At 40.3% G+C, this 144,179-nt stretch overlaps 6 protein-coding genes across 56 annotated transcripts; 5 read left to right on the top strand and 1 right to left on the bottom strand.

The window, feature by feature from the left end:
* Nucleotides 1-1,261: 1,261 nt before the first annotated feature.
* mmp15b (matrix metallopeptidase 15b) lies at nucleotides 1,262-43,408 on the bottom strand. The gene is made up of 10 exons (XM_034116587.1): nucleotides 42,417-43,408; nucleotides 29,388-29,536; nucleotides 28,356-28,478; nucleotides 27,956-28,263; nucleotides 24,398-24,559; nucleotides 23,265-23,461; nucleotides 19,446-19,584; nucleotides 14,583-14,733; nucleotides 7,095-7,213; nucleotides 1,262-5,653 (listed from the first exon to the last, which is right to left on the bottom strand). Exons 1-10 carry the CDS (start codon nucleotides 42,537-42,539, stop codon nucleotides 5,145-5,147), a joined length of 1,980 nt encoding a protein of 659 aa, XP_033972478.1. The 5' UTR covers nucleotides 42,540-43,408; the 3' UTR covers nucleotides 1,262-5,144.
* A 2,306-nt stretch (nucleotides 43,409-45,714) lies between these two features.
* Nucleotides 45,715-57,784, top strand: LOC117471286 (adhesion G-protein coupled receptor G5-like). Of its 50 annotated transcripts, none has more exons than XM_034116476.1 (17): nucleotides 45,717-45,755; nucleotides 46,188-46,256; nucleotides 46,792-47,240; nucleotides 47,385-47,444; nucleotides 47,529-48,161; nucleotides 48,247-48,304; nucleotides 48,485-48,624; nucleotides 49,152-49,274; nucleotides 51,381-51,500; nucleotides 51,608-51,653; nucleotides 51,805-51,899; nucleotides 52,043-52,161; nucleotides 53,157-53,425; nucleotides 54,139-54,235; nucleotides 55,597-55,726; nucleotides 56,983-57,139; nucleotides 57,445-57,784. In XM_034116476.1, exons 3-17 carry the CDS (start codon nucleotides 46,866-46,868, stop codon nucleotides 57,534-57,536), a joined length of 2,514 nt encoding a protein of 837 aa, XP_033972367.1. In that variant the 5' UTR covers nucleotides 45,717-45,755; nucleotides 46,188-46,256; nucleotides 46,792-46,865; the 3' UTR covers nucleotides 57,537-57,784. The 50 variants fall into 50 exon arrangements, 49 of the variants coding, with proteins under 49 accessions (XP_033972181.1, XP_033972231.1, XP_033972154.1 ...); XM_034116501.1 differs by having other exon boundaries at nucleotides 45,718-45,755; nucleotides 46,792-46,928; nucleotides 47,049-47,072; nucleotides 47,229-48,161; XM_034116540.1 differs by having other exon boundaries at nucleotides 45,719-45,755; nucleotides 46,792-46,892; nucleotides 47,085-47,108; nucleotides 47,253-48,161.
* A 9,680-nt stretch (nucleotides 57,785-67,464) lies between these two features.
* LOC117471572 (adhesion G-protein coupled receptor G5-like) lies at nucleotides 67,465-94,767 on the top strand. Its single transcript, XM_034116680.1, has 13 exons — nucleotides 67,465-67,529; nucleotides 67,661-67,906; nucleotides 68,033-68,177; nucleotides 69,592-69,711; nucleotides 70,313-70,432; nucleotides 70,541-70,586; nucleotides 70,746-70,840; nucleotides 79,600-79,718; nucleotides 79,938-80,206; nucleotides 82,123-82,219; nucleotides 82,867-82,996; nucleotides 88,094-88,250; nucleotides 93,439-94,767. Exons 1-13 carry the CDS (start codon nucleotides 67,522-67,524, stop codon nucleotides 93,525-93,527), a joined length of 1,641 nt encoding a protein of 546 aa, XP_033972571.1. The 5' UTR covers nucleotides 67,465-67,521; the 3' UTR covers nucleotides 93,528-94,767.
* A 65-nt stretch (nucleotides 94,768-94,832) lies between these two features.
* On the top strand, nucleotides 94,833-110,526 carry LOC117471560 (adhesion G-protein coupled receptor G2-like). Of its 2 annotated transcripts, XM_034116660.1 has the most exons (14): nucleotides 94,833-95,193; nucleotides 95,801-95,868; nucleotides 97,587-97,805; nucleotides 99,074-99,242; nucleotides 100,352-100,511; nucleotides 101,966-102,088; nucleotides 102,227-102,349; nucleotides 104,815-104,854; nucleotides 104,961-105,055; nucleotides 105,239-105,354; nucleotides 105,996-106,264; nucleotides 106,783-106,888; nucleotides 107,325-107,653; nucleotides 110,108-110,526. In XM_034116660.1, exons 2-14 carry the CDS (start codon nucleotides 95,811-95,813, stop codon nucleotides 110,218-110,220), a joined length of 1,920 nt encoding a protein of 639 aa, XP_033972551.1. In that variant the 5' UTR covers nucleotides 94,833-95,193; nucleotides 95,801-95,810; the 3' UTR covers nucleotides 110,221-110,526. The 2 variants fall into 2 exon arrangements, with proteins under 2 accessions (XP_033972551.1, XP_033972558.1); XM_034116667.1 differs by lacking the exon at nucleotides 97,587-97,805 and having other exon boundaries at nucleotides 94,834-95,193.
* A 399-nt stretch (nucleotides 110,527-110,925) lies between these two features.
* On the top strand, nucleotides 110,926-132,223 carry LOC117471540 (adhesion G-protein coupled receptor G1-like). The gene is made up of 12 exons (XM_034116635.1): nucleotides 110,926-111,016; nucleotides 117,240-117,297; nucleotides 117,508-117,595; nucleotides 118,182-118,310; nucleotides 119,042-119,203; nucleotides 119,291-119,345; nucleotides 119,911-120,002; nucleotides 120,442-120,563; nucleotides 129,555-129,835; nucleotides 131,221-131,323; nucleotides 131,445-131,758; nucleotides 131,838-132,223. Exons 1-12 carry the CDS (start codon nucleotides 110,959-110,961, stop codon nucleotides 131,951-131,953), a joined length of 1,578 nt encoding a protein of 525 aa, XP_033972526.1. The 5' UTR covers nucleotides 110,926-110,958; the 3' UTR covers nucleotides 131,954-132,223.
* Nucleotides 132,224-134,294: 2,071 nt separating this feature from the next.
* slc7a6os (solute carrier family 7 member 6 opposite strand) lies at nucleotides 134,295-140,836 on the top strand. Its single transcript, XM_034116624.1, is given in 6 exon segments — nucleotides 134,295-134,541; nucleotides 135,278-135,607; nucleotides 137,776-137,859; nucleotides 137,861-137,983; nucleotides 139,368-139,500; nucleotides 139,957-140,836. Coding segments are annotated over 6 exon segments (987 nt in total). The 5' UTR covers nucleotides 134,295-134,352; the 3' UTR covers nucleotides 140,085-140,836.
* The last annotated feature ends 3,343 nt before the right edge of the window (nucleotides 140,837-144,179 follow it).

Genomic DNA, 144,179 nt, shown 5'->3' with positions numbered 1-144,179 from the left:
ACAGTCGTACTGTATGTGAAGTTTTACTCTTTTCTTTGATCTTCTCAGTCCGTTTTTTATTGATCTGGTTTTTTCCCTTTGAGTTCAGACTTTGCACAGGGCTGATGCAATGACTGTTTGAAGCTTGTGGTTATTAGGAAGTGCAGGGACACACATTGACCACAGGAAGCTGAAGTGGAGTAGAGAGACACAGCATGAAGAAAACGAAAAGAGAAAAGAGGAGGTTTTAACAGAGATGTTCATCAAAATAAGAGAGAAAAGCAGAAACATCCTGAGGGAGATGAAAGCTCAGACAAGGGATCGCCTCACCACACCTAAACCTTGCATCAAGGCCCTGTACTTCAAAACTAACAGGGAATTAACATAAAAAGAACTTCAGCCTTTGCAACTTGAAATCTGAATGTGACATCCTGTTGCTGAGTCTGCGCAAAGCAGACTCAAAACCTGACAGGTACAGTGTTTTAAGTAAATCCTACCACAGTATTCAAAGTTGCTGAACAAGGATCTAAAAATGCTTGGCCTTAGCCTTGTCTAGTTTCCTATCGGGGGGGTGGGAGAGGCGAAAGGAAGGTGAGGTTAGGGAAGACAATAATGTGTTTGTGTGTGTGTATTATAGAGAGTATATAGGGGGAGGAGAGAGTGTGTGAGAGAGAAGGCCATTGTTGTTATTACGATCCCCCGGGGCGTGGAGGGCCGGGCTGAGCATGTGGGGGGGAGGGGGGGGGGGGGGGGGGGGGGGGCAGATAGAGAGAGTGTGGGAGATTTACAGTCAGAGAGAACAGGCCTCGCTTATGGAGAGAGCTGATTAACTAAACACCTCGACACACACAAACAGGCATCAATCAGCCTGGACAGCTTCCTTTCTGAACCTTTACCATATTTCTCTTCTGCTAGCTGTCCTAAGAACATTACTGTGTCTCAATTCGGAAACTTTCCTTAGTCCGCTGCATGTTGTGCACTGTGAACACTGTGTGAATTTCTACCCTGTAGTGTTGTCTTAAATCACAAACAGCTGCTGTACCCTCACAGGAAGTTGCAAACATCACTGTTAGCTAGCTAGCTAGTTAGCTTCTCAATGTAATCGTTTGCTGTAGCAAATCATTACAGACTAAGGCCTAGGCTCCACGGGAAGGAAAACGGGTTGAATCCGCATATTTCTCTTGCGTATAGCCCTTTAAGCTAGACGACGCCGTAACGGAAACGGTAGAAACGACAACGGGTCCAAAGGTGGATAGATCTGGGAACGGAGCGCTCTGGGGGGTCCAACGGGGCCGTGTGGTAGCCTATACGGTCATCCGTTTCTGATAATGACGACGCATAATTCACCCAATAAAATTAACGGGGGCACATTTTTGACACTAGTATAGTATTACCTTTATTAAATACTGAAAAAAACAAAGGTATAACTTTTACTTAGCAAAACCTTTATCTGCTTTTTTGATTCCAGCAACCACTGCTGGTAGCCGACTTCTGCTACATATCCAACCTTTGCTAAAATGACGATTGTTGAGTGTGAGAAGTGTCCAGCGTTCTACACACAAGTTTTTGACGGTTAAAATTGCCAAACCATGCAAAAGGACGCACTTCTGCCAAAAAAGAGCTCTCAAACTGGCAAAAAAAAATATGATTTCAGCGACCTTGGGTCCCGTGAAAGGCGCTTTATAAATTCCATTTATTATTATTATTATTATTATTATGATTTAAAGTAAAGAAACGCCAGTACAATTAATGTTTTAAACTTTAACGTGGTTAACTGCATGTGGGCTTGCTGTGTGGAGGTCACAAAGGAGAACTGATAATAACAACTCCACACAAAGCGTTGCCTCTAATACAATGAGTCGACATTTTCTGAGCCTGTCCAGACACGGGGCGGTCTATTGATGTGCCTGTAGGAAGAGCAGGACAGGGGAGGAGAAAGCAGAGGGGGTTTGGGGGGGGGCTTTTAACACTGATTAGCTACGTCCGCCAATCCCCCTCCCCCTCCAACCCTGATGGAGAGGAGGTGAGTGATGGACACAGGACACCGTTTCCTGGCAACCGCTATTGACCGGCCACAGATCAATCTGCAGACTTCTGGTGACGGAAGATTATGCTCTTCCTTTTCTTCCACTCAGCAAGTGTCCTGTTAACTTTACCTCCTTCTGAGCGGTGTCCCACCTCAACCTGTCTGCACCTGCAGCTGGAGGTGAAGTAAGAGAACAGCGGTGTTGTGTTTCCGCACCGTCTGTCAGCATACAGTCTGACTGGCACTGAAGGAAAGCAGACGAAGCAAAATTGTGAGGGGCAGCTGGAATTGGTAAGCAGGTTTTTAAACTATCACTGCATCTACTTATTGTCTTTGTTGATTAATCTGTCATTTATTTTCTGGGTATTTCAATTTTTTCCCCACAACTCAAAGTAGAGGAGAACAGAAACTACTTAAGCATCCGATTTAGAAAGCTGGAGTCAAATCATTTAACTTTTTCCTTAATCAGTCAATCAAATATTTTGATATCAAAATAATAATAGTTCCCGATTCACTTAATATTTCCCAAATGTATTAATCTTTTTAGCACTTTTTTAAACATGTGATGGGGTCTCTTCACAGCTACTAAGCACATACAGCAAAAGACTGTCACCTCCTGTAGGCTAAAGTTTCCTCTTTGGCTAGCACTGCGGTTGAGCTAGCAGGAGAATTTGGGTCACATGAGCTGTTGCCAGTGGGATAGAGCCATCAAAGTCCCCTATCTCCCTCTCTCTCTCACCCCTCCTTATTCCTGTGATCCAAGCTGTGAGAGCTCAGGGAGACGAGGTCAGCGTCCCTCCCCCCTTTCTCTTGTGTCTCCTCAACCCCCCGTCCACATCTGTAACCTGATCCAGCTGAGACCCGTCTGCTCAGATTGGCAGTTTGGTCCTTAATGCGCCGTCAGATAAGGCTTCCTCCTATTCATATTGAAGCTGCACTCCTACACTCTCTCTCATCTGAGGCCGGTTTCTAGACTCTTATTGATCAGATTTTTCTAGAACATCGAGTAATGATTAGATTATTCACATTGTTCTTACGCCTTTTTCTTCTATTAATGTTTCCATGGCAGCCATAGGTTTCCATTCATTTCTTTACAGTACAAAATTCTGTATTTGAATTAAAAAAAAACGACTGAGTGTGGATCTATCATGATATCAGATGTTCAAGTTGGCCTGTTGCAATATCTATACAAAATGTTTTTTAGATACATTTTTAGGACAGATGCAAAGGGTCAACAGGTCTGAGCCCCAGTGTGAGTAAGCTATGCGGCTGCATCAATTAAGAAAATGTATATTTTTAATTCATATTCATTTTTCACTTTGTTTTTTGTGCGTTATGTCTCTTCGTTGGCATCTTAATTACACTCAAAACACCACTAGTGATAGGCAAGAATAACTGTACAAAAGTGTTTCACTTAGATAGTGAAAAGGCAACTTGATTAACCAATAAACCCCAAAAACAGAAAATAAGCTGCAATTATTTAAGTGGTTCTATTATTGACATGTCATGTGTATGTTGACATCATATCATTATTTACATTTGTATTATTAATACCACATGTATTGCGAAAACCCTTCTTGAGTTATATCATCCATCTGAGTGACTTATTTTTGCATTTGTGTGTCTGTGATTTTTATACACTCCAAAATAAATGGAAACCAATGGCTGCCAGGAATCTTTTTTTTAACTTTTATAATGAGTAGTTGAATTGGACATTTTTATTCTGCCCACACTACACTTCCCGCAAGATGAAAAGGGAGAGGAGAGTGTTTTGTTTCTGGGAGTTCAAGGTTTAGTTTAGGGGTCGCAGGGGTTAACAGCATTTGCACACACCTGCTGTTTCTTAATGAACAGGATTAGTCTGTGTTCACATGAAGCCCACCCTGGTGCTCACAGCTCCAGTATTTACAATAGATAGACCCCAGGTCATGTGCGAACCTACTTCAATTGAAAAAAACACGAGCAGTAAAAAAGTCCATTACAGAGTGCACGGTACATTAGCTGCACCCTCAGACCGCTGGGTTACATGTGTGCTGCTACTTCCTGTTCTTGAGTTAAAGGCCAGGGCTTCTTTTGTTTCGCCATGGTTTTATGTCAAAGATGCAATGAATGCTACTTCTCCCGTGTTATTTCACACTGAGCTGACTTTTTAAATGGACCATTAGTCTCTCTCCTCTCCTGTGCAAAGAAAATATATTTCTGCTGACAGAAAGGAAGCTCTCTGAGAATTAGCCTCATAAATGATGGTTAAAGGAAGAGATAAAGTCTGAGGCCTTTCAGCCAAAGAGGACTTTAAATGCTCTCCAAATAAGGACACAAAAGAAGGCAGACCTATTGTGCTATAGATGAAGACTGAAAACAAGGCAGTGGTACTCTGAATGTAAAGGATAAGGATACTGTTGATTCCACTTAGGCCATATTTTCGAAGCCACAATTTCTATTTGCTAACAAAAAATGCCTTTACAAATAAGTGTATTTCCCACAATATTTCACTTTTTCTTTAAATAGACCCCATGTTAGAGGGATTGTTTTAACCACTGTATTGGACTGACATGACAAACTGTACCGCAGAAACAGGCGAAGACATAGAGAAGAAGACGGTGAGAAGGGGAAGACAATCTACTGAACCCTTCCTGAAGCATAGTGGTCCGTTTTTCTTTACTAACCCTTCGCATTTTCTTTGTGCCGACTGTGATAGCATGAGCAGATGTGAAGGTATCGGCGAGGACAAAGAGCCTGCTAAGATTAGACGAGGGGGGGAAGGCGGTATATAAAGAGGCGGAGAATTGAACAGCCTTCCTGGTTTAGAAATAATAATAATTATAACAAAATGTCACACAAAATGAACAGAAATAATAAAAAAAAACAATGTGCAAACTTCTCTCATATAAATAGACTACAGTCGACGCATTGTAGAGCACCATGGGAGACGGGAGGAGGTTAGGATGGTGTGTTTGTGTATAAGTAAGACATCATTAATGCTTGCTTCTAGTGTTTGTGTACAGTATTGGATCTACTACCACAGGTTCTAAGAGTTGCCAGAGACGGATGGGTCGGTGGAAAGAGGCTTGGATTAGAGGAGCGCAGTGTCTAAGGTTCCAATTTAAGTTCAAAGTTCAGTTTCTGCCCTTGTTCAGGGTCAGACCCAGTCCTGCAGCGAGCGCTTGCAGTGCACCAGCAGCCGTGGAGCCCCTTTGCTCTGCAGCGTGTTGATGATGGCGTAGACGAGTCCCAGGATGCACAGCACCAGGACCAGAGGGATGGTCACCATCAGGATGTTCATGGTCCGCTCCTCGCTGTCGTCCACCTTCAGCACCACGTCCACCTCGTTGGTGTCTTCCTCGCGGCCCTCCCGGTAGTCCTCGTCTTTGTCGCCGTCCGACCCTTTGCCCGTGTCGTTGTCCGTCCCGTCACGATCCCCGTCTTTGCCCTTGTCTCCGTCGCGTCCAGTTGCGTCGGGGTTGAACGGGGGCCGGTTGACGTCGGGGTATTTGCGCCCCGCGTCTGCGTCCGTGTCTCGGTCTGGGTCCTGGTCCGCACTGCAGCCCATGAAGTCTCTCAAGATGGACTTGGGGTAGCCCGGCTCGCTCTTCATGCGGTGGTTGTCAAACTTCCAGTACTTGGAACCCTTGTAGAAGAAGGTGTACGCTGGAGAAAGCAAGGAGAGCACAAGATGTCAAATAACATGAAGATTTGAAGACGGACAAATGAAAGGAATAGTTTCAAAATGTTCCAACTCTTGCAAAGAGTTAGATGGTACGACTGATTCCACTCTTATCAGTCGGTTCAATAGAGTGGTGCAGTGATTTAGATTTTCACTAGGGCTCCCGCAACAAAAAGCTATGGGATTTTTCCATTGGATTTTGCAATATATAAGATCTGTGGCAGACACACGTCTATGATGCTCACATGTTTTGTTCAGCAGAATAACCTCCACATAATAACACCACTTTTATGATTATTGAAGCGTAAATGCAATCACCAGAAGTAATAAACCAAAGTTAGGCTGTAAACAAACTACATCACGGTCGCATGGCTTCACATTAGCATGGCTAGGCTAAAGGCTGACTCGTGTCTGGGTTATGACGTTAAGTTGTCTTATTCAGTTACTAGTTAGCATCCTCCGTTATAAAGACACATAGAAGCTTCTGAAATGTTTGAATAGGGTATTAACTAACGTATTTAGGGATAGTGGTGGTCTAATGGATAGCCTAATTCAGGCATCTAACCAAAGGCATTTTCAAAACAATTTTGACTCCGAGACGAGGGAACCCGAAATGGTAAAATGCTAACTCGTTTCCAGGTTTTAGGACTCATTCTATACAAAGCTAGAGCCATCAGCAGGGAATATTAGCTTAGCATAAAGGCCAGACAGCTGGGAGGCTAGGGCGACACAGCAATCATTTTCCCTGCACACAACTTCTGTAAATAAATCGTTTTTACACCTTTTTTTGTGTGTACATATTTAGCATATAGATGTTGCCTTGAGAATGAGCAAGGCACCAAGTCACCGCTGGCCATAGCTTCATATTTGCTGTCGATATGAAAGTGGCATCAACCACCTCATCTATATCTCGGCAAGAAAGCCAATAAATGTAATTCCAAAAACTTGTCCTTTTATAACCTAAGAAAATCTCGAACTTGTTTACTTTAAAATAATTGGCTGTATATTTAAACATGTCTACTGAGTGTATCTCCACGTGCATATACGATTTTGCACTGCAATCCATTACTTTTGCTGTTATTATAAAACCCTATAAAGTGCATTGAAATACCCAATAAAAAAAAAAGGTGCTATACAAATAAAGTTGTCTTGCTTTGTCGACTGTCTACCGTAGATCGAACCACTCCTCTCTATTTTCACTGTAACCAAGCACAGCAAAGCACAAAGCACTTCACATGTATGTGCTCAAATTCACACACACACTCCATCCCCTTTCTCTCCTGATGATTGTGTGACCACACCCTGATTCTTTGTTCCATGCATCAGTGTGCCCCAGCCCTTTTTGGCTTTTTCACACATACACATACACACACACGCACACACACATTCACATTCGATACAACCACTCTTCTTGAGTGAGCTCACCTCCATCATCGCTGAGGAAGGCCCCCTTGGGGGAGGAGGGTACTGAGGATCCCCAGACGCTGATTGGTTTCGGGTATCCTTGGTCCGTGTGGCGGGACTGCTCGTTGAAACGCCAGTACCTGCAGACAGCAGTCAGAACCAGTTGTTACTGTAACTGTCTAAACAAGTAAAGAGCAGAATTCTTACAAAGTGCAGTGCATGGTGTGTGTATAATAACTGTCCTTACTGGTAATGCACTAGTGAAACTGCAAAAAGACTGTGAGTAAGGTCTCTTTCAAAATACAGACCTTAAGTGTAACTATGTTTCTACTTAAATAAAGGTTCAAGGTTAAAGGTTAAAGGTTCAAGGTTCAAGGTTCTTTATTTTGTCCTACGAACATAGCTACAGTGTAGTTATGCCGATGAAAATCTTAGGTCACAGGCTTCTCCAACAGTGCAACACAATAACACAGATAAACAGAAAAATATAGTGCAAGTATAGAGTAAATACAAAAAGAAAAATTGTTTAAAAAAGTGAAATAGTGCAATAAGAGTCTATATGCAAGCTATTGGAATGATATATTAGAGAAATAGATAAATAATTACTAAGTAGCAGATGAATGTTATGGATGTTGTTTCAACAGTTCAGGTGTTTAACAGATGTTGTTTCAGCAGTTCTGTTGTTTAGCAGTCTTATTGCCTGTGGGATGAAACGCCGGGTTACGTATTGTAACCCTTGTTATATTAGCACAGGCTCCGCCCTCTACTGGACTTTATGGGTACTACCTTATCATGCAAGCATTCACCTACTGAGATTTCTATGGACGTAGCCGGCCCCGGGGCGGGCCTACCTGAATGCATGCGCATCTCACTTCCGTATAAAAGGAGGCCTCGCCTCCTGACCACCATCCTACACCACTCTTCAGCGAGCGGTATAGGACAGACAGTGCCCCAAGGTAGAGGGCTCCGCCTGTGCTAATATAACAAGGGTTACAATACGTAACCCGGCGTTATATCTCTCACAGGCCGATGTATGCACGCACTGTCGTCCAGCACACCATTCCACCTCACTGTCCCTGACCGGCTTTAGCAGCCACCGCGCCTCACTCACCTCTCCCTCGGTTGTAACCGTGGAGAAGTCTGGGCTGCGGCTGATAGAGCACACCCTGACGCGCTTGCCTCGCGAAAAAAGTGTGCTTGTAAAACAGTGCTGAGGGCTCCCCTGCGTCTGCCCATAGGCAGACAGAGAAAGTCCGCAGCCCTGTATGGGTTCACTATGCATTCTCTCTCCCGAGTCCCTAAAGAGCACGTGGGAGAACGCAAGTGCCCCCTATGTCCCCACACTCAAACGCTGACCCTGTGCAGAGTGTGTAGGGACTATAGTATGGAGGGCTCTCCCCCTCCTGCGCCCAGGCAGGCGAAGGGAGCCCTCCAGCCCTGAAAAGGGCCCAGAGCACCCCACGTCACCCTGCGACCCTCCAGGGGTCCGGAGAAATTTAAGGGCATTTACGCCCGGGGAGAGGGTCAGATGCCCACTGACCAACAGCCCCCCCCCTCCTCACCAGTCCTGTGTTGCCCCAGCAAGCAGAGACGTTGAGAAAGAGCCAGACATATCCAAGAGATAAAACTTTATGAAGGGGCCTGGCGTTGACCAAGACGCCGCCGTGCATATATCCTCCACACTCACACCGTTGAATAAGGCTGTTGATGCAGCCATAGCTCGTGTGGAGTGCGCACGGACCCCCATGGGACAGGCTCTCCCTGCCTGCTCGTAGGCATGTGCAATGCCTTCGCAAAGCCAGCCCAGTTTCTTGGACAGAGCTTTTCCAGTCACCCCGCCCCTGAAGCACACAAACAGCTGTTCAGTGCGTCTCAGGGTAGCGGTGCGCTCTACATAACATGTTAACGCGCGCACCAGGCAGAGGAGGTGTAATTTAGCTTCCCTGGCCCCACCATGGGGTGGAAGACTAAAACCCCCCAACTGAATAGCCCTCGACCTGAACGCACTCCTTAGGCTCTTGGGCACAAAGGAGGGGTTCGGTCTGAGTGTCGCCCCACTCTGGTCACCCCGAATCAGTAAACAGCTCGGGTGCACCGACAAAGCGGTTAACTCGGACACTCTTTTGGCTGACGTTAAGGCAAGTAACAACGCTGTCTTCCACGACAGTGCTTCCAGGGAGGAGAACTCTAGAGGCTCTAGAGGCTCAAAAGGCTCCGTGACCAGAGCCTCGAGCACCAGTGGCAGGTCTCACTGCGGGACTGAGGCACGCACCACTGGGCGCAGCCTCCTGACCCCCTGTAAAAAACCGCAACATCAGTGGATGAGAAAAGGCTGACCTGCCTTTGAATCCCTCATGACAGGACGAGATGGCTGCTGCATACACTTTTATAGTAGAATGAGCTAGTCCTCTGTCCACCAATAACTGTAAGAAGGACAAAATAGAGCCTAACTCACAGGATAGGGGCTCTATTCCCCGCTCCTCACACCAATGCTGGAATCCCAGCCACTTTGGCCTGTAACAGGCTGTGGTGGATTCTGCTCTAGCTGCCTGGATAGACTGAATAACGCTGTCAGACAATCCACCCTGTCTCAGCCTGTCCCTCTCAGGAGCCAAGCCTGAAGAGGACGGCCCAGAGTGGGTAACGCCCAGATTGCACCTGCCTCTTGAGACATCGCCCCCCAGAACTGGGGGATCGCCCAGCGCTGGCCCACCTTCATCTGCGTCATTTCTGAGTACCACGGAGCCCCGACGCGATCCGGTGCTACCAGGATGACTGCCAGACGTTCTCGCCTCACTCTCCCCAGGAGAGGGAGAATGAGACGCAACGGTGGAAAGGCGTAGAGCAGCTTTCTTGGCCATGGCTTGTGTGCAAACGCGTACACCCCCAAAGGCAGGTCGTCACTCAGGGCCATGGAAAACCACAGGGCACAGTGGCTGTTGTGCCGGCTGGCAAACAGATCCACTTCCGCTCTCCCGAACTGGGCCCAGATCTGCTTCACCACCTCCGGGTGAAGCGTCCACTCGCCTGGCAGGGGGCCGCCCCTCGACATGAGGTCGGCCCCCCTGTTCTCCAGTCCCGGGATATGGAGGGCTCTCAGAGATAATACCACCTCTGATGCCCATAACCACAGCCTCTCCGCTGTGGCCAACAAGGCGGCAGAGCGGACTCCGCCCTGCCTGTTGATATAAGCCACTGTGGTGCTGTTGTCGCTCCTGACCAATACATGTCTCCCTTGAATTAGGGGCATGAAATGCTGGAGGACTAACACTACCGCCCGTAGCTCTAGGAGGTTGCTGTGTCGTGTTTCCGTTAGGGACCAGCGCCCACCTATAGCCCTCTTCAGCCAGGTCCCTCCCCATCCTGTTCTGGATGCGTCCGTAAACACTGTGATGTAGGAGGTTACCCGCCCCAGTGGAGACCCCCTCCGGAGGCGCCCGGGAGACCCCCAGAACCGGAGGTTGCCCTCCACTGTCGCCGTCTCGTCGCCGTCTGTGATCTGGCCGATGACGGTCGTGTCGTCAGCAAACTTCACGATGGTGTTGGAGCTGTGTGTGGCCATGCAGTCGTGTGTGAACAGGGAGTAGAGGAGAGGGCTGAGCACGCAGCCTTGAGGGGCTCCGGTTTTGAGGATCAGGGTGGAGGATGTGATGTTTCCCACCCGCACTGCCTGGGGTCTGCCAGTTAGGAAGTTCAGGATCCAGTCACAGAGGGCGCTATTGAGCCCGAGGTCTCTGAGCTTGATGACCAGCTTGGAGGGCACAATGGTATTGAAGGCTAAACTGTAGTCAATGAACAGCATTCTCACATAATGTGTTCCTCTGGTCCAGGTGTGAGAGGGCAGTGTGGATGGTGAGGGCTATGGCGTCGTCTGTGGACCTTTTTGCTCTGTAGGCAAACTGCAGGGGGTCCAGAGAATCAGGGAGGGAGGAGGTGATGAAGGTTTTGACTAACCGCTCAAAGCACTTCATTATGATGGAGGTGAGTGCTACTGGGCGGTAGTCGTTGAGTCTGGTGATTTTTGTCTTTTTGGGGACAGGAACGATGGTGGAGTGTTTCAAACATGTGGGGACTACAGACTGCAGCAGGGACCTGTTGAAGATGTCTGTGAACACCTCTGCCAGCTGAACTGCACACACCCTGAGAACACGGCCAGGGATGCCATCAGGTCCAGGTGCCTTGTGTGGGTTAACCCTTTGAAAGGATTTACAAACATCTGCCCTGTTTAAAACAAAAATGCAGGGCTCCTGATCCTTCTCTGCACCCCCAGCCTGGCTGCTCTCGAAGCGAGCAAAAAAACAGTTCAGCTCATCTGGGAGAGATGCACACACAGACACTCCCGCATTACCCCCCGCTGCTCCTTTGTAGTCTGTCATTGTTCTTAGTCCCGCCCACATGTTCCGGGTGTTACAGCCTTTGAAGTCAGATTCCACCTTGTCTTTGTACTGTCTCTTTGCGCTGCTGATAGCTCTCCGGAGTTCATACCTAGAATTCCTGAACTCCTCCAAATCTCCCGCTCTATGCGCGATAGTGCGCGCTTTCAGCTTGGTACGAACCTCGCCGTTTATCCAGGGCTTTTGATTTGGGAATGTTCGTACAGAAACCTTCGGGACCACGTCATATACCCCTTTCACACCAACGCAACTCCGGTTCAAGCTCCGTGCTAGAGCTTTTCAGGTTCGGAACCGGTACTTCGGTTTAGCTCCGGCTCTTTTCACACCGCTCAGAGACCGACTGGTGCTGCCGCTGCTGCGTCATGACGTCACAGTTTACGTCGCTGATTTTCTCCCCAACGGAGCTCACCTCACAACAACAACGGGCCGGGGACTGCGTTGCTTTTAATCATACGAAGCCAGATTAAATTAAATAACGACTTCTCCAACCTTATACTTTTCTCCAGAGTGCCGTGGTTCATTGTTTATTAATGTGTTTCAGCTGCATTTACCGACCGCTGCAGTGCTGGCCGGCTGCTCTTCCACGAGTGTATTCTCCCGTTAGCTCCGGGTTAGCTCACACGGCTCTAAAGTATTCACTGTCTGACTGTCACACAAGCAGCTGATACATATCCCCAGTTCCCCTTAAGTGAATGTGTGTCAGTCTGAATTGACGCTGTTTGGTGTCAGTCTGAATTGACGCTGTTTGGCATCACAACGCTGTTATGAAAGTTTCTCTGGTATAACATGGGTGATGTTAGCATAGCAACCGAAGCTAAACTGACTACTTGCTAAGCCGTTTTCTACAGGCACTTTTTACCGACGTATTTTTCATTATGATTCTACTTGTGATAGTCGGACATGACAACCTGTGCAGCCCATGTATTGATTCCATCCGATAGCTGCTATAATAACAAACAAAACGTCTGCCTGCTCTCCACAATGACCAATAACAGCGAACGGATGGTCAAAGTAAGGTACAAATAAACAGAATCACACGAAGCCTGGTTAGTGTTGCCTGACTTTATAAAGTGTGTTTTTTTTTAACAAGTGTGTGGTTGCGTTCTAGTCACTTTGCTCAGCACTACTGCTTGTTACAACTTTTATTTGCCGTACTCGCCTTAACTCAGCTTAGCTCAGGTTAATCTCGCCCCCCTCCGACGTAAGCGTGACGTATGCGGTTCTTGCTTCTAGACGGACAACTTTTTGGTGCTCGAAACGAACCGGATTCCGGAGCTTAGAGGCTGCTCCGCTGCGGTGTGAACAGGAAAACCCGGTGCTTTTCAAGCACCAGCACCGAACCGGCCCCGAAACACCGTTGGTGTGAATGGGGTAATAGATGCATTTCCCAATGTAGCAGATGACCGTATCCGTGTGTGTGTTAATGTTATTGTCCTCAAACACACTCCAATCCGTAGATGCAAAGCAATCCTGCAGAGCTGAATCTGACTCCACGCTCCATCGCTGTACTGTCCTTGTTACCGGTCTGTCCCGTTTGAGTTTCTGCTTGTAAGCAGGCAGCAGCAGCAGTGAGATGTGGTCTGATTTGCCGAAGGGAAAGAGCCTTATATCCATGTCGAAAAGGGGAATAAACATGGTCCAGTATGTTTCCCCCGCGCGTCGGGCAGCTGATGTGTTGGTAGTACTTCGGCAGGACCTTCTTCATGTTAGCGGTGTTAAAATCCCCGGCCACAACGAACATGTTACCCTTGCATTTATTGTTAGCAGAAGTGGGTTCAGTATGTTTGTTTTGTCCACAGAGGTGTTTAACTTGTTAACAAAGAGCTGTACAAACACAGCTGCTGCTCTGGTAAAGTGTATTACTCATAGGGCATGCTGTAACAGAAATTGGTCCCGTGATCTCAGTCATTTGAGTCTTTATATGGAAACAAACACAAAAACTCCATCTAGATAGATTCAAAACATTGACACTGTACTTCATCAAGTGAACTTATTTTCTAAATTGGAAAAGTTTGAGAAGCATTTATCTTTGAGTTAAAGAGCAACAGTGGTTATGGTTTAATAAGTCATACCTGTGAAGTTGTACTAAGGCTTGATAATGCTTTAAACTAAATGTTAACCTTAACATGCTTGGATTAGTAATGCTTTCATACTGATGTTTCCATGTATGATGTTTACCATGTCTTATTTGAACATGTTAGCATGCCAACATACTGCAGCTGACACGGAGTAGGCTATAGCTGAGGTTAATGTTGCGTTACTTGTCAGCTTTTCTTTTATTTAGTATCAGTCCTGTGTCAAATGTTGTTTTAAATCATACTTGGTCAATCTCATCTGTTTTTTAAATCAGGTCTTGATTGACTACATTTCTGGGCATCAACATTTTAGCAACTGTTTTAGCATAATTGGAGTGATTGGAAAACTATTTTAGTTTTCAGAATACAATACAGTTTACTTTCATTTCAATCTACTCTAGCCAAAATATCACAATTTTCTTTCTCCAAAAATATGTCAGTGTTGTCGCAATGCAAATCCAGCTAGCGCAAACCCCACCGCTGAACGGCAGCAACAGACTTTTTTTTCTTTTTTTGTATCTAGAGTGGAGTCTGGACGGTCCAGAATCAGCTGGTCCTCAGCGAGCTGTGATACCTGGTGCTGGTGTTTAGGCTGACTGAAATGTGAATAGGTTGGAAAAATGATAGAGCTAACGGCATGCAACACAGGATAACGAAAGGAGCATAGAGAGAGATGTGGTAAAGTGTTTAACTACATTTTGTCCTTCATGTCCTTTTTCATCAACAATGTTTAATTTTGATAAAGTCACAGTGAGTGTTGAACTCTGTGCCTTCTTCTCATCGTCTTATCGTAGGACATGGACCAAATATTTAATCATAGAGTAACAAAAACAGCACTAGACTGAAGTAAATTCAGGTCATAAACCAAAACATTGGACACATTGAAACCTGATAATGTAACCAGATAAAAAGTCTCTAAAATGATGAACCCAGAGTGAGGTATGAATGTCTGTCTATCATATAGCTGCTCTATTCATATAGTTGGAGGCAGGTGATTTAGAGCAATGTGTGTGAGTCTGGCTGGTTGCAGGCTACATTACCTGTCTCCTTGGAAGAAATAGGTGTAGCCGGATGGCTCCCACCAGATGGCTGTGTCTATTCGGTCATAGGGAATACCTAGGCCATAATCGACCAGCTCCATTGGATAGCCCTGTTCCAGGTTAGCCTCCCTGAAGAGCCAGAATCTGGTTCCTGAGGAGATGAGAGGAGAGGAGACATCCTCTGAGTGTTTAATGATCCTATATGGCCCATACATCTGCACATTCCCTATCCACCCGCACTCACAACCCTTATGGACTCTGGAAAATGTGAGCACACACACAATCATACTGTATATGTCATGTTCACTCGGTTACACACACATCCAAGAACAGATGTAGCCCTACAAATGCTGCTTATGCACGCACATTTTATCTTCTGGCACGGAATGTGTTAAATAATTGAAAATAAATGAGGAATAAAAAGAGAACAATCAGAGAAACCAAACCAGAGCTTGTAAATTCTATGAATGTTATAATGATTTGCTGGCAAGATATCAGAAAACACGAGTGTATCATTGACTGCTGGTTTAGCTCGTAACGACCCATTAGCAGCGGCGTGTCTCATGTCAGGCTGAAGCAGGTTTCTCGCCTAAGGGAGGGTTTTATTGTTTTTACTGTGTCAGACAGGGGGACTCCGTTCCTCCTGGCACTGTTACATCTCTCCTCTTGGCTTCAATCCACCTTTCCCTCCATCTCCCCTCCTCATACATACCCATCTATCCACCCACCTCCGGCCCCTTGCTCCCTTTTTAAAACGAAAGCCCTACACTCAGCATCTGGAGAGAACGAGAGGTTGACGCAATGCTTCCAGTGTTCCTGCGGTGCACACGACTTAGAGTAAAATCCCATGACTTATTCCAAGACTTTCCAGGGATTCAGTGACCTATAGATTTGACTCCTGCTGTGTAACTGTTCTAAAGGGACTCACTTAAATGGATGGATATTCTCTGTCTGGATTACAACTTTTAGAACATGAGTCCATGAAGTGGTCGTTGTTTAATATATTCCCTGTAGGTCTTCCTAAAGTCCAAAGTCCAAAATTGCTTTCTTGGTATTGAGAAATTGATATCCAATTTCCAAACATTAACAGAAGGATACTTCATTTACAATTAGAACAACAAGTTATTGTTGTATATATCAGTAAGACTATTTGTACACGAACTGTGTTTTTGCAACAAATAACAAATAGGTTGTCATTAATGAACTGCCTTTATTTACAAAGAGTATTCATTTTTAATATGGATTACTGAAGAAACTATTATTATCTACTTAGACCTGCTAGAGCTAGCTTGCCTTGTGAGCTGACACTCAGAATGTTAGAAAAAACAAGTAAGCATTTTTTTAAAGAGGCCATATTATGCTTTTTCGGGTTTTCTCTTTTCTATTCGGTATTATATTGATTGTTGTGCCTGTTAACGGTCTGTAAAAGGCTAAAATCACAACGTTTGCTCAACAGAGGGTGAAAAGAGGCACTGCAGCACAGGCAGTATGAGAAGGTTTTGAGCATAAAAGAATGTAAACATGTCACAGTAGAGGCACAACATATGAATATGAACCTGAAAATGAGCATACTAGGGCCCCTTTAACTATAGACTAAGGAATATCTATGTATGTTTGTTCACATAATGAGAACCATCCATCTGAATGCACTTGGCGAGTGCATTGCTGGGGACTGTAAAGCTCTCCCCTTGTTGTTCTCTCTCTCTCCTCTGCTCAGGTCTTCCTGATCTGCACTCATCACTGATATAAAGGGAATGCTTGAGAGAAGGGTCTCTCTTTGTCTCTCTGCTGTCAGACTCTGCAGCACTCATTCAGCCTTAGTAAAGGATTTTGCTCTTTAATATGTCTTAGTGTATTTTTGTTGTTTCCTTAAGTATGGAGAATCAGGCAGTCCAGTTTTCGCAGCATTGTTTCTTAGATTAGTTTTTGCATTTGCCTTTAAGATAAACCCTTTTTGATCCCGGGAGGGGATGTCAGGTATCTTAGCAGCATCAGCCACAAGGTTTAGTCTTTTTCCACCACTTCCCAAGATTAAGAATAATATATTTAACCATTCTCCAAGATTAAGAGTACTTAGCATTTGGACCACTTTTAGCTAAGCAAAGGTCACAAGTCCAAAAAAAGAACAAGTATTGATAAAGGAGTCTTCAGCCTCTCTTCAGGCTCGATGGTCCTTCTAGTTCTGGACTGCTATGATCCATTGAAAGGTCTTAGCTTCAGCTGTGTTTGCCTCTCCTTCTCCTGTGCTCTCAGTTCTTGCTTCCTTCCTTTTTCTTTCCTTCCTCTGCACTTCTCTTGTTCTTCCTTCGCTAATGGCTCGCAGCCAAGTGTCACACTGAGAGCCTTGCCGATGACATCATCCTCCTCCTCATCCTCAGCAGCTGCCCCAAAGCCAGCAGCTGAGCAGAGTCAAGCTGTATCAAACACTGCTTCTTTTCTTTTTCCTTCAACAAACTTTACCCACCGCTGTAAAACACACGCTACTCAGTGACTCACAGTGCAATAATGATCTGTTCTAAAAGAGATTTATGCTCTGCATGTAGAATGCATTATGTACTTTATTCCAGGAGGTGGGGGCATGTTTATTATTTTCATAATCTGAAGATGATGAAAAAAGTTCTGCGATTTGCTTTATAGTTGAACTATGACAGACCTGATGGTTTAAAATGACTATGGAGGATGAATAATGTTTAGAGTTTGTAAAGAAGAAACCATATGGGCATGATTTCAATGCAGGAGTTAATACTTAAGTCAAAGGAAACACTTATATTTCATATGCTCTTGATACATATTTGACCTTTAGGAGCTGACATGCTGCTGCAAGTCAGACCAACGTATGATAAAAGCTGGAATGTGTGTTTTACCAAAGCTTCCAGTGAATCCAACTATGATTTTGTACACAGTGCTGCTTCATTGGAAACTGAATCCAAACACTGGATTTGTTTGTCATTGTTGCTACTTAAGCATAGCAGACTGAATGTTACTCTCAAGCTTGGAGCCTCATTTCAGAATTGGGTATATTCTCAAAGTCTGTTGTTGCTTCTGGACGTCTTGTCATGCTCCAAAAGTGACGGTTAATAATACCAAAAGAAGATTATTTAGAACTGGCCCAGGCCTGTTTTTACAGCAGCAATAGCCAGAGACATGTATGTTCATTCCCTGAAGGACAGTTAGTAAAGGAGGATAAGAGAAGTATAGTCCAGCTTTCAATTCTGACCACTTTTGTAAAAACGTAAAAGCTTCGATGCAAATCAAAAATGTATTAAAAAAAAACGTTTGTTCTATATTAAACGTGACTAAATATGCTAAAGATCAAAGGGTGTGTACCATGATGTGTCTGCTCTTGGCTCTAGGAAGTCAGAGTTGATTAAATCATATCAATTAGAAACGTACCGGATAAGTTATACAAAATTCTGTATATAGCTACTAAAAATGTTTTATGTCCTTTCTCAAAAATAGTAGGCTACACCTCAGTCACCAGTGCTCTCATTCCCTTTGTCTCACGTCAACTAGATGACAGATATTCCTCATTTTACCTGCAGTCAGAGCATCACTATTTTAAGAATAGAACAGAAAGTCTGAGAAACAAAGTGTTGATGACTCATCGGTATTACTAAAGCTATAGCTGGAGCAGGGTTTCCGCTAGGACTTTTTCTTGCCAGTCAAATGTCCGGACAGAATTTATTTTACCGGACAAATTTGAAACTTACCGGTCATGTTTCAATAATAATAATAAGAATTGTGTAGCAGAGTTTCCGTTAGCAGGTAATTACCGGACTATGACTGGATATGCTGATGTTTAAAACTCAGTTAATGGGGCTCTTTTTTATATTGCTTCAGTTTATAATCGTAACAGATCGAAGAATTCAGATTTATTTTTCAATAAATGATGCGCTTCCACAAACAACAAACAACATAGTTATTACATTCAAACAAACTACTTGTAGTAGATGAAGTACATTATTCAAAAGTTTACATTAACTTTGGATAATAACACGGGAGAAACAGATCCTCTCTTTTCCTCTCTCCCTCCCTCTCTCCTGACAGTCCGTCTGTTTCTCATGCAGCTCGCTAAACAGTGGGCGGGGCTTCAGGTGATTATGCAGAGCTGATCTGATCTCTCTCTCTCGCGTCCGGATACACTTTACCGGTTTTTAATACATTTTACCAGCTAAAAACCGGTAATTACTGGCTAACGGAAACCCTGAGCTGGAGTTACCTTAACTTTGGTTTCATTTAAGTATTTTGGCTAGAATGTAACATCTGTTGCGAGAAGCTACCTTACAACAGCATAAGAAGCCAGGCAAAACTATACAAGACCAGTCATTAAAACACAAAGCGACCATAGCTAAAGGTCAATAGTTATTTGAGAAGAATCCACATCAAATATTTAGTAGAGACTTAAGTACAAAGCACAAAAATCAGCCCATAATTGAAAGTGATTGGATTCTTTTTTTCATATATTATCTTTATTTGACCTCTTTGATTGCATTTTTGGGGTACTTGGGATTTGTCCGGGCGTTGCGAAAATAAATATCTGAAATGGGTATGGTTATGGAGCCTTTAAAATTGCGTAAGCCGGGCCCAAGAAAACAGCCTCTTGGATGTATGTTGAATAACATACTGGGCCAGCTAGCGAGAGATGTTCTTCAGTGAACGACTCCTTCCCCCTAGAAGCACCACAGAGCACCACACAACTTCATTCCTTCCTGTGGGCATCACACTGTTTAACTGAGCGTCAGGCACTCAATATGCTGGCACTTAACTTACCTATGTTTGTATTATATTTTATAATATTTCCCCAGGGGATAATTAAATCCCTGATTCTGAAAATGTGAGTGTGTATTTGTGTTTGCTGCTTACCTTTAAAGAAGACGAACCTGCCGTCGTGTCTCTCGTAGGCAGAGTCTATGTCTCCAGGCAGCCCCCTCCAGAAGTGACCGATGGGCATGGGGTAGTTATCCAGGACCCTGTTCCTGCGCACGCGCCAGAACCACCGACCCTGAGGGGAGACACACGTATGTTTGAGAGTTCATCACTTCTTATTGTATGCTTCAAATACTCTGTTGTTGCTTATTTTCTTTTATTCCTGTTACTCAAAGCGCAAACCAATGCCCAAATAAGTTCAAAACATATGGCTTCATATCTTAAACTAAATATTTCCTTTAGCCTTTTCAAAACATGCATATGCACAGGAATATGAAGTGTTTTGCTGCTGTAAGAAGGGTATTCTCTTTTCACAAGTCATCTGGTTTGAACTGTTTCACCAAGCAGTCTGCAGCAGAACTGAACCAGAGCGTGCACTAAGCTAACAATAGTGGAACCCTGGCAGGCTAATAATAGTCAGTTTCCGCTCCGGTGGCTCTTCAGGTCTTTATGTTGCACTCTCTGTTGATCACAGCCTGATACAGTCACTTTTATAGAGTGATTTCAATATCAAGGCAGCAGCACAAACAAGTAGCACATTTGATCCTAAGGACATTCATATACTCTGTATGCTGTGCACACAGGCCGGCAGGCAGATTTACACCAGCAGCCCTCAGACTCATTCATGAGTGGTGAGTCAGTATCCTTGCTTGTCCTGGATAATGTAACAGCAAAATGCTCAGTGCTGCTTCTTTCTGGCAAGCACACCTAGTTATGTCCTTCACGCAGGACACGCTGGCAGACAAGGCGGCGCGGCACGGCACGGGATGGAACAGAAAGGAGATTGGATGGGGAGAGCGAAGCAAAGGCCGAACACACTGCATGCTTTTTCGATTTGTGTGGTCTGACAGCCGCTTTGTGTTGACCAGATTAAGACGGAGTTGACCATATTAGTCCTCAGCAGAACAGATCTCAGAGTGGGAGTTTGAATATTGAGCTCTGCAGATCCAGCCCTCTGCTGTGAGCAAAGTGAATAAAATAAATGACAGCTCCTTTCTTATTTGAATGAACTGTGGAGAAAGTGGCACTGATGTGCTACAGATTACTCCCACTCACAGTGCATTAAGTAAGTCGTTTTTCCTGTGCATAGTTATATCAGAGAAGAACAATTTCTACTTTGCATAATAACAGTGGAGGCACTACTTCCAAATTCACAGGAGGAGAACCAAATTAAATTAGTCACAACTAAGTGCTCAGTATCAGTCAACAACATTTTGGGAAAATATACATCTGACGTGCATACTTCACTTGTCTGTCTTTGTCTTTTTCACACTTTTGGAATATAGGATCATCTAGACTTCAAAGAAGACAAAAAAGGAGACACAAGGTAGCAGCATTTCCAGTCTTTTCAACGGGGGGATGCAAATTATTTCGCTATGGTATTGGTAATAAGGGATTGCCGCCCACCTAAATTTGCACATTTCGCTTTGCCGCCATAAACCAGAGAATTGGAAGAAAGTTGTTCTAATGCATGTCAGATGAATCCAGTCCAGCCGCTACTTGTTGGGACATTTCCCTGAAAGAAAAAGGAAAGCTGCTGGTGGCACTACAGGAGAAATCAGGGGGTCGCCAACGTCATTAGGATTCTTCTTCTGGGGACCACGAATGTCTGTACAAGAATCTAGATTTTTGGCTGTTGAGATATTTTAGTCTCATAAAAAGGAGGGGGTTCACTATCTATAGAGCCACAATAATAAAAAACGAAATATATCCAATAAAATTACATAACAAAATAATTAGCAATGATGGATTCCCCTATTAAATTTCATTTAATAAAATATAATAGTTTGACCAGGACATGGTAATTATAGTGATTGCATCTTGTCTGCATCTACTCGGATCAAGACAAAGTTTAAGAACCACTGGTGGGCATGGACAAAGTTAATTTGGGACACTGATTAAGGCTATCCAGACTAGCTTCATGAAACCCAAGCACAGAGACATGACTGTCTGAGATGAAACCCAAGAGCACAGACACAACTGTTTGACCGTGTGCAGCACTTGTCCAGGCAGCTGGACGTCCAGACTCACTGGTCAGTGTCAGAAACACTTAAGAGTCAAAGATAGCAGATTCACAGACACGGCTCTGCTATATTATACTTTGCCAAAATAACGTGTGCATTCGTTTATCCAATCAAATGAGAGCATTGTTCAAAGCGAAGCGTTCTGTTCTACATGTATTAGCGAAGAGCTTAGTTAAAATGCATGAAAGAAAAACATTTCTATTGATTTATAATAAAACATATATAGTGCCAGTGAGGATGACAATGTAAGAGATGATTATGATGAGACATGATTCAATTGTGTGTATAATAGGCTAAAGCTGAAGCTAGCAAACTCAAGCTGCATTTACATGATGCGTGGTAAAACAGCTCTGCAGTGACGTTGCCGTTGTGTTTCTATGGAAACAGTGTTGCAGACCGACTAGCCTTAGCCTCGCGCTGCACTCAAAGGTCAAATTATTTCATCTTTGACCTCGTTTTCCCGCTAACCTTTCAAACTGCAACCAATCAGATGACAGCTGTATGAAACAGCGGAAGCTAGCAAGGGAGGTAAGCATAAAGACAAATCTTAGCTGGCTGTTTTCACTGCAAGGCTATGCCAAAATCACATTGAGCAAAGAGCAAATTGCATATCATGTGAATACAGGATGAGAGTAAGTTCTCTGAGTTCATGAACAATCACCTTTGTGCAAATGCGCTCCTACGCTAAGAGTGACTTTTTACGAACGCATGCAATAATGCTCAGAGCTCATCTGCATCTGTTTTTTTCATTTTCAGATCTTAGTAGTTTTATATTTCGCCAATGACATGTCAATCTGTTAACGTGGAACATAATTCAAGATGTGGTTGATAGTTTGATACTGTTGGATATGTTCAGCAATCCCTACTGTGGCCCCAACATTTCAGATATCATGACAACATTTCTGAAAGTAAAGCAGAAGCTCCATTACAGTGGGTGTTCTCCGTCCCGCTCTGTCTAATATCTGCCAACCTCTTCAACGCTGCCAGCACGGGACACCCCCCTCTGACCTCCCCCACTGAAACTCATTATTACTTATCTTTGCAGAGCTGCACTATGTATAAAGCATCACTGAACACATTATGAAGAGGAGAAAACACACACGAGGTTGCTGAAATGTAACTTTGAAAATGACCAAATAAATGTGTTGCATCATCAACTCTGACCAAGAACCACTACCCCCAGGATAAAGGAAAAATGATTTGCAGATGTATAATAACACATTAACCCAGGGCTGAGTTGCATAATATAGAAATATCTTAAATATTTAATAGATCATACAACCCAGCTGACAGCAACAGCAGTGCACTGACCGGTACTTGTAGAACATCTCTTGAAGGTAAAATCCCAGCTAATGGCCAACTGCTGCTTCAGCGTTTATTGAATGTTTAGTGTGGGTCCAGAGGCTCTTTAAGACAAACACCTGACCGCACCCCACCCTTTAACAGTGTTCTGCCTCATAAAAAACACTGGCCTGTTGGTTTACAATCCACAAGGACCTGATTGAAAACAGACGCCTTGTTGGCAGTGCACACGCCATTTGTCTCAAAGTGATTCCACAGAAAAGAATAACTAATTTATTGAGACAGTTAAGTTGTCAGTGCAGCTCCTCTGCTGGAAGCCGATTGAATTTCCAAGCAAGGACATTTCGCATATCTCTCCTTATGTTTTATGCTCAAACTTAGATCAAGTTAGCAGGCTATAGCAGAGCCTGAAGATAACATTCCAATTTACCTTGAAAACAAACATCTCCCCTCGGAGCATGGCCACAGAGTCAAAGTTCCCTTCACAGATATTGGGCCCGTAGTGATCCGGTCTCTCAGTGGTCCTGGGGTGGTCAGGATGACGGGGGGGAGTTTGTGGGGGGCGGGGCTCCGGGCGACGAGGCGTCACGGTGGGCAGGGCCACGGTGGGGCTGCTGTTCTGCTGACCTGCAGGGACAAACAGATGGGGGTAAATATATTGGATCAAATACAACAATTATAAATCAACACTTAAAATTAAATGAGGAAGGGTGTAAACTTAATTTGTTGTTCATTTGTGGTGACTAAGCTAACCATCGCCGAGTGTTAACAAGGTTGTCATCTAACCCTCAGTAAAAATAATGTTTCCCAGAATAATGAAGTTGACCTATTACAGAAGGTTGCTGCTTGCTTGAATGTGACTGTGGATATTGAGCGCTCTGTCATCACCATGCCTGTAGAAAAAGGTGGTGGCCTTAATGTGACCGTGGATTTTGACGACTCTACTGATGATGAGTCTGCGCCAAGGAAAGCTATCCCACTTCAGACACCATATGTTACAAAACGTGTTGGTAATTACTAAGACAATGTATAAGATGGCTTGAGTCGCAATAACATATATTTACATGCTTTTATTTACAGAAAAATTGTGAAAAATTAAAATGACACAGACGTCCAGTCCAAAATTAGAAAGGTATCTTAAAATAATGAAACACAATAAATCAAAGAAGTCATCATATGCTACTATTTTTAACAATTAAAGCCCTAACAATTACTTTTTAATGTATAAGAAATTATTGTCACCCATGCTCATGCATGGTATGGTCCAATTCACAGCACCTGTTTTGAATAATTGAGCCTCTATTTAACACTAGAACCGCCTTCAACTGTCAGGTAATTGCAGTGCGTGACCGTGTTTTTGAATGTGTTGTCCTGAGTTTTACCATATGCCTTATGCAAATAGTTTGTATCGAAATAAAAATGTGTCTGAGAGAGCAGTGGTTTTGTTGTTGAAAAACATTTATATAAAAATATGTATTACATTTTATAGATGGCGCAAATGATCATATCATGATTGAAAAACCGCAAGGATTCTATGCTCTGGTCTTCCAAAAACCCTCCTACCATAGATCTGCTGGATGCCTCGCAGGTCGTCATCTGGCAGTTGGAAATTCTCCGTCTCCATCCACTGGTAAAAGGGAGCCATGATGGCCAGTGGGTTGTTGGAGTGCTCTAAACCAAGGGCGTGGCCCAGCTCATGGACTGCAACCAGGAAGAGGTCGTTACCTGTGTGTATATGATGAAGCAAAGACATGAGGTAAGGGGAAATAAAAAAGATGCAAATTTCATTTTGACACTTAAAATCTAGTAAGATATTAAAAATAATACTTGAGTAAATGTTCTTAGTTACATTCCACCCCAGCTGAAGGCCACAGTCAGCAGATATTCCCAATAAATCCATGTAGTCAATGGATAACAATGGCTGTCCATTGTTCTCTCCCAGTTATGATGTCAAAGAACATCTCAGTGGATCTGGCATATCATTCACACACACAGGAATGCAAATGATTGCTGATATGAAGCAACATACATTTCCAACATATCTAACCAATCAAGGGATGTCATTGTCCACCGCCACACAGCTGTGACACACTGACCCCTGCATCAACTTCCTCTCGACATGAAAGTCTTCTTACAGACTTTCTTTTTTGAGAAAAGTAAAACCACAGTTAAAAATTCACCAAAAATAAGTTGATCTCTAAAGTGAATCCAAACATATTTAGGTGCTTCCCCTGTGTGAATACCATTTTGTTTCCTGTGCATGCTCTTTGTGAACTTTACATTTGCTGGCCATTTTGTCTGGCGTGATGCTGATTGGTCGGATTTGTGCTAGTTACGTCATGTTGTTAGGGGGGGGATTGGGACTCGTGGAAGTCACTGCTGTGTGTCATGCAAGGGAATGGGAGATGCTCTGAATGCCTGTCCTTGAGCTTCCCCTCACACACACACACACACACACACAAAGGAACACACACAGGAGGATACACACAGTTCATCTCCCCTACGATCTATAATTTCAGAGTCACATGAATGTTCTCATGGTGGTCTAAGGCTGCAGATCACACTCAAGGAGAGAAAGCAGCAGAGGGCAACACAGAGTGCTAGAGATAGCTGAGTGGATAAAGAGGCCTTTGTGTGGTAACTGTGACAACTGTTCAAAACTTCAAAGTCTTGGCAAAGTTAGAAGTTCAGCCAATGAGACTACTGCTATTTCTGACTACCTTGTACACTAAAACAGACATTTTGTCATCCTTATTTCAACTCTGAAGCGTTGTTCACTTGTTCCTATGAAGGACATTAAAGCAGACCCCTGACAACCAAAGTGCACTCCTTTGTGCCAGTGACTTACTCACATTAGTCTCATCTGACCGCACAGAAAAACACAAGCTCCTGGGCTTTTATCGCTACGGGCCTGCGGTGTTGTTTCCGTGCAAGGTGGCTTTGAGTGTGTGTGTCAGCAAGTCACAGCGAGCAGCTGATTAATCACACCGTGCATTATAAGGTTCACTCCGAAAATGTTCGTCCTAAAAGCATTGTTCTTCACTAACCCGTGAAACTGAGGTCAAGGATAGGGAAACCCCGTAACTGCAAAGAGTGGACTGAATGGGTTTCAGGCTTTTACAGTCAATCTGTCGTATACATTTTTTATGTGGAACTATTGATCCCTAAGCTAAAGTGTGTGTCTGTTTGACCCCACCCAAAAGGAGGTCAGAGGTCAAAGCTGATTCTGTTTCAAGGACACTTGAGCAGAGCTGATGTATAAGGCTTTAACATGGCTCTGCAACTCTCACTATATATTAAAGAAGACAGTATATGAGCACTCGTTTTCACCCTCTGTCTGAAACCAGAGCCCAGTCTGCTGTCATTGGTTAGCTGGCCGGCTCAGTTGTGATTGGTTAACCGTTTAAGGATGTCACGTACAATGTGTTGGAGAGCTAGCCAATAGAAGAGTGAGTGTTACATAGTGATGTCACTATGTTACAGAAGTAAACAAAGGAGTCCAATGGAGGCGTTTGAGGCGGGGGGTGGGGGAGGTGGGAGAGAAACTCCCTCTGGAGGGAAAACAGGGAGACGGAAAACCCCGAAAAGCATAACAGGGCCTCTTTAAGAAAATCAATACCAAACAAGGATTTTTGATGAAGTCTGCAGAATATCGTTTGTAGACTGGTGCTTTTCTGCAGTAACACAGTACTTTATTCAGATATTTTCACATATGTTGCCTTAATTTGCCAAATATTGCACGATTTGGATATTGCACATTTCCATTTTGTGATTTCGATAAGATGTCTATTAATTGTGCAGCTCTAGCTAGAAACGTATATACTGCCTTAAATAATGAACTGAATGAATTGTCGCTGTGTCAGCTCTCAATGTTGACTCTCTTGACTGTATTGTGCAATATCTCTCCAACAGCCAATTGCTGGATCAATCTGCATGAGTTATGCTGGAAGGGAAATCTGAAAATTCAAATTGAACAAAGAGTAAGGGCTGTTTCAGCAACAGTGCGATTTGTAGGAAGTAAACATGCTGAAGCTGAAAGAAGATTGCATCTGCAAAAAGTTTGACTAATTAGACATGTGTCCAACTGAAGTCAGACAAGATTGTAATTTGGTTGTACTCTGCTGTTGAGCTGCGTAAGTAGCGTGGTGCAACAAAGGGACCAGTCCTTCCAAGTGGAACACACTCCCACTTACTGTGGCATTCCACTGTCCCTGTGATCTGTCCAGCTACACATCCCACACACAGCTGATCACACAGATACACACACACACAACGTTTAGCAGTCTGCTGTGTCTATGGATAACAGGGGAGGAAAGCCTATTGTCACTCAAATCCCTCTCTGGTGAGCAGGGTTAATGAGTGCACAGCAAGGAAACAGACTCTTCTAAAAGGTTCTTCAAAATGAATACATTTTCTTAATCCTCACTTTTGCAAAGAGTTGTAATTGTGTATAGGGTTCATTTTAAGTTAAATGTATAGGTTAAGCATGAAGCATCCATAGGTCAAGGCAATGATTTCAGCAGCAATATTCCCCGTAAGCACAAAAGTACAATTTATAATGTCTTAGTTGAGCCAACTCTAGTTATGTGTTTAGGACAGCTGTTTATTTTACAATCAGGGGAAGCTCGCTACTGTAATGAAAAAGGGTTAGGGTTAGTTATTGGATTTCTAACACAACACGAAATGAGAGCATTATAATCGTTTTATCTCTATTTTCTTATTATTATAAGCCAAAATTGTAATTGAAAATAAAATGTGATAAATCCACCAGCACTAAAACCCTTCAACATAACTATTGGGCTCCAAACAGCTCATCAGCTGAAATGATTAAGGGCCTAATAACCTGTATCCTCATTTCTACCAAAGAAAGAAGGTAATGACTCCCTCCTCACTCAATAAAAGGCTTCATAACACAGCGAGCGGTATGTGAGCAGCTGCACACATAAAAAAACACGTCCAACACACCAACTAACATTTTGCGGCAAAACATCCACCCAACTGAAGCATCAGACGGTGCTTCCTAAAAGCCTCTCCGAGACGTTTGTTGTAGAATACGATTTTGTTCCTTGTTTATCTACATTTGGCCAAACAATAGAAATGATACTGACAGTAAGCGTTTACCTTGTACGTTATGGTTTCCTATGGTCCATGGTTCATCGGAGTCAAAGTGTGTGTCCCCGCCCATTCCAGGTCCAGGGAAGTAGGCGTGAGCTAGGAAGCCTCCCTCCCCATCAAAAGGAGAGCTGTCTCCATGGAAACCCGAAGCGAAAAAGATCATAATGTCGGGCTCCTTGCGGCGTCCATATTTGATCTCCTGGTAGGGGATTTCGTCAAAGGTCAATGGGGTCACCTGCTGCCAGACTTTAAACGCCCGACGGATGGCTTCGTATGAGTTATACTCTCCAATCTTGGGAGTGTAGTTCTGGATACTGTGGTAAAAAGAGAGGAAGAGGGAAACATTTTTTAAAGTTTAACAGTTACCGGTTTGATTTTCTTTACAAACAGAAGGTGTTTATGTTACCTGTAAGTGAGGTGGCTCTTGTTCCATCTATGCCCCGTGAGGGCGTAGCGTTTCCGCCGCACGTTGGTTTTGATCGGGCCTCCAAACTTGTCAGGCACACCACAGCGGGGTCTCCTCATGGCACTAAAGGAGCAAGCAAGAAATGCGTGTCAAATCAAATCAAATCAAATCAAGATTTATTTATATAGCACATTTTTAAACGATTTTTGGTCGAATCAATGTTTTATCGTGCATTTATCGTCACAGCACAAACAGTGACATTTAGACTAGATGAAATCAAGCAAGGCACCAATCACAACTCTTATCACCCGCTAAGCTACTTCTAAAGTTTGTCTCCTATTTCAATAAACACACACCCTTTCCTTTCCTAACATCTATCCATTCCCTGTCCTACCTCATTTGAACCCACAGCCCTACATCCCTCCATTCCTTCTCCCATTCATCCCTTCCTCCCCACAATCCTTTGACTCTTCATCCCTTCCTCCCCACATCTCTGCAACACTTCATTCTTCCTTACAGCCCTTCATCTTCATTCCTTCCATCCTTCTGCTATTAATAATGTCTTGCCTACATCCCTTCATCCCTATCACTTCGTCCCACATCCCTTCCTCTCTTCCTCCATTCACCCTTCCATCCATTCACCCCTTCACCTCCTACATGACTTCATCCCTCATTCTTTAGTCCACTCTTTCACACCATCCCTTCATTCCCTACTCCTGTCTTTTTCCTTATGTTATGTTTTTCTATTTAATCTGGTATAATCATACTTTTTGTCTCAATCCAGGGATCGTCTGGGGGCTTGTACCCCCCACCCTGAGTCTCCCTCTGCCTGGACTTCAGTTTGTCCTCCAGAGCAGCCCTATAGACGAAATCACTTGTCCTTCTTCACCTCTTTCTACTTACATGACATTTCTCTAAATCTTTAACATGCTGTTGAGACGTGGTCGTTGCTTTAAGGGACTGGTCCATATTATCTTGAGAGTTGGTGTAAGTTTTAACATACAAAAAACATTCCAGTTAATCCAGGCTAACCTGACTGTTTGTTGGTCCATCTGTCCAGTGACCTGCAGGCTGTAGAAGCGCTGCATGTCGCTGATCGCATTGGACAGGATCTGAGCCGATCGCATGGTGGACATCTGTCTGCTGGCCTGGGGCAGGTAACCGTACATCTTCAGCCATGACTGGAGACAGGAAGAAAAACATATAAGGAGACTTTTAGAAATATCCTTTTGGTTGGCTGCAATGCACAGGAAGTGGCCATCATCAACAATTAAATTGCCAAAAGCTTACGCTACACAGACATGACACTATCTCAGAAAATAAACTTTCATCATTATGAACACGGATAGTTTTATGAGCATTAGGGCGATCTATGTCAGGATTTTGAATTGTTTTTTTATGGAAGCCCATTTCTGCCAAAGGGATGGAGAAAGACACATTTAACTTAAAATAATGACTTTTGTTCTTTAAAATTAGAAGCTTTCATAAATGATGAGTAGATATTATTGAGAAATTGTGTTAAAATAATTACCTTGAATCTCAAAATAATGACTTTCATATCTCGAAAAAATTAGAAGCTTTCATAAGTCATCATTTAAAAAAAAGTGTTTCTGTAATTTGACATACTACGTTATTATTTGTACAACGTTTCTAACCATAATGTCTTACATTAACTTTTTGTTTCATCACAGGGCTAAGAGTATTTTCATTGTTTTCTTATCTGTATTTTTTTACTGGCAGAAATATCCTTCCACAGTCAGGCACAGCAGATACCAGCTTTTGTAACATGATGATATGACAGAGATTTGACTTGGTACTCAGAAGGCAGGCAGGACATTAGTTTCAGAGCTGAATGTGAGCCCTGTGAGCCCTACCTCATCTGGTTCTCTGGGAGCATGTAAGTGGGGGGTGGGTGTTAATGACAGACTTGATGGAGAAAAAGTGATATTTGAGCTAATCACAGATGACGCAAAGTCTATCCCACCTGTTAAGAAGAAACCTAATATCACACGCACTCACACACGGGCAACCACTTGCATACTGGGTAGTCTGGGATACTAGATACGCCCACACATGGACACCCTATCCATGGTGGTGCAGGGAATGTAAAAGGGAGTGTCACATAAAGCAGTGTGGGTATCTGTGTGTGCATTTGTCAAATATACGCCCATCTTACACAATGAAAAATACTGCTTGTTATCTGTGTTTACTTATCCACTCCTTAAAAACACCAACAATCTTTCAGTCTTTCTCCCTCTTACACATATACTCAGCGCACATCTTATAAAAACTGTAAATAATAAGAGCTCTAGTCATGTAGAAGTGCCACCCACCACATTTCTTATTGTAGGAGGTACCCCCCCAGACGATAAGTTGTATTTGCTGTAAGTGTGTCCTGAAGAAACAAAATGTCCCTACAGTCCAACCAATCCCTGGAAGTGTCATCTAATGTCAACACAACTACAATATGAATATGTTATAAAGGCAAAGCTGTGGAACTGTGCTCTGTTTTAAAAACACACATTGATAAGAGGAGTTGAAATGATCATCACAGAGCTACTGACGTTAAAAACACCAGCTTGAATCACTAACTGAGCCGGTTGTTTCTGTAAAAGATGCACTCAGTTTGTAGTAAACACAAGTAACTCACAGATACACTGGCCAACAGGAGGTCAAGGGAGGTAAACACATAGTGTTTGAGCCCTCAGGCTTTGGAGCTACTGGCCAAAGGAGCTCAAAGCTTCCAAACCCTTTTCATTGTTCTGTTATATCTCCAAACAATAAAGGCAGGCTTCTATGTGCTGAGCTTTTATATATCTCCTCTTCAGGTTGATCATCATCATTATTATTATTTATATATATGGTATTACCTTCTAGTATGCCATTATTAAACAATGCACAATCATAAACTAAACACTTGTTTTATTGAATACATATTACATTACATGTCACTTGTTAGACTCTTTTATCCAAAGCGACTTACATACTCAATACTGTGGACAATCCCCACAGGAGCAATTTGGGGTGAAGTGTCTCAGGGACACAACGACATCGTGGGTGTTTCTCAATCGCGAGTAAAGCTGCTTCAGAGCCACTATTTCAAGCATACTACGTCATCGAGTGCCGCCGAAGTACTGTTCCAATCTCCAGCAGACTTGGAAATCTACCGAGCCCGGCGTACTCCGTTTGGAGAAATATCGAGGCTGCACATGAATAGACGCCGCGGTCTTAAAATCCCCACAATGCTTTGCGCACGGACCAATTTCCCCAAATCTGTGGCGGAAGATGTAAGGCGGGGCCTACCATATGACGCACACCTGCACACTTGCTCGCCTGTTCCACTCTTTGTTTTCCGAATGGCAGGAAGTATTCTTGCCTCGCTTCTGAAGCAAGATGCTCGACAGACATGTGCTACCAAGCAAGCGTACTCGCGATTGAGAAACACCCGCTGACTGCAGTGGGGTTTGAACCTGTGACCCCCTGATCCCAACACCAAGGCTCTATCCACTGCGCCACACGCCTCCCACATATGTTATGTCAACCTATACCCCTATTTATTATCACTGGGCATTCTTAAATGTTGTTATACTACTCGATATTTACGTAAATACTTCATTTAAGTCACTTTAGCTCCTGTTAGTTAATTTAGTAACTGTATATAAATGTTTTTCTGTCCCTTTTCTATATTCTTTTGTCCTATAGTTATTATTGTAAATCTATTATGTTTAACACCTCACTACACTTCGTCAATCTTTTACATATCTCTTATTATTGAACATTGAGACGCACTTATGTACAATATTGTCAAGCATTTAAGTGTTACATCATTTGAATTGTTTCTTATTTCCTTTGCAGAAAGAAATGAGAAAAACTCTTAATGTTATGCAGTGTTTCCCACAGAATTTGATTCTATTTGTGGGCCCCCCCCCCCGGCAAGAAAATGTATGGGAAACACTGTTATGTATGCTATGTATGCATTATTCCCTCTCTGTTTCTCATCTTCAATGTTTCTCTTTCTTGCAGATGCAGCTCTGTGAATGAGTGTGTAGGAGAGGGTAAACTGGACGTGACCCTGACCCACCTCTGCCTTTAGATAAGGAAGCTCACACACACACACACACACACACACACACACACACACACACACACACACACACACACACACACACACACACACACACACACACACACACACACACACACACACACACACACACACACACACACACACACACACACACACACACACACACACACACACACACACACACACACACACACACACACACACACACACACACACACACACACACACACACACACCCTAACACAAACTTCCTGAAACACTATCTTAATACTCTCTCACGAACAGGCACAGAAGCTAGAAAACAGGTGGCAGGGTTCACAAAAAACCTCTGTTCATCGCACGAAACGTAATCATACATGTAGTCAAGACAACACAAACATCACAACAGTATACCAGGCTAACATTAACTCAACACAAAACACTGGTTGATAAGCGCCCCGCCCCTCCAGTTTCTGTTGTTATGCCTAAAGAAGTTTTCCATTCTTGCCCGGCATAAAATGCACGTAACAATGATAGCTGTGGCAGATTAACCATTCTGAACTTTAATTAATGTTTGACCACAGGTCATTCATTTCAGGCAGAGGCGAACAGAGTTATTTCTATGTTAGTTAAGATAGTTTTGGTCTGACAGACATGGCCAAAAACAGGCTTCTTCTCTAATTTCTACCGTCACCTCACCAGCACTTGAATTGAAAAATGAAAATAAAAATGTTTTAGCTTGAAGCTCTTGGAGCGACAGCAAAAAAAGGCAGAAAAAAGTTGCTGGTTGCGGTGGACCCATGTGCTCAGTCCTCAGTGAAAACAACTAAAGTACGCTGTCACTCAGAAATAGGCAGTATTTGGACACAGGCAACGTGGTGGACTCTGTACCTGGTTATATTTGCAATGCTAGGAGTGGACAATCACTGTAAAAGGGAGGGTTTCAGTCAATGGTCAAATAATGAAATCTTACCAAATAATGTAATCACAGCAGCTGTATGAAAATGTAATCGAATAACAAAAATGTTACAATTCCACTAGGATAGATTTAACAAACATGTCCCCAAAAGACAGAAAATCTTTAAAGAGCTGATTAGTAATAAGCAGTATTGATTGTAGATTCATGTCAGCTAATGTACTTCATATTTCATACTGCGTAAAGATAAAAACAAAGCACTCGCTGAAATGCACCCGCTAACGGTCATCCAACCAAAGCAGTTTAAAATTGTTATAGAGAGCTGCAGTCAGGACGTATTTTTGAAGGCCAACCCAGAAGTTAGCATTGCAACGGCTCCCTTGACAAAAAGCAATGTGTCTTTCCATTGGAATGTGAAAAATGACAGAATGTAAGTGTTACGACTCCCTCCACTCCACTAGGGGTCTCTGTGTGTGTTCTCTGCTTGCTGGCTCTTAATTTGTGTTTCAGGTGATCCAAGTCATCAGCCTGTGAATAAGTGAAATCTGGTTGTTTGGGAGGAATAGACGAGTGTGGTGAGTAGGCTGTTTGCTTTTTTTGTTTGGATAATGTTAGCAGCCGTTATAACGCCTAAAACAAAGAGTTGTGTGTTGTGTCGCAAAGCTGGTTGTGATGGTTATTTTGTGGTAGAGTTTTGGTTGTCCTGTGTAAAATCTCCAGCAAACACACGTTTATGATACATACACATTTGGTTGTTTAAGTATCACAGGAAAATCTCCACATATTAATCCGACTATGATTTTTTTTTTTTTTTTTTTTTTTTTTTTTTTTTTTTTTTTTTTTTTTTTTTTTTTTTTTTTATTGAACATTTTTTTAAACATACAAAAGCTCGGTGAGGATATCATCAACTTATCAACATAAGTTCAAGACACTCATTCACAATAAGACAAAAAAACATAACTAATACATCCAGTAAGAGCCAGGGGGAAAGAAAAAAGCATAAAGGCACAAAAACATTTAAGAGGCATTAAGCTTACTTAAAATAATAACCATTTGGAAATGTCATTGCAAATCTTTATAGTCAGGTTACAAGATTGTATTTTTCTAAGGGACAGAAAAAAGGACTTGAACTCATTTATGAAACAGGGAAAGGAGGGCTTGCCTCCTCTCCATTTACTACAATGTAAATGGTATTTACCCAAAATAATAATTATATTTACCAAATCAGAAATGGGAGAGTCCAAATTATCAATATAATATAAAATGTGATATATTTTGAAGGCCGGAATATTTGTTAATTTAAGTAACAACCAATCTCTCACATTCGACCAAAACAATTCAGAAAAGGGGCAAGAGAAAAATAAATGTTCCAACGATTCATCAGATAAATTACAAAAGGAACATGGTTCCACTTCAAATTTAAATCTTGAATTTAAAAAAGTAGAAACCGGGTAGATTTTATGAACAATTTTAAAATGAGTTTCTTTTGCTTTAGGGGAAATAGGCCATTTTATAAAATCAGATAGAGCTTTTTCCATTACAGATAAAGTGTCTAAATCGGTCACTTGAGGAAATAAGCCTCTGTTAAAATTGTGAAAAATGTGGGATTTCAGGGAAGCATTAATAGATTTGTTATTCTTAAGAGTATCGCCAATAATTTCCAAATTAGGTAAAACTGATACAACATTTGAGTACAGTAAAGTATTATGAATCATTCCAATAAGTGGTACAGGAATTGCTTTACAGATTTTGTTATAATCTTTAGCAGTACACGTTATATTGTATTTCGTTGAAAAGGCCAAAAAATCTAGCAGTTTACCATTGCAATCTAGTAAATCTCTAACAAACAAAATACCCCTCTCATACCAATCACTCCTAAACAAGGATTTTCTGTTTATGATAATCACTCTATTGTTCCATAACGTAGATCCATGAGGAGAAAAATTGTGGGTAAATATCATCTTCCAATAATGAAGTATCTGCTTATGAAAATTTGACAATTTGGTCGGAATCTTATTAACCTCAAAATCACATTTTAAAAGAAAATCAAACCCTCCTAGACGTTTAAATATGGCCTTTGGAATATGGAACCACATGGATTCTGGCTGGGACAAAAAGGCTTTCAACCATTTTATTTTAATTGTTCCAGTCATCGATTCAAAGTCTAAAGCTTTAATTCCGCCTTTATCATATTCTTTAACAAGCTGTGACTTTTTAATGTAGTGAGTTTTATTTCTCCACAAGAATTGGAAAATAATTGAGTTGGCTTTTTTTATATTAGCCGAAGAGACAAAACATGAGTGGCATGGATAAATAAGTTTAGATATACCTTCTGCTTTAGTAAGAAGAACTCTGCCAAAAATAGTAAGATCTCTAGTTAACCAACGACTGAGAGATTTCTTCATATCTGTGATACGGTTACAAATATTAAGATCTTCTCTCCTGATATAATTTTTAGATAATGTTATTCCCAAATATTTCACCTCAGGTACCACTCTAATAGAGTCAATAGTGGAATCATCACATGAATGGATAGGGAGTAATTCACATTTTGAAAGATTAAGAGATAACCCTGATGCTTTTGAAAAAATTGAAATTGTGTTAAGAGTTTCCTTTACCATAGATTTATTCTTTAGGAAAATGGATGTGTCATCCGCAAATTGACTAATTTTGAACTCTTTGTCAAAGAGGGTAATGCCTAATATTTTGTGATTCTTTATAATAAGCGTTGTTAATACTTGGGTGGTCAGAATAAATAATTTGGGGGAAATAGGACAACCCTGTCGAATACCACGTAAAACCTTAAACCTAGGGCTCATTCCAGGGTTCAAAGATACAGAACTATAAATGTCCGAGTAGAGCATCCTAATTATGTTGCAGAAATGTTCACCAAAACCCAGAAATGTCAGAGTTTCCATTAAAAAGGAATGTTCAACAGTATCAAAAGCCTTGTAAAAATCCAGAAATAGTACGAGACCTTCAGTATCAATAAACTCCTGGTAATCAAGCATATCCAATATCAGTCTGGTATGGTTATGAATACTTCTGCCCTTTATAAAGGCTGATTGACATTCATCTATTAGTTGATTCAGACCCGAGTTTAACCTGTTAGCATAAACATGTGCTAAAAGTTTGTAATCATTACATAACAGGGTAATAGGTCTCCAATTATCCAACAAAAGATTATTTTTATTTGGTTTTGGAATTAAGGTAATAAGGCCATGTTTCATGGTTGGCGAAAGGTTTCCTGCTGAAATGCAATCTGTGAACGCCTTATAAAGCATTTCTCGCACATCTGACCAAAAACATTTATAAAACTCTATGGTTAAACCATCCAGCCCTGGTGATTTGCCACCAGACATTTGCAGTAATGCACTATCTAATTCTTCAATTTTTAGTCCATCGTCCATATACTGTTTAAAAGAATAATCTATTGTCTTTTTGAATTCTGTAATTTTACTAAAAAAGTTATCACAATTTTCTTTAGAAAACTTTGAGTTATATAAATTGCTATAAAAAAGTCTAATTTCTTCATTTATCTGGTCTTGATTTTCAATAGTGACATCATTAATAATCAGTTTTTGGATTTTCTTTTTCACTTGTCTTTGCTTTTCAAGATTGAAGAAATAAGAAGTGTTTTTCTCTCCTTGCTCAATCCATCGGGCTCTCGAACGAATAAAAGCTCCCTTTGCTTTTTCCAAATACATGTTGTCTAATTGAGTTTGTAAATTGTTCAGTTGAATTTGCTCATCCAATGATAACTCAGCTTTAAGGCATATCCGACTATGATTATTGAGGGTAAATGCATACAGCAGACGTGTTAAGCTAACAGCTATAAACAAACTGTCACATGACTTCACGTCACCATCGCTAAGCTAAAGGCGGCTAAGCTAAAGGCGGCTAAGCTAAAGGCAGCTAAGCTAAAGGCGGCTAAACTTCGGCGGGATGACGTTTAGTCGTCTCATTTAACTTGTTAGCAACTGCCGCTTCAGACATTCGCTAGTGGTGTATTTACTGAGATATTTTGTGTTGTACAGTACGTGTTTTACAACTCAAAGGGAAAATCTCTAGCTTGTGTTAGGGTTTTAGGACTCAATACTGCGCCACTCTATTCCCGAATTCCCATAAAGGTAATCAAAAGAAGAAGCCAAGCTAGTGTCCTGTGTAATCTCCTACATGTGTCTTTTTCCAGCTGCTTCCTTCCCTGCTCCTCTGTGATCTCCATATGGTACTCATTGCTTCAGTGATAGCACTTGATACAAAAGGGAAATGCCTTTATGTTAGCTGAATCTGATCTTGTATCTACACACCCTTTCTCTGTTCCCTGTGTTTACAGCAGGTTGTAGTCTGGACAAGGGGAGCTATAGTGCTGTTTGGAAGATGTATGGAGGCATTTGAACCCCCCCCTCCTCAAACCCATTCGTCTTAAACAGTCAAGTCTCAGTATGGCCAGTCACCTTCCCTCATAAGCTGGGTGGAATACAAAGCAAGTTTTAGACAACAGGAGGAATAGGAGAGTGTGTGTGTGTGTGTGCATGCACGCTTGGCCTCGTATATTAAATGGTCTTTCAAAGAGTCCTTGAGCTTACCTGCCAAAACCAGACCCAGCAATATACAAGGAGTTATAAAACCTGCCAGCAGTGTGTGTGTTGGAGTGTGTGTATGTGTGTGTCCACCCCAATGTCAGCCAAGATACTAACAGAGCTTTTATTTTAAGGCTTGGTACGCTGCCATCTCCTACCCCTCAAAGTCTTACCAACAGGACGGATAAGTAAATGGAGTTTTGAGAGCGAGACAAAGATAGCAGGAGGAAGAGAATTTCATTAGTTCAATTTGAGGATTTCACGCAGCACACATGGAGTTAGAGAGGAAAACGGATACAAGGCTCAAGACTGCAAGCTAATTACTCTAGCATTCGTGCACCAGGAGTACAAATACTCTCTTGATGTTTATAGTTTGTATTATTAAGTTGTCATTTAAATGTAGTTGAGTAAAAAGTACAATATTTGCTACAGAATTGTACTAAGTATAAAAGTATTATGTAGCAGGAAATGGAAATACTTTAAGGGGCTCTGTTATGCTTTTTGGGGTTTTCCCTTTGCTGTTTTGTGTTATATTGTTTTTTGTGAACGCAAATGGTCTGCAAAGTCTAAATCCCAAAGTTCCCAGAGAGAGTTCTTCTCATAGACACTACACTCCCATGTTAGTAGCACCAGTGCTAGAAAAGTTAGTCTGAATCCCTGATGACACAGCCCTTTTAAAAAACATGATTTGGCAAAAAGCAGAAATGCCCAATGCATAACCCTATTACATGCTCAGAGATTCCCGTTCCCATCTCATATCCTCCCCCTGCCCCATCCCATCCCTTAAGCAATGTCAGAGTTGTGGAAGTGGTGATAGCCAATCACAGGGGGGGGAAAGGGGCTGGAATGTGGAGGGACAGCACGTTGCAGATTACATGAATACAAAGAGGATACGGATTGAGGAAGTTGTCGTGTTATGTGCAGCAATAAGTCACTGATTACCATTTCCCTACTGTTACTCTGCTTTAACATATTGTTGTTGTACACCTTTTGCATACTCTTTCTACAGCTTTCTCTTATCATGTTTCTTTATGTGCTTATCCGCTCTATTTCTCCTATTGGCAAGTTTTCTCTCACAGTTCTTTCTCTTCAGACAAGAGGGTCCATTGTATTTCCTAAGATGCCTTGGAGTTCCAGGCCCAGCATGCCTGTGCACTGTCTGTGTGTGTGTGTATGTGTATGTGTATGTGTATGTGTATGTGTATGTGTATGTGTGTGTGTGTGTGTGTGTGTGTGTGTGTGTGTGTGTGTGTGTGTGTGTGTGTGGTGTGTGTGTGTGTGTGTGTGTGTGTGTGTGTGTCCTAGTTAGAGAACAGCTGTCACATTCAGCCATCACATGCTGCACAGCTGAGACTGATCATCAACTTTCTATATCCATCTTGGTCTCTCTTTCCGGCTTTTATAAATAAATTTGCCGGGGCATTTCCCCTTTTTGAATCAAGATTTCTAAAATGCTCGCCACACACAAAATCTCTCCCTTTTCCGTCATTCTTCTTCCTTCCCACTTCATCCTTTTTGTCCAGACAGAGTAGGAGTAAAGGTCTCGGGCCAACTCCTCAACACATGGATTAAACCACAACTGACAAGTGAGGATCAGATTTAATTTTAGATTTCAGTATGTGAATAAACTGTAGAGTAGGTGTAATGTAGACTCAACACAATCCAACATAGTGTGGGTTTGTGTCACAGATACAGGCTGCTTTGAACCAAACAAAACAACACTTTTACGTGTAGTGTCATTTTATATGTTGATCTAAGTCCTTCCTTACCCGTTCTTTATTTTAGAAAGTACACTATACAGCATGTATAGCTGTTTTGAGAGAAAACAAATGTTCCCCTCGGACTCCAGAGAAACATTCACCTTCCCTGCTCCAGACCACCAGTTAGTTCCTAAATTCAGAGTCTCTCCTATCAAATGATTAGTGGTAAGGCTGAAGATTAGCAGTCCCATCAACCGACAACAGCAAGACATCTTTAAAGGTAGGGTAGGTAAGTTTGAGAAACCGGCTCGAGATCGCTAGAATTTGAAAATACACAACCGGAGAAAATCTGCCACTTCCTTACAGAGCCCCTCCTCCAACACACACAAACGCGCACATGACCAATGAGGGCACAAGATAAGTTTGTGCACAGATGGAAGGCTGACAGGCAGGTAGGCCATCCAGTTATTTTAGCCGGGCCGGCTAAAATGATTGGTCGTGCTTTTACAGTACTACGGCTTCCACAGATGACATTTTTTTATGGATTTTTTGTCAAAGCACTTAAGATATTCATTGCTATCGGGATGTTAAGAGCATTCCATGGAATATAACAAAAAGTGTATCTCGAGCCGGTTTCTCAAACTTACCTACCCTACCTTTAAGTCATCAAGTGCAAATTGCAGCTAATACAAGCTTATGTTATTTGCCATACTTGTCAGAATAAAAGTGATTTCAATCTCAGATATTAATGCAAACACTTTATGTTGCTTTTAAATCACATTTAAATCATCGTAAATTGTCAGAATAAAAGCAACAGGTGCTTATTACATTTCTCCACTGAGGCAACACAACAACATTGTGCTGTTTCTAACAGCACAATCCAAAGATAAGCCTTTGCGGACCATTTACATGCAAAAGAAACAACAATATAACACACTACAGTAAAGGGAAAACCCCAAAAAGCATAATAGGGCCCCTTGAAGACAATCAACAATAGGGCTGCTCAATTAATCGTATTTTAATCGCAATTACGATTTTGGCTTGCAACGATTATGAAAACAACATAATCGAAATAAAACGATTATTGATTTTTTTTTTTTTTTTTTTTTAATTGGTTTTTCAGTTGAATTATACTTAAAGTTCTGAGTAATCAACTGTTAAAAACATACTGTTTTTTTTTCAATAAATGGATGTTTTCAAAGTAAATGGATAATCGTTTTTAATAATTGTGATATCAATTATTGACCCAAATAATCGAGATTATGATTTTTCCCAAAATCAAGCAGCCCTAATCAACAGTGTTCTGTACCTGATGTATTGCTGTTCTCTCTATTTTACCCATGTTGTGTAATAAGTTTGTTATTATAAACATAGCCATCCAGTAAAGAACTGACAGGTGGAAACAATATCGGTTGTTGGCGTTCAGTTCAAGAATATCCTATTTGGTAGGTTGGCAAGTCTTTCTAATCCATCAGCCTTAATTTACTTTTGTTGGAACAGCAGCCATTAATAAAGTTGACGCACTTTACCTTCAGAGATCTATGGAGCATTCCAGATGTGTCAACATGTGTTGTTACTATTTCAGTTGGCACACACAAACACACACATTTAGCAACAAGCGATTAGGAATTTCTCATCAGTCCACACATTGTGTAAACCCTCCATCTCTTGTCAGCGACACACACACACACACACACACACACACACACACACACACACACACACACACACACACACACACACACACACACACACACACACACACACACACACACACACACACACACACACACACACACACACACACACACAATGTTGTAACCTGGCTAACAAGCAGACCCCCCTGGTCAATGAGTTTGGAAATGCATGGTCACCTCTAATGACCGGGTGGTTTCTCCGTCTGTCGGTGTGTGTCTGTCTGTCTCTCTTTGGCAAACAACAAACAAAAGTTCCACCATTAATCACCTTTCAATACTCTTAAACAGTCAAGTTTTCTAGATAACAGCTGGACTGGTGAAAGAAAAATGGCAAAAAGACTGGTGAAAGAAAAATGGCAAAAAGTGCTGGTTCAAGTTCAAACTTGTTACTATGGCACACTTTGGCGTCTAATTACGCGCCTAAATAATGCTAAAACATGTGTTCCTTATGGTTAAGAGGTGCAAGGTAATATTCTAAGTACTTAACTTTAGAATGGCTACTAAGGTGGTGATCAGTTTTTCTATAGCATAGGTTTTTTCTAGCACAGCAAATATGAAAGGGGGGTCCAAAGAACTGTTTTTGAGAATGGTGTGATGGGGGTGCCCAGAATTTAAAAAATAATCTTACCTAAAACATGTTCCATTAAAGAGGTGGATATTATAGATGTGAATGTCCCTTACAGACAGATTTGTGAAAGCCTTGTGATGTAAATGAATGCAAAAAAAAAAAAAAGACTGCACACCTGCCAATCAATATGTTTTCCTCACCAAGTGAACTTTACGGGAAAATATGCATTTAGTTAGAGCATTATTACAATAATATAATTAATACTAGTATCATCAACCAGCTGTTGTGCACTGGGTGGTCCTGCATCATTGTTGATGACTTGCTCATGTCTGAAGCTGTTACACTGGTTTATATTAGTGGATTTAAATAAGAAACTAAATTACATTAATAGGCCTAACACTAGACTGTATACAACACTTTAGTGACTGCTTATAGCAAAAGTAAGAACCAGCATCATGGTTTCCTCGCAGTTAGTAAGCATAGAGCATTAGTCAGTCAGTATAGTCACTAATAACGCTGCTGTGTATTTACCTCTGAGTTGAAGGCGCTGTCACCCTCCGCTGCTCCACGCGCCACGAGCGCGCACAGCCCCATCGCGAGGAAGGTGCGTCTCCAGAGCAACCAGAAGCAGCTGTTCGGCGAGGAGGAGGCCATGGTCCGGGCGCGAGGGGAATCAGTAGTGGTTCAATCCCAGAGGATAAACTAGGGTGTCTTTGAAAGGTTGTTACAGTAGCCTACTGATACAATGGTTGTAAACTATTCCCAAGTGACAATTATACGACGGTCTTCAACTGTGCACTTGTATCCTGGAAAAGAGCCCCATTTCAGTCTTACAGCCAGAGCCGCACTACAAACTGACCCTCAATAAATGTCGGCGACTTGTCATATGTGAACCTCCATGCAGGTTTCTCCTTTAAGTTGTTTTAACAGCGTTAACAGTCCGTCTCACCTTTCTTTGACTACTGTGCTCTGTTATCTCTAGCGGGAGTTACCCACTAGAGCGCCCGACTCATTTAATTAACATCAAAGTCGCTGCCCTGTTAGTAACCTTGAAAGTGCACTTCAAAAGAGCAACAATGTCTCCAGCAGTGCCCACTATCAGCAAAGTGGGCATAACCCATAAATGCTTTTGAGTAAATAATGTACTGCTGACATGTTCAAATACAGTGGGTAAATGAACTCATGTCGTGTTAATGCCTATTCGGGTGCATTCAAATGTACCCTGAGAAAGTTTAGAAATCTGAAACAGCGACAAAATGAAAGTTCACCGCACTTGACTCCTTCAGCAGCAGCTCGAGCAGTGTCGTAGCTGTAAGCGGCAACGGCAGTTATAGCTCGCGACCTCTTGTAAAAAAAAGAGCCCTCTACGTCCAGTTGTTCCCTTTTGCCAGAGGAAACCGTCTCGGAAGCCGATACTTAGTTGCTATCAGTCTTATCCTGATTCCGTGGCTGTGTTGTGTTCCTACCGGAGCAGCACGGACAGTGGTCCTCTGTTGGTGGGGTTTCAGTACCTAACGTGGAGATGAGAGCGTCAAGCGTGGCAGCACATCAGCGAGGTGTCCCTGTCATGGCTGCCAAAATAAAAGGTACGCAGTCTGAATCATTCTGTCGTCTCTGACGGTTTTGAAAGTAGAAGAAACAGGGAATACTGTATAATAAAGAAAGTTATTTTCTCCATGCAGAATGTGACGTTTTTCCTTCTCAATTATATTGGCCTTTTAACAGTTAAACAAATGTAAATGTTTGAGGGAGCTCACGTAACAAGAAGCATAATGAGTCAGGAATAATGTTTGTTTTTATTAACTATTAAAGTTTCCTGCCAGGTTTATTTTAGTTGTCTCTTATTTTGAAGGCACATCATTTCCGGTTTTGTCCTATTTTCCAGTGGCTGACTTGATGGAGCTGACCACTACAATGCTTCACAACCGGACGGATGCAGGTGGAAGTGGGGAGGGAGCGGAGGAAGAGCCCGAGACGGACGCCAGCAACCATGAGCCTCCCCCCAATGTGTGTAGAGCTCACACACGTACAAATACTGAATGTAACAGGTACATGTACTGATAAGCTATGAGATTTGAAGTCACCATTAAGAGATAAACATAATAAAAGGGTTATTAACCTTATTCATTAACTGATATGACTTTGACTATTTTGACTACTTTGACTTTGTCTTACTGTTTGTTTCACTCAATTTTGAAACGATTTTGCCATACAATAAGTTTTGACAGGATCATTTGTCAAAGTGACTTTTTTTCATCTGTGAAAACAGATGATTTAAAGTTATTCATAATTACTTTACATGCTTTACATATATGTTTAAGAACACATGGATACATTGCTTAGTAGTGCAGTGCAGCCTCTTGTGGCCAAAATGAGTATGAAAAGTAAATAAAGACATAAGCTTAATAGTAAGATGCATAAAGACGTAGATGCTAAACAAAGTTGTTTTGTTAAGTCTCACATATAATTAAAAAAGAACAACTTGAATCGGTAACTGTTTGCATTTGTCAATGCTGTCTTGCCTTTTGCAATTCACTATGCACTTACCCCTGCTTGGTATTGCAGGGAAATATGTCTAAAAGGCTAATTGAATTTTGGCCTGAGGTCAATACGGGAGGTGTCACAGTTTACTGAATACACACAAAGGTTGTTGGTAAGCCTCTTTTTTTGAGCTTCAGATCATTTAATACATTGAAATGTTACTCAGCAATTGTTATCCGTTTTACTTTTGACAAATGGAAACAACACGTGACATTTTCAAGCAATCCAACTTGTTTGGAGAAAAAATAGTGGTAATAATTCGACTTCTTGGAAATCCCCATTGTATAATTTGTGTGACTTTTGCTGACAACTAAAAAGGCAAATGTACTTACAAATAAAGGGGATGTTTTATCACTTAGGGTTTTCCAGTTACTCATAAGGATCAGCACCTGCTTTATGTGAGTCACTCTGCTTCAATGGTCTCTTTGTATGATGTTTGTCTCAGGTAGGTTTGAACCCCAGAGGCTAACATCAGTCAACACCTGCCCACACACCAGTGATCTCAACAGTCTTGGCATCAACCTACCCAAAATAGAAAAACAATCCCTCGCTAACAGAGCCCACCCGGATAGATTTTTGAAAACGTTATTGTTTTCCTTTGTTGGTAAACACTGACTACATTAATCTAACAAATATGAACCGGAATATCCTTTAATAGGCGTTCCTCAGCTACTGTAAACTAATTCAGTAATGCAGAAACAACTAAATGACTATACCTATATCCAACAATACTAGTCAAACCTATCTTCTGCATTTTGCCACAAATTCTCATCCAGATGTCTACTTGCCTTGTTTCCTTTCCCTTTTCCACCTGTCATTATGAGGATAACCACTTCATCCAATCATGTCCTTGCCTCTTCAGCTAGCAAGCTCATTAATGGCATGACTATATAGCAAGTTAGCACCTGCTAGCTAGAGCAACAATAAAGCCAAATTGTTTTATAAATAAATTAACTAGCTTGCCAAAAATAAAAACGTATTTTTGAATTAGGAATGACACCCATATCTCTTTTACAGCCTTTAGTATGTTGATGTAATGTTATGCGTCAACTATATTTAATTAACGCAGAAAAAGGTCACTTTTCCCTCTAGTGTTTCATAGTGGTATTATGTTGACACACTGTTAGATCGCTTTATGTTTTCCTCAGCTACCAACAACAAAGGCTACAATTTGTTTCTTTTTTAACTGTGCAACTTCTACTTCTTGTAAACATTTCCACAGGCTTCTTCTAGCAGCCTTACTAACGGTGGCTGTCCAAAGCAAGAACATTAGGGCTGGAAACGTAGTGGTCTGACAAAGGCAGAGTTAATACCCTGTACAAAAATAATGTAAGGATGCATCGCTTGCTTTCCACTTTAAACAGCTTGTCTCACTAGATTTTTCTTTAAACGCTCTACTCCCCTCTGTTGGTGGTAGTTGTGACGTGCAGCCATAAACCAAGTGACGTGTTGCATATTGACCAATGTTGTACTGTTTAGGATCAACCAGCTTCTAATCAAAACTGTGAGTTAGGGCCTAATGTGTGTACAGAATGTAAGACAAGTGTTCAATGCTAAGTACTATCTTCCCTCAATTATCTAATGTAAGCCCATATTTGGAGGTAACAGAAGTAAGTGACACAATAGGTGTTTTTTGCATTGGTTTGTGGCTGCTTCCTCTTTAATATAGAATACCATTTACATGTTGTTATGTTTTTTTTGTTGCTTTACTTCCCATAAAGCCCCAACATTTAGCTTTCCTCACTTGCTTTTGTCCTGTAGTCACATCAGCTGTACTCTGAATATCCTTACGGCAAAATCATTTCTACACTGATCCAGCAACATGAAAAGGTAGGCTTTGTTTTGATACTCTTACTTCAGAACCACAACATTTAGCTTTTTGTGCTGATAAAAGTCTTAATGATTTTTGGAACTTCCCTCTTTGCCTTTGTAAGGCTCAAGTAAAGGAAATCACAGAGGTCAATATTTAGTCAGAATCAGAATACCTTTATCCGTCCTACAGAGGGGACATTTTAATTGTTACAGCAAAAGTGAAGATAGAGACAAAAAAATATCAACATCAATCAAGATCAAATAAAAAGGCAATTTTAAAAGTTACTAAAATGGTCAAGTTACATTCAAAGTACATTCTACTAACTTACAAATTGCACATACGTGTTATTGCACAACAGTATTTGTCGTAGTCTTATTTGTAATATTATTGCACTTTGGTATAATTACTATACAGTGGTGTCTTAGTCTTAAGTTGTGTGAGTGTGGGGGACTATTCTACTGAATGACTATTCATTTGTCGTTCATTTATGACGTGTGTTTTTGAAAAGCCCAGACAGGTTGTTGTTCTAAATGAATCCTCTTCCTTTCACAGAATGAAGAGTTGGTTCCTCTGTTGGCTGGTCTTGTCTTTGCTATCTCAAAACATCCAAATGCGTTTTACAGATAATGGTTCAGATGAGGGTTCCAATACAGGTTCAGATGAGGGTTCCAATAAAAGTTCCAATAAAGGTTCAGTTAAGGGTTCCAATACAGGTTCAGATGAGGGTTCCAATAAGGGTTCAGATGAGGGTTCCAATACAGGTTCAGATGAGGGTTCCAATAAAGGTTCAGTTGAGAGTTCCAATAAAGGTTCAGTTGAGGGTTCCAATAAAAGTTCCAATACAGGTTCAGATGAGGGTTCCAATAAAGGTTCAGATGAGGGTTCCAATAAAGGTTCAGTTGAGGGTTCCAATACAGGTTCAGATGAGGGTTCAGATGAGGGTTCCAATACAGGTTCAGATGAGGGTTCCAATAATGGTTCCAATAAAGGTTCAGTTGAGGGTTCCAATAAAGGTTCAGTTGAGGGTTCCAATAAAGGTTCAGTTGAGGGTTCCAATAAAAGTTCCAATACAGGTTCAGATAAGGGTTCCAATAAAGGTTCAGATGAGGGTTCCAATACAGGCTCAGATGAGGGTTCCAATAAAGGTTCCAATACAGGTTCAGATGAGAGTTCCAATACAGGTTCAGATGAGGGTTCCAATAAAGGTTCCAATACAGGTTCAGATGAGGGTTCCAATAAAGGTTCAGTTGAGGGTTCCAATACAAGTTCAGATGAGGGTTCCAATAAAGGTTCAGTTGAGGGTTCCAATAAAGGTTCAGTTGAGGGTTCCAATAAAAGTTCCAATACAGGTTCAGATGAGGGTTCCAATAAAGGTTCAGATGAGGGTTCCAATAAAGGTTCCAATACAGGTTCAGATGAGGGTTCCAATAAAGGTTCCAATACAGGTTCAGATGAGGGTTCCAATAAAGGTTCCAATACAGGTTCAGATGAGGGTTCCAATAATGGTTCCAATAAAGGTTCAGTTGAGGGTTCCAATACAAGTTCAGATGAGGGTTCCAATAAAGGTTCAGTTGAGGGTTCCAATAAAAGTTCCAATAAAAGTTCAGTTGATGGTTCCAATAAAAGTTCCAATAAAGGTTCAGTTGAGGGTTCCAATAAAAGTTCCAATAAAGGTTCAGTTGAGGGTTCCAATAAAGGTTCAGTTGAGGGTTCCAATAAAAGTTCCAATAAAGGTTCAGTTGAGGGTTCCAATAAAAGTTCAGTTGAGGGTTCCAATAAAGGTTCAGTTGAGGGTTCCAATAAAGGTTCAGTTGAGGGTTCCAATAAAAGTTCCAATAAAGTTTCAGTTGAGGGTTCCAATAAAGGTTCCAATCAAGGTTCACTTCGGCGTCATGAATGCAACACTTCCAAAACAATACAAAGTAAGATACTCAAATATTTATTTTATTTTAAATACACTTCTTGAGAATATTATTATATTTCAATAAATCATTTTTTACTCGACAGGATATCCAGAAACCGTGGAAGGCATTATGGAACACAGACACCACAGCAACCCTATCGAGTAAACATCTCAATCTATTTATATTTAAACGTTTTATATTTGTTGAGGGGTTATGTTTGTGTTTGCATCTGAGTAGAGTGATATGTACACAACTAATAGTTCACCAGATTTGATTTAAGGAAAGAAGTTGTAAATTCAGAATGCTATTTAAAATAGTTTGTCCTTTAATTTCAACAAGAGCCATTGAGACCCTTGAACGGCTTCTGGAGGAAACAGAGGTGAATGAGTCTATATCACTGTCTTTCAACAATTCCGTGGCCTTCCTGTACAAACCAAAGGTCCCCTTCAATGGCCTTGAAATTCATGCTAGTGATAAAAAGGTAAGTAATAGTATTAGGGTATGGCATAGCAATGTCTGAAATGAATGGAGAAATGTTGAAGGCACATCCATGTTCCCTTGATCCAACTGTTATCACTTTTGTGATCCCTGACTTTTCTACCAGCAGCTTTACTCCCATCATAAGTCATGATTAGCAAATGTTAGTATGGTTAGATGAAAACTAAACACAAACATATAATCATTTTAAAACCAACTTCAAAGATCACATTATGCCAACATTAGCATTTTGCTCAATGCTCAAATGAGCTGCTAGCATGGTTGAATGGGCCCTTTTTCTTCTTGAATACTTCTTATTTAATTTGACTAAGGACCTACTCTAAGTCTTAATATTCCTGGACACATCTAATTATAAAACCCTCAATTCACGACAGCTGCTCCTGATAGTTGGGTAGTCGACCATTCTGTGAAACTACTCTTCGATACAAATGTCTGCTGAGAGTTCTGTTATTATGTTACAGGTATTTAAAATGTAAGGTCTCCGTTCTTCACTCTGTGCCTCTGATATAGGTAAGGTCAAGCAATTCTGTCAGCGATAGTGACAAAGTGAGCGTTCAACTGCCGAGAGAGCTGGATGCTGGATCAGAAAACACCATTGTGTTCTGCATGCTTACATGGCCTGATGCAAACTGGGTGAGAGACATTACTTTTATGTCAAATCTTGTAATAAACAATCGGAATATCTATGGTCCAATTTTATATTAGTCACTTTGTATTGTATTTAAATGTTGTATTAAAGTTTAGCATGTTTAAGCCCCTTTAAGGTTTAAAAAAAATACTGCTAAGTAGAACGACACTTTAAATCACATTTTAAACTCCCAGTTCAAACCATAAACCTAAATAATTCATGTTTTTCTTTTTGCAAGTTTTTTTGTCAGTAACATTTTAGTGATGTCATGTTACATTTCTTGGAAATAAATAACATTGATTGTGTTGCCAGTAAGAGCTTCCCTAAACCTGCTGCATGATTTAGGAAGTGGATTGGGTGTGGTTCACAGGAGTGAGTAAGGTTTGAGCGCAGTAGATTAAAAGAGTAACACTATGAGATTTTGAAAATCTGCATGTGTTGCTGGCATGTGGTCATTTTCCAAACTAAATGCCCTAATATTCATGTATTTGTATCAAACAGTTATCAGCCAGTAGAGTGTACTTCAAACCACATTCACCCTTTGATCTTAACCTTTTTTGTATTCCTGTTCCTATGTTATTACATTTAGATTCTATAGCTTACACAAACAACAAGAGCAGCTACTTTTGTATATAAAAAGGAAAACTATTGTAATTATTTTTCCCATAAACTCTAAATGTGTTTATTCTTCTTCTTTTTTTTTCTAACCCCCAAAAAGTCTCCCACGGTCACCTTTTTTGTTACAAATGCTCAACAACAGAAATGCTTCACAAAGAGGAAGTGATGTTCGTTTCTGACAACATACAATATCCTCAAATGTTATGGTACAGAGTTGTTGCTCTTTTGCTTTCCACCATTGCCACCTGCTGTAACATGCACAACATTATGGCTGAAAGCAGAATTGAATGGGTCCTATCCCCCCCTACGGGTGGCGGGATAATTGTGGGACGTAGGTTGACGCAGTAGTGTTTTTGCCCTGACCGTTGGAAACTGGACCAATTGAGTAGACATTACTTGTGGAATTTTTTGTCTATCTAAATTACTTTACCTGCCTGTCAAAAATAACAGTGAGGGATGGTTTGTTCAAGTTTAAAAGGGGGGCTATTGAGCCACCCAAACACAATAACCATATCAGTTACCTACGTTTAACATTGTTAATCCGTGTGCCAAGTTTTGTGCGTCTAAATACCCAGCCCTAAAGAACGATGTTCTGTTTCATGGCGAATATTTATCACCTTGTGAAAAGAGTTCCACTGAAGCGTACAAGCTTTGCAGTCTAGCAATGGGAAGGTCATGAAATTAAGCTGACCAAATATGAAGGTGATCCATTAACCTGCTGATAGCTGTAAGCCAAAGTAGAGCAACAATAACTCCCTGTTGAGACTAGGTTGTACTATGACTATCATTAAAAATGTGCTTGTAGATGTCTTCAGGCCGGGACCTTCTTTGCTCATGGTGAAGGATGCAGATGCAAAAGTTTATCTATAGAGCTTCCCCCATGTCTTGAGGCATTTTTCGCAACATTTCAGAGAGTTTAGAAAAGTATGGGAGGACGAGAAAGTAAAAGTACAAATCTCCTTATTTCCTCTTAGCAGTAGGGAGCGGTATGTTGATTAAAAATCGCAATAAAATGTAGAATGGCCGACTTCCTGTTGGTTTTACGGTCTTTCTCCAATGTCTGTTTTTGTCTTTTCCGTGAGTTACGTATACCCAGCAAATGTCATACATGTAGGACATTTCGCATTCCAGGTTGGGTCATTTTGCCATGCCAATGATTTATGTTCCTTTTCTCTAGGTTTTCATTTTTTGGCAAAAACAAAATTGTGTTTGTGTAATTGTGTAATGTTTCAGCCCTCAAATCTGTGATTCCTTTGCCAGAAGAAATACTGTATACTAATTACCCTTTTATGATTTCAATGGGTTCTTTGAAATCGGTGCTCGCAACCTAATAGTTAGTTAAATATAGTTGTATGAAGAAGAGTGGGCACACCCAAACTGATATTATGAAGCAGTGTGACTTTTACTTTAAACACAGTAAAGGAACTTCAGGAAAGTGATGTCACTTTACTTGTCTAAACTGTTAAACTAATACCTTATTTGATGCTGTGTAGACCATACGTGAAGCCTCGGCTGAATTACATGAGAGCAGACTGGTTGGCCTGAGTGTGCGGGGAAAGAATATCTCAGGACTTCAGGAGCGTGTCAACATCACGTTGGCTGTTAGTGTGAATGTAACTACAACTTCTCTCCTCAAATATTTTACTTAAGTTAGTTAAGTAGATAGGAACACACACACGAACAAACAATAGTGTAAACGTTTTCTTGTGTTGTGTCACAGGATACGCAAAAGCCCAGCTGTGTGTTCTTAAATGTTTTCACAAAAGGTGAGTGTGAAAAACAAAGACAAGTGTTTTATTTAATTTTTATAATGAATATGAAAAGTTTACACATGACCAACAAAGTGGGTTTTAATTCCCATGTGTCAGGATCTCTCATATAATGGATCTGTCTGTCTACGTTTGTTTGACCTGGCAGACTTTAGCACTGATGGCTGTCTGACCCTGTGGGAACCTGGTCAGAGAAACATCATCTGCTCCTGTGACCACCTCACATACTTTGGCGTGCTCGTGGTAGGCTTGTCCTTGTCATCATGCAAAGAAAGCAGTGTACTGTATGTAAATATAGTGGATAGTCGACATACATGATATTTTGGTTTAGGGTAGGGTCTAGTTTAATCAGTAACAATGTTTGTAATGTTGTCCTTTCTCCTCAGGTATCTTCTGCCTCCCTCTCACAAAACGACCTGCAGATTCTGACATACATCACTCTGATTGGTTGTAGTCTTTCTCTGTTTGCCCTGATCATCACTGTTCTGCTCTTCATCGCAAAAAGGTACAAAAAAGAAATGTCTTCCCATGTTGATGATATTTGTCTTTCATCCCTCTTTACCTTGCAATCCACCATCTAACATAACGCTCAGATCCAGCAGCATGCTTCTGTCTTTGCTTCCATCATTTATTCTGCTCCTGAGCTCCCTTTTTCCTCCCTTGTATGACAACTTCTAGCTGTTGTTTCTTAAAGGTCCCATCATATGCTTTTCTGGTTATTACCCGTCCCCTTGTGTGTTATGTAGCTTTTTCTGCATGTAAACCTTCTGCAGAGTCACAAACCCTCAAAGTACACCCTGTAGCGAGTAAAACTCTAACACAGAAAAGACGTGTCTATGCTGCCCCAGAACGCCTTGTTGGAAATTTGACTTTTTCCATTTCTTTCTTGCGGGGCAGGTTGACGTCACTAAGTCCAAATGGACCAATTGGTCCGCGGAGCTCCGCACACACACACACTCACTCAGCCTTATCTTTTCTCAGCCGCGGTGCTCAGACCCCACGCAGCAACCAGGAAACTACACCAGTAATCCACCTCACACTGTCGGCTCCTCGAGCCCCAAAGGGCGGAGCAGCGAGCCCCGCAACGTCCCGCCAACACGGCACCCAGACCCAACGCAGCATTCTCATCTGTTTGTCATTACTGGTGTCATTTCCTGGTTGCTAACAAACGCCATTGTAACACATAACCACTGATGTTCCGCTGTAACGGTGGTTGACTGATCAGAACAGAGAGGGCGAGCTGACCAATCAGCTGGAACATTGAACAATGTAAATCTATTCTAGTAGACCTCAACAATGGAATTATGATTAGTAGAAATGGCCAAGACATGGGCCCTTTAACTTGTACATTTGAGCCTTATTTGTTAATTACTTTTAAAATGCAATGTTCTTTTCTCACTCCTTTATTATCATATTTTGTCCCTTTTCTTCCCATATATGTCATGAAATCCTTTAACAAAATAAAAATGTAACACTTACCACAGATCAATTCTCCTTCAGAAAAGTCCGAGCAGATATCTCTATGAAGGTCCACATCAACCTGGCCATTGCCCTGATCCTCCTCAACCTACACTTCCTCCCCAGCCAGACGGTGGCAGCATTGTCCTTCCCCACGCTCTGCTTCTACATGGCCGTCTCTCTTCACTACTCCCTGCTGGCCACTTTCAGCTGGATGGCCCTGGAGGGCTTACACCTCTACCTTCTCTTAGTCAGAGTCTTCAACATTTATATCCGGAAATACTTGCTCAAGCTCAGCTTGGTGGGATGGGGTGAGTAGAGTTGCAAAGGCCAGGTATCAACAGGTGGCAACATCTGATTCTGCTTTTATTTTGTTTCCTGTTTTATTTTGAAACGTATTTTGTCATTGTGTCTTGTTTTTACTTCCTGTCTCTGTGTTTACTCTCTCTGTATTATTCTCACCTGCTATCCCTTGTGTTTGCATGCCCTCCCCAGCTGTGTCTTGTCTTTGTGATTAGTCTTGTGAGTATATATGCCTGTCTTCCCTTGTGTTCTCTGACAGTTTGTCATCAATGTTTCCCAGGTTCGGTTCAGTCTATCACAGTTCCTGGTTTCCTGTCTGTATTCTGTATTTTCCTCCCTCCTGTGTCTTGCTGGTTTGTTACTCATTTTTGTTTTGCTAAGTTTCCTTTGGTTTTACCTTGCCTGCTCTTTCATTTTTATGTAACTGTTTTGTGCCAGCATATTTAATATAGTTTGCTTATTTTGTATACATCTGATCTATACCTGCCTCCCATCCCCCGATTTTGCATTTAGCTTCTGATATCCTCACCCTTGTCACAATTTCATTCTTCACAATTACCCTGTGGATAAATAAAGTATTCGTATTTGATGATTCTGATAAAATTGTTATATGCACCAGAGTTATACATCATACTTTGTTTAAATAATTATTTAAATAATATTATTTCAAGTATAATACTTTAAAAACGTTCCAATGTCTTGTCTAATGCTTGCGTTTCAGGTCTCCCTGCAGTCATTGTGGCCCTGGTGGTCATCATCGACAGCAGCTGGTATGGACTCGTCCCTCTGGTCTCTTCTAACCCCAACAGCACACAAATGTAAGGGAGAAGCACATTTGCAAGCATGTACAATTTCAACTAATAGGTAACTAATTGTATTAAGTGTTTTGAATGTGCGTTTAGCATTTCTGTCTATTGGAATGTAATGGGAAAGTTTGCAAAAACACCATTTACAGTGACAGACAGTTATAATGAATGTAAGGAAATAATAGCTTGGATACTGATATGTTCTATTTCCTTAACAGTGGATTCAAGATGTTAAGGCTTGATTGTACAAGTGATTGGCAAGATAAATACAGTGTAGTTGTTGCTTTTACATTCCAGCCTCCTCTCACATAAAATATACTTAGGATGGCGCGTGCACTATATGAGGCTCTGAGTCTCCAGTTTCTGAGAATTAGTAGTTACCTCTTACTAGTTTCAAGTTTTTTTCACACAGCACAGCTGTGTGTATACGTTGTATATCTGACAATAACTCTTGGACCTTAGTTCTCTGTGTAAATTACATTTTTTAAACAACGTTCAGCTATCACCGGAGTAAGCCAGGGCACCAAAGCCCAGGGAACCAGTCTCGCTGACAGGAAGAAAACGGTGGCGACAAGACTGGAAAAAAGGCAAAGCAGGCCCACGGGCTAGGCTATAGGTTAAAGCTAAACCCCCACAAACAACCTCTGCCTAGCATTTAACTTGCCAACATTCAGTCCTTGGCAAATAAACTGGACAAATTACGACTTTAGATAACCTCACACGTTTTGTGTGAGGTTATCTAAAGTCGTTATTCGTACAGTACGTAAATATCAGTTTCCAACCTCACTCTGTCCCACGTGCCTGAAGAGGACAACCATCAGTATTTTATCTTTTTTAAATTATATTATTTTTACCACTGTAAAGTGTCTTTCAGCACCTGATAACGCGCTTGACAAATAAAATGTATTATTACTAAGATGTTATTTATTGTTTTTAGCTCCACATTCAACATATTCATCCCCTACAGTTTATATAGTGTATCAAACGTGGGAATCTTGGCATCAGCACTTCCCTCTGCAACTAGACAGTGGACATCCTGACCAACAGACCCCAGTCTTTGAAGTTAAACAACCTCACTTCTTCTATTCTGACCCTGAACACCGGCGTTCCACGGGGTTGTGTGCTCAGCTCATTCCTCTTTTCCCTTTTCTCCCATGACTGCATTCCTGTGCATAGTTCCAACGCCATTATTAAGTTAACAGATGACACCAATATGGTTGGCCTTATCAGCGACATCTATAAGTTAGCCTACAAGGAGGAATTATTATTATAGTCCAGAATTATTAGTCACCTGAATATATGCTTTTTTTTATCGAAGAGGTTTCGATTTATTAGAGAAAACCTTCATCTATACTCTTTCTTTCTCTTTGCAGATGCTATATAAGGAATACCACAGTGAAGCTGGTGACTACATTGGGAGTGTTTGGCTTGGTTTTCCTCTTTAACGCGATCATGTTGGGGGTGACAGTAAGACGCGTTGTGAGTCTCCACCAGAGCAAAAAGGTAGGACTCAACCTGCACTCTTTGCATTCTACTCTACTTGTCTGTAAATATGCTCTTAAAGGAGGATTCCAGTTAATTCCATAAAGCTTTAGCTGTCGATGTATCCCATCCAAACCAACAACCATTACAGCAGTGCAGTGTTGATGTCCAATCAACGCGCCCAACCGCCCTCTCAGGTCAGCCGATCAACTGCTCCTGAATGTGCCCAGAAACAAGTCAAAGCTCAGAGGGGGCCGTTGCTTCTCTGTAGCGGCTCCCACGCTGTGGAACGATCTGCTCCTGCATATCAGACAGGTCTCCAAACTGTCTGCTTTTAAATCACTTCTTAAAACCCACCTCTTCTCCTTAGCGTGTTGACATCTTTTAGAGTGTTGCTTTTATTGCTTTTAAATTGTCTATTGTTTTTACTTGTACTTGTTTTATGGTGTGTGAGCTGTGCTGTGTGATTGATTTTATGTTTTGTTTATTTGACTGTACAGCACTTTGGTCTGGAGGTTTAAAGTGCTTTATAAATAAAGCTGAATTGTATGTATTTCTGGAGGCCGACCCAGAAGTTAGCATGTAAGGGCTCCCACGCCACAAATACATTTGAATTTTTCCACAGTCGCATGGCTTCCTGTTACCTTCGCTAAGCTAAGAGCAGCTGCTGTTCAACGTGACCACATTTAGTAGTCATTTTAGTCACTTGTTAGCAACCTTAATTTGTATGTAACATAGAAGCATCAGACATTCACCAGTGGGGTATTTACTGACAATATTAACATCCTAGGACAAAATGAAAAAGTCCCTCCAGCTTGTGTTAACCACAGACAAAATGCTGGTAAAATGCTAACTTGTTTTTTAGGTGGAAGACTCATTCCTGCACAATTCTATTGAATCGATGTTCTTACAAACATTGTGTGTACATTTAAAGCCTGACATCATTGAGTCCTCTGTGTCAAAGAGCTACATTGATGTCCAAAAGCTATTATATGTTCCTTTATTACAATTAACACACACACTGTATTTATTTCTGATCATTTGCATGCAACCTAAACATTGTTTTCTCTTTTATACACACCTTCTAGAAGAAAACATGTCATGACTCCTGGGAGCACAGTTTTAAACAAATTAAAGAAAGTAGTATTTTCTTGTGTATTGTACTTAAAAACAGTTATGATTTTCCCTCTACTGAACAATATGAACTTCATGGTACGTACTCTCCGATGTTCTATGACCTGCTGATGTGTCATTTTAAACTTTGTTTTGTGAGTCAGTTTGGGCAGAGTGACAGTAACCGAGTCAAGAAGGACATCTGTACGCTGCTGGGAGTCACCGCTCTGCTGGGCATTACCTGGGGCCTGGTCTTCTTCTCCTTTGGCTACCTGACCACGCCTGGCCTCTACCTCTTCTGCATCCTCAACTCACTGCAAGGTCTGCACCACCTGATCATGTTCAGCTCTATGTGATGACGTTAATATCGGTTGTATATTTCATTGACACTTGTATGCAAAGTTGGTCCTCTTGGTTTTACATTTAGGATGGGGCACAACAGTATGACACTTTCATAAATACAGAAAGCTGATACAAAAGAAAAGTGGTTAAGAGCAGGGACTTTAATACTTGATCCAAGCCAGACCATTCAGGGGCAATTTGGGGCTCTCCTACTGTGAATGTCTAATGGAAACACAACCTCCTTTGCTCTCTCTAACACTTTTCGTGTCACTCCTTCAACGCAGGTTTCTTCATCTTCCTGTGGTTCGTGATGTCTTTGAGAAAGAAAGGAGATCCATCTACTAAGAGTAGTGTAACACGCAGCACCAACACTTAAGCACTACACCAGAGACTTTTTTGTGATTGTGTGCGTACATGTATGTATGTGTGTTGTGCGGATTTATAGAGCAATGCTGTAAAGTTTGATACTATTCTTTTTTTCTTTAAATCATTAATTTTATTTACATGCAAGTAGAAAGGGGTTAACTTGGGCAGATAACTGGTTAAGTGCCCTTTTTTAAAGTTTTTTCATTGTCATACCCTGTTGTTTTAATAAATGAATGTATTGGTGTTTAATTTCATCGTCCATACCTGGCAAAAGCAATTATTTATACTTCAATTCTGTGCAAACATAATTAAACAGGAAAAAACATGCAAACTACTCACAGATAAACTAATCCAGATTTGAACCACAACATGTCTTAGTCTAAGCAGAATAGAAGTCTAGACGATTACGTACATGTCCGGTTTGAGGTTTTGCTACTGTACTGTGCATCAACTACACTTTATTGCTTAGGGTAACTTAAGTTGTAGATATTCATTGTAACATATTTTGACATTACCAATTACCACCCTTAAAGCACACTTGCATAGGATGGTGAAGCAATTTTACTTCCTTTGTTATTTAATTTTTTTTTATTTAATGACCATAGTACAAGCAAAACAGGTGGGTTTTTAGTCTGCGATTGAGGGTTTGTGGAATTTCTCCTGTCCTGATGTAAATGGGGAGCTCGATCCACAATTTTGGTGCCAGGGTCGCAAACATGAATGTATTTGTTGAGCTGTACCTGGTTCTAACTGGCAGTGAAGGGGTGGCAAGCTGATTGGCCAATGCAGAAAGAGGTGCACTTGCTGGAATGTATAGCTTAAACATATTCTGGTTGCAGGTAGAACTGGAACACCAGTACCGCTGTCTTGAAGTGGATCCGGGAAGCTACTGGTAATCAGTGAAGGGAGGAGGGGAGGGATCTGGTGTAGGGTAGGTTGAAAACCAATCGATCCGCTCCAGGAGGGAGTTGCAGTAGTCAAGGCATTAAATGACAAGAACTTGGACCAGGACCTGCGTTGCCGTCTGGGTCAGTAGAGGACTAGTCTCCTGATGTTGTACAGTTGGTCGTCCAGTACAACACATTCTTCTCACTCCCAACTCGTCCTATAGTAACGTTATGTCAGGATCTCTTGGCGTCACTATCAAACGCAGTTTCAACTATCAGGGAGTCCCATTGACTTGCATAGAGCTCCCTGAACGTTGGTAATAGACGAGTTGGGATCGCAAAGAAATGCTCTCCGCAGAGCCATTCTCACAGCGTTTATCAAACTTTGTTTTAACACAATATCAAGCCACACTTATTGTTTTTACTTCTTTATTTTAATTCTATAATGTCGGACTTTTGTTGCCGTTGTTAGGGAGAGAGTAGGGGCTCAGAATACTGAAATCTGTATTGTTTCATCGTTTTTTCCTTCTAATTTTGTATTTTCTAAGACTCCTCTCCACTGTCCTGTGGTGTCCCGCAGGGCTCGGTCTTGGGGCCTCTGTTATTCTCCCTATATTTGCTACCCTTAGGACAGATCATAAATAGTTTTAACATTACATATCACTTATACGTGGACGATATCCAGCTCCACATTTCATTCAAACCTAGTGAGGCTTTTAGGATATCAAGACTCTTAGAATGTCTTAGCGCCATTAAGGACTGGATGGCAGATAACTTCTTACAACTCAATGCTGATAAGACGGAGGTTCTGGTTGTTGCACCAGAAATGATTACGTCCTTGATTCTGAAAAGTATTGGACCATATTCCTCTGCTGCCAACTCCAAACTACGCAACTTAGGGGTAATATTTGACCAATCCGCATCGTTTGATACCCATGTTAAGCAACTGACGAGATCATGTTTCTTCCACCTACGAAATATTAGCAAACTGAGATCTGTAGTTTCAACACCCGACCTAGAAATGATTATCCATGCATTTATTTCATCTCGCATTGATTACTGCAACGCATTGTTCTCCTCTCTCAGCTTGTCTGCCCTTGGTCGTCTGCAGTCAGTCCAGAATGCAGCTGCAAGACTTCTCTCCCGGTCAAACAAATGGTCCCACATTACCCCGATACTCAGATCACTTCACTGGCTCCCTGTAGCTTATAGGATTAAGTTCAAAATCCTCACTCTCACCTACAGAGCTTTGCACGGTCAGACTCCTGCTTATGTGGCCGACTTAATTCACTCAGGTCTCACAGGCAAAATGTACTGTCTGTCCCACGTACCCACCTTAAGACCCGCGGTGATCGAGCGTTCGCAGTAGTGGCTCCTAAATTATGGAATGCTCTGCCTGCTCATCTACGGTCTGCGGAGTCTGTTGACTCTTTTAAAACTATTTTAAAGACATTCCTGTTTGGGTAACCGGTGTGCTTGATCTTATTCCATTTAATACTATGTTTTTATTTTGTTTGTTTTAAATTTCTTTTGTAAGTTTTGTTTTATTGTGTCTTAATTATGCTCTGGTGCTTTTATGACTTCTTAACATGTGGGTTCATTGATCATTGTACGCCTCCTATGTGGATGTCTTATTGTTTTGTCAAGCACTTTGTGACTTTGTCTGTGAAAAGCACTTTATAAATAAACTTTACTTACTTACTTACTAAACTGTACACTGTTATTTACTCAACAATAAGACACAATTATCCTTGTGTTTATTTATTTGTTTGATTGTATAATGTCTGACTTTTGGAGTCCGTCAGGACCGAGGGTCGGAGCAGCTCATAGTAGTTGCTTTAGAGAATTTTACACCCGGAAGTAAGTATTCTCTCTAATGTCGATTGATTTTACAGTGATATCTGCATTACTCATCAACTCAAAAACACCCAATTATCCTTGTTAATTACACAACATTGATTGGTTTAAATTGTGTACAATGCTTTTGTGTTTTTCCCCTTCGATTCGGAGAAACAAATAGTTTTTTCTGAGTTTAGGATGGCCGAAGACACTACACTACCCATAATCCTCAGCTATCGTTTGGGACTACACCAGTCCATTTTGCTTGACAAACCCTGTGATTAATCTTCAAGCTCTGTGATTGGATGTTGGAGTGGCAGTGCGCCAAGGTTACGCCGAGCGTCAAACAGCAGCACTTTGAAATGGAATGAAACCGAGCGACGGCACACTATCCAAAACAGGATACGAACGAGTCCTGTGCTTATCGACACCGGTTACACATGTACAACATGCAATTTATTGTTACTTTGTAATTCTACTCCACTACAATTCAGAGGATAACCTGGTATTTGTACTCCACTACATTTATTTTAGTTACTTTTTAGATTCTGATTAATGATGTGAAATATAAATAGCCCTTAAATCAGACTTTAGTAACACCTGAGTAAAATTCAGGGAAGGTGATTGTCAAGTGCCAACAATCAGGCGAGATATTTGATAAAGGGTGCTTGAAAGACAAAAAATGTATCTGCAGATCCCTATAAAGCATATTCATTACTCGTTATTCTCTAATCGTTCATTATAAACTGTATATAATGGCTATTTTGCACATCCCTTTCAAGTTTTCAAGATTTTCTAAGGTTTATTGACATATCATATACACAACTACGGTGTAGTTATGCAATGAATGAAAAACTTGGGTCGCAGGTTACTCAACAGTGCATTACAAGACATCTATCAATATGTGTGTACCTCCACCATTAAACTGTCGTATTCTGCACATTTCTTATTCTATCTACATACATCTTATACGAGTATAATTCATATGTATAATATCAGTTAAAATAAGTGCTTCAACATAGTTAACATTGCAGGAAAGTTTATTGTCAAGTCCCAAAACAAACCATGCAATATATTAGACGTTAAGTACTTTGTCAGGCTTAATATTTATCTGTAGATACCCCCAAAGCTTTTTTCTTATTTAAAAGAAGACCTTAACCTAAAGTATTCTTTCATGTTTAAATAAAGCCTAATTAGTTTGTCTGTTTTGCACATCCTCCTATTAATATATTTTGACATCCGGCACTAAACTGTTTTATTGTAGAGATCACTTACAGTATCTTCTTGATATTTTCTATTCTATATTTCTATCATTGACCTTCTACTTTCCCCCTAATTTGTATGTACTCTTAATATTTGTATGTTTTCATCAAATCATATTCAACAAAAAAATGCAATAACGTTCTTTAACCACTAGGTGGTGCGGGTTAAAAAACTGTCAAGTTTACAGTGTTAACACAATAAAATATACTGCTGTTTCCAGTTTATGATGGACGTATTTTGTTATCCACACATATTGTTTTGATATTTGTAACACCAAACCGACACAAAATTTGGTCTTAACATGATCCAGTGGTCTAGTTAATAAAAAATATATTATCATACATAATAGAGAGGCGAAGTCCCTCCCCTTCCGGTTGAGCTCCATGGGACCTTATTTCGGAAAAGTTATGCATTGAAGTCAATGGAGAGAGAAAGATTATCTTTCGATCCCGTTTGAATTGTGCCACGAATTACACATATGATGTTTGTCAATTTAAAAGATAATTTTACAAGTCAAAAAAATAAAAATGTGTCGTAAAACTGTGAAGTAACACTTTTTTTGTGTGAAACCGCTCAATGAACTACATCTCCCGTCTCGCACCACACACCAAGACGGCCGTCACGTTGGCACATTTCACTTCTTTCTTTCAGAATGAGGCGAAAAGTATTAAAAGAGGTGAAAATCACTACAAGTCTGGGCATGTTGAGAGCTGTACATACACAAAAGGGGAGTTAGTCGGTTCCGTAAGAGCCAGCATGCGGGACCGGGATTCTGGGATTTGTAGTCTTTCTAGTTGCGTATTTTTCATAGTCTTATATTTCAACAGTTTTACGACAAACTGTGACTTTTTTGACATGGAAATTATTATTTAAGATTGACAAACATCATATGTGTAATTCGTGGCACAATTCAAACGGGATCGAAAGATAATCTTTCTCTCTCCATTGACTTTTTTTTCCGAAATAAGGTCCCATGAGTCCCACCGGAAGAGGAGGGACTTCGCCTCTCTATATTAAAATGAACTCCTATTTTGAAAATACAGCTTCCTGTGTTCGAATGAGCTGCTCCGACCCTCGGTCCTGACGGACTCCAAAAGTCCGACATTATACAATCAAACAAATAAATAAACACAAGGATAATTGTGTCTTATTGTTGAGTAAATAACAGTGTGTGTTTTAGAAAAGAATACAAAATTAGAAGGAAAAAACGATGAAACAATACAGATTTCAGTATTCTGAGCCCCTACTCTCCCCCTAACTGACGGCAACAAAAGTCCGACATTATACAATTAAAATAAAGAATTAAAAACAATAAGTGTGGCTTGATATTGAGTAGGAAAAAGTTTGATAAACGCTGTGAGAATGGGTCTGCGAAGAGCATTTCTCCGCGATACCAACTCGTCTATTACCAACGTTCAGGGAGCTCTATAGTTGATAGTTGAAAATTGACGCTAAAGGGCCCCCTGTGTTTGATAGTGACGCCAAGGGATTCTGACATAACGTTACTATAGGACGAGTTGGGAGTGAGAATGTCCAGTATCACACCCAGATTCCTTGCAGTCTGAATCTTGGAAACAACAGAGGTGCAGATGTGGATAGAAAGGTCATGGATGTGAGAGTGCTGACCTGAAAGGAAGAGCAGGTCTGTATTGTTGAAACTGAACTTCAAGTGGTGCACAGAAATCCACTGAGAGATGTTAGACAGACAAGCAGAGATGAGTGTGACCACCTGGGTAGCAGACCGGGGAAAAGCCAGAATCAGTTGTGTATAATCTGTGGGACGAGAAGCAATGACCGCAAATGAGTGAGCCAATATAATTGGTGCACAGAGTAAAAAGAAGGGGACCAAGGACAGACCCTTGTGGGACCCAGGGCTGGACTGGGACAGCAAATCGGCCCTGGCATTTAGACCCAGACCGGCCCAAATCCATAAAACAAACGAATAGTAGCGGTTCCTGACAAGAAGAATAACTCAGTATAATTTTAAAAAACGCTATTATTATCCTTTTTACGTACCAGGGGCAAACAAAACTAATACATACCACAAGTATGTGTAACTATCAATCATTAGAAATTAGACCTTCAAACCCTCTCACAAAGCGAACAGTGACCGAGCACTAATAGGGGGGTCTGGGGGGGTATGCCCCCCACAGAAGAAAAGTTTTAAAAATAACCCCTTAAATGATGACTTCTAGTGAATTTAGGGGGGGGGGGGACCCTATAGTGCCCTGCCTCCCCTTTCTATGACAACACAATAGAGATAGGACCAGATGAGTCTACAGGATGAGTCGACGGCATCTTTTTATATACATTGACGCTTTCATTTAATTTTTCCATCCTTTTTTTAATCGCTGTAATTGTATTGCCTTTTTCATCTGTACACACGACACCTATTGCACGTCTGTCCGTCCTGGGAGAGGGATCCCTCTTCTGTTGCTCTCACAGAGGTTTCTTCCTACTTCCCACTGTTAATTGTGGGGTCTGTTTTGGGGAGTTTTTCCTTGAGCGCTGCAAGAGTCTAAGGACAGAGGATGTCGTACCTGTACACACTGTGAAGCCCTCTGAGACAAATTGTAATTTGTGATATTGGGCTATATAAATAAAATGTGATTGATTGATTGACGCACGCAAGGGGCTATAGTGCAAGTCTTAGGCGGCTGGTTTCTCAGAACCTCACAGAGCACACAGAACTGAAGGAACACAGGTTTAACCAAAAATACTATCCACTGTCTTTATTTTTTTTCCTGAGAATAGGTTTGAAAGAGACAGATTTAAATTTACAAAGAGAGTTGAAGCAACATTTGACAGAAATCCCACATAAATTACAAAAGTACACAACTAGCAAGATATATATACTGTATATATATACTGTACACACAAAGTAACTTATATACTAGACTGAAATAACTAAAATGAATGCTTGTTGTGGAGAGGGGCACTATGTCCAGCGTCCATTCCTCTGTGTGTGTGTGTGTGTGTGTGTGTGTGTGTGTGTGTGTGTGTGTGTGTGTGTGTGTGTGTGTGTGTGTGTGTGTGTGTGTGTGTGTGTGGTGTGTGTGTGTGTGTGTGTGTCTGTGTGTCTGTTTGCATGTGTGAGTGTAGTTGGGGGGCTTTGGGAGAGTCAAAAAGGATGCAGGTGACCTCTTTGGTCCCTGATAGAGGTCCATACAAATAGGCATTGACATAACAATACCACACAGTTAATGGTCAAAACTACATGTGTGCCTACATTTTTTCTTCTATTTCTATATTATTCATTCTATATATTGTCAATCAAAACTACCACAAAAAGCTGACTATAAACATTTTGTTCAGGTCCCAAAAGACCACTGTTGCCCTTATAAACACATAAGTAAATAAACTAAACAAAACAAGCTGCCAGCTGACAGTAATTGTTCATGAATGGTGGTTAACAAAATAATGACATTCTTTCAATGAGACAACGTATCAGAGTCCCATTAAGCTATATTTTAACTTGCCAGGGAAAACCTAAAATAGCCAGCTTACTAGCTTGTAGGCTAACGAATGTTTCTCTAATAATATTTGTCTTATTAGTGCTTCATCAAGGGGATATTAATGGGTTCCAGAACTACAGAGTATCATAACCTTAATAATAATCTTTTCCTAATTTTCTTAGCTTCTGCTTACCGCGAGTTCTCCTCCCTCTCCCCACTCGCGCGGATCTCTCTCCCTCTCATCATCTTCCTCACCACCACCAATATCGGCCACGGGTGCTGAATATGGACCTGCACCTGTACTAAACATGTCGGTTATTTTGACACAAGCGGCAACATCAGCACGAAGGGCCTGCTTTTTTCTTGCCCGCAATTTTTCTGCTCCCCCTTTTCGCTTGGCCTTCGTCTTCGCCTTCGCCTTCTCCATTTCTAACTCGAACTTTTTTTTTTCTCGAAAAAAAAGGCGATTTGGCTTCAACGGCCGGCTCACCTCCTGGGGGCGTGATTTAATGATGCACACCGAGCGGCCCAAAGGGGGAGGTGATTAAAGATTTGATTGGGCCGGCCCAGTGTCAATTACTAAAAACATTTAAACAGAGGGCCAATCTACCCGTCTTATGGGCCGGGACTTCAGAAAAAAAAAAAAATTACGTGTCGGCCCAAAAGGCACGTCGGCCCACCGGGAAAATGCCCGGTATGCCAGATGGCCAGTCCAGCCCTGGTGGGACCCCAGTGATGAGTTGACAAGGGTCTGACACAGACCCTCTCAAAGTTACCCTGTAGCTTCCGTCCTTATGGTGAATGAGAGCACGGTATTGCAGAAGCCTACTAGTTCTTGGAGAGTTTGTAAAAGTATCTGATGGACTTTGAAGATGAACAAGTGGTGTAAGTGGGTGACCTGGGAAATGATGAGCATATTTCATCTATTTTTCAAAATAGTTGACAAAATGGCTACGTAGAAGGGATGAAGGAGGTGGGGGACTGGGTGAAGAAGATTAAAATAGTTTTTGGGGTTGAAGAAAGAAGATTAAATTCTAGATTCAAAGAATGTGTGTTAACCAAGCTCAACATAATTTATTTTAGTGACAAAGGTAAAAGATAAGCGGCACTGAAGAAATACCTTTGGAACAATAAAAAACAGCACTTCTCTACCTCACCATAAAATGGTTAAGGAATGGCAATGGGGAAATCCTATCTTGGAGTAGACTGGGGTGAAGGATTACTGACGGCAGGAGTGGGGGAAAATGTCAGGGCTGAAACCTGGTGAGCCATAGCCTGATTATAGTTGAATAATGCCAAAATGAACTGATCGTGTTGTAACAATTGTAAATATTGCCCTGGCTAGACAGAGTGTGTTGGAAAGCAGCTGGGTCAACCCCTGTGTTTGAGGGATTCCTCTTATGGTCAGTTCACGCTGTTGAGGCTTGCTGGAAGCAACATAACTGAATCTACAATGAAAACACAGACGTGAGACAGAAGCTGTGTTTAGTCACAGCCTTTTAAGGAGCAGAAAGGGCAGAGCAAAGGTGGGGGGAGTCCAGGTAAAAACAACCAGGAGGAATCCAGGGAGTGGGGACCAGGAAGAGCAAGCCACGAGCATGAGGCACAACGTGGTGAATGGCTGGACACGACAGGCGGTCAGGTAGGTATCTGCAAACAGGAGATACAGGGTAAATTCAGGCTTAACCTGACAAGAGCAAAAAAAAAACAATTACTGAGATGTTCGTAGTGGAAACAATACAAACGGCTACAGACTGGAGGTGAGGAACAGGCTTTTATACAGAGGCAGGTGAGTAATGGTAATCAAATTGATGATCAGCAGCTGAGTAGGTGTGGTGGCGGGAAGGAGAAAGTAGGTCAGGCCCTCCCAGCAAGGGAAACACAAACGCACACAAGAAGAGAATACAAACGGGGAACAATACAGGGAAAAAGAGGCACAATAGAAGAGGCAGGTAGACCATAACACCCAATGAAATCAGACATTTATTTTCTTTATTAGTGTGAAAATGTGTTAATGCATAGTTAGAGAGATTGACACAATTTGACAATGTGCCTGTTATAGTAACACATTTTTGCAAATAAAATACAGGGTAAAATACAACACCTACAAACTGGAGGTTGCATCGCTTGCTTTTAACTTCAAAAAGCGTGTCACTTGATTTTCATTTAAATGTACTACTCCCCTCTGTGGATGATAGTTGTGAAGTTCAGCCATAAACCAATAATGTGCCGTTTATTGACCAATGTACTGTTCAGGACAAACTAGCTTCCAAACAATACATTTTGCTTAATGTATAAGTATACATTATTTCAACTATTCAATGTAAACCCATATTGGGTGGTGACTGAGGCAAGTGAGACAATGAGAATGTTTTTAGCTTGCCTTGTTGCTTCCTGTTTTTATCTTAGAATATCATTTACATGTTGTTTTTTCACTTCCCATGAAGGAAACCAATATAGGCAGGTTCCTCACTTGCTTTTGTCATGTTGTTACATCAGCTGTACTCTAAATAGTCTTCAGGCAGAATCATTTCTACACGGATTCTGCAACATGAAAAGGTAGGCTTTGTTTTGTTTCTCGTTAGGTACCTTTACCTTAAGAACCACCAGCATTCTATAGTAATGCTGATTAAAGACTGAGGGATAGTTTGACAGGTTGTTTTTCTAAATGAATCATCTTTTCTTCACAGAATGAAGAGTTGGCTCCACTGTTGGCTGATCTTGGCTTTGGTGTCTCAAAACATTACCTGGCAAAAGCTGGTTTCCAATAATGGTTTAGGTCCGGGTTGCAATAATGGTTTAAGTCAAGATCAAAGGTGTAATTCAAAAGGCAATGGAGTTAAGGCACAACACTTTAGGACAGGTCATAAACAAGATCACACCAAATTGTGTGTTAATAAAGTGCTGAACAACAAACAAGGCGTCAAACATATTGGGTAATCAATTAAAATATATTTATAAGAAAACCATAAATAAAATGTTTCAGTAGATACAATTCAAGAGACGCAATTGTAAATTAGAATGATGTACGAATTTATATCAGTTTGTCCTTTAATTTCCAGAACAGCGATTAAGAACATTGCACATTTTCTGGAGGACACAGAGGTGAATGAGTCTACATCACTGTCTTTCAACAATTCGGTGGCCTTCCTGCACAAACCAAAAGGCCGCTTCAAAGGCCTCGAGTTTTATGCCAGTGAGAATGAGGTAAGGATGCTTGTAGCATGGCATGGAGGCAAATCAACATTATTTGATGAACTACTGAATGGGTTGCCATGATATTTTGAACAGACTTTCAGTATGATATTTTCTTCCGGCTTTCTGCCTTTATTCATTCTTACTTTTGGTGAAATAGCTTGACGACTACTTGATCCATTGGCATAACATTTGGCACAGACATTGATAGTTTCAAGATAAGGTATCCTTGTGACTTTGATAATGCAATGACTTTTTTTCTGTAGTGCTACCATAAGGTTGGCATGTTTTGAGTAGAATTTTTTTTAAACTACTGGATTGATTGGCATGGAATTTGGAGCCCACATACATGTTCCCTTGATGCAGTTTTGTGAACCCTGACCCTCTAGCATGTTTACTTTACATTACTACCACCATAAGCCCTATTCAGCTAAAGTTAGCATGTCAATTACATAGTGTGGTGCAGTAATGAGTCCATAAACCCGGAAATTACTTAATTAGAATTGTCCCACTTCCTGTTCCTAGTACATTTTTCTCACGTTTTTTTGAATGTGTTTTTTGTTAGAAGCCTGAAATAAGGTCTGTTGTTATAACAAGCCTAAGATATTTTCATGTTTTGTTTTACCACGTAAAATACGTTAGTAATTACCCCCATGTCCGAAGCTTTATGGTTGCTAAAGAGTGAATAAATCAGCGCCATTAAGCCAACACATGTCCTTCTTCTTGCTAAGCGGTGGTGATGCGCAGCTATGCGACCTTAATGAAGTTTGTTCATAGCCTAGCAATAGATTTTTACATTTGGCAATTGCATTAACGCTTCAAAATTCACAAAGTGGCGTTACTATGTGGAGATTATCCTGCTTAACAAACATGTTAAGTATCATAAATGTGTTTGCCACAGAGCTTATCTCTATGGAAGAGGATTAGGGCCACATGACATTTTTCTTTTTCACACCCCCACATTTTCTTTTTCATGTGGCCCTAATCCTGTTCCGTATCCAATGGGAAAATCCCATTGCTTTTGTCGAGGGACCCCTTTGCGATGCTAAATGGAGGGTCAACCTAAAAAAATACGTCATACCTGCACCACTCTATTCAGAGGATATTTGGATGCCAACATTAGCATTTGGCTCAATCCCCTGAAATGTTTAAGTACAATCTCAATTATTTGCTAGCATGGTTTTAGAGGCTAATACTCTTAGTCTTAGTCTATATAAAACGAACAACCTACTCTTGGTGTTACCATCTCTGGTCACTTTTCTAGTCGTAAAACCCTCAATTCATAACAAGTCGTTCTGTTAGTTGGGTAGTTGATTATTCTGTGAAACCTCTCTTAGGTCCAAATGTAACTGTGAGAAATCTGTTATTATGTTACAGGTAATTAAAATGTAAGGTTTCCGTTCTTCACTCTGTGCCTCTGATATAGGTAATGACAGGCAAGTCTGTCCCCAATTGCAAAGTGAGGGTTCAACTGCCAAGGGAGCTCGATGCTGGATCAGAAAACTCCATTGTTTTCCACATGCTTACCTGGCCTGAAGCAAACTGGGTGAGATACTTTAATATTATGTCTAATTCTGTAATAAAAAATCTGAATAAATAAAGTTCAAAAGTATGTATTTATTTTGTATTGTATTTACATATGTTCCTATGTTCTCTGTGTGTGTGTGTGTGTGTGTGTGTGTGTGTGTGTGTGTGTGTGTGTGTGTGTGTGTGTGTGTGTGTGTGTGTGTGTGTGTGTGTGTGTGTGTGTGTGTGTGTGTGTGTGTGTGTGTGTGTGTGTGTGTGTGTGTGTGTGTGTGTGTGTGTGTGTGTGTGTGTGTGTGTGTGTGCGTGTGTCACATTGGAGCCATTGGAAGTACGTCATTATTCATTCTCACTGACTGCATGTTATAGAGAACATGTCCTTGTTTCTGACAAAATACTATGCTATGGTACAACTTTCACTTGCTCTTTAGCTATTCACCATTGCGCCCTTCACAAACATGCAAAATGTAATTTGTTTCATGAATAAGAGTGGGCCCACCAATACTGATAATTTGAAGCACCTTTAAATACAGGAAAGATACTTCAGTAAAAAAAACACAATTTACAAAACTGTTGTTGTGCCTTATCTGTTTAACTAATGATGATTTTATGTTGTACTGTAGACCATACGTGAAGCCTCGGCTGAATTATATGAGAGCAGACTGTTTGGCCTGAGTGTGCGGTGCAAGAATATCTCAGGACTTCAGGAGCGCGTCAACATCACATTGGCTGTTACTGTGAATGTAACTACAACTTCTCTTCTCAAATCTTTTTACTTACATAACCTTTTATATTTTTATAAATTACACAAATATACAATATTGTAAACGTTTTACTGTGTTGTGTCACAGGATACCCAAATGCCCTGCTGTGTGTTCTTAAACTATTCAACAAACGGTTTGTGAAAAACAAAGACACGTTTGTATTTTGTTATGAATATTACAATTATTTATTCATTGTGGTCTCATACATGACCAACAAATTGGGTTTTAATTCCCATGTGTCAGGATCTCTCATATAATGGATCTGTCTGTCTACGTTTGTTTGACCTTGCAGACTTTAGCACTGATGGCTGTCTGACTCTGTGGGAACCTGGTCAGAGAAACATCATCTGCTCCTGTGACCACCTCACATACTTTGGCGTGCTCATGGTAGGCTTGTCCTTGTCATCATGCAAAGTAGTCCATATACTGTACATGTAAATATAGTGGATAGCCAAAATACATGATATTTTGCATTACTGAATTATGTAGTTTCATTACAAGGAACAACAACAGAAGCCGTTTTGGATACTTTGGCGGGTCTTTGCATGTCAGCGGACTGTTTTTTACAGTTATTACATCAAATCTCTGCAAAAATGCAGTTATGAAACTCTACAAGTGTGCAATAGAGTGGTGCAGTGATGATAGCTCTAGCTAATTCTTTATAGTTTTAGCTGTCAACATATCCCATTGAAACCCAAACCAAAAACCAATGGAGTTGTGCAGTAATGAATATGAAGGTTAGCATCGCATGGACTCCTTCTTGGTCCCCCGGCTTCCTTTATTTTGTTTGCCCTTTGATTGTCTGTTTGTTTTGTTTGTCCACCATGTACAGCGGCCTTGGGTCCCTTGAAAGGCGCTATATAAATATCATTTATTATTATTATTATTATTCGTCGAATAACAGTGCGATTTATTTGTCTTTGTCATTAGTTTTTGTTATATTGCAGAAAATATGTGTCAAACACATGATACTTACACGTTTTGTTCAGCAGAAATTCTACATAATAACATCACTTTTATGACATTTGAAGCGTAAATTAAATCCCCCAGAAGTAAAAAGCTGATGTAAGGCTGTCAACGAAATACATCATAGTCACATGTCTTAAAGGTCCCATGTCATGGCCATTTCTACTGATCATAATTCCATTGTTGAGGTCTACTAAAATAGATGTATATTGTGCAATTTTCCAAAATCACATTGGTTTCTCATACAGCATCTCTGTATAGTATGTGTATTCACTCTCTGTCCTAAACGGCTTGTTGGAGCTCCTGCCCCCCCCCTCCCTATGAGCCCAGTGGCCGTCTCCGAGACAGCGAGACACAGCGAAACCCAGCCCGAACACACACACCCGCAGCCTGGCTGGGAGTTTGTGTGTGTGTTCACACACCGACTCACAGCCTCGCCGTGTCCCGCCGTCTCAGGGAGGAGAAATCGGCGGAGCTGCAGCTGAGAAAAGATTGAGTGTGTGTGTGTGTGAGGAAGTCCGCTGATTGGTCCATTTGGACCAATCCACGGACTTAACGTAACGGCTCCGCGGACGTAACAGCTCCGCGGACGTAACGGCTCCGCGGATGTAACGTAACGGTTCCACGGATTGGTCCATTTTGACCAATGGGTCCATTTGGGTACGGGCACGTCACTGTACCCAGGAAGAAAAAGAGAAATCTCCAACGAGGCGTTCTGGGGCAGCATAAACAGGTCTTTTCTGTGTTAGAGTTTTACTCGCTACAGGGTGTACTTTGAGGGTTTGTGACGTTGCAGACCGTTTACATGCAGAAAAACCTTCATAACACACAAGGGGACGGGTAATAACCGGAAAAGCATGACATGGGTCCTTTAATATTATCACCGCTTAGCTTAAAGTGGACCTATCATGCTATATTTAAATGATATTGTAGGGCCATACCTATATAAGGTATATTTATACGTTTCTGTTTTCAAAATACCAAACAGATCATGCATTTTAGCCATGCCTCATTTCGCTCTATTTGCTGTTCTCCAGCCCTGTTTTTGCAGGGGGCTGATTCTGTGAGCTGCAGCTGACCATGCCCCCCTGCAGGAGAGAGGAGCCGCTCTGATCAAGTCAGAAGAGGGGGAGAAAAATAGATCTCCGTCCTCCGTGTTTTATTATAGCCTATTATTATTATATAGAGTCGTTATTCATTTGTTTTAAAGCTCAATAAATAACAAAGAAGACCTTTGACCGGCACTTTTCTAATTTTGTCCGGAAGATTTAAACTTTAACGGACATCTTGACTGGCGAAAGAAAACCTAACTGAAACTCTGCCGCACGGTCCCCTCGTTCCTTGGAAGAGGCGGAGAGGTGGGTGTTTGTCATCTGCTGGTGGACTAACCGGAGATAATTACAGTGCTTGCCTCGACGGGGAGGGATTGCATTGAATTAAAGCAGCGGGAGCAAACGCTTGCCTCGGGGAGGGAGAAAAAAAGCCACAGCGGAGAATAAACAGAAGGGTAACCATGGAAGTCTTCTTCACTGCTTTTGTGGCAGACTACAGCGCCACTTACAGGCCTGGCATATGTACTACAGCGTCTCCAGCGCTTTCGAGCGGCAATGGCCGACCGTGGCCCAACCCCACATTCCCCTGATAGGTGGAGAGTTGGCCCAATAGCCGTAGCGCCACCGTCCTGACGTCAGGACAGTGTTCAAATCTGGATCAGTTTTTATCAGATCCGTTGCAGCCCCTTTTTTAGAGATTTGGGTATGGAGGAAAATAGAGAGGGTTGTGTTTTCTGACACTTGGTGAGTTCCCTGGAACACCGGGGACACATATTCATGTATAAAAGACGTACAAAAGTGCATTTTGCATGATAGGTCCCCTTTAAGGCAGCTAATGTTTTAGCCTAATAATGTAGCCACTTGTTAGCAACCGCCATATTTAGGACACCTAGAATCTAGGACATTCACCAGTGGGGTATTAAAGGTAGGGTAGGTAAGTTTGAGAAACCGGCTCGAGATCGCTAGAATTTGAAAATACACAACCGGAGAAAATCTGCCACTTCCTTACAGAGCCCCTCCTCCAACACACACGAACGTGCACATGACCAATGAGGGCACGAGATAAGTTTGTGCACAGATGGAAGGCTGACAGGCAGGTAGGCCATCCAGTTATTTTAGCCGGGCCGACTAAAATGATTGGTGGTACTTTTTACAGTACTACGGCTTCCACAGATGAAATTTGTTTATGGATTTTTTGTCAAAGCACTTGAGATATTCATTGCTATCGGGGTGTTAAGAGCATTCCATGGAATATAACAAAAAGTGTATCTCGAGCCGGTTTCTCAAACTTACCTACCCTACCTTTAACTTACATATTCTATGTCGTAACAAAACTTAAAAATATGGTATAGGCTTAACAACAGACCTTATTTTATGAATCCAAGTAAAGATTAATAAAACAAAACATGGAGTTCGAGGCTAGGGAGCCTTCAAGTGCTAAAATGCTAACTAATTTAGGGTTAGAACTCATTCCTGCACCATCAAAATAAAGGCAAAGTATAAAGATGGGCACGGTCTAAGCAAGGGCACGAGAAATGGCAGAAAAAACAAAAACAAAGATGTGACTATTAAGTAAAAACGTCAATACCATAATGTGAAAATACAAGTCCCAGCACAGCAAAGTGTCCTGGTGTATTGAATAGTTTGCATTAAAGAACACAAGGGTGTTGGATCGTTAAGAGATCATTATGATTGACACTTTAACATTCTGGTTAAATAACAGAAGGTTTTTAATACTAAGGCTGGTAAGAATGGAGCTTGTGTTATTGACTACAGTACAAGTCCTCCAACTCATACGACCAAATAGGTTGATTGTTCAAGCGCTTAATACGACCTATAATCAGGTTTTAAAGTTTTCGACCTCTAGTGCTCCTGTTGACTGCAAACGCTCCGGAGGGTCGTATATTCACAAATAACCCTCTCTGGAAAATCCTAAATTGTAGGATAGTTTGGCCATTAAAATGCTTTTTGATTAGATTTCTAGCGAGAAGTGTATATTGTACTTTTAGAATCCACGTCCAGTGGATGTGTAGGATCTATAATTTGATAGATATTAGGAAGATGATTTGAGGTCTCGCCAGGAGAACGTGTAACGGCAGCGTCCATGTAAGGTTAGCGTCAACCCTCACGGGGTGAAAACAGTATTTCTGGTCTCGAAGGTGGTGGACCTCACCTCCTCTAGGGGGATACGGGGGCATGCTCCCCCCGGGAAGATTTTTTTTTAAATGTTGAAGTTAAATGCATCAATCTGCTGCAACATTAAGAGATCTATGGATACATCTCTCAACAACACCCATGTGAAACAGAACTGTAAACAGATTTACTTTTTCTTTATGCATATTTTACAAATCACTCCCCTTTTAAACTGTATTTTTGTTTTACTGTCCTATAGTATGAGTTGGAATTATTTCATACCTGTTATTCTCTTATTTTTTATAACTATAATGATCATATAAAGGTGTGCCTTGGAAATACTTATTTACATAAATGATTACCAAACCGTTTGAGACCCACTACTTAGACTAAAGTGAAATATCTAAACCAGGGGTCGGCAACCCCTGGCACACGTGCCACCAATGGCACGCGGCACCGTAACCAGTGGCACACTAGGAATAAGTGGAATAAGTGGGCAAAATAGTTAAATTGTATTTTCGGATCCTGAACAAGACCGACGCCAGAGCGCGTCTCCCCGTTACCTGCAGAAGGAAGCCACGCACGCAATGCAGCCCCGCTCTCTTTAACTCCAGGCGACTTTCTGCCGCTTTCCTCCGTAATGCAGTGCTGATAGTTTCACCACAGAGGAAAGCACTTCACAAATTGCATTACCCATAAGGAGCTGTAAAAATACCGCAGTTTTTGCGTGGCGATCGATATCGGCCGATACTCACTCTCTGCCGATCGATCGGTGCTCTCTAAAAAGGCCAATCGCGAGACGTAAAATACATGACACTTTTCTCTGTGTGCGGCAAAACAAGCTCGCCAAAATGGCTTCACCAGTCTGGCAGTATTTTAAGGTGTCCGAAAATGACAATAAAATAGCGGTTTGCAACTTGTGTGAAGCAGAAATCCTGCAGCTCCACCCGCTGTGACGGACCGGTGAGCGGAGCAAAACACACAAGTGTTAGACCTTACACACTTAGCTATTTTATCTACCTCTGGAACTAGTTATAAATATATTTATTATTCACTGTCACTCATTACTGGATCAGTGAGCTGCATGAGATACTGACAGGCTGTCAGGAGAGAGAGAGAGGGGGAGAGAGGAAAAGAGAGCGCTTCCGCTCATTTCTCCCGTGTTATTATCCAAAGTTAATGTAAACTTGAATAATGTAGGCTACTTCATTTGAATCTAACAATTATGTTGGTTGTTGTTTGTGGAAGCGCCAGTGAATGAGCCCCATTAACTGAGTTTTAAACATCACTTTTCACGAGTGTTTTCGTCGAGCTCTTCACCCCTTGTTTTCTAAATGGAGATTGGCTAAGCTAACGCAGCATATGCTCCGACCGTCCACACTCACAACAACGGCCTACAGACATAAATAAACCAGTGACTGTATTCGCCATGACACAGACAGTCTGTGGTTTGTACTTGTTTCACTTTTGTCTAGTTTCTGAACAGATATGAGGAGCTGTGAGCTCTGAGTGCTAACAGCTAACGGCTGTGTTGTTTTTCTGGGGTTCTCATTGAAGATGACGTCACGGCTCCGCCTACACTGCGTTACTATAGATACTACCCCAGTTACTGTAATGGAAATGCGCCATAAAGTGAGCCAGCCCTAACGAGGCCTAGCCATACCGAGCGAGGCCGAGCGAGGCCGTGTAGTGGAAATGCGCCATTAGTGCCGGAGCCTCGCAGCGTGGAAACTGGCGCGCATAATTTTACAACTAAAGACACAGCTACACAAAAAACGCAGCATGTGTACGGCTCATGTGTACGGCTCTGGTGCCTTGGTACAAAGTAGCAGTAAAAACATGGTACGGAATTTCATTGATTTGGGCATTCTCACAATAAGCAAGTGGAATGGATTTGATAATGAAGCACTGACACAGCGCTCTACAAAGAGCGGCGAGTGGATAGACCGATTCACGGACTTTCCGCATAGTAAAAGTGGGGGGGGGTCTAAACTAATCATTTTAAAAAGGTGGGGGGGACTTGTCCCACCCTCATATAATGGCTGCGACGCCCATGCGTGACGTGGATCATAAATGTATCAGCAATTAAACAACATCTTCCATTTCTCTTCACACAATACGTCTCCTTGCAGTATCAACACTAATTCGGCTGACTTTTATATTTGATCCAATTGGTAAATAGGCTATATTTACACCATAACGGTGCACAGCTGATAGAAAAGGACTTACTGATATTACTGATTTTCTTTGCATTAAAGAATGTAAATACTGAGTTGAAAGAATAGTCAGGGGTTTTGGGTGATGGGAGACACATCTATGGATTCAGAATTTCAATAGCTTACCATTAAATGACGGATATACCTTTCTGTCTATGATGTTTTACAAATCAGATATTAATGTGTAGAACTACAATTTGTGAAATATTATAGCAATATCCTGTACAATTATGTGAACACATGAATAAAACTACACATCTTCAGATGTTATACATACATAAGTGTCCTACACTAATAATACAAAGTTATTATGGCATTGTATGCTCTGTGTTATTTGTAACATCTTCAGAAACTACCTTTCCAACTCCTCATGCAGTTGACTGTTACAGGTCTATACCAACACACTCTCACTCCATAAACGTCCAGGAGCGACGCTTGGTCAGGGTTCCGAGGCGTGCAGTTGGGACGCTCCTAGGCTCCTACAGCTTCATAAACAGACGCAAATAGCTTTAAACTGATTGCAATGTATTCCCATCTGCAGCGGGATTTGACGCTCATGGAAGCACGGCATTCGTTTGTGTCGGTGTTTGTTAAAGGCAATGTGAGCGTCCATAGGTTTTAGTGTGTGTACAATGCTTTTGTCACGTTTTCCCCTTCAATTCTGAGAAACAAGTAGTTTTCTATGAGTTTTGGATGGCCGAAGACATTACATTACCCACAATCCTCTGTAGCAACCATAGACTGTATATTGCAACAGGCAACAGCTTCGGTTCATGTTAATTTACAAACTCTTCAACTACAACCGTAGTTATATTTAAAAACATGTTAGAAGGCCTCACGAAATACTTTAATGTAAATTTAAATTTAAATGTGAAGGAATGTGTGTATATTAACTGTGGGTTTTTCTCTGGAAGTTTTTCCTTGTACGATGTGAGGGTCAAAGGACAGATGATGCCGTTTTTCTCATACTGATATTCCGCTATGCACGCTGGGATTTGGTGTTTATGCGATGTGAAATCCGAAAACATTTAAAAAAATTAAATAATACATTATTCCGAGTGTGCTTGCTTTTCTCTTTGAAAGTCATCACATAACGGCATTGTAATACACGTTTCGGCTGCATTAAATATTACATATCTGCCGTAGTTAACTCTATTTATAGAGCCCTGATGAGAAGACTTCTAGACAAACAGGAACTGCCGCCAAAACTGAAAACTTGACGTGGATCATAAATATATAAGCAATTAAACAACATCTTACATTTCTTTTCACACAATACGTCTCCTTGCAGTATCAACACTAATTCGGCTGACTTTTATATTTGATCCAATTGGTAGATAGGCTGTATTTACGCCATAACCGTGCACAGCTGATAGAAAGGGACACCTACTGGTTAAAGCACATTATTGCATTTTATAATTTTATTATTAGATATTAATAGGAGGATGTGCAAAACAGACAAACTGATAAGGCTTTATTTAAACATTAAAGAATACTTTAGGTTAAGGTCTTCTTTTGAATAAGAAAAAAACGTTGGGGGTATCAACAGATAAATATTAAGCCTGACAAAGTATTTAACGTCTAATATATTGCATAGTTTATTTTGGCACTTGACAATCACCTTCCCTGAATTTTACTCAGGTGTAACTAAAGTATGCTTTAAGGGTTGTATATATTTCACATCATTAATCAGAATCTGCAAAGTAACTAAATGTAGTGGAGTCAAAATACCAGGTTAACCTCTGAATTGTAGTGGAGTAGAATTACAAATTAACAATAAATTGCATGTTGTACATGCTGCTGTAACAAAACATCCACGGCAGACTATCCAAAACTGGACCCGTTCGAGTCCAGTTTTGGATAGTCATTCCATTTCAAAGAGCTTGGCGTAACCTTGGCGCACTGCCACTCCAACATCCAATCACAGAGCTTGAGGACTAATCACGGGGTTTGTCAAGCAAAACGGATGTTGTAGTCCCAAACAATAGCTGAGGATTATGGGTAGTGTAGTGTCTTCGGCCATCCTAAACTCCCCAAAAACGATTTGCTTCTCCGAATCGAAGGTTAAAAACACAAAAGCATTGTACACAATTTAAACCAATCAATGTTGTGTAATTAACAAGGATAAACTGATGTTTTTTAGTGGATGAGTAATGCAGATATCACTGTGTAATCATTTGACAGTGAGGGGAATACTTCTGGTTTTATTATGAAAACTTTGAGACCGGAAATACTGTTTTCAACCTGTGAGGGTTGACGCCAACTTTACATGGACGCTGCGGAAAGACGTAGTATATACACGTTCTCCTGGCGAGACCTCAAATCATCTTCGTAATATCTATCTATCTACTATAGATCCTCCACTGGACGTGGATTCTAAAAGTACAATATACACTTCTCGCTAGAAATCAAATCAAAAAGCATTTTAATGGCCAAACTATCCTACAATTTAGGATTTTCCAGAGAGGGTTATTAGTGAATATACGACCCTCCGGAGCGTTTGCAATCAACGGGAGCATATGCCACAAATTGTTGTTTCTTACACGACCACTAGAGGTGCTAAACTTTCAAACGTGACTATAGGTCGTAATAAGCTGCTGAACAATCGACCTATTTGGTCGTTTTTTGGAGGAGGACAGGCTGGTTATTGACTCTGCGGTTGTCTTGTTTAATTATTAATTATAAGAATATCATAGTGGAATTTTAAAATCTAATTAGCTCTATCAAATTACTGACAAATTGTCCATGTTAAAGGAATTATGTTGTCCTTTCTCCTCAGGTATCTTCTGCCTCCCTCTCACAAACAGACCTGCAGATTCTGACATACATCACTCTGATTGGTTGTAGTCTTTCTCTGTTTGCCCTGATCATCACTGTTCTGCTCTTCATCGCAAATAGGTAAAAAAAAAGGAAATATTTCTTGCCATGTGGATGACATTGATCTGTCATACCTCTTTAAGGCCTTGGCAATGTGGGCCTTATTTGTTACTTACTAAATGCAATGTTCTTTTCTCACTCCTTTATTATCATATTTTGTCCCTTTTCTTCCCATATATGTCATGAAATCCTTTAACAAAATAAAAATGTAACACTTACCACGGAACAATTCTCCTCCAGAAAAGTCCGAGCAGATATCTCTATGAAGGTCCACATCAACCTGGCCATTGCCCTGATCCTCCTCAACCTGCACTTCCTCCCCAGCCAGACGGTGGCAGCATCGTCCTCCACCGAGCTCTGCTTCTACATGGCCGTCTCTCTTCACTACTCCCTGCTGGCCACTTTCAGCTGGATGGCCCTGGAGGGCTTACACCTCTACCTTCTCTTAGTCAGAGTCTTCAACATTTATATCCGGAAATACTTGCTCAAGCTCAGCTTGGTGGGATGGGGTGAGTAGAGTCGCAAAGGCCAGGTATCAACAGGTGGCAACATCTGTCAACAAACATTTGAATGATTTAATCCTTAACCTGTTAAGCCCGAGAGACCCCGGTACCGGGGCACTGCCGCAACATCTTGCAGGAAACAGTGTCTGAGGGCATGTTCATTTAATAAAACTATGAATGTTTTTATATCCATGTAACGGGAAGAAATTCATCTAACTGATCTTTTTTTTTTTTTTTTCAAAAGAAAACCCACAATGCTAACACTGAGCCTCTGAATTAGCAACGAGCGAAACATGCTAACACCTTACTGCACCGAAAATCACTCACAAAACCTTATTATTTATCTCTTCTCTACATCCATGACATCGTTTCACATCGTGAGGTGACACAGAATCGATGAACACCCACAATATCACTGAATTATACGAAATGGCGACGTTATAAGCAAAAACGGACATCAAAACAGGTGACGCTAGGTAGCTAAAAATGCTAACATTTTTACCTTGGCTCTGTAGTCTCTCCAAAGTGGTCTTCAATGGCATTAAAACGATAAAAACGCTGCTGAAGTTAATCCATAGGTTAATCCAATGTGTCTGTGTCCCTTTGAAATGATTTCTGATAATCCATAAGCATTAAAACTGCTATAACATTTTTTATATTATTTATATAATAAAAACATTTTTTAATTTTTTTTTTTTCATTGCACACTTTTGCTTTATCTTCTGAGGTTTTGTTATTGCTGTGAGCTAGTGAATTTCCCCACAGGATCAATAATTTGCTATTAGACATTATACTTTAACTTCTAATGTGTATATATATATTTGTATGTTATTTATATAATGTAAAAATATTAATATATATTTTTTTTCTTTTGCACATTTTTACTTTTTACTCTTAGGTTTATAAAACGTTTTTTATTGTATTTCTATTATTTATCTTTATTTCATTTGATGATTCTGTATAAATTATTTTCTGCAAGGCAATGCAAGTTATTTATATAGCACATTTCTTTCGGCCTGGATTTAAAAGTAGTCAGAGTTGCAGCGGACCTGCAGGTTTCTGGGAGTTTGTTCCAGATATTTGGAGCATAATAACTGAACGCTGCTTTACCATGTTTAGTTCTGACTCTGGGGACAGAAAGCTGACCAGTCCCTGAAGACCTGAGAGTTCAGGATGGTTCATAATTTAGCAGTAGATCAGAAATGTATTTTGGGCCTAAACTATTCAAAGCTTTATAAACCAGCAGCAGTATTTTGAAATCTATTCTTTGACACACAGGAAGCCAGTGTAAAGACTTCAGAACAGGAGTGATGTGATCCACTTTCTTAGTGTTAATGAGGACTCGAGCAGCGGCGTTCTAAATCAGCTGCAGCTTTCTAATAGATTTTTTAGTGAGACCTGTAAAGACACCATTACAGTAGTCCAGTCTACTGAAGATAAAAGCATGGACACGTTTGACCAGATCCTGCTGTGACATTAGTCTTTTAATCCTCGATATATTCTTAAGGTGATAGTAGGCTGACTTAGTAAAACATTTTTATGTCTACACACCTAGATTTCTGGCTTTTACTGTTGTTTTGAATATTGCAGACTGAAGCTCAGCGCTGACTTTTATTAGTTCCTTCTTGGTTCCAAAAACAATTACCTCTGCTTTACCTTTGTTTAATTGAATATTAGTGTGTATATACTGTATAGTTATACATCATACTTTGTTGATTATATTTTGTATATGACTATGAGTATTCAAATGAACTAAATAATAAAACACTGCAATATGTGAAAAGTATAATACTTGCCTCTGACATTTTCAAAATAGAAAGACCTAAGGAAATGATAAACAAAAATTTATTTACAGTAAATACAATACTTAATTAAATGTACTTAGTTACTTTCCAATGTCTTGTCTAATGCTTGTGTTTCAGGTCTCCCTGCAGTCATTGTGGCCCTGGTGGTCATCATCGACAGAAGCTCGTATGGACGCATCCCTCTGGACTCTTCTAACCCCAATAGCACACAAATGTAAGGGAGAAGCACATTTGCAAGCATGTACACTTTAAATAGATAGGTAACTAATTGTATTAAGTGTTTTGCATGTGCGTTAGCATATCTGTGTATTCGAATATAACTTGAAAGGTTGCAAAACCCTCATCACATGTCAGAAGCTATTACAAATGATAGGAAAGAATAGCTTGGATGTACTGATATGTTCTATTTCCTGAACAGAGGATTCAAGATTTTAAGGCTTCATTTTCCTATGCAAGATAACTACAGTGAAGTTGTTGCTAGCTAAAGATCGAGGTTCTTTCAACATACTATATATATATATATATTTAAGACAACAAAAATAAAACAAAGGAGTAATCACGTAGTATAAGTGATACAATGGTAAAATGCAGGAATAAATAAACTATGTAATTTGGAAAAATAATAAGATGAAACATAATCTAAAATTGAATTCAATACAGTAGAATAAAATAATGCTTATTCTTATTATATACAAATTAGTAGACTGTAAGATGTACGCTAAGACCCTGACCCTATGGGTACTTTAAAATACATAGCACTGAATCTTGAATCACCTAAATTGGCCTAGAATTGGAACATAATTCATTATAGATTGTTCAGTGTACGGGATAAAACCCTCTGCTCTTTCTTTCTCTTTGCAGATGCTATATAGGGAATACCACACTGAAGATGGTGACCACAGTGGGAGTGTTTGGCTTGGTTTTCCTCTTCAACGTGACCATGTTGGGGGTGACAGTCAGACAGGTGGTGAGTCTGCACCAGAGCAAAAAGGTAGGACTCAACCTGCACTGTTTGCATTCTGCTTTACTTGTCTTTCTTTTCTTCTGGACTGGCAACCAATCATAAGACAGCTCTATGTAACAGTGCAAGCTAGCAGGGTGCGATACCATAGAAACAAACTTAATTAGCTGTTTTCACCGCAAAGGCTCTGCGCCCAACATGGCGGTGAGCAAAGAGCAAATCGTGCCACTATTATGGCAAGCAGATTTAGCTTTTATTCATTTCTGGAGGAAAAAAAAATCAATTCTTACTAGTAAGAATGCAAATTCTTGATATCAAAAATGCAATTCTTACTAGTAATAATGTTTATTTCTGATATCAAAAATTGAATTTTAACTATTTAGAATGCAAATTCTTGATATCAGAAATTCAATTGTAACTAGTTGTAATGTGTATTTCTGATATCAGAAAAACAGCCTGTCCTCCTCCAAAAAACTACCAAATAGGTTGATTGTTCAGCAGTTTATTACGACCTATAGTGACGTTTTAAAGTGTAGCACCTCTAGTGGTCGTGTAAGAAACAACATGCTCCCGTTGATTGGAAACGATCCGGAGGGTCGTATATTCACAAATAACCCTATCTGGAAAATCATAAATTGTAGAATAGTTTGGCCAATAAAATGCTTTTTGATTTGATTTCTAGCGAGAAGTGTATATTGTACTTTTAGAATCCACGTCCAGTGGATGTGTAGGATCTATAGTTTGATAGATATTACGAAGATGATTTGAGGTCTCGTCAGGAGAACGTTAATATACTACGTCTTTTCCCACAGCGTCCATGTAAAGTTGGCGTCAACCCTCACGGGGTGAAAACAAATTGTTTTTTGGGAGTTTAGGATGGCCGAAGACCAGTCGCGGCGCCAGGGTATGGCTGGGGTAGGCTACAGCCATACCAAGAAATGGCTTAGCCCCACCTTAGCCCCACCATGAAAAATGATGTTAAAGTAAGCAAAATAAAGTCCACCAACTCGCGCGGAGTAAATTGCACAGACAGCAGTTAGTAAGATTGATTTCAGTAGCCACTTGTCTGGAAATACCGAAGACTAGAAACGGTTTTGAAAACTTTTGTCACGTAGTGATCGTCTTCTCAATAAAACAGCTTTGATAATGTCTTCTGGCCAATCAGAATCACGATAACGGCGTGGTGTTGTTGCAGGAAGTCCCGACGGAGAATACTTTTGCTGTAGTACATCTCTATACATCGATACAACATTACGTGTTGATAGAAATCAACACGTAATGAAATAAGACTCCACGGTTTGATGATTGATAGGTGTGTGGGCTGTCTTTCATTTGGACACACAGAACAATGGGGGTATCCACCCTTATCCACAATGTAAAGTAATTCACACAGCCTCTTCCCTCTTCTCTCTGTGAGGAGCAGCAGGTTCAGCTTTCAGAACAAAGTCACAAAAAACTAAATATGTCGTGTAGAAATAGATGTATTTATTTTCTTCTCAAGAGAGTACCAGAATGTGTATTTTATGTTAGTATTGAAAAAAATCTCCTGGGGGAGAATCCCCCCAGACCCCCCTGCAGGGGTTGGGTCTTCAGCATGCCTTTCACCTGAGGGGAAATTGCAGGATTGGCTCCAGGTTGCCCTTTTTATTTACTACAAGACAAATGTGCCTTTTTATTTCATACAGTTCAATTTTGATTGAGACAGGGAAATAATCTAAACCTCACGCGTGGCGTTTCACTGTCAAGGGGGGCGATATAGCGTGTATGTAATTACATTGCAAATACTGACTTGAGCCCCACCACTGTATGGGTTAGCCCTACCATAGATTACCCAACAAAAATACTCTGGAGCCGCCACTGCCGAAGACACTACACTACCCATAATCCTCAACTATCGTTTGGGACTACAACATCCGCTTTGCTTGACAAACCCCGTGATTAGTCCCTTATAATATACAACCCTTGAATCAGACTTTAGTTACACCTGAGCAGTGGCGACTGGTCATTAGGGGCAGGTGGGGCACAGCCCCACCTAGTGTCAGCAGAAAGTATTACAAATAATGATTACAAAAATGCAAAAAAATAAATAAAAAAATATATAAAATATATTTTAAGATCATGTTTAATCATCTGATTCGTCTGTACATTGCTGTTTTAGTCTTTGTTCTTCTCATTAGTGTGTCTACAGTCACAGTGTGTGCCTATTGAGCTGTTTAGAGCCATGTGGGACAAAACCTGATTATGCCCCTTCCTCTCGCTGTGAAGTAAACGATGACTGTAAAAACTACACTGCGCATGCTCAGAGTATTTTGTAATGTAATGTGTGTGGCAAAAAAATAATGACCAGAGGGGCACGGAGCTACCATCCCCACCATACGTCATCTCAAATCATTCAGAGCTGATTGGCTGTAAGTACGTGTGCCGCGAAAAGTGTGGTGTGTGAAGAGGAGACGAGAGAGCTGCAGTGGCGCGTCCTAAAACCAGGAAGTAAGCACAAAAAAGCAATGAGATTTCTCCAGAGGATTTTAGAAAATAGCTCGAAATAAGATCTGTGGGAAACGTACCTGTTAGATAAATGCACGTTTTGATTAGCCGGATAACATCCACATGTCTACCCTACTTTTATAATTTTTTTATCATAAATCTATGGATTAGATTTATGATAGTCTTTTGAAACTACAAGAACATAAGGAGGACTTTTACAAAAAAGTAATAGAAATGTTTGTCCAGAAGGATAGGCAAATGGACTTCATCTTCAAGTCAAGGTAAGACCGCCATTTTATTGAAAATGGGATCTTACTAAGAGAGAACAATTCAATATTTAAATGATAAAATTACATTTTTTGGGTATCCTTTTGTTGAACTGTCTGTTTAAAATTAATCGAAGCATCAGACAAAAAAAGCTTTTGAAAATAATATTATATTTTGGTTTAGGTCAAAATATAATATTTGTAAACCTGAAGAGTCAGTGCCAGTGCCTCACCAGCCATGAACCTCACTGCACGTCACTGCAGAAGCTTATATATAGACATCTAAGTTTTTTGTGCCCCACCACTTTTGTACATATAAAAACGCCACTGCACCTGAGTAAAATTCAGGGAAGGTGATTGTCAAGTGCCAAAATAAACTATGCAATATATTAGACGTTAAGTACTTTGTCAGGCTTATTATTTATCTCTAGATACCCCCAACGTTTTTTTCTTATTCAAAAGAAGACCTTAACTTAAAGTATTCTTTAATGTTTAAATAAAGCCTTATTAATTTGTCTGTTTTGTACATCCTCCTATTAATATCTTTGGACGTCCTGCACTGAACTGTTTTATTGTAGAGATCACTATTTCTATCATTGACCTTCTACTTTCCCCCTATTTTGTATGTAGGCTACTCTTAATATTTAAATGTTTTCATCAAATATAACATATTCAATCAAAAAAATCAATAACGTGCTTTAACCACTAGGCGGTGCGGGTTAAAAAACTGTCAAGTTTACAGTGTTAACACAATAAATTATACTTTATGAAGATGTTAAAAATAACACACAGCATACAATGCCATGTATTATTAGTGTAGGACAGTTATGTATGTATAACATCTGAAGATGTGTAGTTTTATTCATGTTTTCACATAATTTGACAGGATATTGCTATATTATTTATACACATTAATATCTGACCAATTAATGTTGTGTAATTAACAAGGATAAACTGATGTGTTTTAGTGGATGAGTATGGCAGATATCACTGTGTAATCATTTGACAGTGAGGGGAATACGGTTTTATTATGAAAACTTTGAGACCGGAAATACTGTTTTCACCCCGTGAGGGTTGACGCTAACTTTACATAGGGGGAAAGACATACACGTTCTCCTGACGAGACCTCAAATAATCTTCGTAATATCTATCATATCCTACACATCCACTGGACGTGGATTCTAAAAGTACAATATACACTTCTCGCTAGAAATCAAATCAAAAAGCATTTTAATGGCCAAACTATCCTACAATTTATGATTATGAGAGGGTTGTTTGTGAATACACGACCCTCCGGAGCGTTTGCGATTGCGGCAAATTGTTGTTTCTTACACGACCACTAGAGATGCTAAACTTTAAAACGTGACTATAGGTCGTAATAAGTGCTGAACAATCGACGTATTTGGTCGTATGAGTTGGAGGACTTGTTGCAGCTTAACTAGTGAGAATTGCATCGTTTTTCTCATTCATTTCAATGGGAATTGGAATTTGAACTAGTTCAAATGCCAATTTCTGATATCAGTAATTCAATTGTTGATATCAGAAATACAATTTGGACTAGTTCAAAATCCTTTTTTGATATCAGGAATTCAATTGTTACTAGTTATAATTCAATTTGTATTTATAACTAGTTACAATTGAATTCCTGATATAAAAAAAATTATTTTGAACTAGTTCAAATTGTATTTCTGATATCAACAATTGGCATTTCAACTAGTTGAAATTGAATTCTTGATATCAGAAATAGGTATTTTTACTAGTTCAAATGTAATTGTAGTAACATTTGAATGACTGATATCAGAAATTGGCCTTTGAACTAGTTCAAATTCCAACTCCCATTGAAATGAATGAGAAAAACGATGCAAATCTCACTAGTTAAAATCGCATTTCTGATATCAGGAATTCGCATTCTAACTAGTTAAAATTCAATTTTTGATATCAGAAATAAACCTTATCACTAATAAGAATTGCATTTTTGATATCAAGAATTTGCATTCTTACTAGTAAGAATTGATTTGTTGATATCCTCCAGAAATGAATAAAAACTAAATTGGCTTGCCATACACTTTAGGCTATTAACATTAGGTTATAAATTTAAAAAACAAGGTCGCATGGCTTAGTAGTCTGATTTAGTCAAATAAAAGTTTCAGAAGATCACCAGTGGGGTATTTACTGACGTATTTAATGTGCTAGGATAAACACAAATTTGTCTTAAGCTTGTGACAATCACAAAGGTTATTTCAGGCATCTTACGGAAAGTACATAAAAAAAAACAGGGAACAAGAAGGGGGTAAAATGCTGAATCAATTCCAGGTTTTAGGACACACTTTTATATGACCTGCTGATGTGTCATTGTATACTTTGTTTTGTGAGTCAGTTTGGGCAGAGTGACAGTAACAGAGCCAAGAAGGACATCTGTACGCTGCTGGGAGTCACCGCTCTGCTGGGCATTACCTGGGGCCTGGTCTTCTTCTCCTTTGGCTACCTGACCACGCCTGGCCTCTACCTCTTCTGCATCCTCAACTCACTGCAAGGTCTGCACCACCTGATCCAACACACTCTCACTCCCTAAGCGTCCAGGAGCGACGCTTGGTCAGGGTCCCGTGGCGTCCAGTTGTGACGCGCCGAGGCTCCTTCAGCTTCATAAACGGACGCAAAGAACTTTCAACTGATTGCAATGTATTCCCATCGGCGGCGGTATTTGACGCTTAGGGAAGCACGGCATTCGTTTGTGTCGGAGGCTGTTAAAGGCAAAGTGAGCGTCCATTCCCATTGGATAACGGAGAATTGTACACCCGGAAGTAAGTATTCCCCTTACTGTCGATTGATTTGACAGTGATATCTCCACTACTCATCAACTCAAAAACACCAGATTATCCTTGTTAATTAAACGACATTGATAGGTTTTAGTGTGTGTACAATGCTTTTGTCACGTTTTCCCCTTCAATTCTGAGAAACAAGTCGTTTTCTATGAGTTTTGGATGGCCGAAGACATTACATTACCCACAATCCTCTGTAGCAACCATAGACTGTATACAAAAATTAAATAATACATTATTCCGAGTGTGCTTGCTTTTCTCTTTGAAAGTCATCACATAACGGCATTGTAATACACGTTTCGGCTGCATTAAATATGACATATCTGCCGTAGTTAACTCTGCCCTGATGACAAGACTTCTAGACAAACAGGAACTGCCGCCAAAACTGAAAACTTGACGTGGATCTTAAATATATAAGCAATTAAACAACATCTTACATTTCTTTTCACACAATACGTCTCCTTGCAGTATCAACACTAATTCGGCTGACTTTTATATTTGATCCAATTGGTAGATAGGCTGTATTTACGCCATAACCGTGCACAGCTGATAGAAAGGGACACCTACTGGTTAAAGCACGTTATTGCATTTTATAATTTTATTATTAGATATTAATAGGAGGATGGGCAAAACAGACAAACTAATAAGGCTTTATTTAAACATTAAAGAATACTTTAGGTTAAGGTCTTCTTTTGAATAAGAAAAAAGCTTTGGGGGTATAGAAGATGAATATGGAGGGATGAAACCCTCTTTGATGGTCACACATGCAGAGCACACAGCACACACAGTGACATTTGTATCTACAGATAAATATTAAGCCTGACAAAGTACTTAACGTCTAATATATTGCTTTCCTGCAATGTTAACTATGTTGAAGCACTTATTTTAACTGATATTATACATATGTATTATACTCTTATAAGATGTATGTAGATAGTATAAGAAATGTGCAGAATATGACAATGTAATGGTGGAGGTACACACATATTGATAGATGTCTTGTAATGCACTGTTGAGGAACCTGCGACCCAAGTTTTTCATTCATTGCATAACTACACCGTAGTTGTGTATAATATGATATGTCAATAAACCTTAGAAAATCTTGAAATCTTGAATGGGATGTGCAAAATAGTCATTATATACAGTCTTTAATTAACTATTAGTAGAGAATAACGACGAGTAAAGAATATACTTTATAAGGATCCTATTAATATCTAATAATAAAATTATAAAATGCAATAACGTGCTTTAACCAGTAGGTGTCCCTTTCTATCAGCTGTGCACCGTTATGGTGTAAATACAGCCTATCTACCAATTGGATCAAATATAAAAGTCAGCCGAATTAGTGTTGATACTGCAAGGAGACGTATTGTGTGAAAAGAAATGTAAGATGTTGTTTAATTGCTTATATATTTAAGATCCACGTCAAGTTTTCAGTTTTGGCGGCAGTTCCTGTTTGTCTAGAAGTCTTGTCATCAGGGCTCTATAAATAGAGTTAACTACGGCAGATATGTAATATTTAATGCAGCCGAAACGTGTATTACAATGCCGTTATGTGATGACTTTCAAAGAGAAAAGCAAGCACACTCGGAATAATGTATTATTTAATTTTTGTATACAGTCTATGGTTGCTACAGAGGATTGTGGGTAATGTCATGTCTTCGGCCATCCAAAACTCATAGAAAACGACTTGTTTCTCAGAATTGAAGGGGAAAACGTGACAAAAGCATTGTACACACACTAAAACCTATCAATGTCGTTTAATTAACAAGGATAATCTGGTGTTTTTGAGTTGATGAGTAGTGGAGATATCACTGTCAAATCAATCGACAGTAAGGGGAATACTTACTTCCGGGTGTACAATTCTCCGTTATCCAATGGGAATGGACGCTCACATTGCCTTTAACAGCCTCCGACACAAACGGATGCCGTGCTTCCCTAAGCGTCAAATACCGCCGCGATGGGAATACATTGCAATCAGTTGAAAGCTCTTTGCGTCCGTTTATGAAGCTGAAGGAGCCTCGGCGCGTCACAACTGGACCCCACGGGACCCTGACCAAGCGTCGCTCCTGGACGCTTAGGGAGTGAGAGTGTGTTACCTGATCATGTTCAGCACATGTTAATATTGGTTGTATATTTCAATGACACTACTCGTTGTTTCTGCAAAGTTGATCCTCTTGGTTTGACTATTAGGATGGGGAACTAAAGCTGAACATTAGGGGCGTTCACACCAAGTACTTTTCCCACAATAGTTCATGAGAACTTTAGTTCATGAGAGCTCTTTTAGTTCTGATGAACTAAAGCAGATCGCGTTCACACCAAAATGAGTTCCTGGGGGTGGATTAGGCAAATGAGCCGCTGACGTCACTTCTTCTTCTTCTGCTTTGGGTTTACTGGCAGGCCGCAAACAACTTCACGGCGAGTACAGTAGGTGGCGGTATGCACCTTAAAGTTGCAATTCGCCAAAAAACCGAGCGAAGAAGGAAAAAAAAAACCTCCGCTTCCGCTGTATGCTTCTGTTTACCTTCCGACCTCAGACACGGTATGGAGTTGACGTTTTGGTGCTCGTGTTATACAGCTTCGTAACTGAGTTATTTAATCCAATAACTCAGCCACAAATACAAATACAGATCGACCATTCAAATGCAATAGAAATGCTGAGTCGGAGGCGAAGGCGGTTAAGAAGCCTTAACAAAAGGATTGGACGACGAAAAGCACACGCTATGGACATGTTTCGCCGTAGGACAGCTGAGGACCGTTATCACGCCCAAAAAACAGCAATGGTACGTTCATTAAATCACATTAATACTATCTAATGTAGGATTTATGGAGTTATGTAGGGCTAATTTGTGTCTTTGTATGTGTTCCAGATATACGAATACTACGGAACGCGTCGTGTCCCGCGCTCTCTCTGGGTGAACAATAGAACATCGGCCTGGTGGGAGAAGGTGGTGCCAACGTACACCAATGTGCAGTGGATCAAAGATTTCCGAATGTCCAAGGGCTCTTTTCAACTCCTCTGTATTCGCCTGGAAGCAACGTTGGGGAGACGCAACCTAAAAAAATCGCCTGGCACCATGAGCGGCTGGTCATCCGATTCCTGGGCCTTGTGTGAATGCAGCAGCCGTTCGTCATGCATCTCCTTGGCACGCAGGTCCTCATTCCCCTTGCTGACCATGGCACGGCGGTCCATCGCCATGATGGTGTCAAGGAAGCTGTCATCGCGGGCCCACTTTCCTAAGGTGAAATATGCAAGATACAAGATCAGTTTAATCGCAACAACGAGACAACATTGTCCAACATTGGACATGGTGCAGGCAGGGACAGTGTACAAAATGCAGGTGTAAAGTAGAAGATAAGATCGGAGCAAATAATATCAAATAAAAAATAAATATCAAAGTGCCCTTATTTATTGTTTTGTGCTTAATGTATGCTTGAACTTTGTTTTATAGGGATTAGTGGACATCAGTTAGATGTGTAACCTTCTTTCAAGGCCAGAGTAGTTACAGTGCAAGTGGATTGACATCTAACATAACATGGCTGAGTACAATTATAACAATCAATAAAAAAAAGGAAAAATAAATAGAATTTCAATTACATTTCTACTTAAATGTGCAAAAATATTAGAACATCAGTCTTTGTGGCATGCAGGTAATCAACTGTTTAAGCTTTTACCATTAACATGTAGAATGAATGTTGCAAATGACTTGAAATTATAGCAACTACAATGTATTGTTAGAGGTAGCATTATGTCCAGCTAGCATGCTAATTGCTAACGTTATATTATCGTTTTATCCCGGAGGGGAAAACTAGTTTCTAATCCTGAGAGAAACACCTCGCCTGAATCACACGATTAGTGCCATGAGTTCGTGAAGCAAATTACAGAACATTGCACACTTATTCACAAGTCAAAACGTGTTCATAGCGGGGACGGCTGAGAATAGCTAGCTAGCTAGATGTTGTTAGCCAGCTTGGACCTATGATAGCAAGTTCTAGCATGGCTAGCTCGATCTACTGAGCAAATAAAAGTACATCTAAGACCAGTATTGTGCAGATTAAAACAGTGCAGTGCATGTATTTTATTTTACCTTCGTAGTCGTCCCGACATGACTTTGCCAGGTCTGCTAACTTTGCTGAGCCACGGAAACTGCATTCAGTAGAAGCTTCTGAATGCGGCGCTTCGCGTCCTCCGAGTAAATCGCCAGAAGCGCCGACACATCCTCATCACTCCACCGCTCCGATGATTTATTTAGTGTTGCTATAATAACTGCTTTCACAAAAGTAATCTCTTCGGGTGCGCTGGCCGAAGCGAGCAAATACAATGAACACAAAAAAAAATTCAGAGTCAAACGGCCGTGGTTTGCATTCCGCACAGCCAATCAGACGTACAAACTATTTTCTCCCGACAGTCCCTGCTCTCTAGCAGGGACGGAAAAGCGGGTCAGACGAACTAATTTGAACTACTTTAGTTCCTGGGGCTTTTTGGTGTGAACGCAAATATATCGTAGTTCTGATGAACTATTGTGGGAAAAGTACTCCAAAGTACTCCGGTGTGAACGCGCCTATAGTTGATACACATGTTAACTCCCAATCTAACGTGGTTAAGAGCAGGGACCGTAATGTTTGATCCATGCCAGACCATACAGGGCAATTTGGGAATGGAAACACGTGTGCAGCTGCATGAAGAACTTCACGATAAACTGTGTATCTTTAGATTACTTTCAGCAACAAAATATTGTGCATATGAGACAATGTATTGATATTTTATGTGTAATGGATATTGGTCTGACATGTAGAATATTTGTATATTGACAAACAGTTACATGACAAAGTTATGAAGTGTATCAGGGTATTTGCATGTTTTGCATGATCCTCTCACTTTTTCGTCACTTATTTGACTCAGGTTTATTCATCTTCCTGTGGTTCGTGATGTCTCTGAGAAGGAATGGACAGCAATCTACAACTAGTGTAACACCCAGCACCAATACCTAAGCCTCATCCAACACATCAAGACTTTTATTTATTTTTTATGTCTCCTCCATACCTAGCAAAAGCATTTTTCATACTTCCATTCTGTCGCAAATATTTGATCATGACAAAAACTTGCAAGCTACTCACAGATAAGCACAATCTAAATTTGAACCATGACATTTCCCGCTGTCATGTTTATGCCCTTTGCATTTTGATTTCCTCCTCTGAACAACATTCAGAATAGCAGTTGTCTTTTTCCCAGGTTGTCAAATACTGACACTTTGTAACGCCGCTCAGCGTTTAATACCCACACCCATAGCTGCTTTCCCCCCCCACCCATGCATGACTGTAGTGGTATGAAGGGGTTGCCACCCATGTTTGAGCGCACAGATTTTGCCAAGCAGCTTTTAGTACAGTTTTATTTTGTTGGTGAATGCTCTTGCAGGTAGTAAAAGCAGTGCATGGCACCCTTAGTACAAAAATGTCTTCCATTTTTGTAAAGCACTTTGAATTGCCTTGTGTTGAAAGGTGCTATATAAATAAACTTGCCTTGCCTTGCCTTGCCTTGCCTTAAGTGTTTGTATCAGCACCATGCTTACAAAATGTGAATTCATGTAAACCAATCCACAACAATAATAGGTCAGACAACAGCTCACTTTAACTCTGTCCGCGTAGAGAAGTGACTAATCTTACTATATATTATGCACGTAGGAAAACTTATAACATACTTAACCAACATCACATATTTCACCCATTTTTACATTACATAAATTACTGCTAATTTAACCCAAACAATTAACCTTTTTCTTTTAACATCACCAAGTAGTGTTGTTGCCTAATCCAAAGTAACACCAAGGGTACACAGTGAGTTACAAAGAGACTGCAAAGCATTCATGTGATGAGACCACGTTGGTTATTTCTCCATTCCACTAACCCTAACCCTAAATGTACAATACGAAATAGGGTCCAGAAGAAAACCCAGAATAAGCAAATGCAGTGGCTCTCCTGGAGTTCTCCAGAGGTTTAAGAAACAATTGCAAATAGTTTTTATGCCTCCAGACACACATCCACTTTTTCCACGTTGTGTCCAAAGGCAAATATTTATACACAGATCTGAGTCTGATCTGGCTTTGATTGGGTGCAGTGAGACAGCAGAGATTCTCTAAGAGTGTATGTCTGGTGGCCTTATCCTACAGATAAAATATATTGTATTTAAAATAGGCTACTGATGTTCATCATGTCTATATATGTATATATTAAAATATTTGTCATGCTCTTCACAGTGTCAGCATGTATGTATATATCTGGTCATATTGTGGTTATGCTATGCAGTTTTTTTAACATTCACTACTTCCATAAAGGCTGAGACACACGTGTAAACCTGGAAGCCTTCAGTGGTTTTCCATGAGGTTATTCTACATGAAATAACATGACTGTTGAAACACCTGGTGTACTGTAGCAGTGGAATTTAGACTGTGACATCATACATGAAACAAACTCCCCTTCAGTAACGTTATTGCACTATTTGCATAAAACAAATACATCCAGTAGCCGAACACAAGTACTATTGTTGGGACATTAAGCTAATCATTAGAATACCTCTCCGGAATGGTTCACAAGCGAGTCTGCTTCATACCGGTCAATTCAGAGGAAACGAGAACTTGTCCCATGTCCACAGAGTAATACTGTAAGTACCTATTTCATTATCTTTTCTTCATTGGGCACTTTGGGTATTAAGATATTTTGTAGTTGTTTGTCAAAGTTGAAAGATGAAATACAGAAACAGTTTATGTAAATGTTGGTAAAACTATTGTAACTAGAAAAATAGGACATTCAAAATATAGGTTTAGGACTTCAAATGTCCCTTATGATGGAACTTGTTACTGTAATGTTACTCTATTAAGCCCTTGATATTAGGTGACACTATAAAAAGCTATTGCGCTGTTATTATTTGTACTTGTTTACATTAAATGTTGTGTTTAATGTTCTGGTGTTACCATTATGAGAATTGACACAATATTTTCTCTGTTTTTAGGAGAAATATGAGGGAAAAAATTTATTTAGAAAAACGGAATTCACTTTTTGCTTTAATTAGTCCAAAAACTACATAACAGTTAAAACCAAGTACAATTCTTTGATTTAGTGGTGATCTGTTTGTTTTTTTCTCCGTTCTGAAGCCATAGACAGAACAGTGAAAGAACACCAAGGGTTGTGGATTGACTTACTGCTGATTTACACTGAATATATTGGCATTCAAATGTCAATTATTTGTATTTGTTGTTTTTTTGTCACAGAGAAAGTAAGATGGTTCCCTTACTGCTGTTACTGCTGCTGCCTCAATCTCAATCTCTTGCTGACCAAGGTATGAAAGACAGGTTCATTATTCTAGGTTTTATTCACCAAAGAACATTTTGAAATTGGTTTTTAAAAAATTAGTGTTCAGCTATTTTTGTGTTTGTTTTCTATTTATTAAATAGAAAATATTATGGTCATAACAGCCTTCAAATAGCACACAGCTATGGCCGTATGCAGAATTGTATAAATACTAGAGGCCAAAATCAGGCTGCTAGGGGGGTTCAGAGGCATACCCCCCAAAAAAGGATGGATTTCCCTGCTCTAGAGATGTCCTTTTTATGACATTTGGAAGGGAACAATTGGATAGCATATACAGCTCTGGAACAAATTAAGAGACCACCCCTTATTTTTTCTTCAATCTCTACATGTATGGCATTCAATTCCAGTGTCTGTTGAATTCCAACACAGATAAATGTTGTCAGTAGTTCATAGAATAAAATAATAAAATGTAAATTTTACTCAAACACATACCTATAAATAGTAAAACCAGAGGAACTGATAATGCTGCAGTGGTCTCAGATTCAAAACCATGTCAGTGGACTGCAGCAAAAATGATTTTTGCAATGCATCAGAATCAGGTTTAAAGGTGCAATGAACGTTCCACATTATAATCTAGACATGCAAAGAGGCTAACATTTCAGAAAATGAATATTGTTTAAATGTAGTTAATTGGACCATGCACACAGTGGGTTAAGTAGCACAGCAGAATACAACAGAACTGAGCTCAAAGCCACATGATTGTCCTTCTAGTAGAGGACTAAAATTAAATGTACCTCTTCATCTTTTCAATGTACCCTTATCACTAGTCACTCTACTGTGTAAAAAACATGACATTGTGCTTCATAAATTAATTTGAAGCATAGATACATTAGATAGATACAACTTTTTAGGGATTACATTTGAAAATAAGAAACTAAACTCCCTGTGCTCCAAAGGGTAAGAACAACTAAAGATAGGATTTCAGGGGTTTGCAGCGTTGTGATGACAACAGTATTACAATAATATGCAACGGTGTAAAGTAAATACATTTATTTACTCAAGTAACATGTTGAGGTACTTTACATGAGTACTTCCATTTTCTGCAACTTTGTACTTCTGCCCCACTGCAATTTAGAGGTACATATTTGTCTTCATTACATGTATTTATTAAATTCACAATTTACACAGCAGTAAATACAATCATTACATTTAGTTCCACCTTTCCCAGCTATGACAAACACATTAATTTAACAATAATTATAATCAATACATATGAAATATATTATTCTGGTATGGGCCAATCTGCATACTTAATACTTTCACTTTTGGTACTTTAAGTTTATTTTTGATGGTTATACTGTTGTACCTGAGTAACATTTTGAACGCAGAACTTTTACTCGTAACAGAGTATTCCTATACTCTTGTATTTCTACTTTTACTTAAGTAGGAGAATACATCTTCCACCTCTGGTAAAAAGTAAGGAGAACACTTGCCAAGCCAAATTCAAGCCATCCATTTGTTTGGATTGATATTGCCATAAGCGTAAAAAAGGATCTCTCTGGAGCTTTTTTTAATTTTACCCCAAAACACAATATAAATATAAAATGACAATTTTAAAATGTGGTTGCCTATGTTTTATTTTTCATACAGTAAAACAACTACTTGCGTATTAAAAAATACAAAAAGGCATATCTTAGGTGTTGTCATAAGGAACAGGAAGATAAAGTGAGTTTCTTGTGTTTTCAGTTTGTCTCAACATTTCAAACGGAGTCATGCACGTTACGTTGACGGGTGCTCGTGTTGAGGATGGGCAGACATCAGTGAACTGCACATACAATAATACTTCCTGCATCTTCCTCTGCGAGTCCCAGCAGAATATGTGTTTTAATGGATCATCTCATTGTTTGGATGCGATAGTGACAAACGAGACAGATCCTCCCAGAATACAGTTTAACCTAACATCATGTAAGTGCAGTCTCAAGCAGACCGCTCACTCAGAACGAAGCACACATACTGTGTGTAGTGTTTCTTGATCTTACATGAAGACCATTTCTCTTTTGTTACCGTTTTTTTTAATGTTATGTTTAAATATATGCAAATGAGACATTGTCTTAATACATATTTGACTATTTGCAATTCTTACAATTAGAATTTTGGAACCTTAATCCAAACATTGGATAAAGCCAGGTTCCAAATAATATATTTGTATTTGTTGACATATTAGAAGGAAAGGTTTTTTACAGTAAAATAAATTAAATTGAAAAGCCTGCATGTTATTTAGATTGTAGCAGAGATGTCTCCCTCAAATTAGGAAAACAACACTAGGAGAACACTGCCTTTAAAGATTATGTTATATGCCAGTTGATTACTTAAAGGGGCCCTATTATGCTTTTGAGTGTTTTCCTTTTCCTGTATTCTATAGGTTTTAGTGCATGTAAAGGCTCTGCAAAGGCTAAAATCCCTGTGGTCCCTCCAGAGGGAGTGTCTTCACTCTCCCCCTCCTGCCTGAAACTCCTCCATTGGACTCCTTTGTTTACTTCCGTAACATAATGACATCACTATTAAACAGTCGTGCTTCTATTGCTATTGCTATCACGTACAATAACACATTGTACGTGATAGGCTTGGGGGCAGACAGAGGGTGAAAAGAGGTGCTGCAGCACAGGCAGTATGAGAAAAATAAAGAGCTTTTTGACCATTAAAGCTTGTAAACACGGCACAGTAGAAGCACTAAATCCACATATGAACCTGAACCTGAACATTTGCATAATAGGGCCCCTTTAAAATGCAGGTGGAATGTGTTGTTCCCAGCCTCCTGCTCCAAAGAAATAGAGGGCAGCATTGGACCTTTACTACTGGATCCATACAATATTAATGTGTAGTTATCAGTTATTAACAACAGTCGTACTACTACTACTTAACAGCAGGGTAAGAATATGTACAATCCTATTGTACAAACAAATTTAATTTCCACAAAATGTTATGTTTAAATATGCAATAAGGCATTATCCAACTCTTATTTTTGCTGAAATAAGGAGGAATCTTCAGATGTGACAGACAAAGTTAGTTATAATATATAATAAACAACTTTGGAATGCATTCCATTTGTAGGAAAGAAGACATGGTATGAATAGAAACATCTCAAAGACTCAAAATTTAGCGATGTATGAAAAAACAGTGTTTTAACCTGTAGTGTCTCTTGCTTTGACTCTGACTCACCTCTCCCTTCGCAGATATGATGTGCAATCTGTACCCATGCATAAACAATTTCGTCTTGCCATTGATGAATAAGCTAAGTGGAGCAAGGTCTGACCAGAAGGAAATGATGACACTCTTCTACGTGAGGGATTCATGCCCACTGCTCTTCGGTTCCAACAGTGAAGTCAAGAAAGCCTATATAAGGTGAGACCCTGTGTGTGCTCTGGACACAAACTCATTCATTATCTCTGGCAGGACTAAACCTGGGGGGGGGGGGGGGTCATGTTTTTGGTTGTGCTTGCATGTGTGTGCATCTATCTCAGCCTAATATCTTTAGTGTGTACACTTTTCTGTTATACTGTGTGTAGCCATGGCTCTAGGTATGATGACAATGTCTGTCTTTCAACATAATTGATCCGGATATATTTCCTAGAGGGTAAAAAGAGGACAGAAAAAATAACATTTTGCCACACGGTCCTATACCTGCAGTCACAAACATGACAAGTTATAGTAATGACTAGTAAAAGCGCTATATTGGCATCTTCCTCTCATGTTAGCTCAACACAAGGATGCAAAGAGAGGGGCGAGGATGGATACATTGTATTCATCAAAGGGATATCCCCATGAATTGTATTAATAATATCACCTCAGCTGTTGTATATTTAAAGAAGTAGTAGTTTATAAGATAACCTCCTGATGTTGATTGCTGATAAGAGATACATTGATAACGTAATAACTAATACAAAAATGATACATAAAGACAAAACACTTTATTTTGTATTACTGAGAGAATAGAGTAAGGGCAAAAAAGCGAATGAATGTTCAAAATTAAATTAGTAGTAATTTCCTTTGGTAATGTCAGGATGATATTATAGGACTAATAACAATACTGATAACGTTATAGTTGTATATCTTTTTTATAATTGAAATGTAAAATAATGAAAGCCTTTTGGTTTATAAAGAAATGAAGTTACCAAAGTGCTTTCTTTATAATGTACTGACTCAGGACCTAGACACATCATCTTCTTTCATTAGGAATTTATATTATTAACTACTGCGCTGCAGTTGGTGATGTCATTCCTGTGTCTACAGGAATGTGATTGCCTAATCTACAGGAAAACAATGATGTAATCATGTGATTATTAATATTACCAGTGATGCTGTTTCCAAAACACCTAATCTTAATGTCCCAATGGATCAGCTGACCATTCAATAAATATGATTGGTTACAGGGCTGTTGTCCCTCCTGGTCTCCTCTAAGAGTGTTTCCCCTGTGAACAAGACTCGTACAATTGGTTGATGTGTTCTTGCAGAGCGGAATGCAAGATAATCCGTAACATCATCGAGACAACCCAGCTGGAGCCAGGAGACTCCATGATCCACGACATGAAGGCCTTGTCTCTGAATGTGGTGAACATCAGTGAGGCCAACATCAGTGAGGCCAACCTCACCTTCAAGATAGACGCTCCGCAGGTACACACGCTGTGATAAGATGCTGCTGAGGAGTTCAGAGGAAATGGGTTTTTTTACTTTTTTTTACTAACCCAGTTTGTCCTTGAATGTTCTTTGCTTAAAATACAAAAACTAATTTATTTACATGCAGTATAAGTAAAACAAAACAAAGGAAAAAACACGTCTTATTGTATGCCTTAAATTCTGATATTTTCTTTATAATTCACAATAAATAAAATAGCAGCCCGAACAATTATTAAACAAATTAATAGGGAAAAGATAGCATTAATAATAATCATGATAATAATGAAAACAACTAAAACAATAATTAAATGAAAATAGTTAGAAATATATATAATAATAATAATAATAATAGTAATAATTATTATTATTATTATTATTATTAAACCCCCCCCAGGTTTAGTCCTGCCAGAGATAATGAATGAGATTATTATTATTATAATAATATTATTATTATTATTATTATTATTCCTATTATTAGAGAGTATAATAACAAGGGAAACACCACCATATTTAGATTTAGATTTAAAGGTCTCCTATCATGCAAAATGCAGTTTTTGATGTCTTTTATACATAAATATGTGTCCCCGGTGTGTCAGGGTTAGGGTTAGAAAAACCAAACCCTCCCTCTTTTCCTCCGTACCCAAATCTCTAAAAACGGGGGTACAACGGAGCTGATCCAGATTTGCTGCCGATATGATGTAATATCGGAAATGTGGGCTGGCTTTACACCGACGGCCCTATCAGAAACGTCAGTATCAGAAACAATACGCGACGTGTTTTGGAAGTAATATGGTCTTTGTTTACATTAGCAAGCATCGCTAACACTCTGAGCTAACCTGTACTGGAGAGAGTATAATAGCATGAAATAAAAAAAGGAACTCACCTTGTGGTAAACCTGCAAGAGAAAAAGCATTTGAGCTCCATACTGTTTCAGAAATAATCCTTGATGTGGTTTGGAACATGATATGGCCTTTAATCACGGCAGCATTTAGCTGTATCTTGTAGAATTCTGAGCAGGCACAAGCTCCCCCTCCTCTTTTTCTTTTTTTTCAAGCTAAGGACCCAGAATCAGCGTTTCTCTAACAGGGCTAAATAGAGGGATATGAGGGATGTCTAAAATGCATAATCTGTTTGGTATTTTGAGCAAAACACGACATGTTTTTTACATATTTTTATATCTCTGAGACCCTAAATATATACCTAAAAATAGCATGATAGGAGATCTTTAAGCTGATTCCAAGAAGGTGATACTGTGTAAAGTGGGCTACCTCCAAATAATGCCATCATAAATGGGGATGACTAAGAGTCCTTGATTTTTTTTTTGTTACGCTGATGTGGCCTTAGACTGCGTTCAGTTTACAAGCCTTGTTGACCCATCTTCAGATTTACAATGACGGGGATTTTTCTGTCCGTTTTTAGTGTTAACCTCATCTTCTTTTAACCCCTCTTAGCTGCTGCCGGAGAACACGTCGTTTATCCCTGACATTTGGCTGCCTGTAAATGCCCTGCGCGCCATCCCAGAGGACGAGAGGGTTATTGGGCTTGTCAGCTACATGCATGGAAGCCAGTTCCAAGTATAACCTTTATCCTATTTTTTTTTTGCATTGTGCATGTAGTCCTAAAACACTAATGCTTGAATCATGGTCATCTTTGTTCATTATCGGTTTGAATATATGAACTGTATACATTTATAAAGAGAAACTGTTTCCCAGTTCAAACAGGAAGAGATCTCATCAATGGTTCTCAGGATAGAGCTCCAGGAAAAACATCACCTTCAGAATCTGAAGACACCAATCACCATGACTTTCGGTATTTCTCCAAACGCAACATTGGATGTAAGTCTGTCTTTGCACAAGTTCTTGTCTTCACTCTCTTTGATTGTCACGCGCCAGTATAAATGCTTAGCCACGCCTAAAAGGTTGCACGCAATCAGTGGTGGGAAGTAACTAAGTACATCTACTCAAGTACTGTACTTAAGTACCATTTTGATGAACTTGTACTTTACTTGAGTATTTCCATTTTATGTACTTCTCCCCCACTACAATTCAGAGGTCAATGGTGTACTTTACCTCCACAACATTTATGTAATACCTTTAGTTACTTTACAGATTTGGATTAATGATGTGAAATATAATCAGCTCTTAAATCAGACTGTAGTTCCACCTGGAGTAGATTCACAAGCTACCCTGCAGTATACAAAGTCATTAAAATTAGCTGCACCTTTACCAGCTTTGATAACTCTTTAATGATCAATAATTAGAAAACATATCATATATATTATTCTGAAATGAACCAATCTGCACAATGACTACTTTTACTTGTGGTACTTTAAGTTTATTCTGATGCTAATACTTTTCCAAGACATCAAAGACATTCAGAACTTGCTTAAGAGAAATTAACTCTCCCAACCATCAGAGGGTGCTAGTGTGTATTCTTCTTTATAAAAAGGAAACCAAAAGACCTAGGATATACAACAGTGACTATCAACTGGCGGCCCGCGGGCCAAATCTGGCACGACAGACATTCTCATCCGGCACGCGCTGTGGCGCTGGCGGAGTGGTTAGTGCAGTCGCCCCCCACTCAATTTTTTTTTACAACGTCTCGTGAGTAATGTGCAGTACCAGAGTCCAACAGAGAGGCAGCAGCTGCGGGACAGTAGCCTGCGTACTGCGTAGCCTTCCCTGCCCTGAAGAAGAAGTGATCCTTCGTTAGCGTGAAGAGTCTGCTTTATGCGCTCCGCAGTAGCCCCCGCTACGAGGCTCCGGCGACTTGACAGTACATGAGCGTGCTCCACTAGCACCACCCCCCCGGTCAACAACTTCAAAATTCAGGGCTATATATAAAAATCGCTGGCCACCGAAAGTGTCTCTAGGAATAATTTTGGCCCTTGGACAAATGTAGTTGGTGATCCCTGATATACAACAACCCTACATTACTCAATGAAATAAATTACTAATTGTTCAGTCCAATGATCATGATTATGCACACGTTTTATTTAAAGGTCCCATGTCATGGCCATTTCTACTGATCATAATTCCATTGTTGAGGTCTACTAAAATAGATTTATATTGTGCAATTTTCCAAACTCACATTGGTTTCTCATACAGCATCTCGGTATAGTATGTGTATTCACTCTCTGTCCTAAACGGCTTGTTGAAGCTCCTGCCCCCCCGTCCCTATGAGCCCAGTGGCCGTCTGCGAGACAGTGAGACACAGCGAAACCCAGCCTGAAACCAGCCCGAACACACACACACACCCGCAGCCTGGCTGGGAGTTTGTGTGTGTGCTCACACACCGACTCACAGCCTCGCCGCGTCCCGCCGTCTCAGGGAGGAGAAATTGGTGGAGCTGCAGCTGAGAAAAGATTGAGTGTGTGTGTGAGGAAGTCCTCGGAAGAAAACAATGGAAAAAGAACGAGGCGTTCTGGCGCAGCATAGACAGGTCTTTTCTGTGTTAGAGTTTTACTCCCTACAGGGTGTACTTTGAGGGTTTTTGACTCTGCAGACCGTTTACATGCATACAAACCTTCATAACACACAAGGGGACGGGTAATAACCGGAAAAGCATGACATGGGACCTTTAATGAAGTTTACTGCCAGAGTAACTTTACTTTTTGCCATCAAAAAGAGCTTCTGGTGTATAACTTATCAGAAGAATGACATATCCACATGATATTTTGCATTTCTGTGAAGTGTTGTGGACTGAACATGCTGGCGTAATTAGGCATGTTGAAGTTCTTTGGAATTATAGAAAATCACTTTGTTAATTTTGTCGCGCATCACATTCAACCAGTCTCTTCCCTACATTTGGGTTTTATAAGTATATAATTAAGCAATAGCTCACGACAGGCCGTGGTATATGCTCATTATATCACAGCTAAGGGGCGTGGTTCGGCCCGACGCGAAGCGGAGGGTCGACAACCCCTTTGCTTTTCAGCCCAACTGTATACAGTTTTTCTCAGACGCGGAGGGATACTGACTTGTTGTGAAAAGTAACTTACAATTTTACCCGTGGTATACGCTCAGTATACCACGGGTAAGAACCAATCAGATTGCTTGATTTTACTTGTCCGTTTTATAATAGTATATATTATTTTGTGGCATAATTTTGAACTGTTCTCATTTATTTTCAGAACAGTGCCACACTTAACAATTTAGCTTTAAAGGGGAATTCAAATAATTGATAAAACTGTTTTTGATCGTTGTTTTTTGTTAAGCCCACCTTTAATCTATTGTTGGAGCCTGGGCGGCATGTACCATTATTAACTCTAATGCAAATCTGTATTTTCTTATTCCTACAGAATGACACATACTTACAGTGTCACTATTTTGATGAAAAGGGTAGGTTGTATATTAGTTTTTGCTTATAAATATGTTGTATTTCACTGTTTGGATGATGTTTGGATAACACTGCATGTTGTCTTATTTATAATGTTCACATTTCCAGATTTCCTCTGGAAAACAGACGGATGTGAGACCAATAATAGCCAAACTTACATTATTTGCAACTGTAACCATGCAACACCCTTTGCAGTCTTATTGGTAGGAAAACCATTTTTTCTTTTACTGATTTGTCAAGACACGCATTTATTTATCCTCTTTGATCTTCTTTATTCATAACTATTACAGTACTATATTAACCAGGTATGATAAATCAGTCTCTGAATTGGTACATTTTCAAATATAAGTGACAAATCATTTCCACCATTCTTTGTTTTTCTGCAGATGAGAGACCCAATTGCAAAAATTCACTGGGAAATCCTGTCAATCATCAGTTACATCGGTTGCGGCCTGTCTGCATTCTTCACTGCTTTGTCCCTCGTGATATACGTCTTCAGTCGGTAGGTACATGTATTATATAAAACTCTATGTTGTCTATACACACAGAGGCAGATACACAGGGCATATGAACAAGATTTTGACTATTGTGTGTGTTGCATCACATCCACATTGTTGGAAATAAGTTATATATGCCAACAAAAGTTTTATTTTGAAGAATTAGCGATAATAATAGATGGTTGATTGATAGAATCACTATTATTGAACCAAAATCATGTATCGTTACAATTCAACTGTCTGCAGCCCATTATCTTGTACCATTATCATTTTGCGGCTTTCTCGCTCAATACTAGTTCCATTTCAATGTTGTTGTCATTAGCTATTTCAATTTAAAAAGACACAGGAAAATAGGGTACGACATCAAGGATATCGCTTCCGCCAATTCGGGTGGATTGCCATAGAAACACAACGGAAACGTCAGCGCCAAGACGATTCTCAGTTTGTTATGTGAATGCAGCTTTGGGACGCAATAATGTATGTCTTAGATCACACTAGGCAGATAGTAAAAGCTCTGACGGACATCTTAATCTTTAAGTGGCACATTTGTTTTTGGAGTAGTTTGGACTACATTTCTTTAAGGCCAGTCTAAGAACCAGTTTGACAGAAATAACTGTTGCATCTTCTTCTCCTATCACTTCCTCAGGAACCACAGAATGGATTACTCCATCTCCATCCATGTCTCTCTGAGCGGGGCCCTCTTTCTGCTCAACACAACCTTCCTGCTGACCGAGTGGGGGGCCAAAATAGAGCTAGACTGGGTGTGTGTGTTTGTGGCGGCTCTCATGCATTACTCCCTGCTCTGCTGTTTCACCTGGATGGCCATTGAGGCACTTCACCTTTATCTCCTGCTAATAAAGGTTTTCAACACCTACTTCAAACACTACATGGTCAAACTGTCTCTCGCTGGATGGGGTGAGTGCTGCAGGAGAAACTTCTGTGTTTACTACGTGCTGGTGTGGTATCAGTGTCAGATGACTAACATTAGTTAAACTCAGAACAGGAACAGGAAGCCCCAGACTAATAAAATAAACGTTTCTTGAGGAAACCCACCGAACCCAGAGTCGGCTACTGACGCAGAGGATAGCTTTCATAGGATAATGAAATAGAATATAGACTCTGTGATGCTTGCCTTATTTATGATAATAATAAGTGGGTTGTGCGTTGGTGTTCGGATCAGGGGGTCACAGGTTCAAACCCCACTGCAGTCAGCATGTCGTTGTGTCCATGGGCAAGACACTTCACCCCAAATTGCTCCTGTGGGGATTGCCCACATTATTGAGTATGTAAGTCGCTTTGGATAAAAGCGTCTAACAAGTGACATGTAATGTTATGACATCTGAACATTGTTGGATTGTAAAAAAATAAAACTATTATTTTTTCTGTCATCGAACGCCATTTACCGCAAGTGTGTTTGTGTGTATGTGTTTCAGGGATCCCTGGTATAATCGTGGCAGTCTCTTTGGGAATGAGAGATTTTAAACAGTTTTATGGACTCACAGAAATGACTTTGGCTGATACTAACCAAACTAACGCCATGTAAGTACATCATATCTGCTTTTAGTAAAAACTTGCTTTTTCAAACAATATAAATGAAAGGCTTATAAAAAGAAATTGTGATCCATCACAATCACAGAGTATGATAACATGTGTCATATTTATAATGTGTATGTTCATGGTGCATTTGTGTTACAAGGTGTTAACCATGTTCACACCAAATGCTTCACAACATCTCGTACATTAGACAAGAAATTATCAATTCTTATTAATATGACATGATACACAAAGTGTATAAAGTAGAATCGAAGTTTGAATTTGAATGAAAAAGGCCTTAAAATTCAAATGATTTGGATGGAGAGACGCATACAGACCTACCCTCACTTAGTGCACTGTGTGTTATGGTACACTTGACTTTATGTCTCCTGCATTATCTGCTGTTAAACTATATTCTGAATGTAGTCTGTCTTTCCCACAGCTGCTGGATCACAGATGACTCGTACTTCTACTCCTTGAACCTGGTGTATTTCACTCTCATATTCATCTTCAACTCTGGCATATTGTTGACAGTGGCCTCGAACATCTGCAAGATGAAACAAGTGTCTCAGGTCAGTTCGAAGCTTGGACAAGGGACTAAGGGGAAGATGGTGAGAGATTCCCAGAGGGTCAGAGAGACCTGCAGGAGATGCCTCACTGTGATGGGTCTCACCTGCCTGATGGGGACCACCTGGGGCCTGGCCTTCCTGGGATCAGGATATGTCAACCTCCCCATCCTCTACCTGTTCTGCATCCTCAACTCCACTCAAGGTCTGCTGTCACTTCTGTCAGATTTTCACTAGCAAGGACTAATCCACAACAATATGTCAATTCAAGATATACTCATAGAAGGTATTGGATGTTAAGCACTTATAAATGTAAGGGGAAGTACCAAGAGAAGATGAAAGGATGTAGGGAAGAAGGGGTGTAGTGGTGAAGTGATGAATGGAAGGGATGAAAGGTCATAGAGATGGAGGGAGGGGTGAGACATGAGGGGTTGCAGGGAGCGGTGAATGGATACAAGGAAGTAGGGAGGAAGGGAGGAAGGATCTCAGGTGTGTTTCTGCCTGAACTAAATATGAGCCCCCAGACAATGAAACAAAAAATATGCACCAGATGAAATAGAAAGAGAAGACGGGAAACAGGAAGAGAGGACGAAGGGTACTCGGTGAGAAGGCATGTGGTGGTAGATTGATGAATGGATGAGCAGAAGTAAGGGTCCATGAGTGGGAGAAAGGAATGGATGAGAGATGAAGGGATGTCGGCAGGGGTGTATAGATAGATGGATTAAGGTATGTAGCGAGGAAGGGATGGTCGAAGGGATAGAGGCAGGGAGGGATAAAGGGTCAAAGGCAAGAAGGGAGGGAGGGATGAAAGGTGGAAGGGATCTCAGGTGTGTTTCTGCCCCAACGAAATACAAACAACCAGAGAGTCCCCAGTATGAGACAAAAAGTAGGCCCCAGATTCAACGAATGGAAGAGAGGAAACAGAGGGAGAGAGTATGAAAGGATATAGGTAAGGAGGGATGTAGTAGAAAGAGAAATATGTTGAAGAGAGGGAGGGAAGGATGTGAAATGAAGGGATGTAGGGATAAAGGGATGGAGAGTGGACGGGATGTAGGGAGGGATGAAGGGATGTAGGGAGGGATGTAGGGAGGGATGAAGGGATGTAGGGAGCGATGAAGGGATGTAGGGAGGGATGAAGGGATGTAGGGAGGGATGAAGGGATGTAGGGAGAATGGGATGAAGGGATGTAGGGAGGGATGAAGGGATGTAGGGAGGGATGAAGGGATGTAGGGAGGGATGAAGGGATGTAGGGAGAATGGGATGAAGGGATGTAGGGAGGGATGAAGGGATGTAGGGAGAATGGGATGAAGGGATGTAGGGAGGGATGAAGGGATGTAGGGAGAATGGGATGAAGGGATGTAGGGAGGGATGAAGGGATGTAGGGAGGGATGAAGGGATGTAGGGAGGGATGAAGGGATGTAGGGAGAATGGGATGAAGGGATGTAGGGAGGGATGAAGGGATGTAAGGAGGGATGAAGGGATGTAGGGAGGGATGAAGGGATGTAGGGAGAATGGGATGAAGGGATGTAGGGAGAATGGGATGAAGGGATGTAGGGAGGGATGAAGGGATGTAGGGAGGGATGAAGGGATGTAGGGAGAATGGGATGAAGGGATGTAGGGAGGGATGAAGGGATGTAGGGAGGGATGAAGGGATGTAGGGAGGGATGAAGGGATGTAGGGAGAATGGGATGAAGGGATGTAGGGAGGGATGAAGGGATGTAGGGAGGGATGAAGGGATGTAGGGAGAATGGGATGAAGGGATGTAGGGAGGGATGAAGGGATGTAGGGAGAATGGGATGAAGGGATGTAGGGAGGGATGAAGGGATGTAGGGAGGGATGAAGGGATGTAGGGAGGGATGAAGGGATGTAGGGAGGGATGAAGGGATGTAGGGAGAATGGGATGAAGGGATGTAGGGAGAATGGGATGAAGGGATGTAGGGAGGGATGAAGGGATGTAGGGAGGGATGTAGGGAGAATGGGATGAAGGGATGTAGGGAGGGATGAAGGGATGTAGGGAGGGATGAAGGGACGTAGGGAGGGATGAAGGGATGTAGGGGAGAATGGGATGAAGGGATGTAGGGAGGGATGAAGGGATGTAGGGAGGGATGAAGGGATGTAGGGAGGGATGAATGGATGTAGGGAGGGATGAAGGGATGTAGGGAGAATGGGATGAAGGGATGTAGGGAGGGATGAAGGGATAAAGGGATGGAGAGTGGACAGGATGTAGGATCCCATGTTTCTGCCCAAACTAAATACAAGCCCTTCGATGTTACCTATAATAAGACAAAAAGTACTCAGAGGAAAAAAAGATGAAGGGATGTAGGTGGCAGAGGGATAAATGGAAGTAGGGAGGGAAGGAAGATGAGTAGGAGGAAGGGAGGGATTAGAGTTAATGGGATGTAGGGGGGAAAGGATGCAGCATCTGAAGGGATATATGGGGGGCGCTGAAGGGATGCATGGTGCGAGAGATAAAGGGATATAGTGGGGAAAGATGAGGCAGGAAAGCGAGGAAAGGGATAATTAGTAATAACAGAGGGGGGGGGGGGGGGGTTGTGAAATCAGAGGCAATTGAGGCAATGTGTTGACCATTTTGAACATAAGTTAATGAACTTCTTGTAACTCCATTAATGCTTCTATCATTTCTCTGCCTCTTGTCAAGGTTTCTTTATCTTCCTGTGGATCTGCCTGTCAGCCAGGAAGCAGAGGAAGCGAGACATGGAGGAGAGACTGACGTCCACTCCTGCCAAGTCTTCAGCAGTCAAATTTGATTAGATCCCCTTTCCTGCCATTGGTCTGGATGAAAAAGCCCTGATGTCATCATAGATAGCGTAGACACTCTGGTAATCTCCTTTTATGTAACCATCTCAGAAACAGAAACTCCTGCATGTCAACCTCTCGACATGTTGGGCTAAAACATTCCCAAAATGTTTGATGTAAACATGGTTCTCTGTAACTTTTACATTCATTTTTTTGTTAAGCTTTAGTAAGATTGAAGTAAAGCTGTTTCCTACTGTACAATATTGCGAATGTGTGTTTGATAAAATCAAACTAACAAATAAAAAATATTCCAAGAGTGAACTTTATGTGTGCTCCTACTGTAACTTTGTAAAATAGTGTCTGTTGGCAGTCTGGTTTCTCTTCCACAGGAAATGTGTAACTGTTATAGAGACTTCCTCTTTTCAAAATTGTTCTTATCTTGGAGATTTAGTCAACAGGATATTGATATTCTTTATTTGTATCAACACATTGTCGATCTAATTATTTCTCTGATAATTCAGTTAAACAACAATGAGGCATCTTACCTCATCACCAGCATAAAATATGTATGATTTCTAGTGAATAACCTTTATAAGAGGTTGGATATGAATCACTTCTGCACATGTGCTGTCATCCTACAATCTGAGATCATGTGATATATGTAGATGTGAAACTAGCTGCTCATCATCAAGTAAACCTCAGTGCTGGGCAGGAAACAGTCACTTCAGCGTGAGTGAGAGGAACAGAGACACCATGAGGATCACACTCTGTCTCCTCACACTGGTGTGGTTTCCTTTGATCCAAGCTGGGGGTGAGTTTTTCATAAGTTTATTTTTATGGTTGTGTGCATACAAGACAATGACCATTTAAATGTTCGATTTAAACTTGTGGAAACTCAACAAGAATCAAAACAGAGACAGTGAGTCATCTGCTTCGTAGTGATAGAGACTCTGACACAACCACCACACATGCAACAACGAAAGCCAGAGTTTCCCTGAGTAAGTGCTGAGCAGAATCCGCGTCATGTTTTATCTGTTACAATTTTTAACAGCTATGTCTAAAATAACTGGTACTTTATTATTATTATTATTATTATTATTATTATTATTATTATTATTATTATTATTATTATTATTATAACCCCTATACATGACTTTGTACATTTTTTACTTTAAAAAAAGGAGTCTTAATTTATTTGTAATTAATACATTTTGAGACTTTCATAAACTTTGAAGTAATTCTGCCATAAGATTTATAGTATTTTGACCGACATCATTGTAACTGCATACCTCACCGGAGGGTTATGTTTTCTTGTACCTTAACTGCTTATTTTACAATAATCATAACACCTATCAAAGCATTTTATAATGACTTATAAGGATCATAACAAGATTATACCACTTCAAATGTATTACTCACTGACATGCATGGGTCCTAATGTTTTATAATTCCCTTTGTTGTAACAGATTATAATGTTTTCATAATGCATTATAATCACACACGGTTCCCATCATTTTTCCAGTTAACTGATGACGTCTGACTCTTGACATATTGTACGGCTGTTTCTTAATCCAATCCAATCCAATCCACTTTATTTCTATAGCACATTTTAAAAACAGGGTTTGCCAAAGTGCTTCACAACGAACATAACATTATAACAAAATATAATATTACAAGAATAGATAAAAGGCACACATAAGAATAAATACAAGGCACATAAAGGCTATGGACAGACAATAAAAGCATAGAATAGGTAGAGCTCAGACTGACTCGAAAGCGAGGGAAAAGAGGTGGGTCTTTAGGCTTTACTTAAAAGTTTGAAGAGCGGGTGACAATTTGACATGGGGGGGCAGGTCGTTCCAGAGCCTGGGGGCTACCGCTGAGAAGGCTCGGTCTCCCCTGGTCTTTTTCTTTGTTTTAGGGACTACCAGCAGCAGCTGATCAGCCGACCTCAAAGCCCTTGAGGGGGTGTACACCTGTAGGAGGTCAGAGATGTACAGAGGGGCCAGCCCATTAAGTGATTCAAAAACAAACAATAGAATCTTAAAATGAACTCTAAAATGGAGGGAAGCCAGAAAAGGTGTGATGTGGTCATGCTTGCGTGTTCCTGTAAGCAGCCGAGCCGCAGCGTTTTGTACCAGCTGCAGGCGGGCCAGCGTGGTCTGGTTTAGGCCGGGATAAAGTGCATTACAGTAATCTAAACGAGTAGAAACAAAGGCATGAATTACACGCTCAAAGTCTAAAAAGGATTAAACCGGTTTAATTTTGGACAGGAGCCTCAAGTGATAAAAACTGGACTCAACCACAGAGTTTATCTGTGTATCTCATTTAAAAGCACTAATATTATAATCCATAACATTATAGTTGTATAAATACTGATGAACTGAACAATTACCCCAAATAGTGAACAAATAACTGCAGTAAGTTAGAGTAAAAAGAGTGAGTTCTTATGAATTTCCTGTGACCATTGCAACAGAAATGGGTTTCCTGTGAGTTTTAGCACATTTTTAAACAGTTATCTGTATAATCTATTTTTCCTCTTTTTTTTCTTTCTTTTTTTTTTAGCAATAATACACTTAAGAAATACTTATTTTGATAATTCAGTTTTGTGTTCTCCCTTACACTTGGCCATTGTTCTGCTTACTCTTTGTTTGTTTTATCTGCACATTTCTCTAATGCAGTGTGAGGCAGTTTTAACTTGTGTTCACGTCTTCATTAGCCTTATCATGCCAGATATGAAAAAATACATTGTCTTTATTAAATTATCTTACTAACTATTTTATTTCTTCACACATTTGAATAAAAACCTGAGATGCCAGGTTATGCCAACTGTATTTAAAAAGTTGTTTCACACCCAACAAGTCCTCCAACTCATACGACCAAATAGGCCGATTGTTCAAGCCCTTATTACGACCAAATAGGTCGTTTGTTCAAGCGCTTAATACGACCTATAATCACGTTTTAAAGTTTTCGACCTCTAGTGCTCCCGTTGATTGCAAACGCTACAGACGGTCGTTTATTCACAAATAACCCTCTCTGTAAAATCCTAAATTGTAGGATAGTTTGGCCATTAAAACGCTTTTTCATTAGATTTCTAGTGAGAAGTGTATATTGTACTTTTAGAATCCACGTCCAGTCGATATGTAGGATCTATAGTTTGATAGATATTACGAAGATGATTTGAGGTCTCGACAGGAGAACGTGTATATGCGGTAGCTTCCATGTAAAGTTACGGGTTGAAAACAGTATTTCCGGTGTCGAAGTTTTCATAATAAAACCAATGATCAAATGATTTAACAGTGATATCTGCAGTACTCATCCACTAAAAACATCAGTTTATCCTTGTTAATTACACGACATTAATTGGTTTAAATTGTGTACAATGCTTTTGTGTTTTTCCCATAGGTTTTTCTCTTTTGATTCTGAGAGACACATTTCTTTTTTCAGAGGTTTTGATCGAACATCGAACTACACCCATAATCCTGGATGTTTTAGCCGCAATGCACGTTGGGATATGGTGTTTATGCGATATGAAATCGGAAAACATTAAAAAAAATAATAATAATACTTTATTCCGAGTGTTCTTGCTTTTCTCTTTGGAAGTCATCACATAACGGTATTGTAATACACGGTTCGGCTGCATTACATATTACACATCTGCCGTAGTTCTCTATTTATAGAGCCCTGATTAGAAGACCTTTGGAAAACAGGAAGAACTGCCGCCGAAACTGAATATGTGACGTGGATCATAAATATATCGCCAATTAAACAACATCTTCAATTTCTCTTCACACAATACGTCTCCTTGCAGTATCAATAGTAATTCGGCTGACTTTTATATTTGATCCAGTTGGTAGATAGGCTGTATTTACACCATAACGGTGCACAGCTGATAGAAAAGTAGAAGATATTACTGATTTACTGAACTACCTTTCCAACTCCTCATGCAGTTGACTGTTACAGGTGTATACAGGTTCATGGTACAATGCATAAGCTTCAAATCGAGAGACTGAAACTGTATTTTTCTTTATCGTTCTGTTTTAATTTCACAATAAAGTTAATAGTAATATTATGTTTGATATTATTATGTTTTAGACCACTGGTTTTTTAACACGCAACGCCTAGTGGTTAAAGCACGTTATTGAATTTTGTTGTTGAATAAGTTATATTTGATGAAAACATTTAAATATTAAGAGTAGCCTACATACTTTCATAGGGGGAAAGTAGAAGGTCAATGATAGAAATATAGAATAGAAAATATCAAGAAGATACTGTAGTGATCTCTACAATAAAACAGTTTAGTGCAGGACGTCCAAAGATATTAATAGGAGGATGTGCAAAACAGACACACTAATAAGGCTTTATTTAAACATTAAAGAATACTTTAAGTTAAGGTCTTCTTTTGAATAAGAAAAAAATGTTGGGGGTATCAACAGATAAATATTAAGTCTGACAAAGTACTTAACGTCTAATATATTGCATAGTTTATTTTGACACTTGACAATCACCTTCCCTGAATTTTACTCAGGTGTAACTAAAGTCTGATTTAAGGGTTGTTTATATTTCACATCATTAATCAGAATCTGCAAAGTAACTCAAATAAATGTAGTGGAGTAAAAATACCAGGTTAACCTCTGAATTGTAGTGGAGTAGAACAAAGTAGTACATGCTGCTGTAACAAAAACATTTCCCAATCAATAAAGTATATCTTATCTTATCTTATCTTATCTTAAGATGATCGATGGCTACTGCCATATTTGCTAAATCTGCCTCTGAACCTTGACAAGTGCATGTTTCAGGCTTATCAATGAACAACAGGAGGGGTCACTGACATAAGACCAGCTGTTAAATAAAGCTCTTCTGACCTTAGCTGTCATGTGGGTATATATTAATGCTGCCCATTATGGAGACAAGCAATTTTCACCCATTTATTAATTATAGGTTGTAAATTTGATAACACCAATGTGTTTCGTATCCCCTAAACCTCCAGGGTGTACACAGTTTAATACTGGCAACTTCTAATTGTGGGAAATACGAAAACGTCTTTTAAAACTACAATTCCCAGTAGAGACGTGCCATAGAACATGTTGTGAAACACACAATAGCCAGCATGTGTAGTTCTGGGGGGGGGGAGCTGGGCTGGACCCGTCCGAGTCCAGTTTTGGATAATCTGTCGTGGTTCCATTCCATTTCAAAGAGCTGTTTGACGCTCGGCGTAACCTTGTCGTACTGCCACTCCAACATCCAATCACAGAGCTTGAGGACTAGTCACGGGGTTTGTAAAGCAAGGCGGATGTTGTAGTCCCAAACGATAGCTGGGGATTCTGGGTAGTGTAGTGTCTTCGGAAAGTCTGTAGTGTCTAAACTCCGAAAAAACTATTTGTTTCTCTGAATCGAAGGTTAAAAACACAAAAGCATTGTACACAATTTAAACCAATCAACATTGTGTAACTAACAATGATAAACTGATGTTTTTTAGTGGATGAGTAATGCAGATATCACTGTGTAATCATTTGACAGTGAGGGGAATACTTCCGGTTTTATTATGAAAACTTCGAGACCGGAAATTGACCGGAAGGGTTGACAGTAACTTTACATGGAAGCTGCCGCATATACATGTTCTCCTGGCGAGACCTCGGGTGTTTCTCAATCGCGAGTACGCTTGCTTGGTAGCACATGTCTGCCGAGCATCTTGCTTCAGAAGCGAGTCAAGAATACTTCCTGACATTCGGAAAACAAAGAGTGGAACACGCTAGCAAGTGTGCAGGTGTGCGTCATATGATAGGCCCCACCTTACATCTTCCGCCACAGATTTGGGGAAATTGGTCCGTGCGCAAAGCATTGTGGGGATTTTAAGACCGCGGAGTCTACTCATGTGCAGCCTCGATATTTCTCCAAACGGAGTACGCCGGGCTCGGTAGATTTCCAAGTATGCTGGACATTGGAACAGTACTTCGGCGGCACTCGATGACGTAGTATGCTTGAAATAGTGGCTCTGCAGCAGCTTTACTCGCGATTGAGAAACACCCAGTATCTCCTCATCCTCGTAATATCTATCAAACTATAGATCCTACATATCCACTGGACGTAGATTATAAAAGTACAATATACACTTCTCGCTAAAAATCTAATAAAAAAGCATTTTAATGGCCAAACTATTCCACAATTTAGGATTTTCCAGAGAGGGTTATTTGTGAATAAACGACCCTCCGGAGCGTATGCAATCAACGGGAGCATGTTGTTTCTTACACGACCACTAGAGGTGCTACACTTTAAAACGTGACTCTGGGTCGTAGTAAGCTGCTGAACAATCAACCTATTTGGTCGTTTTTTGTAGGAGGACAGGCTGTTCACACCCCTTAAAATGAAGAACGCCTCGAGACCCCCCGTTTGGGATCCAGTTTTTTAGCATACAGGCAGATATTCTACATCGACCCCTGGTTAAATATAAAAATTTAAAATCTGAAATGTCCATGAGTGACCAGAAATGATGAAGTACAAGGATACTTGACCTTATACGTCATTATAAAACATAATGTGTTATGACTATTGATATAAAGCATTGTGAATCAGAGAGGCATTGTGCAGTCTTGTCAACATTAACTGACTGTAATTTGAGTTTGTAGTTAAGATTAAATATAATGTTATGGTAGTGATAATTGTGCTGGTATTAAATGTTGAAGTATTCTTTGATCCGTTTTATAATTTTTATTTTGATAGATACAATGTCGTATTTTTAGTTGATTGTTATGTGTGTATCTGCTTAGGGACTGTGATAGAAATAAGCTAGAAGCTAAATCTGCAATAAATCGTCATTTATTTTGAGGTTAATGTATTTTATGCAGGGTCCATGTTTAATAAAGACACACTAACGTAATATAATTATAAAGTGCTATAAGCAACTCAATATGTTTATAATGCAATATAGACATGTGAGTGATACGAAGTCTAACTGTTTTATCTTATTCGTCAAGTCAGTCATACTGTATACATATAGTGTCTGACTCTTTCACTTCTCTCTGTCATTCTAACAGGAGACTGTAGAGATGTCCTGGAAGGGTGTCTCAACAGCAAAGAGATCTTCTGGACCAGGTAACACAAAATACAAACTCATATATTCTAAGCTGGAACATGAGACCTGACGCTCCTCTTTCTTTTAGAAAAATGTCTTTCTTAAGTCTTAAATGACTGTGTACAGTAAAGTCATGTCAAAAGACGACTTCATTATGTTGTAGGTTCACAGGAAATCCATACTTATTCTTGTTGATGTAACTGTTTGTATTGTGAAATGTGTGTTTTCAGGTGTTATGAGTCCAACATTACAAGCTGCAGAGTAATGAGCCGTTCCAAGCCTAACTTCATTCATGTGATGATGAACTCGTCTCAAGAGGTGAGCTCGTATTTTTTGGACAGCTCTCGTCAAATCTGGTTTTCAGACAATCGCAAGTTTAAATGAAATGCACTTACATTAGCCAAACAAAAGAAAAATAGCTTGTTGCTTCATCAATCACCAAGAAGCATTCACATCGTAATCTTCAGTTAAAGGGGCCCTATTATGCCATTTGGGTTTTCCTTTCTCTGAAGTGTGTTTAAATATGCAAATGTGGCATTATCCAACTCTTATTTTTGCTGAAATAAGGAGGAATCTTCAGATGTGACAGACAAAATTAGTCATAATGTATAATAAACAACTTTCGATTGAATTTCGATTGAAGACCTTTTGGAACATTAAAGCATGTAAACATGGCACGGTAGGCACAAAATACAAATATGAACCTGAAACTAAGCATAAGACTCCTTTAAAGTACTAATCAACACTGTAAAATAACTCTACTACAAGTATGAGTCTTGCCTTCAAAATCTTGTTTAATCAAAAGCATGAAAGTATTAACAGCAAAGTGTGTTCTGTAAAGTAAAAATCATATGTATAATTTATAATGCACTGTATTTACTGATAAATGTTTTTGTGTTTTTAGGCAGAGGAGAGTCCCACTCCGCAGCACACGGTTCACATCCCCTCCACCTGTCTGCAGAGGAGCAGAGGAGCTGCGTCTCAGAAGGAGGTCCTGCTGGTCGCCATGGTGATCAACAGCACTTTTTTTAAGGTCAGTATCTTCTGAAGGCTCCTTTCAGGAGAGACTGGTCAGGTGAATGGATTAGGAGGTACACCTTTATATATTTGTATATAGCAACTTGTACTTAAAGCTGTTGACATCCAGTAGTGGTACTAAGATCCTTTACTTACTAATACAAATTATAGTACTGTTCCATTACGGGTAAAAGTTTTTAATTTATGTTATATAAAATGTTATATAAGTAGATGTACACACATAATATTAGCTTAATTTACTGAAAGTAAAAGTAGTCATTAAGCATAATGGCTCCTTCTCACAGTATCAAACAACAGTATTATTATTTATTGTAATGTTTTAACAATAGTATTATTAGTACAGTATTGCATTATATCATTTAAGCATATCATGTGTTTTTATATGAAAAAAAGTTTAAAATTATTTATTGCACTAAAAATACAGTATCTGTCTCCAAAATGTAGTAAGATAGACTTGTATTTTATATAAATACTTAAGTGAAGTACCTGTAAATGTTACTTTAGAACAACATTTAAGTAAATGTACTTTGTTACATTTTATCACTGTGTACATATGTGTGTATTATACAAGGTAGCACTTTCCACTCATCCCAATTTGCATTGATTCCAGTGAACTTTGTACATGCACAATCAACCATTGTGTACTATGGAAATGGAGGAAAAGGATGATACTGTAGCTAATGTTGATACAAATACCTAACCCTAACCCTCGCTCTGTCTCTGCAGTTGAGCCCCCCGAGGATAGTCATGGGGGGACGGCGGGTCATACTAGAGAAGCCTATCATCAAACAAGTTCTAGGGGGGTTAGTCCTGGCAGTGAGGGTGGGGAGCCAGCCTGTCAGAAACCTCTCACAACCCGTCAGATTAACCTTCAGACACAACAAACAGGTACACAACACAACCAGCTGTGAAAGCATTACAGTTTGACTCCAATCTGCTTTGCTCTTATTTTGAATGCACGTCTATATGTTTCAGGTAGAAAATGGGACCTGTGTGTTTTGGCAGGAGTCAGACTTTAACGATGGAACAGGTAGGCAACAAATGCCAGCCTAAATTCTTATTTGAACTTCAATTTAAAGTGGACCTATCATGCTATATTTGAATAATATAGTGTAGGACCATACCATAAGGCATATTTATACTTTGTTTTTTTCAAAATACCAAACAGATCATGCATTTTAGCCATGCCTCATTTTGCTCAATTTGACAATTTCTAGCTCTGTTTTAGCAAGGGCAGATTCAGTGAGAACAGCACCATCTACTGGCCTGGCATATGTACTACAGCGTCTCCAGCGCTTTCGAACGACAATGGCCGTGGCTGTCTCCTCCTGATTGGTGGAGTTGGCCCAATAGCCGTAGCGCCACTGTCCTGACGTCAGGACAGTGTTCAAATCTGGATCAGTTTTTATCAGATCCGTTGCAGCCCCTTTTTTAGAGATTTGGGTATGGAGGAAAATAGAGAGGGTTGTGTTTTCTGACACTTGGTGAGTTCCCTGGAACACCGGGGACACATATTCATGTATAAAAGACGTACAAAAGTGCATTTTGCATGATAGGTCCCCTTTAAAAAATCTAAACTATATGTGTGTTTTTAGGTGTTTGGAGCACAGACGGATGTGAAACCAGTGAAACTGGATCGGAGTATATTTGTAGCTGCAACCACCTGAGCTTCTTTGCTGTGCTTGTGGTAAAATATAAATGTTATTTTACGGTAGCCAAATGCTTACCATTGTGCATTAGCACTCATAATAAGTGCTTTTTAGCAATAATCATGACACATTCATAACGCCTGGTCTTTCATTGACATGTTTTTGCAAGCCTGTGTCTGCAATGCATTATTAACATACCTATTATTTCCAATATGATTATGCTCAATATTGCATGTGATTATAATGCATTATATTACATTATAATGTATGATGTATTACTACAATACTATGTCGATGATTGCAAATGCTTGTATATAATGTGTTAAAGACATGGGCCTCATTGGTAGTGTTTCTGCGAGAACTTAATCTTAATATTTCATATGTTTACAATATACAGTATTTACTCAAGAAGCTTCCATGGGACTCCTGAACTTAAAATACAATCATTTGACTTTATTGACATTTTCTTTGTTCCAGAACCCAGCACTATCAGTACAGTCTAAACGCAATGCTGTGATCCTGAGCTACATCACCTACATTGGTTCAGCACTCTCCATCTTCTTCACCATCATCAGCCTGATCATCTATATATGTCTACAGTGAGTTATTTTTTCACTTAAAATGATAATTTATATAACTTTTTTGTAAGTTATAGTATAATAAAATAAAGTAAAACATGACACTTATACTTTCTGTCTACTAAAGCAATACTCTCGTAATAATACACACTTTACCAGAGATGCTAAGTGTAATTCATTAATACAGATAAAATAAAAAATAAAGTATGACCTTTAAACATGTGCATGCAAACAATGGAGACATAAGTAAGGTGTGCAAAGTGGATGTGATCATAAGTTATAAATTCAACAAATGGTTTGAATTTTGCAGAGATACAGAGAGTTAGAGCCAGTGTTGGAGTCAAGTAGGAAACAGTAGCCTTTCAGTCACTGAAGTCCATACTGTGACACAGCGAGGATGAATGTAAAAGTCGAGGGCTGCCAGATAAACAACTATGAGACTTTAAGTGGGGCAGTGTGTTCCTCTCGCTGTACAGATGGGTGTTATCGGCTGCAGAGGTTTGTGTGGGTGGGTTAAATAATCTCTGTGGTTTATCAAAGTTCCTGTTAGGAAACTGTTTTTTTTAAACAGAATGACGTTTGTAGAAGTACAAATGTTTTATATGTTATATATGTATAAGCTTCAGAGGTGGAAGAAGTACTCAGATTGTGTACTTAAGTAAAAGTAGAAGTACCAGAGTGTCGGAATACTCTGTTACAAGTAAAAGACCTGCAATAAAAGTTACTCAAGTAAAAGTATTATCATCAAAATATACTTAAAGTAGAAAAAGTAAAAGTACTCGCCCATTTCAGAATAATATATATGATATGTTCTGATTATAATTATTGATGCATTAATGTGTTTATCACATTATTGCAAAGTAACTAAAGGTATTAAATAGATGTAGTGGAGTAAAGTACACTATTAACCTCTGAACTGTAGTGGGGTGGATATACAAAGTAGCAAAACATTTAAATACTTAAGTAAAGTACTCGAGTAAATGTACTTAGTTAATTTACACCACTGGCTAGTTTATAGTTTATGACCAACCTCTAGGTGAGAGTTTTAACCCATTGAGTAAAAACTCAGTATTTTGAATGGTGATGCTGATATTACAGAGCTCATTAACCCTTAAAGACCTAGACGGAATTTTCGCCTGCCTGACTCTCCTGTATTTATTTGTTTCTCCTAACCTGTTCTAACCTTTTCTAGCATCAAGTGCCTTACCTCATTTGATTCAGGAGAACCTCTAGTTCAAGTCTGGTTAATTTAAAGTCCAAATTTGACCTTAACTTTGTGTGATAATGGCTGAATTTACCAGCACAGTGTACGCCAGCACAGTGTACGCCAGTACAAATGTTGTGTTTTTTTACTGTTACTCCGCCAGGAACATAGGAATTTTCTTTTTTATTATTTATAAAGCTGCATTTAGATGTTTTAGGCTTTCAAATGAAATGTAATCTGCATATTATGTTCCCTGAGCAAGTTACAGCTATTTATTACAAAATGTCAGTGAAAAACACCTAGGATAATATGGAATAATAAAAACGAAATGTATTTCCATATTTAAATGACTGATCATGTTTCTTCTGTCAAAAAAAGGTTGAGAGAGTAAACAAAAAAACATTGAACCATAACAGATGACATTGCAACAAAAATAACTTGTTTCAGAGAAATATATTATCATTTGAACATTTAAATACAAACACAAACAGTGAAACAAATTCCAAGTGCTGGAGATACAAAGTGCAAATGAACAAAGTGCAAATTATCTTGAAACTATAAACAAAGTATTAGAAATATATAGAAAGTGCAAATGTACAAAGAGCAAATGATCTTCAAACTATAAACAAAATATTAGAAAATAAAATATACAAAGAGCAAAGGAAATGTATCAACATTTCTTAAATTATTTACATTAAATTACAATCAGACTTGATTCAGTCAATCGAAAGGTTTTACGTGCGGCTGCTATGCCACTTGCTGAAGCAATTTCTGTGAGCCACAAGACACAGTGTCACATCACACCGCGCACACTTCCAGATGGAACGTCTTTTGCAGAGCACACATTTTCGCCAACCTTTTGTTGCCGTGTCTCCTGACCTCCGTCTCGCAAATGACTCAATTCCCTCTTCCTCCTCCTCCTCCTCGTCTGCACAGGACATTGACTCTGGCAAGCACTGTGCCCCTCTGGGTGGCACAAAGCTGCCAATTGGGACTCCACACAGCTCTGCAGACAGCTCCTCCATGAACTGGGCGTGGGACATGGCCACTGACCCTGAGGACAGACACATCTCCTTATATCTCCTTATGCAGAATATAGCTGTTGGTTGCAGCAATGTCTATAAAGTGGTACAGCAGTGTCCTGTACCACCTGTTGGACCTCTTGTGCACTGAATAGTATTGGATGAGCTGGTCAGACAAGTCCACCCCACCCATGTATTTATTATATTCAACCACACAACGAGGTGCCATGATGTTTTCTTTTTGCCATTTCCCCGTTTCCTTAGCATATACACATTCCTGGTGACAGTGTCTCAATTGAAGGCTTGGTGTATTGTAGAGCACACTGACACCTCTCTCGTATCCATCCACTTCACAAACAAAAGCTCCTTCTCTCTGAGCCATTGGATTGAGCCCCTGGGGCTCTTTGAGGTTAGCGCATTCAATTTTGATTTAGGCACGTTCTTCCGAATGTACCACATGCCACACAACCCCTTGCAGATAGGTCAGTAAAAAGTTTTGGGCTGGTGTAGAAATTGTCTACAAAAAGATGGTAACCTCTCCCCAAGTAGGAATTATCCATTATGCCGCTGACAACATCATAGGAGAGACCCTGCCCTGAAATGAAGCGGCTCTTTCCAGTATAGATGGAAAAATCGATGGTATACCCATTGCTGGAGTCTGCTAACACAAACAGCTTCACACCCCACTTAGTTGGCTTGGCCTTCATGTACTGCCTCAGTCCAATTTTGGCTTTTGTGGTCACCATCCGTTCATCAATTGAAATTTCTTTCCTAGGCTGCCACATTGCCTTGCATGCCTCTTTTATGGTGGCTTGAAGTGGTTTTAGGCGATGGAGTAGATCGTACTCTGGGGTGTCCTTTTTCCGGTCATTTGCCAAATCATGGTCTGGGTCGCTCAGGTGTACAGCTCTGCTGATTGCCATGAACCTGTCTCTTGTCATGACAGAAGCAAGAAAGAGAACACTTATGTGTGATCCCTTCCTCCAGTAGTCTCTTACTTTTGGCAGTTTTAGAAGTGCCATGAACATCATAAGGCCGACATACATGAGGAATTTTACCGGCAGCTCTTCCCAAACAAACTTTTTCTCCTTAGCCTGCTCCTTTTCAGCATTTTTGTTTGTGTTCTTGCAGATGATATTTACAGCTTTGTTGTTAAAAAAATGTCTAAATATTTGTGCAGGAGTATACTCCACACCAACAAAACCTTGGACTCCAGGGGCTCTTTTCGGGCAAAAGTGTAGTAGTTGTTGGGCAGTATCTGGCACCTCAGGTCCGTTCCAAACAGCTCCTGGCTCTTCTGGGGTCAGAGATGTTTTTTTCCCTTTTCCTCTTCCTCTCCCTTTCACTGTCAGGGGGGCTGGCATTGGTTTGGCCTTTTTCTGGATGCTGCACCCTCCTGGCCACATTCTTTTCCCTCTCGGTTTGAAGGAGGCCTACTGATGGGGACAGTGGCTTGTGCATCCCCTCTCTCATCCTCTGGACTAAAATAAAAGGGAGGAAAATATACAGATATAAATGTCTGAATTTATTTTATTTCCTTTATTGCTTTTATTTCTCCAGTGTCATCCTATCTATTTTCTAAACACAGTCTCAACTTTTGATTTGATACACACTTTATCCCTCTGCTAACATTACTAGTTGATGGAATCAGTAACTGAATTGTAATGCAATGAATATAATAACATTAGACCTTATAACAAACAACCAAAGAGGGCAAGCGGAATGAGGCAATAAATGAAAGGTATTGCTTGACGGTTTTTTACTGAAATAAATAGTAGCCTCTATTGATAGTGAATCTTGAGCTCAGGACTTCACTTTATGACACAATTACGGCAAATGGCCATCCACTATAAAAACTCTTAGGACGAATTATTTTCGGCGTTATACAGAAATAGCAACCGATAAATGCAACACAAACAATAAGAAATAAGCAAAGTTACTCACTTTTTATCTTCGAAGGGATCAATCCCGTGATCATACTCCTCTTCATCACGCCAGCTGTCAGCTTCGGAATCTGAGGAATCCACCGCTGCATCGCTAAGCGGTCCGCCGGACAAAATCAATTCTACGGCTTCTTCCGTAGTGTAACGCCGTTTTGACATGTTGGTTTGAATTTGTCTTGGGATGTGTGTGTGTGTGTGTGTGTGTGTGTGTGTGTGTGTGTGTGTGTGTGTGTGTGTGTGTGTGTGTGTGTGTGTGTGTGTGTGTGTGTGTGTGTGTGTGTGTGTGTGTGTGTGTGTGTGTGTGTGTGTGTGTGTGACTGTATCTAGATATCTTGTGTTGTATTTATTTCTCTTACGCTGGCAAAATTACTCTTCTTTAGTATTACTCTCTCGTCTCTCTGTTTGTCTTTGTTTATCTCCCGCCGCCAAAAACATACACAGCAACCTATGTTGATTGGTCGAGAAGATGGTAGCATGGGCAGAGGTTTGCCTGGACCTTTACATTTTAAACCTATCCGGACACAGGGGGGTGGGACTTAGTCTAAAACCTTTGCTGTTTGGCTGACGGAGGGGCCGCGTGGGTCTCCTTGACGAATCAAGGCTGTACAATGTGATGACGTTGCCCCGATCACGTCGGAGCCTCTGAATCCCGGAAAAGGACATAGTGATACCAGCGAAAAGCCTAGAATCGCCGCTTTACATCACTTTTTAAATCAGATGGATAGGATTAGCAGTTAAAAAGTTATTAAGCATTTTAGAACGCTACCTCTTTGAAGCCGCGGGCGGCTCGCTCGGTCTTTAAGGGTTAAAGGGGACCTATCATGCAAAATGCACTTTTTGGTGTCTTTTATATATAAATATGTGTCCCCGGTGTGTCGGGGAACTCACAAAGTGTCAGAAAATAAAACCCTCTCTCTTTTCCTCCGTGCGCAAATCTCTAAAAACGGGGGTACAACGGAGCTGATCCAGATTTGCCATCCGATATGACGTCATATCACGGCCCTATCAGAAACGTTGCTTTCAGAATCAATGCCCGACTTGTTTTGGACGTAATATGGTCTTTGTTTACATTAGCAAGCATCGCTAACACTCAGAGCTAACCTGTACTGGAGAGAGCATGTGTAAAAAAAGGGAACTCACCTTGTGGTAAACCCGCAAGAGAAAAAGCATTTGAGCTCCATACTGTTTCAGAAATAATCCTTGATGTGGTTTTGAACATGATATGGCGTTTCATTACCGCAGCATCCGGGTCCCGCATGAGCAGGCATAAGCTCCGCCCCCTCTTAGTCTTTAAAAAAAAGCTTTATACCCCGAATCAGCACTTTAGTAGCAGGGCTGAAATAGAGGGGTATGAGGCATGGCTAGAATGGGTGATCTGTTTGGTATTTTGAGCAAAACACTTCATAGACATGTTTTTTATATATTTGTGTATATCTGAGACCTATGCTATTGCCTAAAAATAACATGATAGGTGACCTTTAAATTAAAAAACAAGAGCAGTATCTGTTCAATGTGGGCCCATAACTGGGGATTTACTTTGCTTGTGGGATGGGTGAACAGCATTTGAAACCCCCTACCTTTGTCACCTAAGAACTGGGAGATGTGCGTCAGATGTATCAGGCCATATCAGTATCTTTTCTAAAGACGACCATATGAAAATAAAGCTTCTGTCTTTCAAGATATCTTTACTAACACAACTATTCGGACACTTTTTTGTCTGTACAGAAAACAGACTGCAACACTACAGGGCCTTCAGGAAGGTGTGTGCATTTATAAATGGAACTAGTTTGTCTTGAGTATACCCCTAACCCGGGACAAGTTTATTGTATTGGAGCCATCTGGTTTCCATTTGAAGTCTGAGTATTATTCACCAATCACGTACAATGAAAAGGGAAATCTCAGAGTCATTAGCCGCGTTCACACCGGAGTACTTTTCACCGTACTTTTCGCGTTTAGTTCCGTTAGTGCCCCTTATGTCGCGTTAACACCAAAAAGAGCACTTAATCTCGGGAACTTTTACCCCCATTTTTAGTGCCTGCTGAGAGATGGTACTTTCCTGGGGGGAAAAAGTGCCCCAGTTCTGATTGGCTGGGCGAATTGCAAACCACGCCCCGTACAACTCTGAAATGTTTTGTAGAGCCGCCATTTTATTATCCTGGCATTAGCATTATTAGCATTAGCATTCGCCCAGTGCACAAACGCAGAGAGACTAACTTATGGCAACACAAAATAAAACATGGGAGCGGTGGAGATGAGGAGGTGTCGGCGTTCTGGCGATTTACTCGGAAGGCAACTCCGGGGACTTCCGGCCGGGGACTCCGGGTGGCAGTATACGCCGTGAAGTTGTTTGCGGCCTGCCAGTAAACCCAAAGCAGAAGAAGACGAAGTGACGTCAGCGGCTCATTTGCGTAATCTTCCCTCAGGGAAAAGTACTCCGGTATGAACGCGATCTGTACTAAATGCCCTGGGGTAATAAGTGCCGGGGCACTGAGTGCCGGCACTAAATACGGCAAAGTACTTGGTGTGAAAGCGCCTATTGGGCTTTAATACAAGACAATTGAGCTTTCTGTTCAAATTTACGGTGGCCCGGAAGTGCAAGACACCACAGCATTTCACAAAACACCACAGCATTTCAGAAAACACAACAGCATTTCAGAAAACACAACAGCATTTCACAAAACGCCACAGCATTTCAGAAAACACCACAGCATTTCACAAAACACAACAGCATTTCACAAAACGCCACAGCATTTCAGAAAACACAACAGCATTTCACAAAACGCCACAGCATTTCACAAAACGCCGCAGCATTTCAGAAAACACCACAGCATTTCAGAAAACACAACAGCATTTCAGAAAACGCAACAGCATTTCAGAAAACACAACAGCATTTCAGAAAACACCACAGCATTTCACAAAACACAACAGCATTTCACAAAACACAACAGCATTTCACAAAACGCCGCAGCATTTCACAAAACGCCGCAGCTTTTCACAAAACACAACAGCATTTCAGAAAACACCACAGCATTTCACATTGGACGGAAAGGGTATTCCTTTAGGGAGAACACTTCTTGTTTGTGATTGGACAGAGCCAGCAAGAGAAGCACTGCTGTGATTGGTTGTTTTTGCTGCCAGTCAAGAAATGGCGCTTCGTGATTGGTCAGCACCCGACAGCGCAACATGTCCCAACACATCAACCGTTAGCTGTTAGCACACACTCAGAGCTCACAGCTCCTCATATCTGTTCAGAAACTGGACAAAAGTTAAACAAGTACAAACCACAGACTGTCTATGTCATGGCGAATACAGTCGCTGCTTTATTTATGTCTGTATGACGCTGTTGTGAGTGTGGACGGAGCAGCTACAGGTTAGTTTAGCCTGATCGATCCGCCCCCTCTCCAGCACGTCTTGTTTGAATGACAGGAGTAAACACTGACAGCTGCGGTGAAACTCGAGCGATTAGAGCGATGCGAAAAAACCATGAATTAATGCTTTATTAATTCATGGTTTTTAAGGGGCTTATCTCCATGTAAATACTATGGTAGACTACCCAATATTCGCATCGCTCGAGTTTCACCGCGGCTGTCAGCTGTGTTTGCTCCTGTCATTCAAACAAGACGCGCAGGAGAGGGGGCGGGGCGTATCTCCATGTAAATCCTATGGGAGATACCAACTACAACAAAATGAACTATTGACCGTGATTTAATTGTAATACGCGTTTCAAAGTGATGCCGAAGTAACTACATACTGATACCGGTTAGTAAAAACCATGAATTAATGCTTTGACAAGTCTGCAGACAAGACGGCAGGCGAAAAGCTTTTAAAATGCGTTTTTTCTGAATGGAATCGGATCCATCAGGCTAAACTAACCTGTAGCTGCTCCGTCCACACTCACAACAGCGTCATACAGACATAAATAAAGCAGCGACTGTATTCACCATGACATAGACAGTCTGTGGTTTGTACTTGTTTAACTATTGTCCAGTTTCTGATCAGATATGAGGAGCTGTGAGCTCTGAGTGTGTGCTAACAGCTAACGGTTGATGTGTTGGGACATGTTGCGCTGTCAGGTGCTGACCAATCACGAAGTGTCATTTCTTGACTGGCAGCAAAAACAACCAATCACAGCAGTGCTTCTCTGGCTGGCTCTGTCCAATCACAAACAAGAAGTGTTCTCCCTAAAGGAATACCCTTTCCGTCCAATGTGAAATGCTGTTGTGTTTTCTGAAATGCTGCGGTGTTTTGTGAAATGCTGTTGTGTTTTCTGAAATGCTGTGGTGTTTTCTGAAATGCTGTTGTGTTTTCTGAAATGCTGTTGCGTTTTCTGAAATGCTGTTGTGTTTTCTGAAATGCTGTGGTGTTTTCTGAAATGCTGTTGCGTTTTCTGAAATGCTGTTGCGTTTTCTAAAATGCTGTAGCGTTTTCTGAAATGCTGCGGCGTTTTCTGAAATGCTGTTGTGTTTTCTGAAATGCTGTTGTGTTTTCTGAAATGCTGTGGTGTTTTCCTGAAATGCTGTGGTGTCTTGCACTTCCGGGCCACCGTACAAATTAGCTTGGATACCGGCTGCTTGTTAAACAGTGAGGTCGCATCTCCTCTGAACTCCATTCTTGCATCTGGAGTTGCTAATCGGACAAGAAATAATGAACTAAGCACTTAAAAGAGGAAGTCTTGGCCTGGATACCAGCTGGCACCTTTGATCCAAGAAAACATTGTCCCTTAACCCTCGAGGCTATGGCCGATAGCAGACATACTCCAGAAATAGCTGAAAACATGGTACTGTATCTGCTAAATAGGCAGTATAAAAATGATTGTAACAAACTGAATACTGTTTCCTTTCAGACGACAGCGTCCTGAGAAGGCTATCGGTTTGCATTTGCAACTCTCAGTAGCACTGCTCTGCCTCCACCTCAGCTTCCTGCTGGGCAGCTTCTGGGTGTGGCAGCTGAAGGAGGGTGAGGAGGGCTGGGTGTGCGGGGGTCTGGGTCTCTTCTTACACTGGTCGCTGCTGGCCACTGTTTGCTGGATGGCTCTGGAAGGATTCCATCTCTATCTCCTGTTGGTCCGCGTCTTCAACATCTACGTCAGGAGATACCTGCTGAAGCTCAGCCTGGTTGGATGGGGTGAGTCTGTGTTTCTGTCGTCTGAAAGTTGAATTTGGTATTAAGGCTGAAACCGTATGTTCAATTTTTTGAGTGTAAGGGACTAATGGCGCGTTTCCACTGCAGCGCGGAGCTCGCTTTAAGCGTGCCGAGCCGCGCGGGGCCCGTTTTTGGTTGCGTTTCCACTTGACAACAAGATGAACATATTTGACCGTGATTTAATTGTAATACACGTTTCAAAATGATGCCGAAGTAACAACATACTGATACCGGTTAGTAAAAACCATGAATTAATGCTTTGACAAGTCTGCAGACAGACGAAAAACACATTTAAAATGCGTGTTTTCTAAATGGAGATTGGCTAAGCTAACGTTGTATATGCTCCGACCGTCCACACTCACAACAACGGCCTATACAGACATAAATAAACCAGTGACTGTATTCGCCATGACACAGACAGTCTGTGGTTTGTACTTGTTTAATTTTGTCTAGTTTCTGAACAGATATGAGGAGCTGTGAGCTCTGAGTGCTAACAGCTAACGGCTGAGTTGTTTTTCTGGGGTTCTCATTGAAGATGACGTCACGGCTCCGCCTACACTGCGTTACTATAGATACTACCCCAGTTCCTAAACTGTAATGGAAATGCGCCATAAAGTGAGCCAGTCCTAACGAGGCCTAGCCATACCGAGCGAGGCCGTGTAGTGGAAATGTGCCATAAGGGGAACACCAGTTTTTATATTGGTCCATTTGGTACTACAAAGCCAGAGCGCAGCAAAAATACGGTCCAGGGAACAATACTGAAGTGAATAAGTACAAAAAAACTGCTAAATCAAAATACTCTCTGTAAACAGCTCATGATATGTAAATACAAGCATATACTGTATAGTCATATTTCTGTCTACCTGGTATATCTTCAAATCAATCTTTGGCAACAGCTAAATATCTCGGCTTATGATGTTGTTCATTACACAATCTTACTAAAACCCCTCTTATAGAGTACAGTGTAAGGCAAATTCTCTGGAGAACCTCTTTCCAAAACCTTTCAACAGTATAACATTTCCAAAACATGAACCTCTTTTTAGATGAGCATTTCTGCCCAATCCACCACCACCTATTGGCAGTTCATGAGACTGCATGTTTTCAACTGAGTTAGATTCAGTGAGACATTGTTGGAGATAGACTGAGCTCTTCTCAAGAACTCACATCTTAGATCCATAACCCAGGCCCTTTTCAGAGCTGGAAAATGCAACAATTCCTTATTAATAACATATGAATTATTTATACATATTCTTTTGTATTTTGACTGAAAAGAATCTCATGAACATGAATCCAAAAAGGAGGTGTGTTCTGTTCTTCTGTTCACGGTTTGTTGAAGTAACTTCTGTATGTGTTGTGTCTTTATGCAGGTATTCCTACACTGATTGCAGGGGTTTGTGGGATTTCAGGTGTTTATGGCAAATACACTTTGAAAATAATTGATGCCACCAACCCCAATACAACATCACAGATGTAAGAAACCAAGATTTTGTGATATTAAATATTTAACCACGCGGGAGGTTGGAAGCAAAACGTTTTTATTCTCAACACGTTATTTGGAAATAATTGATTTTCTTTTTTTATTAACTTGCAGATGCTGGATGAGCAGCCAGTTCCCACAGATGCTTTTAGTCAGCTACGTCACTACCATGGCCTTCCCTTGCCTGGTTATACTGTGTAATTTCTGCATGCTGGGGTTGGTGGTGTTTAAGCTGTGGAGGCTAAGGGCGGGCGGAGGCAGCAGTGGCTGGAAGAAGATGAACAGAGAGAAAGGGATTAGGTTATGGAAGGACTGTGCCACGGTGCTGGGCCTCAGCTGTGTGCTGGGCTTACCCTGGGGGTTAGCTGGGACCACCTACATCTCCCTCTCTGGGATCTACCTGTTCACCATACTAAACTCCTTGCAGGGTCAGTATTTGCAGATCTTCATATAAAGTATCCATTGTGCTTTTAACAGTATGGTAAGCCTTTTCTTTCTCCTTCTCAGGTTTGTTTATGTTCCTGTGGTCCGTAGCTTTGACCCGCAAGCCTCGAACTGATGATAACTCCTCAAGCAGAGACCCTTCCTCTCAGAAAGTGATGACTACCAGTTTCAATAACTGATATTTAAAGCTATAAATGTATTATATTCCTATCTATATGCAGTTAAAAGATAACTGACTATATCTTATCAGTCGTGCAAATGAATCAGATTAAGATTGCATTGACAAATATGCATAATGAATAATAACTCATTGTAATTATATCACTGCTGAATAAAAAATACAAAAAGTGAGCATGTCATGTTCAGGAAGACAACTTGCCAGTGCCTAGGCATTATAAGACAACGCGTTTTCTGTGGATAGATGTTTCTTCTCATTTTCTTTTAAGTCATATTTGCTTCTTTTTGGAAATATCAGTTTATTCAGTTATTGCATAGGGAATTTTGCTTGTTAAAGTTGATTTAAAAGACACAGTTATATAAGTTTACCGGTCAGAGAGCAGTTAAATAAAGGTAGATTTTGCACTGTCATAAGCTCCATTTTGACTCTGTGGCTCTCTGTTTCTTGTAAGGTTAGCATTGCTATTGGTCAATGGTTCAAAGTTCACCCAAGCTGTTGTAGGTTTCATTTGAATCTGCAAAACAGATGTCAAAGGCCATAACACAGAGTCATTAGCTTAGCGCGCCCCCTGACCCTAACACTCCATGTTTGCAGGTTTAAATGTGTGTTTCCTCCTGTGTGTGTACAGGTCTTTCCTATAGGTTCATTTGTTTTGTGTAAAATCATTGTGTTCTTTGTTTTGTGAAATGTCAGTGTTTGTCAGGTTGTTTGCTTTTGTCTTTTTGTTCAGTCATGTGATGAGATTTCTGCTCTGTGTTACTAATGTTGCTTTGCAAATCAGGGCAGCTTAACCTCAGGGCTAAAAAATATACTGATTGGCCTGGAGGTGTTTGCGAGCTTTAAAAAGTTTTTTTTTTCAAACAGGATACAAAATACCTCAGACAGCTCTTGCAGGAACACCTACAAATGCACTAAAACAAAGGCAATGTGGATGTTACAGTTACAGATTAGCGCCATCTGATGGCTATCCAAGGTCTATAAAACATGGAAACAACAGTGGTTGTTACATAGGAAATACAACCCCATAAACTAAAACCCTAAATGAAAACAAAAATATTCCATATAAAAAATACCATCGAAAAAGTAACATAAAAACAAACACACTTGTAAATAACTTGTAGCACTTTCTATAAAGACCAAGTCTATATTGCATTATATTTTATAGTGAATTAAAATTCATTAACTGCATAAAACCTGTTGACTCTAAAGACAAATAAGGCTTTCTGATGCCTTTTATCAAGAGTCAGACACAATAGTGACTTAAATGTAGAAGTTGACTGATTGGGCTTAGTTATAATACATCATGACTACCTTCACTCACATATACGCACGTCAACAATCAACTTAACTATTAAAGACTCATAGGATGCTTTAATATTTCATGCAGTATCATAAGTTATTGTTATGTACTGCTAATTACATATTGATGCATCTATAATAAGATCCATAACGTGTCATTGTTGGTGGCGTAGAGTGTTATGCATTTACATTCTTTATTTTTAATATGCTCCATAAAACGTAAATATTAAGTAAAACACCACTTCACTTATGATGCAGCATCTAGAACAGGGGTGTCCAAACTACGGCCCGGGGGCCAAATGTGGCCCGCGGTCCATTTTTTTATCGAACCTCAGAAAATGTAATAATTATAATTAAATATGGCCCACAAATGAAACTTGTGCTTGTCATATATTGTACTAATTAAATATATATGTACAAATATATATCACAGAATTCATGTATGCCCACTTTTCAAATAAATCCAATCAATTAAAGTTGGAAACATTTTCAAACTAATCTTAGTTCATATACCAATCCCAATCACTTATTTGCAGGACAAATCTTTTTATAAGCAATCTGAAGCTTCTGTTTTAAGCCATGAGCTGCAAACTAAATAAATCAAACACTATGGAGAGCTGTGATGAAGGCTGTTGTGTTTCTTACAGCATTTTCAAGTATCAAGCTTAATTTACCTACATTTGATTGATTTTGCTTACTTATAACTTAGCATATGAGGCAAAATACCTCACCTCTAGTGAGTGGCCCAGCCCTTCTTATATGTTTCTGTATGTGGCCCTCGGTGAAAAAAGTTTGGACACCCCTGATCTAGAATTTAAAAAAGACTTTCATGGTCTTTAGTTTATGTTTTAAATTATTATATAAGGTTATAAGCAGTACACTTTCAGGAAAGCAAATTGGTTTGCAGTCCATCCCATATTATGGATGTTAAACATTCCTATAAATACAATTGTACAATACAAATAAACCAATATCTTTCATTTCGAGGAATATTTAATATTATTATCCTGATGACGTTTGTGATACCCGGAAATAAAGGCGGGGCTATCCCCTGTTTCTCTCCTCCTCCCTGCCAGACACAAACTCAGACAGAGGGACAACATGGATCCGAACACGACCATCCTGCGAGTCAAGAGGAAAAGGGGGACCGACCCCGCAGATGCGCTGCTGCTGGCATGTAAACGTATCCGACCGGAGACGTCTCAAAGCTCAGGCGAGACGGTACCGGAGCCGAATGAAGCCGAGGTGGAGAACTCTGTCTTCAAACTCGTGGCGACGGTGGCGACACAGGTGAGAGGCCCGCTGCTAGTAGCTAACCTAGCGCTGTAGGCTAACGTCAACGCAGCTGCCGGGGAAACCGAATATAAACGTTAATAAGCGTGTCGGTATAAGCGTTCAGACATAGTAGATTTATCTAATACAGGACAAATAATAAAAAAAAAACTACAATGTTGGTACTTGCTGGAAAAACAACGCGCCTTCTATGCTATTTGTTGGTAGCATGATACACAGTTAAGGCAGCGCTTAGCATTAGCCTTACATCAGACCCAAATTACATTAGCCTCCTCAACCGTTAGCTCACTTTGTTGATGTTAAATGAAGTTGTGACGTATTTACAGGCCTTGAAAAATTACATGACATCAGTCGAAGCTGTCGTAGTAGAATAATTAATTTGAATACACAATGTCAAACATGTATCTCATCCATCACATAAGCTAAGTAACATTAGCTTAATTGGTAAACATATTTTGGTATATTACAAGGTCTGCACTTTTTTGTTGTAATGTTATTACAAGTGAAGTATATTTCTGCTTTTTACTTGTATAGCAACATGCTAACTGGTCAGTGTGGTTCTGCTCACTGACATTTTGAGAAAGTGTGTGTTCTTGGTGATGTAGTGAGGATTGAGTTTGGTGAAATGTGTTGATACCTTCCATTTCCTTAAACTTCTAGGCAGAAAAGTCACATTTCTTTGTATTTCCGGGTTTAATATCTGTAAATTCTCACCTTTTGTCCTCTTCACCAGGATGCTCCGGTGCAGACACAGGTGCGACAGGCTTTGGCTCGGCCCCGCATGGCCCACGCTCTGCGGCCCTCTGCTGCCAGTACACAGCGGATACTGGGGGACCTGCGGAGCACGAAGTGGAGCACCCGGAGGGAGGAACGCTACAGGATACTCTCCAGCCACCGCACAGGGCTGCCGGCCCCAGCAGAGCAGCAAGCACCCCTGACGGAAGCTTCAGAGGGCGGAGAGGATTCTGGGAAAGACCAGGACAAATGTCTGGGTCTTGGTGCCATCCAGGTGGTCGACCTCCTTCATGAGGATGACGAGAACCAGGACAAATCTTCTGGCAAGGTGAGTTGAACTGTATTTTAGCTGGCAACAAAGCTTAAATAATTAAACACAAAAGAAAACCTCTGACTATATATATATATATATATATATATATATATATATATATATATATATATATATATATATATATATATATATATATATCTATCAGGGTTTCCGTTAGCCGGTAATTACCGTTTTTTTTTAGCTGGTAAAATTAATTAAAAACCGGTAATTTCAAAATGTCCGGTAATAATTAGGGATGCTCCGATCGATTGGCCGCCGATCATTATCGGCAGATATTCACTCTTAATAGTTTGATCGGTGCTCTCTATAAAGGCCGATCAGGAGAGCTGGATCTGATCGATATGGACATAAACGCGAGTGAAGTATAACCGGACGAGAGAGAGAGAGAGAGAGAGAGATCAGAGATCAGCTGCTGAGTCTGACGGAGACACGCAGCTCTGCATGATCACCTGAAGCCCCGCCCACTGTTTAGCGAGCTCCATGAGATTCTGGGTGTTTCTCAATGTCGAGGAAGGCTGCTCCAGAGCCACTATTTCAAGCATACTACGTCATGGAGTGCCGCCGAACGACTGTTCCAATGGCCAGCATACTTCGAATTCTACCGAGGCCGGCGTACTTCGTAGCGAGAAATCTAGTCTGGCCAATCCAAGACTTCGATGCTGAAGGGCCAATGGATCTATGGTGGGGATCAGCACAAAGGTCAAGGAAACCCACATTTGAAAGGGAGACAACGGATGACCAAGAAACTAGTGACTTGCTCAATTCATTTGTGAGGGATCTGTGAAGAACTTTTTTTTAATCTCTCTAAAAAGGTCAAATGTCACTTGTTTTGCATCAATCTTGATACAGGGTACTTATTATATGTTATAGTTTGGATTCCTAAAGCCTTTAGTCTACTAACCCATCATTCAAGGGTGGTTTTCACTATAAGTAATGGGGTTTTTTTGGACGGAAACTATCATTTACATTTGTTTTACTATGTTCAATCTGAATTTACTTTTAAAATAAAAAGTTCTATATTGATTCTGACTTTTCTACATCCAACTCACAGGTGTATCATTGCTTTGAGAAAAAATATTATTAATTTACCCCTTTTAGAAGTGAAGATATAGTCAATTGTTCTGGGAATGTCATTTTCGAGCCTGAGGCCTGAAAAACAGGCTCGGGGGTTAACACACAGATTTAATTGGCAGACCTTCAAAACTTAGCCCCATATTATTCAGTAATGGAGTATGAACAACCCTAGACTTGTGTAGTGCACCATGTGTTGAAGCACATTTCCCTAGAGGCCAATGAGTACATGCTCATGTGAGGCCATTGGCCCCAAAAATGATTTCTGTAAATCAACATATCATTTTAATTAATTGAATTTTAATCATAATTCAACATGCCAGCACTTGAATAGACCTCACTGAAATAAACTATGCTGTAAACTGTGAACATTTGTGGCTGAAAAAGCTGAATATTTTATTAGCTGAATGGTAGCTGCTTTTAGCTACAAAAAAGTAAGTGTGTTGCTGAACTTGCAGAAAAGTGAAATGATTTGAATCAAATTGTTACAGCTCAAATGCATTGCAATGACTTCCATGTTAATAAAAGACTTTAAAAAGCTGAATATTTCAAAAAGTATAAAACCTTTTTAAAAAGTTGAAGGTTTCCCATCGATTCCTGAAAAGGCTGAATAGTTTAATATTTGAATGGTTTCTGTAGCTGAAGAGTTATGGAGAGCCAAAGTATTGGCTGAAATAATAATAAGGGGATTAAAGATTTGAAGAACTATAGTGCCACTAAGTCCTAAGAGTTGTAAAAGGTGCAAAATAGCCGAATCCAATCTTCCCTCCATTATACTCCATTTTATGAATGTCAATAATCCAGGATAAGATGCCCATCAACAGTGAAAGTTCATAACAAAAATCTTCAATACATTTTCAAAGTTAATTACTTTAAACGGTAACATTTAACAACTTATTAAATGAAAGGATTTGTTTGAGGATCAAGAATAGATGTGTTTTTGTGACATATGGTAAAAAGAAAATCCTTCAATTGCATAAATTACTAACTGCCTTCGTTCATCTGTTAGTTTATCATTCAAATAATTAGTTGACGATGCTAATATTGACGACCTGTGTAGTGATTTATTTTGTCTCTTTGTATTTCTAAAGACCCTGTCCTCAGACCCAGAGGCGATCCTGTGTAACAACACCAAGATGCTGCGGGAGCGCCTGAGCATCGCTGGAGATAAAGTGGGGGGGGGAGCACCGCGAGCAGGAGGACGACTACGTGTATGACCTGTACTACCAGGAAACGGTGACGGCAGGGTGGATCCAGGACATCCTGTCCGTCAGGGCCTACGCCGACGAGGGAGAACTGGTGTGTGTGGATGGATGGACGGACAGATGAATGAGTGCTGAACTCGCAGTGAGTGAATGAAGACATGGGTGAAGTAGAGAGTAGACATGGTGAGGCTTCACACCTGCTATCAAACTGTTATGTGAAGAAACAGGAGGGTCAGCTGACCGTCTCTGCCTACCCTGCAGTCAGCTTACATGCAACTTGCTCTATCAAAATCAGTCACATTCTTCCTAAAATCATACATTGTAGGTAATGAGCTGACGCCTCTCCAAAGTGACTTGCATACACTTTAAAGCTGTACAGCCTATAAGAGCCATTTGGGGTTACGTATCTTGCCCAAGGACACTTCATGGTGGCGGCTGGAGATGGGGTTGAACCTGTGATCTGATTGGTATGACCGGAAAAGATGATTTACTGAAGAAAAAATATATACATTTTGTTTTTGTTTTCCAAAATCTAAGCAAAGTATGTCGCATAATCTGATGTCTATCACAGAACAAACCATTATGAGGAAAAAGGCCTTCAAATGATTAACCAGAGCTTTTTAAAGAGTGGGCTCCAGGCTTAGTACTTCCCTCTAATAGGACCACAGTTTGTTTAGTTATGATTCTGAATTCTTTGTTGGTCTATAACAAACTGGCTAGCAGGCTGTCCCTTTCCATTATGTTCAAAAGTCTTATTGTTCACATCCATTATATTGATTAGGCTGACACGTTTTTAAGCTAGAAGCATCGTAGACGAGGGTGTTTGTTTGTTGTTTACTGAAATGATTGAAGGTCGCTAGGAAGAAAGTTGGTGAGCTGCAAACATATTTTCATTGTCTGATAATGTCGATAACAGTTAAATATTCTCGTTTAAAATCAACCAACAAAAATCTTTTTCTCGGGATGAGCCGTTGTATCCGAGTGATTTTGATAGGGCGGGTCACATGTTTGCTGAAGTGAAATGCTACTTTTGGCCAGTCTGTAGCTTTTTGAAAAGCTGTTGGTCCACATGTTGCTTTTCTCATAAGGGACCAGCATATGGCAGAAACTGCATGCACCTCAATATTCATAAAGCCTTCAGAAAGAAGCATGCTCAACTGTAGGTGACAAGTCCTGCATTCTCATTTGGCCCAAAACATTAGCAGGATCGTTTTTTTATAAAAGCTTCATATACATTTCTTAGAATATTAATTACAAAGAGACTGTCCAAAATTGTTAATTTAGTTGAATGGCTAATTCGATTAATTTGTTTATCTTTAAATGTTATTATTACACATTATGGACAATATAACCAAAATGAGAGCATTGTCTTGCTTAATTAGTTTAAAATATTTTAAGTCCATATTATTACACACAATTTGGTAAGGAGAAAGAAGCCAATAGTGAATAGACTATGTATAAACTGCTTGTTATCGCAGGTTCCTGACCAAGTGGTGCATGAAGAGGAGGTGTATGAAGATGAGGATGATGAGAACGAGGAAGGCAACTGGAGGAACGACTACCCCGATGAGGGCAGTGACGCAGACAGCGACCGGGAGGAGCGCTATGGTGGTACGGAGTTCTGCAGTCATTAATGTGTCAGTTATCACGGGCTCTTTCTTAACCCTTCATTACCAAAGCCCTCATTTCCTTTTTCAAAATGGTCGTCTGATCTGGTATCAAAGTAGATCAACATCACAGTGAGTTGATATCACAATACAGTCATTGTTCTGTAACTTTAGTGAATTAGTATATATATTTTTTTTATGTAGAATTCCCAGTAATAACAAGCCCCTGCCCCACACCAGGCGTTTAGGAGTTATTTTCTCTTCTTTTCTTTTTTTAAGATAATGTTTAATTTTCCTGTTTGTTTACACTCTGATATTTTAGTTTGAAAAACCCCTCCCTTGTTAACTCACCTGTGCAGTTACTTATCAAAGATATGTGCCAACCTTTGTTGGTTTAGCTTGTCATTTTAAACCCAAGTGTTGTGGCTTGTTACATCAGATCCTTGTCTAATGTGTGCAGGTTACGCGGAGGATGAGCACTCGTACAGCCGGAGGAGCTGGGGGCTCTACCAAAGGGAGGTGGCGCAGGAGCTGCGGGGTGAAGATGACAACGAGGATGATGATGGAGACAAATATAATTCCGATTGATCTAACGCGCACCTGTCTGTGGATCTTCCCAACGCCCTCTCCACAAATATCACCAAACTCCAGACCTCTGTGTAGCTGAGAGTGGGGGGGGAACACACTTTAAAGAAACCAGGACATAGGTATTAACGTGTAGCAATACTTGTGTAGCACCAACCAGGTTTCAATTGGCTGGAAACCTCCTCATAACTTAACAAAAAGTACATTTCATATGCAAATGCAAAAAAGCTCCCACAATGGAGTCATTCAGATCTATACATATATCAAGTATTTTTCATGGGAACCCCCCCCCCCCCCCCTACCTCTCCTACACAGAGGGTGGAGCAGTGTGCGTTATTTCCTGGAGGATCCAGAGTGTCTTTTTCTCTTTTTTTTTAACTGGTGGAGTGAACTTGTGTGTGGGTGTTTGTCCAATGTGGATGTGTGTTAAACTGTTGCACATTAGTGTGATATGCCTTGTATGCTTTGTGCTGTTCACACTGTGTAAGTGAGATGTGTCGGGCCGCGCGTGGTTGCAGTTTAGGGTGCAGCGTTCTGTGCATGGTAGTGTGTGTGTAGGTATAACTGTGTGTTAGAATTTTCTGCATAATGTGAAAGCGTGACTCATATGTTTTGTTGTGGGTGTGTGAGATGGTTCAGAAATTCCCCCTTGAAGCTCAGATTGCTTGGATGCTTGTTGAATTTAATTTTTTGTAAATATGTAGATGTGTATAAAAAGAAAGCTTTCAAATAAACTTTAAACATCTCGGTGTCAATTTTTCCTACATGAAAAAACACAATTCAAACCTTTTTAAAAGAGCAAAATCCAATGAAAGTATCCAATCCAATAATCTGCTACATTTTATGTTTCAATAAAATGACATTTTCCCAGCATGCTCAGCGTGAAGGTGCTGATCTGACGAGCTGTTTGGTCTCTCTTTCCTGATGCAGAGATGCTGTTTTCTTTTTAGAATCAATTTATATTTACTTGAAGGCAGGCGAGCCGGATTCATTTTAGAAGTGCGTGTGTATGGCCCAATCCCAAACCACGCCCTACCCCTACACACCCTCCGTGACGGAGTGAACTCCGTGGAGTGACACATGAGGCTCCCTCCTGTCAGATGGAGGGAGGTAAATAGCGGCAAGCTTTGGGACAAACTCCCCTCTCCGGCAGAAACAGGAAATGCCGTAACTATGTAACAACGGTTTCAAATCAGCATCTCTGACACATGTAAATTAATAACTCAAATAAAACTCCAAACATCTTTAATTGTGTTACTTTTTTTTTAAGCTCTTTTAGTTTTAAACCTGATGTTTATAAGCTTCTTAGTTTTTGCAACAGTCTGTAAATACAGAACTTTATATTAAAATGCACACATTTACCTTTTTCTAGACAAAACACAGGTATGATCCTAAGTAAAAAAAATATGAGGTTAACATCGCAGTTTATCAGTGGATGTTTGCTGGAACTACTTGTAAAGTAGTCTCCGTCAGAGACAACTGTTCATGCCCGCCTGTCAGCCTTCCATCTGTGCACAAACTTATCTCGTGCCCTCATTGGTCATGTGCGCGTTCGTGTGTGTTGGAGGGGCTCTGTAAGGAACATAGACTGTATATATAAAGGTAAGGAAGTGGCAGATTTTTTCCGGTTGTGTATTTTCAAATTCTTGCGCACTCGAGCTGGTTTCTCCAAAATTATAGGCTACCCCACCTTTAAGTATTTCACTTGTACATCATTGTGAGGTACTTCAGTATTTCCATTCCATATTGTACTCTTTATACAATGCATTTATTTGACATCATTAGTTGCTCTTCAGATTATGCAAATCCATTTATTATTGAGCCACCTAGCAGTACGGTCTTTAAAATGAGCTGCAGCATTAAAGTAAGGAACACATTGTCTTAATCATTTATAACTCTATATGCTTCTGATGTAGGCCTTTTATCTATATATAATACTTATTTCAAGATTATTTTAAAGCTAATACCTTTGTAACTTTACTGTGAAAGCAGGACTTTTACTTTTAGCATTTTATCTTTGCTGTATATAAGTATTTGCTGTGAATGCAGCTGTAAAGGCGTTGAATATCGCTATACAAAAAATAATAACTTGCGTTATTCAAGGTCATGTATAATGTTTTTCAGGCTTGAGAGTAACATGTGATCATGTTCTCATCCAAGCTTTAAAGAAGGCTTAGTCAAATGTGATAGTAAACTGCAGATACACATTTTGTCTCATGTAATTTAATGCAAATCAACGCTTCACCTCACTTAAAAGGGTTACCTCACCAATAATATAACGTATTCCTCATGCAGTATCAACACTCATTCCTCTTCAGTAATGTCATATTATTTTTATTTGATTTATTTTATATTTATGTATCCACCGTTTGTACTTTTAACCCTTCTCTTGCGTTTCGGGTCAAAAGTGACAGAGTGACTTTGTTTTTGATCATAAATATTGTGTTTTTCATCCAATTGCCTCAAGACCTTATGTTATCCTCCACACTAGGCCTCTGAACATATACAATTGATGATCACCACTTGCATTGATTTTTTTAGTGATTTATTCAACAGTGAAACACCCATGATGTTTTCGGTCAGAATTATGTTCATCCTGCAGATGGAAAACATCTCCATACACACACACACACACACACACTTCTTATGCTTATGTCCCCCCACACCTTCCAGACAAAACAATTTACTCTAAATTACGGGAACCTCTCCCTTTCTCACGCTCTATGATACAATGTATCATATCTTCTCACAGGTGAGAGCTCTGTGCCCCTCGAGAAAGAAAAACCTCTCACTTTCTCGCAGTAAATGCCCCTCCATTACTGTCTCTCATGCAGTTATATTTGTGCCTTGCTCACATTTGACTCATTGACACAATGAGTAGGCGACCGATTAGGCAATTTTCTGTCAGAGAGGCTCTGGACAAAATGTTTTGAACCAGATGAAGAGGAGATTGAACCAGACATAGAGGACGATGTCTCAGAAATGGAACACAACAGCGATCCAGACTATGAGCCTGACCAACAGTCAACAGACCAGGAAGAGGCCCCTGAGGGAGAGGCTCCTGAGGGAGAGGAGCCCTGAATATTTATTTTTCTCTAAATGTTCATTGAGGAAAACAGTATCAGTGTCTTATTTTATATTCATCACAGTGAATGCAGTGAATGCTGAACTTGATGGGCCCACCGGTGGGTCCGGACCATATACTACGGTGGCCGGCAGGTGCAAACGCTGCACAACGGCCCAAAACGCATACATGAGCAGGAAACACCTGCAAATAATGAAATGAAAAACAAACAAACCCTGAAAACAAATACAACAGATAAACGCTGCATTTACAGAAATGATGCAAACTAAATACAACACACAAACCCCGAAAACAAACGCAACAGAAAAACGCTGCAAATACCAAAACGATATGCAAAGTCCAAAGCACATACAAATCCCAAAACACATTTTTAAAAAAAACATACCGGAAGTGCTCCAGGCCTCTAGGGGGCGCGCTATGTGGTACAGATTGATGTATGACAAGACATAGAGAGAACAAACAAGAGTGATGGAAATCGGAGGAAAGAAAGTTCATTTAAGTGGAGAAAGATATAAGAAGGTACGTTTTGTTTTGATACATAGAGCGTCATATTTATATAGCTAGCGTTAGCGTGCCTAACTACTACACCAGCTGAGGAGAGGAGAGCTTCACGTGAAGAGAAGATAAAGTGAGGGAAGAACATTGTTAAAAGAGATGACAAATCAAGTGCTGGCAAATAACACGGGCCATAGTGAGTACCGCAGAAAAAGGACATTTGAATTATTAGCAGTTTGTTTATATGTTTGTATTTGTGTATACAGTAGATGTTGCAACTATACAGAGCTTTAGCAATTGCCTGTAACTATGGTCATGCTAATAAAGCTATTGAATTGAATTGAGAGAGAGAGAGAGAGAGAGAGAGAGAGAGAGAGAGAGAGAGAGAGAGAGAGAGAGAGAGAGAGAGAGAGAGAGAGAGAGAGAGAGAGAGAGAGAGAGAGAGAGAGAGAGAGAGAAGATAGAGAGAGAGAGAGAGAGAGAGAGAGAGAGAGAGAGAGAGAGAGAGAGAGATAGAG

The sequence above is a fragment of the Trematomus bernacchii genome, unplaced genomic scaffold (genome assembly GCF_902827165.1).
Source record: "Trematomus bernacchii unplaced genomic scaffold, fTreBer1.1, whole genome shotgun sequence".
Lineage (NCBI taxonomy): Eukaryota > Metazoa > Chordata > Actinopteri > Perciformes > Nototheniidae > Trematomus > Trematomus bernacchii.
Note: the sequence above shows the minus strand (reverse complement) of the source record. Positions and strands in the feature narration are given on the sequence as shown.

Coding starts and splice junctions, on each gene's coding strand:
- mmp15b (XM_034116587.1), bottom strand. CDS start 42,539: ATGGCCTCCTCCTCGCCGAACAGCTGCTTCTGGTTGCTCTGGAGACGC. Junction 24,560..27,955: donor AGGAAACCATAACGTACAAG/GTAAACGCTTAC, acceptor ATATACACACAG/GTAACGACCTCTTCCTGGTT. Junction 14,734..19,445: donor CAGGTTCGTCTTCTTTAAAG/GTAAGCAGCAAA, acceptor TCATCTCCTCAG/GAACCAGATTCTGGCTCTTC.
- LOC117471286 (XM_034116167.1), top strand. Junction 49,275..51,380: donor CATGGCCTGATGCAAACTGG/GTGAGAGACATT, acceptor GATGCTGTGTAG/ACCATACGTGAAGCCTCGGC. Junction 51,654..51,804: donor CTTAAATGTTTTCACAAAAG/GTGAGTGTGAAA, acceptor TTGACCTGGCAG/ACTTTAGCACTGATGGCTGT.
- LOC117471572 (XM_034116680.1), top strand. Junction 70,587..70,745: donor CTTAAACTATTCAACAAACG/GTTTGTGAAAAA, acceptor TTGACCTTGCAG/ACTTTAGCACTGATGGCTGT. Junction 79,719..79,937: donor CTGCTCTTCATCGCAAATAG/GTAAAAAAAAAG, acceptor ATTCTCCTCCAG/AAAAGTCCGAGCAGATATCT.
- LOC117471560 (XM_034116660.1), top strand. CDS start 95,811: ATGGTTCCCTTACTGCTGTTACTGCTGCTGCCTCAATCTCAATCTCTT. Junction 102,350..104,814: donor CTCCAAACGCAACATTGGAT/GTAAGTCTGTCT, acceptor TTATTCCTACAG/AATGACACATACTTACAGTG. Junction 104,855..104,960: donor TCACTATTTTGATGAAAAGG/GTAGGTTGTATA, acceptor TCACATTTCCAG/ATTTCCTCTGGAAAACAGAC.
- LOC117471540 (XM_034116635.1), top strand. CDS start 110,959: ATGAGGATCACACTCTGTCTCCTCACACTGGTGTGGTTTCCTTTGATC. Junction 119,204..119,290: donor CCTTCAGACACAACAAACAG/GTACACAACACA, acceptor TATATGTTTCAG/GTAGAAAATGGGACCTGTGT. Junction 119,346..119,910: donor AGACTTTAACGATGGAACAG/GTAGGCAACAAA, acceptor GTGTGTTTTTAG/GTGTTTGGAGCACAGACGGA.